This window comes from Micromys minutus (assembly GCF_963924665.1).
Source record: "Micromys minutus genome assembly, chromosome: 27".
Taxonomy (NCBI): domain Eukaryota; kingdom Metazoa; phylum Chordata; class Mammalia; order Rodentia; family Muridae; genus Micromys; species Micromys minutus.
Window position 1 is genome coordinate 33,757,692 of NC_137962.1, and position 144,179 is coordinate 33,901,870.

General features: G+C 43.1%; 1 protein-coding gene across 1 annotated transcript; it reads right to left on the bottom strand.

Annotated features, from left to right (window-relative positions):
- Positions 1–7,570: 7,570 nt before the first annotated feature.
- On the bottom strand, positions 7,571–119,555 carry ATXN10 (ataxin 10). The gene is made up of 12 exons (XM_080938990.1): positions 119,293–119,555; positions 101,385–101,576; positions 98,338–98,420; positions 90,187–90,283; positions 86,705–86,863; positions 80,429–80,509; positions 76,219–76,384; positions 70,390–70,498; positions 68,366–68,535; positions 25,961–26,024; positions 8,310–8,497; positions 7,571–7,856 (listed from the first exon to the last, which is right to left on the bottom strand). Exons 1-12 carry the CDS (start codon positions 119,406–119,408, stop codon positions 7,854–7,856), a joined length of 1,428 nt encoding a protein of 475 aa, XP_080795116.1. The 5' UTR covers positions 119,409–119,555; the 3' UTR covers positions 7,571–7,853.
- Between the last annotated feature and the right edge of the window lie 24,624 nt (positions 119,556–144,179).

Sequence of the window (144,179 nt, forward strand, 5' to 3'; positions counted from 1 at the left end):
GCAGAGAAGGCAAATCTTATTCAGATTCAGTGAAGAAATGTGTGGGTCCTTCATGACAGAAATAGTGCTGAGAATTGAACTTAGTTTGTCAAACCTAGCTGAGCCATCTCGCCAGCTCCAACAGATCTCAGAGCAATGCATCCAACAGCCGCGCATCCTGGACATACATCCTTGGTATTGTGCTCAGTCTTTGGATTTATGTTAATGTGTAAGAAAGGCATTTTCCTTTCCTCTTTTACACATCCTGTTCTTTTACCTATAGTGGTCTCCTAAAATGTGAGTTGTGGGATATTCTTATGTTTCTGAGACAGTTTGTATGTGATCAGCAAGTTTCTCAGAAATGTTAGTAGAACTGGTTCCCCATCTATACCTGGTGTTTTCTCTGTAGAAATTTTAGAAGATGTAATGTTTATGATAATAAGAAAATTCTACATTTTATGTGTGTGTGTGTGTGTGTATTTTAGAGGAGTTAGTTTTCTCTGTCCACCACATGGATTACAGAACCTGAACTCTCCATCAGTCTTGGTGGAGAGTGCTACCCACTGAACGATCTTGCCAGCCTATAAGAAACTGATTTTAATTCATTTTTACCATTTTACCAGTTTTATAGGTCTTAGTGCAGCCTATGATGGCCTCAGACTCACAACAATCCTCTTGCCTCAGCAGCTTGGGTACAGGGATTATAAGTGAGAAACATCTTTTGTTGGTTGTGTGCTAACATATGTTTCTTGCTTTTGTTTGCTAAGAAAAAAAGCGCGGTCTATCCCACCTAAAAAGTCAAGTTACCATAAAATACAAGACTCTCTTATAGACTTCTGCTTTCTACAAGATACAGTGGTTTTCTGCGTGCTTCTGTTTCTAACGGCTTTATTGGTTTAATCCATTTCCCAAAGAAGCACTTTTCGTCCTCATCATGTTTGCCATTTTTGTTTAGTTATGATCTGTTCTCAGCTCCCCTCAACCCCGAAGCTTACTTTTTCTTCCTTTTGACCCAATCTGAACGCTTGTACGTGCACCGAAGATGCTCACCTGCCCGTTAGCTTTTGCTGTAGCCCACGAACTTGAGAATACAGCGTCTTCTGTAACCTTCCACTCCATGCCATTTCTCTATTCAATTCCTCTCTACTTGTAAGGGGACTTTCTAGGCACCTTCTCAGTTTTGACGGGTAGCTTAGTTACACTACGACCAGAGGATGTGTTATGTACTACTACAAGCCTCTGAGTTTGCTGAGCTCTGAGGACACAGTGAGAGTAATCACAGTATAGAGCTCTGGGGATACTTTAAGAGTGTCCGCTGTGGTTCCGGACACAGACAGTTGTCTTACTTCCTAAGCAGGGTCAGCCTCAGTAAGCCACTCTTCCCACTCTGACCTAGCGGATTTCTTTTGCCTGCTCATCTTACCATATCCTAAGAAAGGCCTTCAGTCAAAGCCTAGCAGTGAAAAATTCCCTAGTTTGTTGTTTGTTTTGCAAAATACTTTTTTTTCCTCTTTTCACTACAGTAAGATTCTTTTTGTGAGGAGCACAGAGAGAGCTAGGTTGGTGGTTGTTTACTTTCAGCTCTTCAAAGATTGTTTCCTTGTTTTTCACCTTTCTGTTGCTAAGTTAGCCTTTATTCTCACACCCTGATCCTGAGAACAAACAGTGTTTTCTGTCTTGTCATTTTTATTACTGTAGAACAAATCACCTTAAAATACACTTGAAGCACACATGGTGGTCAGTTTCTGTGGATGAGTGAGCACGCAGCACAGTTCTGTTGGCTGTCTAGCTCTGGGTCTGTTAGTCACTGAAAGCTGGAATGGAAGGCGCTCCATACTTATCCAGAACCCAAAACCATCTGTAAGTGAAGCCTCAGTCTTTGTAAACCTAACCACACAAGTGCCACTCGTTGCTTTTGTTAGACAGAAGGGAACACGAGCAGCAGATTCCAGGTGTCAGAATGACAGAAGGCACGATTTCTAGGAGGCAGGACGACTGGGAGCCATATCACAAGCTCAAGAGGTGTCTGTGCTCTTGTCAGGATGCTTTGGCATCGGTGTCCTTGTTGCAGATCTTCAACAGTTTCAGTGCGTTCTCCCCTTTGACTTATATTGTTCCAGGTTCACTGACATTTTCCAACTCTGTGGCTTGGTGCTTATCTACCAAGTGTCAGAAACTCTCGGCTGGCACACCTTCCCTGTAGTCTAGGAAGCAGGTCTTTGAAAGATGCCCCCTCTTCTAATAAAGTAACAAAGAGCGTGCTGTGGATGTGGCTCAATGATCCAGCATCTGCCTGGCATGGGGGGAGGGGCTCCATGCTCTGACACTTCAGTTTTGAATAGATGAGTAAATTCCCAAGTTTTGTGTTTGTGCACACACAGGGGTATTTTACACTGACAGGGCAGGGATTGTCTCTCCTAAGGCCTTTCTTTGGCTTATAAATGCCTGTTTTCTCCCTTAGTCTCAGTGCAGTTTTTTTCTCTGAAGCTATGCCCAAATTTCCTTTTTGTAAGGGTTTTAACGACATTAGAGTCCACCAAAATATCAAGGGCCCCCTTATATTTTCTTAATTATCTCTTTAAAGATCTCCAAGTGAGTTCACATTCCAAAGTACTGGAGGTTAACATTGGTGCATATATTTGATGGGAGGCATGGACACAACTCAGTCTACAATACCTGCCAAAATGCCCTCTTACTCACAAACATGCTTATCTTGAGTTGCTCAAAATAATGTCTCCAAAAAAGGTAAAAACTATGTTTTCCCCTCTAGAGACTGCCAAAGCTGTAAATGTGCTGACCCTGTTGGGGTCAATGTGTTAGTTCTGAGAGCTTTGTTTATACATGTTGAGATAAAATACAGTGTCATGTGCTCTTCCTTCCAACCGTAAAGAATTCCCATGATGTAATGGAGAGAAATCCTGAGGTGTAACTACACACAACTCGGTGAGGGAGGGAGGAGTGAGTCTACTCAGTGAGACAGTAAGCCCATCGATACAGTAAGACAGCATGCAGCACTCCGCCTCTCTAGTGATTCGGGTAGGTCAAGTATATAATGTGTGCTGGCCACGAGACCCTTGTACACGATGGGCAAGAATCTGCAAGCAGTGGCCACTAGATCCCCCGAAGGAGGCTTTACTTTCTTCAGGAAGCCAGTAGCTAATGGGAACCAACCTTAGGGCCTGTTGTGTCCATATTTTGCTTTCTCCTTCTCTTTCTTTGTTCCTAACATACTTTCCTGAGAAAAATCTTTCATCATGTATTACCCCCCCGAACTCATATACAGGTAAGGTAAAACACACAAAAATGTTATGTATGAAGATGGTGAGGTCATTAAAATTTGTAACCTGTAACAGCAAATGTTCTTACACATGGTGTTCAATGTAGGCTGATCTGAGAGGTGGGCTATGTGTCAGGTCTGTCCCTAAGTCTTCCACAAAATCCCTAGAGAACTGTGTTTACATTGTCATCTGTATGTGAAGCCAGTGACTCCTAACATGTATTTCCAGTCCTGCCCACCCTTTTGAATTCAAGCCTTCTATGTGCAGTTGGATATATCAAAAATGTCTGACCAAAGGGGAAGACTGAATGGTGGGCCCTATAGTACATTAATAAAAATTATTGTTTACACTGAGTTTCCATTTGAATGACTGCAAAACCACACAACTAGCTGTTCAACAACAGCCTGCAGGTTCCTCTTGGTTATCCCATCTACGATCACAATAAGCCCATAAGCAGATCTGGTGGGCTCTACTTCCGACATATGCTGATTCATCTATTTGCACTGATGTCATGCTGGTCTAGGTGAGCACTATCAGTTTAGATTTCTTCTCTCTCACGTACTCCCACACAACAGCAAGGGAAGGCCATTTATAACTGTGGATTCAGTCTTCTCATTTGCAAACCAAGATTCTATGTTTTTACAATGCACATCGTATAAAGCTGACTTCCTCCTGTTGTAGCCCAGGCACATCTAATCCTGTTCACCCCATGGCCAGTCTCACTCCATTCTCCTTTTGGATCTGGGTACATGATCAAAGGCAGCCGTCCAGTCCTAGGTTTCAGCACTCACTTCCCATCATCCTATGGGGCCTACTTCAGTTCGTCAGCCCACTGTGCATATATGACTGAACTCAGAAAGCACACCTTATGACCATCTGCTTTACTGTCTTCCTGCAGTTAGTGATGCTCCTGTTTCCTTACCCCTTAGCAGAATTTCCATCAGCCTCACGGGAATGCTGCTCCATGAGGGGAGGGACCATGACTGTCCTGTTCACTCCTGTCTCTGGCCTTCTGAAGGGGTGCAGGCTCAGGTGGCTAAGTGCTTTACTGGAGGCTAAGTGGCTGGCAACCAGTGCAGCTGTGAATCAGACTTAGGCTTTGTGATTGTGACGTTTACAGTCTTCATGGCTTCCTTTGTGTTGTGTCTTAGGCAACATGGCAGCCTGCTCTGCCACAGTAAACTTCCAAGCTTCCAGGAAATCCAGCCACATGATTTTCTCACTCATTCTTGTGCAGTTAATTATACGGATTAGTTGTTAACATCTACTGTTGTGTGACCTTGGGCCGTCTTACCAAGTGTGACTCAAGCTCTTATTCCTATAAGCAAGCACTTTCTACAATTACCTATTTCTGTCCTCAAAGGCTCTGGAGAGGTGGGTGGCACAACCATCCAGGTTGCAGTGTTGAGAATCACAGGCAGCTCGTGCAATCTGTTCCAGTGTCTGCTGACGAGAAAGCAGGACCCTAGCTCCCAGCTCACACACTGCACCTGTGTTCTAACAGGGGACCCGATGGAAAGTAAGCAACACACACACACACACACACACACACGAGTAAACAAAGAACACAAGTCATGTTCTTAAAACACAGAAGCAACTAGGCTTTAAGAGCACAATAGTTAGGTTGGATGTGGTGGCACAAGCCTTCAATCCCAGCATCTGAAGATGGATCTGTGAGTTCAGGACCAGTCTAGACTACATTGTGAGTTCAGGACCAGTCTAGACTACATTGTGAGTTCAGGACCAGTCTAGACTATGTTGTGAGTACTGGGCCATCCAGGGTACAGGGTGAGACCCTGTCTCAAAAGAAGAATTAACAAAAATGTAAAAACAAAACAAAAATACCTTAGTCATGCTGACGAATTTTCTCTGACGATGAGAAGAATGTGACAGCGTTGAAGGAGTTAACAGTACAATCACCCCACAGACAGAAAAGGCTTGGCTTAAAAATTCATATATACTGTAGACAACAGAATAAACTGGTGTAGCCAAACGGGATGTAGTAGCTGATGTACAAGTAAGTATGTAAAGATGTAGGAGAGGAGAGCAAGCTCTGTGCCCGAGCTTTGGAAGAAAGGCTAGAGGCCGACTGGCGGAAGTGATCAGAACCTTGGACAGCTCCAGCAGGCCTTTCGGCTCCCTCAAAGGACTCCATGGGATGCGACTGTGAAGACTGGTCCTCATCCCCTCTGCTTTTAGACACCTGTTAGTCACGCTGCTGGACATATAAAAGTCTGCTATGTGTAAAACCTACAATGACGGGATAATTTGTAAGCAGGTGTTCCTCCTGCAAAAATGGCTGGCTGGCATTTTTTTTTTCTGTTCTAGGACAGAAATTAAAAGGCAGTAAACAATAAAAATATATTTATATACAATTTAAATGCCAGGTGGTGTTATGAATCACTTCAGAGGAGGGCAGATTTAAGACGCACAGGCAGAGTGTGAGCTGCAGCATGCTAACTAGCAGTTCTCCTGATACCCCAATCACCTCTCTGTGTCTCCTGCAGGAGTGTGAGCTAGTGGTTCCTGACGTGCCCTGGTCGGATTCTGAGATACTGAGCAAGTTATACACCTTGACATTTGCTTTTAAATAATCCCAAGACACACGTGGACAACTTTTAACCGAACAGCCCTAAAATTGGTGAAAACGAAGTTTTAAAGTCTTTCCTATGATAGAACACTCTGCAAATACTTAGCTTTACTACCAAGCCAAGAATCCTTTCTTTTCTATCTGTGAAAATGAAGTAGGCTTTGTCAATTTGCTCTTGAAAAAAATATGATCACAAAACTCACTGTGACTATTCTTTAGCTTTACAAATTTTGTGGGGCTACCCTGCTTTCCACCCCCACAAAGGGCTGATTGAGGTGGCAAATTAATCCTCTACAGCGTGTAAAACAAGGTTCTGGGAAGCCCCAAGCCCTCTGGTAGAGCACAGGGAAGCTGTTGTGTTCAGTCCTTCATCTCCAGGGAATCAAAAGGAGCCACAATGCAGTCATCAGCATGTTTTCACTCAGCAAGACCCACACTTCCTATTTAGAGCACACAGCCATACCCCATTCTGCATTCTCACAAGGCGCCTTTTATTTATTTGTGTTTGTTATTATATGGTGCAAACCGACATGTTTGTGTGACTCCACTGGTGTGTACACACCCATTGAGAGGAAAAAAGAATGTCCATTGTAAACTTGTTAAAAGGAGAAAGGGACCCCCACTGTTTTCTCTTTGGCCAGACTTCTATGGAGAAAGGATTTTAACTCTTGGCACCCCAGAAGGGAATGGCTTCTTTGTGAATTTTACATTTTGCAATGGCTGAACATCTCAAATGCATCCTGACTGTTATAGGCTTAGAATCTGAGGTTTTGTGAGTTCCACAGCTTTCATCAGACAGTGAGCTATGGGGAAACTGCTAGTTCATTAATAGCTCAAGCCGTTCTTATAATGAAAAGTAACTCTGACCACAAAGAAACTTACAAGGACTTGATTTTGGAATAGTATTTTTGTGAAGTTTTTGGTTGGTTCTTTAATGGTTTTATTTCGGGAGTATAAACATGAACTATGTGATGTCTCTGGATAGTTTAGTTTTGAACATGCTTGTTCAGAAGAATAATGAAAATGAGCCCTCCACAACATGACCGTCAGATCATGGTGACTTTGTTAGTGATTCAGGTAGCTACATAGAGTCCAGTGCCCTCTATAACCCAGTTTTATCTGCTATAAAAATAGAACTAAAGCTAACTAGATACCAATATATCCTTGATCCTTCAAATTACCTTTGTACTTATGGCAAGAAAGCTAAAACTGAGTGGTCTTTGTGTGACAGCCACACTTTTAAGCAGAAGATACTATGAATGTCTCTTTCACATGAAGCACAGCACACTAGAGACATTGCACATCAAACAGAAAATAAAATATTCCTTTCTGTGTCAGACAGCATGAATATGGGAAATATGTCAGCACTGCTCTTATATGGAATTCTTAACTCCAGGTCTACCTGGGATGCAAACAGTTAAGTGGCCACATGTTCTTTCATCCGTTCTCACGGCCTTTCTAGGTTCCAAAGGACAGGGCTCGGGGACAACAGCAGTGCAGGAATGAAGAGGGAGGGTTCTCAAATTAATTAACTGGAAATGAGTCATGCCAATGTTTTGGAAAGGCAGAAGGGGAGAAAAGAGATTGGTAGAATTAATCACAGTGAGAAACTTACTTCAAGTGCCTGCCAGAGCTCAGAAATCCAATGAGGAGCAGAGAATCAAAGGGACGAAGCATACTTGCCATCTGAAAGGATGTACAGAATCAATCAAGGGTCCCAGTCTTTGCAGAGTAAGGGCTGTGCCCACAAAAAACGTTTATTACCCACTACAATAGTAAGCACAATGTATATGACTGAGTTCTATCCAGAGGGACAAAGGTGAGGCACACAGTAACACTTACTGCAAAGAAATAAAATGTTCACTTGTAGCTTACACACATTAACTCTAAAGGACTGGGAGGCTCCTGCATCTGTGCCCTAAATTTCCAATACTTGTGATTTCATACACTGCAGAGATGAGAGGTCCGTGAGATGGAATCTGAATGTGTTCAGATGGAGAGGGCATTCACTAAGGAAAAAACAGAAACAGCATCATAGACACAGCACATCTATTTACCAGAGCCATCAGACAAAAGAAAACTGCAGAGCCCTGCATACCCCATGCACACAGTGAACTGAGAAGATCCTTAAAGTACATATGCATCAGCACACAAACCACTGCAGTTACCTCTGTTCCTTAAAGGAAAGCCTAGTTCTGGTTAGGAACTTGTTTCTGCTCTGAATACATTTCAGCATCTTTTGTGTGTCATGCTCTGCATGAGTTGTAGTTTTAAGCCAATGGCGTCATAAAGCCTGACCAATAAGTCATTTGCAGTGCTATTCACCACTGTCGGTGACCGTGTCAGAAGGCAGCTTCTCTTGTCTTCCATGTTCCCTTCAAAAACCTCTAATTTCCAAGGTCACAGAGATGCAGGGACAGTTTTCTAGGAGGGACTGGGGATAGCTTACAGAGGATACTTACAGGTTGGGGGATGTCATTATTGGACTTCAGAATCAGTTTATCCCCACTCTTTTCAACTTCGAAACCCATTTTCTTCAGTAGGGACGAGTCTGCCAACCCCTGATCCTCCATCTTGGCAATAAAGTCTTGGTTTTGGCTGTTGCCTTCGGTGAGATTTCGCACAGCATACACTACCCACTGCTTCATAACTGGAGCCAGAGTAAAGGAATTTAACAGAAAACTTCCCTGTTTATATAACTTATGACTGTTAGAGGTAAACAGTGGAGGTGTACTGTTAGCTGCTCTGGGGGTAGAAAATGAAGACACACTCACAGAGAAAACAATTTTAAACGCTGTGAAAGTGCACATGTGCTGTGGGTCCAGCATGTGATTCAGTAACCAGTCCCAGAGAACGGCTTGCTGACTGTCTGATAAACACACACACACACACACACACACACACACACACACACACACACACAGAGGGACAAAGGCCCAGAGCAGCCACTATGAGGTTTATGAACACAGAAGTACATGTGCAGTATGTCGAGTCAGGAAAGGACAAGAGGAGCTCTGCAGACAAGTCAGAGGCGCTGGGAAAAAAAATCAGACAGGAAACTTGTTCTGTTTAAAGTGCAGTTATCGGTAAGAATGGTTTCCTAGGAGTCACCATGGAATTTCTCTCATTCAGTATTTCAAAGACAAAGCCTCAGCTGTGAAGGATTTGCTAGGTCCAGTGTGAAACACTCATGCTCTGAAAGCACATGACCCTCACTGGCTCCCCATACCCAGGCCCCCAAATGAAATGCCTTGCATGGTATCTCCACCTCTGATGGACGCTTAGGGTCACATCAATGCATTATTCATGATGACTTAGGTGCTAAGAGCTGTGTAATACTCATGAGAACTAAAAACTGCTACTATACAGCATACTGTAAGACAGACACTACTGAGAACAGCCTACCCCCCGCCCCGTTCAGAAGGAACCAAGTGAGCCTATGCTAATATAATATATTTTCAGAGAAATAGGCCTATATGCTCATGATCAATAGAGTCAGAACAATCAAATCTGCAGGGCTGGGAACCAAGCACAGTGGTCCAGTGTGCTTGCACAACATAGCATTCACTGGGTCCTGGCTTTGCTTCCCAGCACACAGAGAAGGAAGGATCCTTTTCCTGACAGTCACTAGATACACCCACTCAGGCAACTCCAGAGGCAGAACGGGTGCATGTGGCTCTAAAAGGAGTTGGATCAAGCTTCTGGTTCTGCCCTAGGCTTCTCTGGTTCTGAGACACTTCTAGATTTCCAATCAGAAATGAAATTCAAGAGAAGCTGTCAGAATTAATAAAGCTGGAGACTCTTCTTACAATAATTAAAAAAAAGAATCACAATGTTTCTCTCTAGGTTCACTAAGAACCTTACAGGAAAGTGAAATTTGAACCTATTTACTACAAAGACTCAAGTACTGAAGCACTAGTGTACTATATGATCTAGGGGCATCTGCAGGCTTTTCAAAGGCTGTGCTGTCTCTACTATCTGACCCTGGTGTATAGCCCTGTCAAGCCCTTCTATACCACCTCAGGCGAGCCTCTACCTAATTACGACCCTCTCTCTGGCTGGCCTCTCAGATCTTCAGCACAGGGCTGGGCTCCTGTTTGTGGGACAGAGCCTGGCACAGAGAGGATCCTACTTAGCAGTTTTGAATGAATGAATGAATGAACGAACGATCTATTGGTCTTTGAAGGTTTATCACTGAAACCACTTCAGGGTATCAATGGTTGAGTGTTTCCGAAGGCAAAGAACAGTCGCTGTGCTTGCCAGCGGATGTGGAGTCTGCTTATCTCTGCCTTGCCGGACACTGCTTTCACCTGGCAATCTGTCTGCCGTCTGTCATGATGGGGCCCCTGCTCCTTTATAAGGCTCTGCTTCTTTTCTGAAAACCGAACAAATTCCACAAATACTGAAATAAAACCTGGATTTGCATCCCCCGCCTTTCCACGGCCAGTGAGTCTCCACTCTGTTGTAGAAAATAAAAACAACATTTGTGGTGCCAGACACTCCCAACACAAGAAGTAATTTCTGGACAAATTATTTGCCAAGTTGACACTATCATTATACAAACTCATCTTTCACTTTTCATAGAGAAGAGGAAGTAGCAATTATGAGAAGGGATAAAGGAGCAAGTGTCTGTGGTGTAAACTTAATGCATATGGCTGGAGGTAGGGCTGGCTTACAGGTAGACTATCTGCTTTAAATGACAGAGGCAAGGCATTGTCTCCTGGAACTTTCTGGCTATTAAAGATAAGTGAACTTGAACAAATTTGAGGTTGCTAAGACTTTTCTAAGAGCACCTTGAAGGCCAAAGAGCAAAGGCATCATGTCGTTCCTAGAATCAGCAGTGAAAGTGTCAAGATGTGGAAGTGCAGGCAGTGCAGGCAGGGCTGGAGAGAACCAGTTACAGGAACACACTGTAACCAACACCTCAGCACTTGGGAAGTCAGAAGTAAATGACGAATTACCGACACCAGTTCCTGTAACTGAACTGCATTGTAGAGGTCAAAGAATGATTCTACGGAGTCGGTTCCCTTCATACACCTTACATTGCTTCTGGAGCTTGGGCTCAGGTGAAGCAAGTGCCTTTACCCCCATGAGACACCCTGCTGGCTTTCCTCCCCCCTTTTTATTGTGTTTGCACATGGGTACACATACATGATATATGTGTGTGGGAAGCATGTGTACCATGTTGCATATGTAAAGGCAAGCATTTCTGCAGAACACTCTGGTGTTGTGACTTAAGCCACAGTGAGCACAGGAACAGTTATTGTCATGCTACTGCTGTTCCAGGACGGGGGTGGGGGTGGGGAGTGGGTGAGGAGTAGGAGCTAAGAACACCCCATGGCTCCGGGCTCTGTGGAGTTATTCTTTCACGTCTATGTGGGTTCTGCGAGCAAACCCAGGTTGCCATGCTTGCAAGCAGCTTTATAACTAAGCAATGCCGTTAGCACCAACATTACTATTTCTTTATGGTGAAAGATTCAACTTCTTGAAACATAAGGTGCACTGCTGTTAACCAGTTACCCTACTGTGCAACAGCACCCAAAGGTCTTACTCCTATCTGACCAGAATTCAGTACTAAAACAGGACCAAAAAAAAAAAAAAAGTACTCTTTCAGAAGACTGGAACAGAAAAGAGAAACACTGTAAAACACAAGCTTAAGAGGCATCTGATCCTCAGCCCTGAGTCATGAATATGCATGGACTCCTTGTTAGTGTGGTGAAAGGCTGCAGCCTGAGTAGTCCCTGCAGACCTAGACAGCCTTAAGTGTCACAAGAAAGATTAAAACACGTCCCAGTTAATATTCACATTGCCCTCTTGTTCTCTCTGTAAAGGAACAGGGAATAAGAAAGAGTGGGGGAGAAAATTCAACATCTTCTAAAGTCTCTAATCCTACCAACACTTGAAGTCTTTTATTGTATGCTTAGCTCCTGAGAGAGCGCTCCTACTGTTTCCATAGCTACTACAAATAGAAGGCATGAGCCTGTTTGTCGCAAAACTGCCATGAAAGGGCCGCAATCAGCACCGCAGCTCTTCTGCACAACACTCTGGTATTGTGACCCGGGCCACAGAGACCACAGGCAGTGAGCACAAATGCTGCTGCTGCTGCTGCTACACCAGGAAGGGGCGGGCACCGAGCAGCTGGGCACTCTGCAGGTCCACGCTTAAGCCTAAAGCTGTGAACAGCTTAGGTGGCTCATATTAGTAGGGCAGAAAATTGTAGGTAAAACTTCAAACAACTTAGTACCAAGCAGCAGACTTATGGACAAGTCAACTTTAAATATAGTCAACAAAAATGCTATTTGATTAGACAGACTTGTGGCTACGGGCTATAGGCATTTACTGTGCTGCTCCTCACACGCTGTATTGCGGCCTTGGATATGCAAGGAACCAATAAAGAAGAAGCTGTTGAAAGCATGGATTTGGAAATGTACATTTCATTGATACAATTTAAATGTCAAAGCTTTTTACATTAATTTTAGGATATACCTGTACTTCATATAATATCTGTTTATGAATATCACGTAATAGTTCATCTTTACCTACACAGTATGTTGAAAAGCTGTTAGACAGTGAGTCAGTGAGGAATTTTCATGCACACAGCCTTGCAGGGGCTACTGTGACAGCGCAGACAGCAGGATGGCGATGGCACTGTGAGAAGGGAGTCAGTGACAGACAAGCCTCCGTCAAGGGCCTTTATGAACTCGCTGTGAAGGCGTTTTCTGGGGACTAGAGCGAACAAGAAACACCTGTATCACAATAACTGACATCCTGTCAAACTGCAAACTGAGGCTTTGGACCACAGCAAGCAGTCCCCTTATAAAACTGTTCTGGAAATGATCTACATTACTAAAAACAAGTGTGCTTATTTCTTCCTACAAGACAGGCGGAACACGAGTAACAGACCAGGAACAAGGTGTGCTCAGTGGGGAAATTCCTTCCACAAAGCCATAGGTTTCTCTGCACAGGCCAACCATTCCTAGACATCGGGAGATATTTCTGTTGCTTTCGTTATAAAGTATATTTATATTACTGTTAACTTTTATCATTCTTTGGTTACCAACACTCATTCACTACATCACTACATACTCCTGTCATTCAGAAAGTGCAGATGAAGGCTTCGTGGGGACAGATCCTCCAGAGTTCCTTGCTTGGTGCCCGAAAACAGTGTATGCAAGAAGCTCCACAATCTGCCCACACTAGCCCCAACACTGCTCTAAACTGCCGGATGATCTGGTATTGAATGTTCTTCTGCAGTTTGTATTTTAATACAAGGGAACATCTGTGCTCCAAGTTTCAGTGAGTACTTCATGTTCTGTTTCATGGCTTGCATCCTGTTGTCTTAATGTCATCTAACAAATCACAGCTCAAGTCATGTGAGCATACCTGCCAACTTACTAATTAACGGCTGTCAGTGCGAAAAGTGGCAAAACGTGAAAACAAATAGAAGAGGGTGGGAAAAATCACCATATTTGTGAATTATAGGTAGCAATCTGAAGAATACAGAATGTGTTCTTAATACTTGCTACAAATAGCAGGTAGCTTTTGCCTATGTAGAGGAGAAAGGCACCTCAGAACTATCACTCCTTAGAGGTTAGGCTCTTTTCCTGTCCTCTCCAGCCACAAGGGAGACAGAAAGAAATTTCTCAGAGATGTGATAGTGTAGAGCTGGGACTGCCTGAACAGCACTGTCATAGGAGACCTGCTCCTCTGTGCACAGCCTATACTGGTACTTACTTTTCCTAGAGTGACCTTTAAAGATGAGGTGACATCCTGTTTCAAGGGTTCCTCCTCAAAGCCCACACATCTCCCCACCTTATGAAAGCTCTCACTTCCTGATAGCATCTGTGGGCAGGGTGGGGAGCCAGGCCACATACCGCCCCCTGTCTGGACCCTGGCTAGGTTCCGGGCTTTCTCCTTCAATCCCAGATGCACACCATCCAGCATTCAAGATGAGAGAGAAAACGTACTGTAGGCCCATCCAGCTGGCAGTGAAGTCATGGGAAGATGACATTCTCCTGCCAGGCAGGATCATATGCACAGCCCACTCCAAATGCTTCTGTGGCGAGCAAGGGCTGTGCTCGCAGGTACCTTGTCTTCACAGGGTTTTGGTGGTGAAGGATCTTAGAGCACTGAGACTAATTTTGTACATTACATATTCTGGAATCCTTTTTACTGCCCACTTCAAAGCAGAGTGTGGTACAAAACAGGCACAGTCTGGCATCCCTATCACACTCCAGGTTTCAGGATCAGAAACAACCAATACCACTTCTAACCCAGACCACACCAAAGGGCTTTGGGGCCACAAGTGGTTCCATTTGTATTTGGGGCAGCACTCTGACGTCACTTCTGAAACTAAAGGGGCTGCTGCATGCAGCACACTGAGAAGTGTCCAGCACGTGCACTGAACACGGGGCAGACGAACAGTGCTCTGGAGCCCACTGGGAGCGTTTTCCTCCCTGTGCTCCCTCACTCTTGGAAAGTGTGTGCTGCTTACCCGACAGACTCCGGCTTTACCTGAGCTGTGGCCTTTGGTATGCAGAGCTTCAGAGATTGAACTATTTAGCCACAGACAGCATGCTCGGGGTCTGTGTCAGGTTTGGGCTGTGAGATGTTAAGGGACATGTGCAGATTTACAACACAAGCGCAGCCACCTTCATCCTTGTTGTGGGAACACATGGAGAGAACATTAGGCTTCTAAACAATGCCCAGGATTTCAGTAATACCCAGGTTTCTAGTAACAGTGCCATGGCTGAGCTTTACTGCCCGAAAGAACTCAGACAGTGCAGAAACACAGTAAGGCCCCTGTGCTAGATGAAGAGATGTTTATAAAATACACAGAACTCTGGAGTAGAAGAGACATCAGAAAAGTTGCTGTATCTGAATCCATTCAGAGAATGCTACTGTACTGGCAAGGCTTTGTAAGAAGAATTCTTCAGTGTCTTTGCATAGAACAGGAGAGGTAGTAATAAAAAACAACAGCAGCAGACTCACCTTCATGGTGGTGCATGACTGTAGCTGTTTTAAGTACTTCCTAACCCTATGACTGTCTTCATCCTACTGAAGAGGTCAGTAACCTGTCCCATATCCTGCAATAAAGAGTGGTGAAGCCAGACATGGCAAAGTGGCTGTGGCACTCACCTCAAATGTGTAGGCCAGAGTTTCTACACATGTCACGGGGATTGCATCCCCAGATGCTTTCCCCCGGCACCCTGGGTTTCATGCCCTGCCTAGACATTAAAGAAGGGAAGAATGACCGAGTCTGAGACTTGAAACAGGTTTCTTTCACTTCAAAACAATCTCAACGGACAACACCAACCTGCAGTTAGCATTCAGATCAATTTACAGAGAATGCAGTTAGCATTCTCTGTAAAATACTTTTAGAGCCAGCTAATAAGCTACTGTTCAAGATGAAATGCAGAAACGGAGTAGATACTTTTTCTAGTAAATTATCCCATCTAAATTATAGGAGATTAGTGTTGGTCTAGCACTAATGACATTTCAGAACTAATAAAGTATAGCCAAGGGTCAAAAACAGTTCTAAGCTAGGAGGGATTAAATAAAGAACACAAACAGCAAAGAGCTTCTGGTGGATTTGAGAGAAGACAAGACACAGCAGGTAGCGACAAGCCAGAAAAATCCCATCCTGTGAATGCTGGGAGCCTGGGCATCTGGCACCCACTGTCCTTGGTGATATTAGTAGTCCCCTGGGGGAAGGGGGGTCTGGTCATGAGTCACATGACCATGCTGATGCGTCGCTTCTGGCCCTTTCCCTCCCAAAAGCCTCCAGGAAGTTAGCAGTCAGCAGTGGAGTGAGCCTGAAGACTTAAAAGGATGAGGCAGAGAGGTGTCTGAATACATAATTAGGAGGAGGTGGCTGGAGAGCTGCACCGTCTCTCTGCATGGGAACCTATAAGCTGCTTCCCTATCAGGGAGGGGCTCGGCTGCATCTCTTTAACCATATTAGAGCAGCCTACAACAGAAGTTTATGATTGGAAAGTAAGAGCCAGTAAGCATCTCAGACTATTTTAAAGTTGCAGTGGTGGCACTACGCTTCTAAAGTTCTTGGATATTATATGTCTCTTAGTATGAGATATTTTGCTCTTGTGGGGGAATTACAGGTACAGCTGCCGCATTCTGTTCCTCCAAGTTCTCACTACAGTCAAACACGATTCACACTGCTGTTACCACCTCTGTGCACAGCTCAGTGGTATTAAATACGACTGTGTTAGACCCATCTCTATGACTCTGTGTGTGTGCTCGCGCACGCGCACCTGTGGACGTCAGGGAATAGTGCTGGTTGCTTATTCATTTCTAATCTTATTATTATATATTTTATTGAGACAGGACCTTTCTCTGAATCTGAGGAGTGTCATTTCAGCTAGATTTGTGCGGGTGCAGCAGGCACCTTGCCCACAGAGGCATCTTCCCCACCCTCTACAATCTTTGATGCTGTAAGACTGAAACTTTAAGCCCATTAAGCAGCAATGTTCTTTCTCTCCCAAGCTGCTAGCAAACACCTTTCTACTTTCTATCTCCATGATTTCAACTATTCTAAGTACCTCTCACTTGGAGGCTGCAACAACTCGTGTTTTGGGGACTGACTTAATTTTGTGGCCTCAGGGTTCATTTATGTCATACCAGGTGAAGCATCTGGGGAAAATAAAGGATGCACTGCATTCTGCACACAGAGTAGATATAGTTGGTGTAGCTGCCATTTAAATTCTCTGTGCTCTCTCATTTTCTGACAGAGTGTTCTTCCTACCACTCAGAGTCAGGTTCTGAAATAGACAACCGTTAAGAAAACACTTTTTTTTCTTTAGAATTGTCAGTTCTTGATTCACATACTTTAATGTGCTTTGGTAAATAAATATTTATATTCATTTGTAACATTTTTAATTAAAAACTTTTCAAATTTATCTTGGCATGTGTGGGTGCATGCATGACACAGTATGTGTGTGTGGAGGTCAGAGGACAACTTGTTGGAGTTGGGTCTTTCCATATACCAAAGGAGTCTCAGTGAATAAACTCTGGCCTTCAAGTTTGGTGGCAAGTGGCTTTACCCTTGCAGACACTTTATATTTTGTGTCTTTTCTTGTGTTGAATTTTTGTTACATTATATCTTGTCCTTCACTGCCTTTTGTAGTCCGTTGGTTTCAGAGTACATTATGTGGGATGTAAGCCACCAGGGTTCTCAGTAATGATTTGCTTACTCATTTTTTTTTAATCCATGATTTTAACCATTTTTGTTTTGGAATCTTGTCTCTTATAGACAGCATAACCGGACCATATTTCACCTACTGAGTTAAATACTCTTTTGACAAGAGAATCTATTCATATTTAAGTAATTATGAATAAGGAAGGCTTTACTTATATCATTTTACTGTTTCCTGTAAGATTTATAACTTTCTTAGCCATTGTTTCTTTTGTGTATAGCTCTTTTTTTTTATGGTAAAAAATTGAATCCCTTTTATTTCTCTGTGTGTTTTATACCTTTTTAGATTTGTGGGTATGATTTTAACATTCTAAGGTAAAATAGTGATTTATAGTTGTTTAAGTTAAGTGATATACTTTTAAAAAACTGTTCTTTTACAACTGCAACTGACTCAATTTTACTATTATTTGGTTAATGCTAAAGAAAAAAAAATCCTCCCACATTGTATGGCCCTCAGTACACTAGTAAGTAATTCTCTTAAGTGTCTTAAATGACATAGAAAACAAAATGTAACACTGTAACCCACTGTCATGCTGCTGGTTTTGAGACCTGAAAGCTTTACATTTATCAGTTAATTTCTTCATAGTGTGCTGGCTATTTGTTTGCTTGTTGTCATCAACCCAACACAAACCAGGCTCATGTGGGAAGAGGGAATTTCAACTGAGACGGTGCCTCTGTAAGACTGGCCTGTGGGTAAGTCTGTGTGACATTTTCTTGACTGATGTGGGAGGGTCCAGGCCACTGAGGGCAGGTGCTATTCTTAGACAGGTAGTCTGAGTTGGGCAAGCAATGAGGAGCTAGCCAGTGAGCTTTCCCCCATAGCTCCTGCTTCAGTTTCTGTCTGGGCTTCCTTCAAAACTGGGCCATGACTGGAAGCATAAGCAAAACACACTTTCCTCCCAGTGCTGCTTTTGGTCACAGGTTTTACCAAGTGACGGAAGTGAACCTGAACACTTTGTTTCCAGGTTCCATCTAAAAGCACCTTTAAGTTCATACCACAGGTCCACAAGGCGAGGCAATGAAGAAAAGCTCCTTTAGTCCATTTCTCTGGGAATATTTTAATTTCTCATGCTTTGAAGACTGACAAGGTACTTTTGGATGGTAGGGCTATAATCTCCTCTTGCCCCTCCCCACAATGAGCTCATCATCTCAAGAATATCTTTGAAGATTTCTGATAATAAATATTAAATAATTTTTGTTGATTGCTCTTATAGGTGACAAGACTTCCTTCTGCTACCTCTAAAAGTCTCCTTTGTTTTTAAAAACTGCTATTAAAATACATCTAAGCATGAATCTACTAGAACTTGTTCTTTGTGCTTGGGTGTAGTCTGTCTGTACATATATATGCACACTCAGAAGCCAGCGCCAGCACCTTACTGAACCTGGAGTTTGCAGATTCAGCTATAACGGCCAGCTAGCATACACCAGGAATCCTCTGGTCTTTGTCTCCTAGTAAAGGATTTGTAGGCAGCTGGGATTTTACATGGGACTGAGGATCTGAGCTCGGGCCCTCAAGCTTGAACCGAAGGACATTATATTGAAAAGGTTAACGAGTTTCTTAGATGTTCTTTTCTTTCTCATCCAACATGGCAAGTGTTCAGCCATTATTTCATTATTTATCCTCTCAGCCCCCTCTGCTGCCACACTGCAGCCCTATTGGTCAGCTCGGTCTGTCTCCCTCACCCCGATGTTCTCTGCCTACCTTCCTTTCCCAACTGTGAAGTCTAAGGGCTTGGCTTCTGTGATTTGCCTCAAGAAATTAATGAATGCCAGCTCAATTAGATCTAAGAGAATGTTCAACCCTTTACAGGACTGAACAAAACAATTTTTCTCTTTTAATGCATTAGCCCTAGAAAAACAACTATACAGAGAATGCAACACTTCCTGTTAAGAATGATGACCTTAAAAATAAAGCGGCAGTGAGTTACTATTTAACAGTTTTGAATGGCCGTGGTTCCTCAATGTGTTGTCCAGAGCCCCCTGTTCCTGCTAAAGTCAGTTTAGACAAAAATCCTGGCAATTACTCAGCGTTACCTAGAACATGTTTCTCTATGGCAATCAGCTACCCAATCTCTGAAGTATCTTAGTAACTATATATTACTCATGGCAATGGTATCTGAGAATAGCAATTTTAATGTTATTCATTTCCTAAACATATCCAGTCAGCTTTGTTTGAAATTCAGGAAGCTAATGCAGAAAGAGAACACAAATCGTAACTCCAGGAGAACTGACACCTAAGCATTACTGCTCTTATGAGGCAAAGCGTGACAGGAACTTTCTGTGCTGTGTCCATCAGCAGCCACACTCCTCTCGCTGCTTCTGTAGCTTGTCTGGAGGCAGATCTTCACCTCAGGGATGACTACAAATCAGGGAACTGCCCAAGTTGCCCAAGTGGGATGGCTGCACCTGCAACACTGCTTTTGTGAAGCCACATGGCGAAAGGTGTAGTGAACCACATCACACAGGAACCAGAGAATGGCTCTTCAGAGGCAGTGACTGAAGGCAGCCATTGTATGGGGTATTTCAGCCTCGCAACTTTTGTTATGTTGGCTATAAAAGTTATAAAGTACAAGGCTGAGACTTACAAACTTGCTCTACTACACCATGTTCTAAATTTAAAATGCCCCTGAAGATAACTAAGATGAATTCCTTAGGCATGGACTTCCAATTTTGTTCTTTAAAACAGACTTAAGTAATTTTAGGAACAGGAGTAGGAGTTACATAGTATCAAAGCCCAGACAGCTTTGCACTTGGTGGATACAGGAGCCAAGCAAGGGGCTCTCCTACATCACTCACACAATGCTTCCTCCACAGATAGAACTGTGCCCTCAGATAATTTCCACTGCTGGGGAGGTGTAAGGAAGGTGAGAAGCTGTCGTCTATAGACTAAGCATGCTTCCTAACAACTGATGGACTGGCATTTGACAGAAGTGAGAATCGGCCCCGGGACCCTTTGGTGAGGAGAAGCCAGGTATAAAAGCTGGGTTCACTCCTGCACCCCAGAGAAAGGGTTGGCAGGCAAAGCAAGAAGGCACCTATTGTGCCTCTATGCACAACACCCACTGTGGCTCCACAGACAGGCCAGGACGCACAGTCTGCACACTACAGAAACCGATGAGTGACCTGAACAGTGCAAGACAATAAGGGCTCCACACGAAAAGATAAAACCGAGACGAACGCAGCGTTGGAACATCACACAGACTGTATGGACTCATGTTAAATGAGTTTGATCACTTGCTAAAACAACTGAGAAATGAGAGGTGGCCTCCTTTTCTGAAAAAGCGCACACGTCAGCATGTCTGTGTCCTCTGGATTCTAAGTTCCTGTTCTGGGTGCAGTGAGACCAACAGGAGCTCTGTGCAATGCACGGCTTACTTTCCATCTGCATGGCAGTAGCATGCAACCTTGTCAGGGGGGCTGAAGGCAGAGGGTACACACTGAGGGTCACCAGTGCGCTCCCAGACACAGGCCCAGTTTCCGCTCATTGTCTTCCCATAAGGAGCCTCTGTGTTCTCACCTTCTATGTGGGCACTCACTAGCTTTTGGTAGACAGAAAAGTTTGATTTATGTATTATTTCTTCACAGTAGACTAGGGAAAGAGAATTTACACTTTTTGTTAGTATGTGGCACTGGCTGGTCTGAAAACCACATTATAGATCAGGTCAGACCCAGACTCAGTGATCTACTTGCCTTTGCCTCCCAAAAGGGTATGCCACCATGCCCAGTGAGAGCTTATACCTTTAATAAAAACTGATTTGTGGGAAAAAAATTAGAGGTTTAAAGAAAAACAGTACTATTAAGATTCTGGTTTTAATGTCAGGTCAACAATAGAACAGGGGCTGTGCGCTGGTCAGCTGCTTACTACTTACTGCAAACAGTCATAAGAGTGCTTCTCCAGAGCAGAAACACGCACCCTAGCAACAAGACTTCCTAGTCACTAGCAGTGTCCCTAGAGATGTCCCCTGAGGCTGGGTGCAGTGAAACATGGAAGCAGGAAGGCATGTGAGATTATCCACTCACTGGTGAGCACGTCCACAGCTTCCTGCTGCAGGGTTCTGGACAGCCTTTACAAACCCAGCCTGTGGACTTACCCTTCAATTGCCTCTCTCTGATGCTGTCTGGTCACTGTTACTAGCTGGGTTCCTCACAAAGACCCATAACAGAAAAAAGCATTCCACTGTTTATTTGAATTTTCAAATTTACCAAGATAGGGCTGCAGTGGTTAGGTCTAATTGTCTAGAGCCACCTGGGGGGCTAGCCCTGATGCATGCCAGGAAGGGATTACCTTGATTAGGTTAATTGAGGTAGGTGGCTTCAGTCCCTGGCTAGACTGCAGACTAAGTTCAGAAAGGAAGCCGAGCAGGAGCACGCATGGCTTTCTGCTTGCTGACTGGGTGCAAGGTGACAGCTGTTTGAAGCTCCCATTGCCTTGACCTCCTCACCATGTCATACTGTACTTTGAACTGTGAGCTAAAAGCAGACCTTCTCTTCAGTTGCTGTTGTCAGGGCATTTCATCACAGCCATGGGGAAGAACTAAATAACTGGAAAATGGTTCCAGTTTCCCAAAACAGGGTTCCAAAATGCACAAAAGACTAGTTAAAAACTGTTAAGTTCTACAGAAACCAACCCTGCACACACAGGTTTTCTCACCTTCTAAAAAAAAAGGCTTCTCTCGAATATTAGTTCAGATTTACAAACAGAAAGATGCTTTGAACACATTCTGGTCATAGGCCCTGGGGTCCATTGATTCCAGGCTGAGGGACACACTTCAGGATACAGGACCACAAAGACACCTGGGATGGCTTTTCTAGGTCAACTGATGAAGGTGAACTGTTTAGAGATCATGACAGTAAACTGATCAGAGGGTGATGATGGAACAATCCCTGGAGAAAGAAGACCTATGTAACTCAAGTCTTAAAGTGACAGGGCTGGAAGTACATCCCAAGATGGCTACCAACTAGCACCAACTATCACTCTGGATCAGACAGCACAGCAAGTTTTACCAAGTGATTACTATGAACTACATGCTTGTCATCAGGATTAACACTGCACCCATCTCTTCCTCAAGAAAACACCATTAAAATAAGCCCAGCATACACGCAGAGAGAGGGCTCTCTGTGGGAACATAGACGTTTTAATCAGGATGAAAGATTTTAATCAGGATTCCATGGAGTCAGACAGACCTGGGCTTGCCCCTGGCCCCAACACACATGAAGTGGGAAGTTCTGACTGCAACCTCAACTTTCCTGATCTGTAAAACTGAAACAATCATTCCCAAGTCTTAAGCAAACCGCACAGGACAATGGATAGGCAGGATGTGGCAAATGGAAAACACTCGGTAAATGATTAGAATGTTTTAGTGTGAGGTGCAATAGACTCTGACACCTACAGTGTGCACACGGATCACTTTCCCATGTATGTACCTATATACTCCTCATTAATATTTAGAGCATGGCTAGTACCTCAGAAGTCCCATGTGGCCTCTAACATATTCATGTCTAAAGCTCTAACAACCACTCTTTTGCCTACTACCAATTGGGAGCACTCGCTACTGAAGAAAGACTGAAACATTATTTGCTTTACTGACTTTGGACTGGTGTAATATGGCCCCAATTGGGAGTGTGGTATCTTGTTTAGGGATCACCATCTCCCTCAGTATAGCAACCACATCCCCCCATGACTCCTCCTGGGACTCTACAATCGTGCTCACAGTGCAGGCTATGACTCCCCTTGAATTAACACTGCTGAATGGTGCAGTAGAAAAGCCTAGGGTATTCTGCAGTCCCCATCTTACTCCCCATTAGCAGGGGGCCCCTTCTCTTTGAATGAAGGGCCATGGCAATATTTCTACACTTTCCACTTTGCTCTGGGCGTCAGTCTGAAGAATTAGCACTTATTACAGCAACTGCAGATGAAAGTTTGACTTTCTCATACTGACTAAGACATAGTAATCTATGTACAAAAGAATACTTATTTGTTAAGGAGCCATGTGGGGTCATTCAGGATGCTTCATAAACATGATGATATTTCAGTCTCTATAACCCAGGAGGAAGCAGTAGGGACTCAGAGAGTTAGTGAGGGACCTGGGTATGAAGAAGTGATAGAAAGCAAGTCCACGTCTGTTTGGACCTGGAGCAGACACACCTGCCACTATGCCATGTTTCCTCAGCACAGAATTACATGTTACTATTTCTATAAAGGCTTATATTTCTCCATGTAATTTCTCCATGTAACACATATATCTATGTATATATAAACAAATGTAGTCTTTCAACACAGGGGGAGGGATTTAGATATGGAGATAAATAGAGGGAGGGAAAAATCATAAAATACACACAACAACCCAGCTTAGGCTCTTATTCTACCCCGTCCCCACCCAATCCCCCCAATAAAAACAATGTATGAAAAAAACCCACATCAAGGACTACCGATCAAAACATAGATCAAAAAAGAACGAAAAGAAAAACATTTCAAATAAAGTTCAGCTGTTTCTATTTGGGAACAACAACAAAAAAAAAATCCCACTTGCCACAATAAACTGACAAATGAGAAATTGACTCTGCGGTAGTGGAGCTGGAATTTTCCGATGGCACCAGCTACTCTGTCATTACTGTGGGTGACCCAAGAGGGAGTGGGGGCGATGAACAGCTGGGAGCTGGCTGGGCTCACATCCCTGACCCAGGAGTACCCCTGTGCAACCCTGTAGGGTTAGGCTTCCCTCTGGGCCATGGCTTTCCCCTGGCAGTGGAAATCCCTGTTGGTTGTAGAAGCTGTTTCCAAGTAGAATAAAAAATCTTCCTGCCTCAGCCCAACCCCAACCCAGCCCTGTTATGCCAGCCTGATCTTCCCATCTGCAGGTGACTACAGAAGCAGAGTCTTTTACTGTGATGTCTACTGATCTCATAGAAAAGAAGGACATCTTCAACTATCTCAGGCCCCACCAAAATACTTGGAAAATAATACTTGGAAAATGTTCAAGGACACTATAGCCAGTTTATCCAGGGGGAAGAAAATGGTGGTATACATCCAAATAGTGATTCCCCCCTCAGACAGACAAACAGACAGACACACACACACACACACACACAGAGGGGGAGGGAGCGAGGAAGGAAGGAAGTGGCAGAGAGGGAGAGGAATGCAGAAGGGGAGAGAGGGAGGTATCTAAAGCTTGATTAAAAGCTTGATTAGGGTGACTGGAAGAAAAGGGTTAAACAAAACATTCAAAATATTGCCAAACCTAGGCTAAAGATTCACTAACTATTAAAAAACCCTTGGGAATGTGTTTATTTTTCTTGACTGCTCTGATCTTCTATTGGTCTGCCTCCTGATTAATAAAAATAAATATATGTAAGAATTAAGACATGGTAAGACTTTACATAGGAAGAATTAAAAAGGAAGCACAGCCAGGCAGAGAGATGGTGCATGCCTTTAATCCCAGCACTCAGGAGGCAGAGGCAGGTGCGTCTCTGAGTCAGAGGCCAGCCTGGTCTACAGATGCAAGTTCCAGGATAGCCAGGGCTACACCTGGAGAACCCTGTCTTAAAAAACAAAACGAGGAGAGAGAGGAGAGAGAGGAGAGAGACAGACAGACCGAGAGAGAGAGAAAGAGAGAGAGAGAGAGAGAGAGAGGGAGAGAGGGAGAGAGAGAGAGGGAGAGAGAGAGAGAGAGAGAGAGAGAGAGAGAGAGAGAGAGAGAGAGAGAGAAGAAAGAAAAAAGAAAAAGTAAAAAGAGACTAATGAATGACAGTGTTGTCTCTGTGGGCAGATCAGTCAGTTTTCGATTTAATTTGGACCTGGTAATTTAGGAATGTGGAAAGGGAGTTGTTGATTAGCATAACGTTTACCCCAGTGTTCATAGGCAGCAGTGGAAACCATGACAACACTCAGCACAGCACAGTACTGATACAGTCTGAGCCACACCACTTCCCATCTTTGTCTAGATGGCACCGACGACCTCTCTTCTGTCTCTCCTTTCTCTTTGAGCTAAAACCCCATCCACTCTACTCTACAGACTATGCAGTGAAGACTATGCATACAGTGTGTTAACGCAGTGTGAAGGAGGCTCTCGGTTTGGCTTTTCCAGAGCCCATGAACTACTGTGCTCTTTAAAATTAGATTTTAATATTGTAAATCGAGCAAATGGCAGCATCTTTAGCACAAACACCCAGCGTCTCTGCTCACTTACTCTGAACACCCAAGAGTAGATTCTCCCAGCTTTGCCACCTTTACCCATCGTAGGCTGAGTCCTCACTGTCTAGCAAGGCCTTACCCTCCACTTTCAGCTTCATAAAGGCTCTTCTTGTAAACACAAGAGCACATGGCCATGAAGGGCTCAGAGCAAAGGACCCTGTAAGTTCTTATAATTAAATAAATTTCATTTCAAACCTAAAGAGGGTGCACCTGGTCCCTGACTAATTATTGTACTAAACTATTTGGTATCATGACATTGAAGAAATAATTAAGGTCCCATGTGAAACACTAGTCAGGGAGGACAAACAACTCAAGAAGGGACAGAGACCCCACCTCAGCAGCAGGGGGCTGCAGGACAGGGTCTTTAATAAGGAAAACTAATGGACACAGAACTTTCTTACTGCTAGGGTAGAGAATGTTCATCCTGCTTCTGTGTGGTCAAACCTTTGTTAAATGGTTTGTGCTGAATGACAGGAGTTTAAGCTCTCTACCTCAGAAACAAGTGCATGCTTATTCTAAGGAGCAAACACATACTTTGGAAGATGAGCTGTCTCTGCCACACATCTTAGCCACATGATGTCTTCAGATGTCCTGGTTACCTTGAAAACGAGCTCATTATGCTAAGAGCTAGCTAGCATCGGCCATCTTATGCGCTGACAGTGGGCCAAGCTAGTCTATAGCACCTGGTCATGGGTCATGTGCAAGGATACAGGGGTTGTTGTCATCGATGTTGCTGCTGTCCAGGATCAGAGGAATGCCATCCAGCTCATTCACCTAGCAGAAAAGAAGATGGACAACCAGGTCAGCATCATCAAATAGAGACTCATTTCTCCTCCCTAATTTCCTAATTATTGTAATATTGTTTCACCTGTTAACAACCCAGAAATACATAAAAGCACATATATAGGGGTTGACAGATGGCTCAGTCAGTAAAATGCTTGCTTTGCAACCACAAAGATCTGAGCTTGATCCTAGAACTCATTTTTTTTAAAAAAAAGAAAACAACTCCCCTTCTACACACACCAAAACAAAAAGCAAAGCAAAGCAAAACAAACAAAAACCAAACAAACCCACAAAACAGACACAGAGGTGCACACTTGTAATCCTAGCACAAGAGTTGTAAGGATACAAAGGTCAGCCTAATCTAATGAGAGGGTTTTAACGTTTGACATTAAGAAAGAAAAGACAAGTGAAAACGAAGGAAGATAGCTGTAGGATATTAGATTTGTAGTGCAAAGAACTAGCATTCCAACACAGAAAGAACTGACAAAACTCAACAGTCTAAGCCTCTCCCTCAGTGAGTAGTAGCGGCTGTCAGGGGTCAGTAGGGAACCAGGGTTGAACACAAGTTGAAGTCTGCCCAGGATCCCAACTCTGGGCATGTTATGGACCCTTGAAGACTCACTTTTCTCATCAATAAAATGAGGATGTAAAAGTCTCCTTCAAAGGAAACAGGAACCATGGACTAGATTGTGGCTGAGGACTATGGTGTTAGCTGACTGCAGCAGGGGGTGGGGGCACTCCTGGAAGCCCAGGGAAGCAAGGGTACTTCCCAAAGGGCAAATGCAGATGTTCATTCTGCATGGGGCTAAGCTGCAAACGTTTTGACAGTGAGAGAAGAATAAAAAAAACTATTCAAGATTTATTCAGTACAAAAAAAAAATAAAGGAAAAAAGTAAAATTCTAAGGTCTATCAAGTAAGCAGGATTTCTTTGATAGAAGTAGAATCATATGATAAATACTGAAATTTAAGCAAGCTATACATGTCAACTAAAGATTTATTAAACATCATGGCTCCCCTGAAGCTGTGGGCTCCTCGGTAAATATCTCACTCACAGGGCTGCATTACTGAAGGCTACGGGAACCTTTTTATAGAAACCCATGGACTATTTTCAATGTACACAGACTACTCTAGACAGACGACAAATACATAATTATAGACTTAAGAATGAACACATGGGAAGCTCACTGGGACAGAAGACGTAAACGTAACACCTTCCCAAGAGGCCTGACAGCAAAATTTGTTATTACAGCACGCAGCTTCATTGCCTCAGTTACACGTGCACAGTGACTATCTGGGGCAAGGGAGAACAATTAGGAAATTAATGAGTTTTCTTCTGTTAGCACTCCATAAAAGAAGGAAGTTGTTTGTTTCTTTACCTAACATGTTAGGAACTGATTGTAAACCCATAATAAATGACTCACGGGTTGTAGTTCTCTGGGGGAGCCAAGCTCAGTCAACACTTCCTTTTTACATGGTAATGCTGTCCTACTAGACAGTAAGCCTGGCTTAAACATCTGGGCCCTGGAAACTAGACAGAGGATAGCTAAGTGGTTTATCTGTTTCCTTTCTGTCCCATGGGAGCAAGTGATGCTGGAGGAACACAGCAAAGCACACAAGCCCTACAAGAGAGCAAGTTCCTTTGGGAGCACAGACAGGCTGGCACGAAATTGCCTTGATTATTCTGACAGATTTGACACTGAATGGTGAATATAAGAACCTGAAAGAGAGTACTGATACAAAGCTCTCCTGTCAGACCTCAGTGTTTAGTGAAAGAGCATTCATAACAGATCTTTGGACAGACTCACAGAGCACAGTCTCATGCTGAGAAAAACCAGGGCTGGGACTGTGGCACAGCACTTCCTTAGCGAGCTCAGACCCCTGGTTCTATCCCCATCAATACAGACAGACAGACAGATAGACAGACTCACTCCAAATTTTAGCCAGGTCTGCTGGTGGGCATTGTTTTAAAAGTTTGCGATTTTTCAGACTTGCCTTGGCTGCTGCGCTAGGCTGCCAGCGCTGCTATAAAGAGAGCTGCACAGAGCAGGCTTACACAGCTCTCTCCCTGTTCCGGTGGCAAGGAGTTGAAGGGAATGTGGTCAGCAGGATGTTTTGGTTGCTGCTGCCTTTCTTCTAAACTCTGTAGAAGAGAATCTGCTCCCGGCTTCTCTGGGCCACTGGCAGGTCCCTTTTGGCTTGCAGATCTCTGCTTTGACCCTCACATGTTTGGCCTATACCTGTGGACTGTATCTAAAGTGCTCCTTTGTATAAGGACACCAGTCACATCGAGTTAGGGCCCCATCCTACACCAGCTTAACTTCACTATAACTTGGCTAATTACATATAGAATGACTATTTTCAAATATTGTTACATATAGCACTTCAACAGAGGAAGGGAAAAGTAAAAGAAAGAAAGAAAGAAAGAAAGGAAGGAAGGAAGGAAGGAAGGAAGGAAGGAAGGAAGGAAGGAAGAAAGAAAGAAAGAAAGAAAGAGAGAAAGAAAGAAAGAAAGAAAGAAAAGAAAAAACCAAAAAACCAACCAAACAAATAACAAAACAAAAAACCCTATAAGATTTTGACTGGTATAGTCTATTAAATTGTCTCATAACATCTGGAGAAAAAAATTACATCCTTATAAAGTTTTTCTTTAAATCTCAGCTTCTTTTGGTAACTTTTCATGATTTTCATGTCATACTCACACACACACACACACACACACACACACACACACACCTTATTCCTATAAATTTCATGCTTTATAATGGTGTTGTAGAATTTTCACTCTTTGCAAGATATTTTTATTTGCTTGGTCTCTGCAGACAATTTTTGCTGTGTTGTTCAAACTGAGCTCAACTCACGATTCTTCCAGGCACTAGGGCTCTATAAACTCTTTCCCTCTCTTTTGTTCAAGTGGTTCTTCTAGACTTGGAGCATACCTTTAACTTGTTTTAACCTGTTTATAAAGAGTATCACACTAACTCACACACAGTAGGTCCGTCATGCTTTAGGGAAGAACGAGTTAAAGCCAATAGATGTACAAAGCCAGTGTCGTGCTGCTTCTAATCTGAGGGCAGAGCAGTGCAGGGATTACACGCCACTGACATCCTCCCACCACCATCCTGTATATCAGCGAGACTGAACAGTCTTCGCAGTGCAGCCTGAACACAGATCAGACAGCTTCCTCAAATACTGAGAATAGAGCATGGACTATGATGCAAGCAAGGTAACTGAAAGAGGCTGTATTAGAGGTTTGCCATGAACTCTTCAGTAATAATGTTTAATCATAACAGGGCAATGTGTAAACACTGTGTGCTCCCAAGTAATGATGTAGGAAAAGTTAATCTGATGATATCTCTAAAGATCAGAGATGCTAACTAAGGGAAACCTTGAAAAGCTACAGTGAAATAAGAAAAATAAATAAGGCCTAAGACTAATAATGCTAACAGAGCAGTCGTCTAGTTTGGTCTTGATTTTGTAACTTGTCACACTTTCCCCTTCTTCCTCAGTCGGTGTCCCACCCTATTACCCCGTCCTACTCCATCTAAAGTTCATAGCCTCTTATTCTTTAATTATTATTGTTTTACACACACCACACTTACTTGAATGTACATGGGGAACAGTTATATATTCTCATTCACACACACACCACACATACACACACACACACACACACACACACACACACACACACACACACACACACACACTCACACATTCTTTGGGGTTTTGTCCCACCAGATTCCCCTTATACAAACTGTCTTGTCAACTGGTGTTGTCATTGTTCAGGTCTGGTTTACAAAGCTGTAGTGTTGAGATGGAGTGAAGGGAAGGCGGGCTGAGGGTGGGCAAGCCAGAACAAAGGATGCATTAAAAAAAAATCCCTCAAAAAACCCACAATTTTGTAAACTAATTTAAGAACATAATTTTTAAAATAGGAGTTTGAACACAGATACTGTACACAGGTGGACAATGATTCTACCAAGAGACACGGGTTGTGAAGTAAAAAAATCCCATTACCAGGTTTGGAACACCACCTATGAGGTACTCCCTATGAACTGGACCCCAAAAACCCCTAAAACAATTCAGGCCATTGCCACTGATCTTAGATGCAAATCAGAACTACATGGTAAGACCCTACTGTTGAAGACACAATATACCTTCATTGCAGTGTGCAGAGAAACCAGGGAAGAAGTCTTCCTAGTCACAAGGTTTCATAGTGGTGCTGAAGGCACCTGTCAGCTGCTGGGTGATATCCCTGCAGCTAACCCTGCCTGCTACAGTACCAGAGCCTGTCGTGCAAGGCACATCCACTGGTACAACAGTGCGTAGAGGTTACAGACAGGAGTAACTAGCTGCTTCAGAGTTGGATCTAAGGCCTGCTTTATAGGAAGGAATTCAGGCTCAATACTACTATATACCTCATCAAGCCTCACACACATGATCAAATGCTTTTAACTTTAATGTCTTTGGACTTGAAATGTCATCTCTGAATTTTTGTGACTCCTTAGAAATTTGATAATGAGTTAGAATTAATATTCAAATATGGAATGTCTCCTGTGGACATTTGATGATAATGAATTTAGGGTTCTCACAGGAATATATCAGAATGAAATACATTATCTGCCTTGAGGCCAATGTGATTTTTGAGTTAATGAGATACACGTGTTGTTCTGACCTACTTAAGAGTCTCCTTGGGGCAAAATGTCCACTCCTCACTAGTGGTTGATGAGGAGAAATAAAAGGAGCAGCTTGGTGCTGGCAGTACAGCCAGAGAAGTGACAGCAGAGTACCCTGACACACTGAACTTCTTCCCAAACGAGGACACTCCATGGCCTTGGGTGATCAAAGGTGGCACACTACACCAGAAGACCATCATAGAAAGTGCCAGCTGGTTTGAACAGTTCTTGCTCTGTGCTGATACAGTGTTTCCCAACTTCTCTAGGTCATAACTACTGATTGCCAGAGGCCAGCAGAACCCATCAAAGCCGAAACCACAGAAATCATATCTATTTGCTGTTTGGTGCTTTCAAAAATTATGACAAGACCGATTTTCATGCAGCCCTGGGTCCTCCAGAGGATGATAGCTACTCACTTTAAAAATGTGTGTGAAGACAAAACAGTTTGTGACTGATCCCACCTACGTACGCACACCTACCCTACTTTACACTCACACCAATTTCCAACCTAAAGCATATAGAGATAAGCAGGGGGTGTGTGAATATAACTACCATGTATAGTATTTAATGCCTATGAAAGAAATAAGCAGGATGAACCAGTAGAGGGATTGGTAAAGCATTTTAGATGGTTGTCACAGAGACCTTCTTATAAAATGATAACAACTGTGCTGTGATGTCATCTATGAGTGTGATCTACCCATGAAGATGGGTAAGCTACCTAGATACCAGTCAAAAGCCTTTAGTCAGAGCAACCAGAAGCAGAGAGTGAGGCACAAAGAAAGGGCTGAGTAACCCTGAACCTGACAACCCACACCAGCATGGAAGCATGCAGAAAGCCATTGGCAATGATAGAAAAACTTGGAAAATAAAGATGGTCTTAAAGGGTGTTTTATGAACCAGTAGCACAATCATCAACTCAGCTTGTTCTGATATGCCAGCATCTAGATCCACTCCATTTAGAAGCTCTAGGCTTAGGGCCTAGCAATGTCTACAATGCAAAAGGTACTTCTCAGTCTTTACTGCGACTCTATAACTCCTGGGAAATTTTCAAAAGTACTGAGACTTCCATCCATATCTGTACTGGCTGGTTTTGTGTCAACTTGACACAAGCTGGTGTTATCACAGAGATAGGAGCCTCAGTTGAGGAGGGCCCAGCCCATTGTGGCTGGTGCCATCCCTGGGCTGATAGACCTGGGTTCTATAAGAAAGCAGGCTGAGAAAGCCAGGGGAAGCAAGCCAGTAAGTGACATCTCTCCATGGCCTCTGCATCAGCTCCTGCTTCCTGACCTGCTTGGGTTCCAGTCCTGACTTCCTTTGGTGATAAACAGCAGTGTGGAAGTGTAAGCTGAGTAAACCTCTTCCTCCCCGACTTGCTTCTTGGTCATGATGTTTGTGCAGGAATAGAAACTCTGATTAAGGGGCTGGAGAGAAGGTTCACTGGTCAAGAGCACTGACTGTTCTTCCAGAGGTCCTGGAAGAACCAGGAACCACATGGTGGCTCATAACCACCTGTAACAAGATCTGATGCCCTCTTCTGGTGTGTCTGAAGACAGTGACAGTGTACTCATATAAGTGTGTGTGTGTGTGTGTGTGTGTATGTGTGTGTGTGAAACACATACCCATGATAGACAGGAGACTCTACCACAATATAAAACTTGTAAACCACTCAAGATTGGAATAACCTAACTTAAGGTGTTGCTTGTTTCCTGGAGCAGGATGTCTTTATGAGCCCCACCCGGCCCTTAACTCATGCTCTTCTTGTCTCAGCTTCCCCAGTGCGGGATGCCATTTGTGAGCCACCATGCTCGGCTTTCAATTTAGTTTTAACCCTAAAGAATAGAGTAGAGACGGAAGTACAGCACCCAGAATACCTGTGAGGAAGCTGCTGCAGAAGCAGAACACAAAGAGCTGTGGGCTTAGATCACAGGCGTAAAGGGAGAAAATCTTAGGCTGGCTCTCAGGAATTGCTTGGGGGGTGGGGGTTAAGAACAAGGAGAAAACACCCAAGATTCTAAGTAGCTAAATGGCATTGGTGTCTCATTCCCTGAGCCTGGGAAGAAAATGCTGTGCTAGGCTGGGACTCTAAGAATAGTTTTTACAGGAGAGACAGGTAAAGGAGAGATTATGGGGAGAGACAACTTATGCTGAAGGCCATCTGGAAAAAAAAAATCTAAACCCACTACTGCAGAAGCTTCCTAAAATACATACATATATGAAAGAAAGGTACTGGAAAACCCCACCCCTAAGCCCACTTCCAGTAACCAAGAGACAGCAGGTCACATCATCAATAGCTGCCCAAATACAACACATTTCCACTGTCAAGAAAAGTCGAGTATTCTCCCTATGTGCGTGTGTTATACCTCCACTAACCAACTGTTCTCATGAGATCTATTGCTTGGTGTGGCTTTGTGGCATCCACCACTTAAGATATAACAAAAGGCAGCTGAATGGAGTCACCAGATAATAGTGGAGACTATGCCTCAAGTAGACACCTTATGCCATCAAGTAAAATTTCCATTGGCAGAAATGAGTTTCATCTCACTGAGTCACTGGCCAAAGGGGTCTCATGGAATCTCCACCCTGCCAAATGTCACAGTCCTATCCTAACCAAGTCTATCAGTTGCTCTGCACAACCTGATGGCAAGGCCCAACTGCTAAAAACAACATTTTATTATGTCATGAAACATGGAGAAATCAAGTTGAAGCTTCACAAGTCGCTTTACCCCTACCGACTAGAAGTCAGTACTGCAAAGTACTCTACACAGTACTGGAGGAGAAAGATAATTATCAGTGTCACCCTGCGACTCACCCTCAAGATATACTGGTGTACCAGCAGCACAAATGTTACGGAGTAATTGACTTTTTGCTTGTATTCAAGGCCCACTCCATGAGAGGAAACCCATACCTCATACTGCTAAAGTCGCCAAGAACCTTAGCCTAGTTAAATCATGGATCTAGGGGGAAACTTAATACTTTTATTTCTGCTAAAGGAACAGAGCAGTAAAAATGATTCCTCATGACATACTGCTATACCCATAATTAAAATTTAATAAAACTTTACTAAATAGTGAATTTCTTGGCCTTGTATTATGAGAAAGAGTGAACATCTCCTCACCAGCTTAGGTTTTCTGAATTAAATGCTTTAACAATGAACGCTCTGACCAATTGATATATACCTCGGAGGATACTGAAAGCGAGCAAAGCAGAATCAATAGGGCATGAACGACATAGACTGGGAAGAGAGACAAGTACATACTCAACTTGTCATGAGGGCTGGAGAGGGGCACAAAAAGCTTCTAAAAAACTATATGTGCACATTGTCAGGGCGCAGGTCTCTGAGACCTCATCCCTTAAGTAACCCTCCTCGCCCAGGAAACTGCCAGGAAGGAACAGTGGGTGAGGACAAAGTGTGAAAAACAGCTCACCGCAGCATACCACAGCACACTGTAGCACACTGCAGCACACCGCAGCTCACCGCAGCACACCGTAGCACACCGCAGCTCACCGCAGCACACCGCAGCACACCGTAGCACACCGCAGCACACTGTAGCACACCACAGCACACCGCAGCACACTGTAGCACACCGCAGCACACCGCAGCACACTGTAGCACACCGCAGCTCACCGCAGCACACTGTAGCACACCGCAGCACATTGTAGCACACCGCAACACACTGTAGCACACCGCAGCACACTGTAGCACACCGCAGCACACTGTAGCACACCACAGCACACAGCCTCAACAAGGAGAGGAGCACAGAGAGGAAGAGATACTATGATTCCACAGTGAACACAACTGAGCCAGTCAGTTTTATGCAAACCACAGCAGCTCCTCAAAAATATAGCTGTGCTTTTGGTCATCTAGAACAGCAGTTCACAATCTGTGGGTCAAGCCCACACTTTTGACACTCGTGGGGAGTGTCAAAGAACTCTTTCACAGGGGGTGCATGTCAGATATTTACATTACAATTAATAACAGTAGCAAAATTACAGTTATCAAGTAGTAATAAAATTACTTTATGGTTGGCATCACCACATGAGGAACTATATTCAAAAGGGTTGGAGTTTTATGAAGGTTGACCCCACTGATCTAGAGGAACAAAGAGCTACACGATTAATGAGAAACATTTTCTAAGTTCAACTAGCAAATTCCAAGAAGTTCACTACATACCACACAGAGACAGTAATATAAAGACAAACATCTTTATATTTCTGATGCCCAGTGGGAAATTACACCTTACTTTTTAAAAAAAAAAAAAAAAAACAAACAACTATACATGAATTTAGACAATTTTCTCACAAAAACCTTCCACCTAACTGGTAAGTTTTATTCAAATGATGAATGAAGTCAACTAGTTTTAAGGACTATTTTTAGACTATTTAAAGACTATATTTTTAAACACAAGGCTTAAAAATAATCCATCAAACACATAAAACCTACCACTCAACTGGTCTTAAATTAGAAGAAGTTGCAAAGGCAGGATGCTGGGCCGCATGTGACGAGCTGAAAGCTCACTGGGTGTATTCCTACAACAGGTGTGTCTGCTGCCACTTTCCCCAACTACAAATCAACCAGACACCTTCAAACTCAAGGCATTGGCCAGGGCTTTGGAATGCAGAGCACAGGAGTCCACAGGAGGGACTCTGGCTTAGCCTTTTGCTTCCTGGACCTTCTCTCAACCAAAGGGCAATGGCAGGAAAGCCATTGGGGATTCAAGGACAGGGAGGGGAGACTGGCACTGTTATCGCCACAGTTTCAAGGGACCTGTGATCTGCCTCTCACATGAAGGTCAGGGAAAGAAAACAAAACAAAAGGTCCATCACAACCTGAGTTAAATGGTGAGAAAACAGACTATAGAGCAATACCCAGCTTCTAGAAAGTACTATGAATGAAAGATATCACTAGAACCACTCCTAGTTATGCCTGTACTGTGGCATTCTGCTGTGTTCTTTGTAGAAAACTTTAAACCTGTTGATTCACAGTGTTAGCTTTCTATGACTGTCATTTCTTAAAGACAGTTTAATAAAGCAAAACATCAAAGATGGCCAGAGACATGTTTAAAGAGCTTTACATGAGAGTCCTGTTTTGAAGCAGAAGAAACTATGACTAGAAAAGCACTTCTTTAACGCACTTGAGCACACACTACTTAAAACTCTGCTCCACCTAGATGCAGCTTCAGAGCCGCAAGATATGACTTGAGAAAGCTTAACACAAAAAGAGGTCAGAAACCGCGGCGGTGGCTGAGAAGGCATGCAGCCCCGAGTTGTTTGGGCACAACTGTGCTGACAGGCACAGCTACATTTAGAAGAAAAACAACCTATACAGTGAGTCTGTAAAAATATGCATCCACCTTGCCTACTTAAGGTGCAATTCACACCCAGAATGTCTCATTTATAAGGCCACACTTCAGTGCCTGGACAAACAGCATTCTGTCCTGTACGTATTTGGTCTTTAATTTTTAACCCATGGTCAGAATCTCAATTTTCTGTTACAATATCTGCTAAGCTCTGGCCCTTAATAAATGAGTCTTGGAGCCTGGTGCTCAACTTGTCTGTAGTGTTACTGTCCACTGGGAGACTGACACTCTGGACCCTTTAGGAATCTGCCACCCTAGACTGGGAATGAGCATCTCATATACATAAGAACGGCAGGATGCTTGTTTGGATATTCTACACTGAGTGTCCTCTGGACATGGCAAGGGATAAGGCTAATGGAAACCCTGGGGAAAACCAAATGTATGCCTGTCCTTTCTTCCCTTACAGACAAGCTGGCAGATACTTCTAGGGGAATCATGTGGCTGCCACCATCAAATGGGACAACCTTAAAGTGCCTGTCTGTTACTGAGCTTGGGCCCATGAACCAGTCAGATGCAGTTCAGAAACTACTAGTTCTGCTACAAAACGGGAAACTTGAGGGTGAGATGTATGCCAATATCTGATTGTCAGACAGGTTTGCAAGGCAGCATTCCTATCCAGCAGATAAAGAACAGGAGACTCACAGCAGTCAGCTAGTTCAAAGCCACACCGCGTAGTGACTGGCAAAGCTCATATCTGTTCAATTAAAAATTCACATATTCATTTTTTCCATCGCCGTGAAAATATTTCTCATCTTCAGAAAAAACAATGGCAGCTATGATAGTGTAATGCCTATAATTCCGGCATTCCGAAGACAGGCAGATGTGGACACACAAAGCTAGTGGGAATTCTATAACTAAACTCTGTCTCAAACATTAAAAAGAAAAAGAAATTAGGGAGGGAGACAGACAAAGAGGACAAGTAAAACAATATCAAATATACTGAAAACAGTCCAAAGTGGAGAAAGTAGAAGATTTAACTGTGGGGAATCATTTGCCCATGGGGTGGGTGGTGGGAGGGAGGGCAGCAGCAGCCTCAGGGGACCCAAGAAGAGATCTAAAGTTCTAAACTCTCCAGTCCTGACCAACTAGAAGGAACACTATGGAACTTTCTCAGGGCCAGGAGAGAGCTTCAGCATCTCAGAACATCTAGTTATAAGGGATCTTTCTCCGTGGCTAATTTTGGTGCTGACATCTGAAAGTCAGAAATCCTTTATTCTTCCATTAAAAAAAAACATTTTTGATTTAAAAAACTTCCTACAACAGATTTTGAGCACATATTCCCCTCCCCCAATTTTTCCCAGTTCTTTTCCACCTTGGTTCTCTTAAGGAAAGAAGGAAGCAAGAAAGGAAGGAAGGAAGGAAGGAAGGAAGGAAGGAAGGAAGGCAGGCAGGCAGGCAGGCAGGCAGGCAGGCAGGAAGGAAGGAAGGAAGGAAGGAAGGAAGGAAGGAAGGAAGGAAGGAAGGAAGGAAGGAAGGACACATACATGCAAAAACAAAACAAAAAAATACACCAAGCAAATGATAATATAAAAAAAATGCCCAAACAAATCCATAGACCATGTATAAATTAAGACGAAAGGAAACATCAGGGACATTTATTACATTTACCAAAGATGTATGTGTGTGATGGTAGGGAGAGTAGGGACAGAAATATAAGGCCCAGGCTGGAAAGATGGCTCAGTGGTTAAGAAGACTGCCCTTCCAGAGGTCCTGGGTTCAATTCCCAGCAACTACATGGTGGCTCACAACCATCTGTAGTGGGATCTTGGCGCCCTCTTCTGGTGTACATGCATATACGCAGGCAGAACACGGTACATAATAAAGATACGGTCCTAGACAAGACATGGAGACAAGAATACAAATACAGCATGCCTAATCCACCCATGCCAGGCACAGTCATAGATATTATCCTGAAGGTCAAGCCCACAACTTCTCTAGTCTGTTCTATACAGATTGTACACACTAGTTTATGCTAAAACAAAACCACATAAACACTGTCCCTTGAATTTTAATTTGCTAATGTGCACTGAAGTATGCAGCATGTATGAATTGCTGTGTGCATTTCTTCCTCTACTCACAGCACTGTAGGAAACCTTGCAGCACAGAGAGGCCCTGGAGCCCTTCCTATCTGACAAAGCAGTAAGCATCATTCAAACCTCCACCATCACATCTTACCTCAGCCTCTTCTGAGACTTTCTCAGTGTCTGGCTTCTTTCAGAAAACACACTGCCACCATCCTGGTAACTCCTAACACTGTTGTGTATTAATTACTCCACATTATGAATTCACCCCGTGCTGATTCATTCCATCAATGAGAGACACTTCAGGTGCTTCTAGTTTTTGACTAATTATGTATGTTCACATATATGACTCTTGGAAAGTTATAAGGACTAATTTCAGCAGTGTGTGTGTGTGTGTGTGTGAGAGAGAGAGAGAGAGAGAGAGAGAGAGAGAGAGAGAGAGAGAGAGAGAATTAATTGCTGCTTTAGCAAACAATGTCACTACTGCTTAGTTAGATCAGTAACTCCAAAGTCCCATGTGTTAAAGAGTTGATTCTCAGACAGGCACCACTGAGAAATGAAACCTTTTAAAGTTGGGACCATAGGGACAGGTTTCAAGTCATGGGGGGAAATTTTTATTTTTTTTTTTTAGCAATCTCTTTTCTTTTGCTTGTTGGCCACTATCACAAGCCTAAAGTGGCAGAGCCAATTATACCACAGGCTGAAACTTCCAAAAGTGTGAATCAAAATGATCTCTCTCTGTTCATAACATGACTGCCTCAAGTATTTGTTAGTGAGGAAAATCTGACAAACAGGCTCACTGAAAACATCACCTTTCTACGCTTTAATTGGAGTGCTAGTTGATGCAACCTGGGCTCAGGGAAGGGAGCGGGGCTTAGTCATACAGAGTGAAAGGCTGATAGCCAATCCCTGCTTGTTTTAACAAGACGGGTGGGTCATTGGTCTCATAGAAAATTTCAGGGTTGAGTCATTTACTACTCTGCAACCATTGCCAGGGAATCATGACCAGTCCTGACCCTCCTCCATCTGAAGGTTTCTGTCTGTTACCAAGTGGAAATGTAGTCCTTGGATTACCTTTCAGCGCTTCTCTCTCTCTCTCTCTCTCTCTCTCTCTCTCTCTCTCTCTCTCTCTCTCTCTCTCTCTCTCTCTCTCTCTCTCTCTCGGGAATCTGTAAGCAGATGTTAAACACTAGAGTCCCCTATGTTCGGGGGGCTTGTTAGTATTTTCCTAACTTTTTACTGTCTGTTTCCATATTGGTAATTTTATTCTGTCCTCCAGTTCACTGGCTGTTTTCTCTGTTATTACTGTGGCCTAATTAATGAGCCATGAGTTTTTATGTTTTTATCTCACTGTTTGTTTGTTTTGGTCCTAAAGTTGCCATTCAGCTTATGAAAACTTGTATCTTCTACTCTGCTGAGATTTGCTTCATTTCTCTCAAGTGTGTCCATAACTGTTCCCTGAAGTTTCCCTGCAATGCCATGTCACAGCTTCTGTAGTAATTTCAACATTTATGGCATCCTGGTCTTGGTGTCCATTGGCTGCCTTTCCTCATTCAAGCTCAAGTTTTCTGGATTATAATATAATGTTTAATTCGTTCATGTGTGTTTGTGGATGCGTGCACATGTTCCCCGAGATAATGTTCTCAAATACACTATAGGCAGTTTTCTCTTGTGCTTTGAAAAAGGGCCTATGGATTCTATCATATCTCTGCTGGATCACAGATCACAGCTTTAGAATTCAACTCCTAGTTTTTATATCCTAACTATCCTGCTCATGTCTAAGGGTCAGAAATGGGTCTTGTCACTTGCCACAGAATCCTGACACCTCAGTTGGATCCCCCATACCCACAAAAGCCAGGTGAAGTCACTACATCTGTAATCCCAGCAAAATGGGAGGTGGGGACAAGAGAAAAGCCCTACCAGCCTGGAATACTCAGAAATAAGAGAGACCCGTGTTTCAACAACATAGGAAAGAGATTTGACTACTAAAAGTTGTCCTCTGACCTTTACAAGCTCCCTATGGTACATACATGCCTGCACACTCAAGTGTGCACATACAGTAATAAATACAATAAAAAACCCAAAGTTTTTTAAGACTATTTCCCCAAAGTCATCTTTTTGGTACTGTGACTCTAGGTCAGTACACTCACCATCATCCCAGACATGAGTGGGCACCAAGACACTCATTCCCCAGCAGCTTTTGTGCAGAGATCAGTTTAACTAAGACTCTTGTACTTATTGATACGTACCCATCTCAAAAACAGGCTTTATAACTCCTGGAGTTGTAAGAATTGGGTTTTTTTTTTTGTTGTTGTTGTTGTTTTGTTTTGTTTTGTTTTTGTTTTGAGACAGGGTTTTTAATGTATCCTTTGCTGATCTGGAATTCATTCTGTATATAAGGCTGGCCTCTTACTCAGAGATTCACCTGCCTCTGTCTCTCCGACTGCTGGGATTAAAGGCGTGTATCATCAATGTTCAGTTAGTCCCACAATTTCAAATATTACTCTTTATTCCTAAAACATAATCACTACTTCAAAGAACAGGCACCTAACCTGATCCTAATATTCTCACATCTCTGCCCAACTCATGATGACACAGATTCAAAGAGCCTCCAAAGTACACTGGGTTTTTATCTAGCCTATTGTCTAATGGGAGAAAAAGAAAAATGAACACAAAACTGCAGGAATGCGCTCGGGCTCACAGAATATTCACACGGTGAGAACACTGGGTTTCCACTGCTCTCGCTTTCATTTCCACCCTGGACCCATCTCTACCCGAACAGTCTCTGACTGTAACTCTTGTATTGCTTAGGTCCAAGACTGCAGTGAAACGGGTCACACACTCGGAGGCGAATCAGAATCTCATATAAGCTCTTCTCTGTACTGGACTAATGCACCAGAGATATTCTGTTATTTCTAGGAACTCACTCTTCCAGTGAGAACTTCTGAGGAGAGAAAACAGGGACTCAAACCAACATCATTCAGAATATATTTTCTGATCATTGCCTGTGCCAAAGAACGTTCTAAGTATTAATCTTATGAATATCCATTTCCCTACTCTCTCTTGTGGTTACTATCCTCACAGAATGTGTTACTGGCCTCAAGTTTCAGGAGGACAGGTATTATGTCCAGAGTTCTTCCTGAACCTGGGAAACAGCGTGGCACACATAATAAGCATGTAACAGATGTTCACTCCCTCATCCCCCCAAAAACAGCTTACAAGAGATGGCCAAGTTCCTATAGGTGTGATCAAGCTGGGATTCAAACACTTTTTTTTAAAAAATTGAATTGTCAGGGATTGTCAATGTTTTTCTAGAAAGGGCTAGAAAATAATATAATTTTAAAAGCCATGCAATCTTTTTCAGGACCACTTAACTGTGTCCCAGGAATGTTTTATTTACAAAACAGACCCCTGTTTCTGTAAATACATAGTGTGCAGCCCCGGCATGCAACACTCATAATGATCCAGCTCTTTCACCGACCCTGTGCTCTAAAAAGCAATGGCTGCAGGGGACAGTGCGCTCAGTCTGACCTCACAGTGTTAGGTTGTAAGGCAGAATTTGAAGTCTTCTTTGCATCTTTAAATCAAAGCATGACTCTAGCAAATGAGTCCAGCTTAAGTGCACAGGCAGGTGTGTGTGGGGTGTGTGCAAGTGCACAGACATAGTTAAGCCAAAATCTGTTTTCACAAGAAACTCTGACCTTACATTAAAGCACCGTGATCTGAAAACAATGCAAAGACTCCACCTGGAAGACAGGCAGGGCACAGGATTGGCCATTCCTGTGCTCATAAGGAAAACAGCCCTAACCAAAACTAAACACTAACCTGGTTAAACGTGAGGCGAACATAACTGAAAGCATTACTCATCAGACAGGGTAATAAAGGAAAATATGCGAGCCCTCTCCCAACTGTTTACCAGTTATATTTTTCTTGGAACAGAAATGCATTTTATATATTATATGAACCTGTAAAAAACACATACCTGGTAAAATATTTGAGCACACACTCTACACTGGGTATTAAGACATGAAATATTCCATCATCATAAAAGAATCTTGAGTTCAAAAGGGTTTGAACACCCACCCGATTCCAGCTATGGTAACAACTGAATAACAAACAACACTTTACACTAGCTGGCTAATCTCCGTAATTATAGGGTGTCTGGTACACAGTAACCCTGACAAACTTGTCCTTGAGCCTGGCCCATCTCAGTAGTATCAAGCATCACTCAGGAGTAACAGTGAAGTTTGCTCAGGAAAACCCAAGCTGTCATTTTCCAAAATATGAAAGTAGCTTTTTTTTTTGACATTACCGTGCACAGACACACGTAAAATCATCCAAACTCAGTGTTGTCCATCATTCAAATAAAATGCATATTAAAGAGTTCTACCTGTTATACGTAACAGTAAAGTTCGTACAAAGTAATACACAGAAACAAAAAGATGAGCCAAAAAAAAATTCTTCCCATCAAAGAAGTTTTTGAAACTTGATTCGGAATTACCAGTAAAAGCCTAATGTAGTTAGAATGTAAGCACAGCGTAGTGTGTCCTGCGCTCCAGGTTGCAGCGCCAACACCACAAGGGAATGGAGGGCAGTAGGTGGTATTTGTGGTGGTCATACATGAAACACCATTTAGTGGGACACACACAGGGCGGCACAAAACAGAGAGAAATAGAGTGTGAGAACCTTTGCTCATGGCAACCCTTCAAGACAAAACCTTTTCTCAGATGGTAAGACTCAATTATTTTTGCTTCAACTCAGCTAGAAAGCACCTGAGGACAAGAACTTTAGAGCCAAGTCTGTCAAGCCTTCTGGCTATAACTTTTTTTTTTTTTTTTTTTAATTATTAAAGTCCCCTTGAAGTAGGGTTCAGTTCTAACTTTGAGGCTCAAAACTAGGTCCCAGAGAGTTTCTGAACATTTGAATTATATAAAGAGAGCTTCTCATTGCCAAAAACACACAAACTTTCCTGGGATTTTTTTTTAATTGTTACATTTTTTAAAAAAGGTTTATTTATTTATTTTATGTATACAAATATACTGTAGCTGTCTTCAGACACACCAGAAGAGGGCCTTGGATTCCATTACAGATGGTTGTGAGCCAACATGTGGTTGCTGGGGAATTGAACTCAGGACCTTTGGAAGAACAGTCAGTGCGCTTAACCGCTGAGCCAACTCTCCAGCCCAATTTTTACATTTTTAAGTTGAGAACTTCCTTTAACTCTTTACCATATTTACTCTCCCTCCCCTAACTCTGACCAGACTTATCCCCTTCCGTTTCTACCCAACTCTGTGCCCCATTCCCCTCCATCCCCATATCAAGACCAATTTGAGCTGTCCAAATATTCTGGGGTGTGGCCTTCTATGGAGTGTGGCTGACTTGTCCGAGGCTACACTTTCACTGGAAACTGACCCTTGCTCTCTGAGCAGCTAAAAGCCACCAAAGGCTCCTTAGGTGAGGGTGTGAAATACAAGTCTCCTGTCACACATTTCTCACTGCATATCACCATGCTTTATGAAATACAAGTGGTGGGCGGGCAGTCTGTCTGTTAGAGTGCAGCGCTAATAATGGGGAAAGGGCTGCAAAAGATGAAGTCAATAAATGATTTAATACTGAGGTAAACCTGGTCCAAAACAAATTTTGGGTGGAAGAATAGGAAAGCCTACTGCAGCCTCTGTCCCTTTACAGTACAGCATCAGTCCTCAGGACGCTAACAGCCTACCCAGGCCCAGCTTCCCTAGGACTCAGGGAGTAAACAACTCACTAGTCTCAAGAATCTGGTTTTTAAAGATTTTAAGTTGATTTTTATTTTCTGTTGTGTTTGTCTGCATGTAGGTATGCACACTCTGTTCATGCCTGTTATCTATGGAGGCCAGAAGAGAGCATTGGATGCCTTGGAACTGGAATTACAGTGAGCCACCGTGTACAAACTAAAGCCAGGTCCTTTGCATGAGCAGGAAATGCTCTTAATGATGAGCCATCTCTCCAGCTCTAGTTTTAGTAATTATTCCATAAAAGCAAGTTCTAGTTTCATTCTGTCCCCAAAAGGAGAGACAAGAGTGTATAATTTAAAAAGAAAACAGTTGAGCAGGGCATAAAGACAAGAAATGGCAATAAAAACATACAGAGTAGAACCAACAGAAAATACTTATCCATCCTTATTCAAAGATATGTTTGCCTGTGTAAAAAGTTCTAAGAGATCTAAATTGTAAACCCCTGGAACAAATGCACTAAGGCCACAGGCTATCAGGTGAAAACACAAAAATTGATCTTATTTTCCTACACGTTGCCCAGCCACAAAGCAGAAGCTATTTTACAAAAGGAACATTTATAGTAGTGCCCCATTTATACTTAGATATAAATCAAGGTACACACAGGCTGAAATCAAAGCACCGATGAAAGTTATCAGAGATCTTAATGACAAGACAGTCCCTGCTCATGGCCTAGGAGGCTCCATAAGGAAATGCCAGCAGTTCTCCCTCAAAGAAAGCAGCAGAGTGAACAGGACTCCAATCACAACAATGGTAGGCAGTGACTACCAGCACGATACTCAAAACTGTGCACAGCATCAGGTGGAAACCGTTCTCTCTCCGCAGAGTCTGAGCTAGGCCTGGAGGGTGTGGGCAGCTGAGGCTGGCACTCAGTTTTTCTTCCTTGAGAAGACTGCTCTGATCTAGCCGGGCCTGGAAGCAAAGACCTATCCTAGCTAGTCACAGCATGCTACCCCAGGACAAGGCAAGCTTCCTAAAGGCTAGTTCCCCCACCTCACCCCCCAGTGGACATGCTTTTGTAGAAAGTTCTATCTAGGCCAGGCATCTGCTTATTCACCAGCTCACCCCAAGACCCCAACACAAAATTGCCTGAACTTTCTTTAAACTTATTTCATAGCATGCCTTATCTGTCTGAATGGGCCACAGGTCATCTTACAAGGTATATACGTCTCTTCCCATTCTCATGTTATGCACAAAACATCTCTACTATTCCATCTTACTGTAGTGCTCCGAATAATCCTTCTTACGAACAATGGTGCTCACTTCATTAATGGACCCCTCTTTCCATTTTCTAAAGCTCCTCTAAAGGTAGGATACAGAGGTGCTTCAACTGTGTCTGCTATAACGGCCATGAACAAGTTACTCCCAGTAGGCTGAATCGGCTGCACAGGTAGATAACAGGATGGAATCTGGCTTGGTACACCTTCCTTGCCCAAGCCTTCTCAAGTAAGAGTCTACCTAGCCCTGGCCAGACTCCTCAGTGTCACTGGCAGATGTTGTCCCTGAGCACTCTCCATTGTCATGTCCCTCCATGTTTCCTACAGGAAGCCCGGGTGGTTGCTTTCTGGGCCATCTGTACTCTAAGTTGCTTCTGCTGTGGCCTTCTGCCCACTTGTGGGCAGTGCCCTGACCATTTCCTCCCTGACTGCCCCATCAGTTTCTTCCCACATAAGGAAAGGCTGTGGGATAGCTATTATTTCTGTGATGATAACAATAAAACATATTTTTATTTACAGAGTGGGGGGAGCAGGTACCCAACCATAAACATTACTGTTGATGAAACTCCTTAAGATCTGTGACTCCCCAATTCACTGAAGACTTTCTCAAGTATTTATATAACTACCAATTTAGTATTTCTAACAGCACCTTAACAAAAATAATGATTGCCTATTACACTGTCAGGCCAGAGCAATCATAATTCCTTAATATTGCCTAGTGTTCAGCCCATGTTCAAAAAATCCCAAAAGACCTTTCTCAACTGGCTAGTTCACACTGGCACTCAAAGCCAGCAGAGGACATGTGGTCAGTGCGCCCTGCCCACTCTCCTCACCTCCCCGATTTCCTCCACAGTGAGACATGACCTGGAGATGCCGCCCATGAGACTCCAGACTCGAAATCTCCCAGCCTCATGGCCTTTAGTTTACACCACTGTGCAAAGCTCCCTCCAGGAAGGATTACATTTATATATATATTTTTTTTTTAAACTACACCCTTAAAAGTGTTGTGGGGGCTGGAGAGATAGTTCAGGTGTTAAGAGCACTTCCAGAGGACCCAGATTTGATCCCCAGAACCCAGTGGCAGCTTGCAACTGTCTGTAACTACCACCCCAAGTAATCCAATGTCCTCTTCTGGACTTCTTGGGCACCAAGTACTTGCATTGTGCAAAGACTCACATGCAGGCAAAACATCTGTACATATTATATAAACAAATAAACAAACAAGTGTTTTTAAGGTATGTGTGTGCACATGTGTCTGTGTGTGGGTGCCTTGTATGTGCTAGAAGACAACTTACAGGAAGTGGTTCGTGGATTCTATCTCGTGGGCCCCAGGAACTAAACTCAGAGACCCTTTTCCTATTTAGCCATCTCCTCGGGCCTTTTTAAAATTAAGTAAAATAAACATTTAAATTAACACTAAAAGGCAATACATTCAGAGATTTCTAACTTCTATTCATATCTAGTCTACCCTGGTTCCTCTTAAAAGTTATAGATCTTAGTTTATTCTCTAAGCTTTCTTTTTCAAAATACATGAATAACAACAAAACCACATGGTGTACGCATGTTCTGATTTATCTATATTACACAAAAGCTAGCAAAGAGCTTCACAGATGCTGTTTCTACATAATACCATGCTATTTTGCTTACTCCAAAAAGCACATAGGGCTCTACTTGACGAATTCTTAATGTTTTGTACCTCACTGTAAAGCTGCACCAGTCCCACTGGTTGATATCTAGCTGTTCACCACAGATCAGAATTAGAAATAACGCTGCAGTCTTGACTCTGAGACAGTGTCCTAAAAGCAAAACCACTGAGTAAAGAACAAAGGCATATGTGGTTTTTGCTTTTGTTTTGGACACTACTAAATTCCTAGCAATGTAAATTTGTCCTGCTTTGAGCTTCTACCGGAGTACATGAGGAATTACATTGTCTTACCAAACTTAGGGGTTGAAAGATGGCCTGTAAGCCAACTTTTTAGTGAGTAGTTTGGCTTGTACCCCTGCTGTTGATCAAGGCCACACAAGTAATACTTTATGTAGCTGAGGAGCCTTTGTATCACATTTATTTCCTGGTAAAGCATCCCTCCCTATCTTTCCCTATTTTTTCTATAGGTCTTTTTCTTATTTTTTTAGGAACTCTCGTATTACAGATGTCGGGCTTCTGTTTGTTTGTTTGTTTGTTTGTTATTTAATTTACAAATCTCCTTTTACAACTACCATGTCAAACTGCTTTACCTGTTTTGTGTCATCAAGCTTTAAAAAAAATAAGTTTGTCAGTATGTTCTCTTTCTGCTCCCAATCTGCCTAGGAGGGGCTTTCAGACCTCCTCACTGAGATGTGAATGAAGGACAAAGTAGAGGGGACTCAGGCAACGCCCAGTGCAAGTGGAGGTGGGAATGAATCTACCTGGTGGTGTCCGTATCCCACTATATCCTCTAGACCTGCTTCGAGAAACTAGTGTTGAGTTTAGAAATGTAAATGCCCCACAAATCTTGAGAGGCATGATGGTTATTAGTGAGTTACTCCTGTCTCCTTGGCTCCTGACAGAGTTAGATGCTAAACTCTATATGGCCAAGTTCCCATGACTCATGGGCTTTTAGGTAGGCTTTCTCTTGGCTCCATCTCCACATAGCACCATGAAGATCTGCTGCCTTTGCTATTTCTTTAGCACCCTGGACTAAGGCAAACATTCCCTTTTGCCACTGCTCTGGGGAGAAGTGTGTTCCAGGAACGACCTCTGAGGAGAAAGTAATCTCTTTAGAGCCCAGTGATATTCAACATTTCTTCAAGAGCATACTTCTTCTGAAATATGCTCCATTAGAATTCCTAAAAGAGATTTTTAAAAAATCATTTACAAAATAGAAGCAGAAGGACATAGAGACAGATAAGAAACTGACCTTAGCTTAAAGCTACCCACAAATGTGAATGGGGGAAAAGATCAACAAAAATGCCTTCCGCAAAGAGCAAGGGTAAGAAAACCTGAGCTAACCACCAAGAGTGAAGAGATAAGGCCAAGCAAGTCTGGATTTGGAGAAGCAAAGCAGGGTCTCCTCAGTCTCAAAGTAACCCAGGAAGTGTTACTTTGGAATTATGGAAGTGGCTACCATAATTATCTCAGTGAAAGAAACCCTTCCTTCTGCCAGATTCTAACTGATATCCTAAACTCTGAGGCATAGGTGAGAAGGACAACAATGGGAAGATGGAAGTCTGAGCAAACAGCAGTGTGCTACATGAGAGGCTCAAACGCCAAGAAGACGTGGCTCCGGGTAGTTCAATGTCCGAGCCTGGACTTGGGGAGGTAGAGAACAACCTCTGAGCCAGGATTAGGTGAATTTGAGCCCTGCAGGAAGAAAGGGTCTGAGATCAGTAGGTGCACCTGGACAAGATGACACTCGAGTTCAGCAGGATTACACACAAACAAAGCTGCTGGGAAAGAGGAGGAAACACGGGCTGGCAAAATTTAGGAATAGATTCCCACAACATTTTTCACAATCTTCCACCCTGAGATAGGAAATGGGGTGAGAGCAGAGCAAACATCCAGAGTGTGCAGAGACCTGTATCCCAAAGGCTTATAATGTGTAGAGGACAGACACAAGCCGATCACAAACAGGCATTTATAACACCAAATGGATCTGAGGGCAACTACAGGATACACAGAAGGAGAAAGTACAGGTGGAGGCAGGAGAGTGTGCACAGGCAAGAACTTTGCCAAGTTGAGCAAAAGCCTGAAGGAAAAAGAGACAAGAGCTGCACAATACTGGAGACGGCGACCACACCAGAATCATCAGCAAAACAGGTAACGGCCTCAGCCTCAGCTGCGTGCTGGAGTCCTTCCATCATCTAGACCAAGTCTCTGACTCCCCGGACCTCCTCAGAAGGTCAGAACAATCAACTTCTTCAGCTTCTTTCACTCCTCCATCAGCCCACTCCCACCATCGTGCTGGCCGATGAGAACTGGCTCTTGCTGCACTTCCCTGTGCCCCTGGACTCTGCCCATGGCAACCTTCCCCTAGCTAGGAGCTTAGCAGGATGACGAAGGGACAGCCACAGGCAAGGCCCTTTCTTAGGTGCCTCTACATTAAGCATCCACAGCCTGTCTAAGAAGGGGAATTGCTGTCATCAGTGCAATCCTGAGACCACAGTTACAAACTTCCAATTTAGTGGTGAAGCCTCAGAGGCAGTGTCTGGGTGGAGCCTGTTATTGTATACAACAGAGAATCTAGCACAGCAGTGCCTAGCACCCATGTCTGAGGAAGGGCTTATATCAAGGATAGAAACAGACCCAGGTAAAGCCATATATTTAATTTCATTTTGGATCTCACTATGGGGAAAAAAAAAAAAAAACAAAAAAACAGTGACTGTCAGCAGAAGGCTACAGGGCTATGGGTGATGTCACAGAGACTAGAGGAACAGAGGAGGCAGAGCCCAAGGCAAGGCTTGGTGACCTTGCAGGCAACAGGGCCTGTCCTGAAACCCCATTTTCTCACTATAGCCTTAGGATACAGTTCTGGCCCAGTATTTCTTGGGCCAGATTGAGAACAAGAAAGAACCTTGACCTGAAAGACAGAAGAAGTTATCCAATAAGGATCAATAAATTCAAGGTACATTCTGATTCTGGCTAAGTCAATTGATATTAAGCAAAAAACCACACAATAGCCTGATGGATTCTCTGCATTTGCTTCTCACTGGGGAAAAAAAAATTGCTTTATCTGTTAGCAATGACAGCAAAGATAAGTAAGAAACAGTCCCTTCTCAGAGCACAGGGAGATCTTCATTAAAGAAGAAGATCAGCACGCCACCCTGAGTCCAGCAGAGGAACTGGCCCCTCAAGAAAGAAACCCAGGCTTGTCTGGAGAGACAAATGGGAAAGAATTACAATACCTGCTTCAAACAGCTGTGTTATGAAAAAGGCAGCACAGGAAAGGAGACCAGTTCTCTTTTTGCCTATAACTTTAAGACAGTCATTTTTCTTTAATTAATATGAGTTAATTGCTACCTTTATACAACTGTGTTTTAGTGCTCAGCTCATTTAAACTATAAAATGAAGTAAAAAAATGCATGTATGTAAATAGGAAATGCATAAAACTCAGAACCTAGGAGTCAGAAAATTCTAACAAGCCTTCCAGGTCCACTCACCAGCTTAGAGTGAGACCATATGCTGACAGCATCCAGACAGACGTGGTTTTAAGAGCCAGATTACACTTTAATCCACTTAAGTACAAACAGTTTCAACCTGATCAAATGTAAATCAGCTCTTCTGTTTCAGCAAACACTGGAATAATATCTCTATCACCAAAGCCTAAACTTTTGCAAGTAATTAAAGGCTATTTATGTTGAGCAACCAAATTTTGCTATTCCCTGAGGTATGACTTTAAAGGTTTTTATGTTGTAATTAATAATGACTAGGCAAAGTGAGGAAAGGTTGAAAAGGATTATATAAAACACCCTAGTCCCTAGAGTCAGGAGGGAAACTAAAACTATGTCCTACAACAAACTGGATTTTACTGCATTTACCTTTTGTCTTTTTGGTTTTTTTTTTTTTTAAAGCATTTCTGTATATTAATATATCATCATTACAATTTAATCAGTCATCACTTTCATACCTAATTTTCCAATAAAGAACAAAGAGAAATAAAAAAACTAAAATAATAGAAAGTGTCACATGAAATGTTGGAGAAGTTTAACAAAACATTGGTAGAGTACTCACGTGCCCATGGTTACAAGGCCGAGAAAAGAACTACTACTGCCCTGCTAAATGAGCACAGCAGTCGACTGCCTCCTAAGGACTCAGCGGTACACTCAGAGACTAGTGCTCCTCTCAACCTGCATGGAGAGCAGGGGTAGGGTTTTTGGGGTGGGCAGCAGATGATTAAAACAGAGGGTCAGAATAGGTCAACCTGTATAACAACAGAGTGTGGAGTAGTGGTCAGCCCTAAGTGGGACGTTATATCACACCCCTAGATCCCAAGATTCATTGATCATTGATGAAGGGGAAGGGGGCTATTCAGAAACAGAGACAGGATGACTGCAGCAAAACTGTTCTGGACATGACAGAGCTCCTACATACAGATGAAGTAACAGCAACTGTGACCAAATGCATGAGATAAGATCACGACAGACAAAAATAGCAGTACAACCAAGGGGGTGGGTCACAAAGTCCCACCCCTAGCTGAGGAGATGTTGTCAACTGAAGGCTTCTGGGAGAGGGGAAAATACTTTTTCTTCAGGGCTGCAGCCCCTTGAACTATCGACACTGGCAGCATTAAGTGGGCTTAATGGGTGTTTTTAAAATGAGCACATGAAATTGAGAGGCACAGCGAGGAATGGTGAATATGAGAGGAATAGGGAGTGCGTTTGATCAAAGCACATAACATGCACGTATGAAACTTACAAAGAGAGAGCACTAACCTCAGGCAGGCACTGTGCTGAAGCTTAGGGTAGGGGCAGGGGGGACAAAGGAGATTTATAGTCTTCAAAGGCCAGGTACTCAGACTTCAAAACCACAAATATAAAAGCATCTAATACTGAGGTAGTCCATAAAAACACGTGGGAAGGTAACTGCTTCTCCCGAGGCAGGCTGTTTCTTTGGCTATTGTAGATCTCTGAGCATAACAGCTGCCATCTTTATCAGATCAGCTGTGCCTGCTTGCATAGTCCAAGACTAAATTGGTTACTGCTGACACTGCCAAAATAGAAGGAAGTGGTTGGGAAGAGTCTCTGGATCCCCACCTGAGATCCCAGCCTTTCCTTCCAGTGATTTGTACGAAAAGTTGACCAAATGGTCATGGTCTCGGGGTTAAGGTACACGGGCTGGATGAGACTAACTGAAGCTGGGCTCCCTCCATGCTCACATGTATATAACACACAGAGCACCATGTTAGTGAGGGCCTGCACACAGACACACCCAGCCTACAGGACAGATAAATAAAACATCCATAGATGGGAAAGTCCTATGGCTTAAAGTTCCCTAAAAAGAGCCACTAAAGAAGCCAGGACCACCAGGTATGGGCAACTGCTCCCAGCCCCTTTCAGAGAGAAGGAAAGAGGAGGGGCAGGGAAGAGAGAAGGTCCAGAGAAGAAAAGAGAGGAAAGGGGGTGAGAGGAAAATACACCACACATTCTAGTAACTGCTATATATTCCCACTGGTCTCATGCTCATGGAAGTGAAGCCCCTCCCCAAGGGTGAACTCCCAGGAAGGTGGGGAAAACAAGAAGGAACTGAGAAGAACTTTTGGACATCTGGTGAATCTGGCCTGAGGACAGCATTCTTTAATGCCATGCATCCGGAAGCCTTTGTGACACCACTGCCTGGAGGAGCCTTCCCTTCCCTAGTGCCACACAGTCTCAGTGGGTGGGGAAGCGGCTGCAGCCATACAGATCTAGGGTCTTTAGCTTTTCATGTTTTCCTCTAGGCTGTGAGTTGTTTACAGGCAATTACCTGTTTTATTTCCTTCCTCCAGACTTTGCACAAAGTTAACGTTGACTATGCTCTTAAATATTTGCATCTCTGGAAATATGTTTTTAAAGTTACTATCAAAGACATGCTGTCTTTAAATAAGAATGTTACTTCTGAGGCAGAGTAAGGTCTAAGTTACATTAAATCTTAGGAACTCTGTAAAGATTTAAATCTTTTCTTCTTGGATATGAGTCCTACTGTCATGATTTATAAGTCCACCAGAGCCATATATTTACGGAGCAGGATAGACAGTAAGCCTGGAATGCAAAACATAGTGCTAGAATTCTTGCTATAAAATTACAGATGCCTCAGGCTTTTAAAAAAACGAGATGTCACATGAAGCTGTACATCAGGATCTTGCCCGGAAGATAAAAACATTACATACTCCTCTGCCCGCTCACCTTTAAATTACAGCTTCTGGCACTGTCTGGGGTGTGCGCATGCACACACAAGCACTCGGCCAGTATGTTTAAATGAACACCTGCGACCTAACTAAAAGTAACCCTTAGAGATAGCTGTCAGAGCAGGAAACCTGGCACTCACCACACATTCTGAAAGTTGTAGATTAGCACAGAGAATACCACAAAAGGAACCTTGAAATTAACTACAGTGCTCCTTAGGCAACATCAGTATTTTCAGATCAATAATCCAAATTTGACATTTTTGAATTTTAAATAAAGTATATTTTGGTCTAAGCACATCACTGGGGTGGGGAAACATCTCATGCTACAAGTATGCAATTTCCTAAATATAACCCTTTCTTCAGTCTCTGTCTGAAATGGCTAGCATACCTGCTACAATAGGGAAAGCAGTGTTCCAGGCAGATGCCAGTGCTGAGCACAAATGACCCAAGTGCGCACAAACCTAGCTGGGAAGCTACAGTCCTTTCTCCGAGGTTAGAAAGGTGGGAAGATGAGGGTCCTGAGCCACAGGCCAGAAAGGGCATGGGGCAACACTCAGGGCAGGTTGTACAGGAAGCACAGGGGCACCTGGCTGCAGCCCTGGCTTACTGAGCCATGGTCCCTGCCAACAATGTATTGCTATGTTGGTCATTGCTATACAGACTGGGTAAGTATCAACTGAAATTTGAATTTGTGTGTCTATCAGAAAGGTGAAACTTTGTTCCTCTTTTACAAATTCAACAAAATTAATAAATAGTATACATGGTAGGAATCATCTCAGTGTAGGCAAAAATGATGAGATTATTTGAAGATGTAGAGCCAGAGCTTATTTTTCTAGTAAATATAAGCTGAATCATATATATAATTACTAGTGGAGAATAACTCTACAGAGAGTACCATATCAAGTAACCCAAAGACTTCTGTATTTTCTATTACTGCACTGTCCTAGTCTGATTTCTGTTGCTGTGATAGATACCATGACCAAAGCAACTTGAGGAGAAAAGGGTTAATTTCAGCTTACAAGTCCATTACCCAAAGAAGCCAAGGGCAGGGGCTGAAAAAGTCTGAAACTGCAGGAGGGACACAGAGGAATGTTGCTCACTGGCTTGCTCTCCAGACTCAAGTTCAGCCACCTTTTTATTTAGCTCAGGCCCACATGCCTAGGGATGGCACTGCTGAGTGGGCTGGGCCTTTCCACATTAATCAACAATCAAGAAAATACCTCACGGAAATGCCCACAGACCAATCTGATGGAGACAACTCCACATTCAGGGTCCTTCTACCCAGGAGTGTTAAGGTGACAACCAAGATTAGTCATTGTGTGCACTAATATTGTTTTATTTTCTGAAATGTATTCCACTGTGTGTATGTAGATGCTTGCATATAAAGGTCAGAGGACAACTCGTCAGAGCCTCACCTTCCACATCAGGTGGGTTCTGAGGATTGAACTCAGGTCATCAGGTAACAAGTACCTTACACACTGAGCCTGATTGCTATTTTATCTTCTAAAATGGCCAGAAATGATTTCTCAAGATTAAAAACGATATTTTTAAAAGACAAAAACAATTTTTTTTTCTGACATTCTCCAAGTTCTCAACAAATCACCCCCTACTCCCTACTTCTAGGAGCCCCAAGGGGCAACAGGAGAATTTTGACTTCGGGCCAGGATGCCCAACAAACCAGCTGTTCCAAGGGGCAGGAACCACATGGAAGGTGGGGGGTTAGGGAGGCAAACACTCATAGTTAAAACCAACTAGTGCCAACGCTTTGTTTATTTCCTCTGCAGATGAGGGAGAGCAGAGGGTACTAGTCCAGGTTTCCAGAGCTGAAATCACAGCAGGTAGGGAGCATGCCCTCCCCTCCCTGATCCTGTGGCCTGCCTGGTCTACTAGTCAGACTTTTCCTGTCAACACCCTTCAACCACAGGCCAGTTTAGCCTTCCCCAGCATTCCTCCTCCACAGCCCCTCCGGCTGGCCGTCCTAGGCTGCAGCTGCAAAGGACAGTCACTCACAATGGTGTGGAGGAGGCCCAGGTGTCCTAGAGGACACTGGAAATTCTCACCCTAATTCTATTCCTCAGGTTCCTGCCCTCTCAGCCATAGATCACAGGTACAGGATTAAAGAAAATGAATCTTAGCTCAGATCCCTCCTCTTGTCCCCAACTCTGCAGACCACGGATTTAATTTAAACATTTCTTCTGGATTTTTCCAACAGATAATTTGACGTTGTCACTAGTTATATTACTAAGCAAATAGTGATGAATCATTCCCAGAAATTAGTTTCACATTAAGCCAATTACTGAAATGCCCAAGAGTAGCATGAGCTAAGTGGAGCCTGTGGCAGGATGTGTAATATAAGATGTCACCGGTACAAGAAATATCAACGACTCAAGAAGGACAATCCCCCCCCCCACACACACACACACACACACTGTGAGAGGCTCCACCACACAGTGATGGCCACATCTCTGATGGCTCCAAGGCTGCCTGAGTCAGAACATTGCAAACAGAAGCCTGAAGCAGCCTTAGGAAGTAACTGCCATTCTGTCACAACTGTCATGTGCTCGTTTTAGTTCATTTCCTTGAATGATTAAAAACAACTGGACACTCTGTTTGTGTCAATAGATGTTGATATAGAATTGATGTTGGTATTTTCTTTTTTCTTTTTCTTTTTTCTTTTTGGAAAGAGCAATGTTTCAAGACTGTATACAACATTACTTAAACAGTCTGGAAAACCAAGGCTTAATTTACAAAAGCCACTATAATTCCTATACTTGAAAGATATGGGTTATCCTAATACATCTGCAGATATAAATCAAATCTATGGTCATACTATAGAAAACAGTGAGAACAACAACCCTGGATAATTATGTTCCCCAGAGACAATTCCTAAGCCAAGGTCGTAACAGAGCTGAACAGATAGGAAACTGAGACTATGTGTCAAAAGCCAGTCTGACAAGACTCTGGTGCCCTCTACCACTAACTCTATGAAACCCAGGCAAGTTTTTTTAATGTCTACACACCTGGGTTTGCAAATTAAGATGGAATAATAGTGCCCATTCCAAAAGTATCATGAAGATAAAGACACTGGTAAAAGCACAGGCCTATCTCATAGGGCTCCAGGCACGTAACAAGCACTGCACAATGCTCACATGTTGCTGGGACTGATGCTACAGATTTCCAGTTTGGCAGATTAACCTTTGCAAGATCTTGACTAAGGCTCAACATGTAAGTTCTTCCAATCTAATTGAGTATCTAAGTTAACACTCTTCCTGAAAAGAAATACAGAATTCCCAAGTGCATACAAATTATTACTATTAGTGGAAAAAAGAGTTATGGGGGTACTTGGTAACTATGGCAATGACAGCCCCCTATACCTTCATTTAGGAATGGCTGAAACGAAGGCAGCCAACAGTAGAAGGGACAGAGAACACAGCATCAGGTCTGGCTCCTCCGTTCCCTCTTACTTTCCTAGCTGTCTGGATCAGAGTTTGTTGTAAAGAAAAGATGAGACATGCTTTCACACAAATACATAAAAGAATGATTAAGGCTTGAAATGTTTCTCAATCAAGGTGTGTCAACATTTTCACACAAAATTGAACTAAAGGAAATAGAGTTAAACAATGAAACTTGTAACACAATGAACACAAGGAGACGATGGCGAAACCGCGCCGGGCCTTTGGTGACTTGAATGAGCAGCTCTGCTCCAGGTTTCGCCAGCACTGTGCAGGCACACGAACGAGGACAGAAGCTTTGCTTTGGGTGCTACATATAGCAGCAAAGGAGCCATTTTCTTTATAGAGCCTGGCACCAAGCACTGCTGGGTACCAGGAAACTGGCTGACAAGAGAAAACTAGTCACTCCACAGTGAGAGAAGGATATGGAAGCTCACAAGCAGAGAAGAAACTGGCATGGATCTCAACTTCTGCACTACTGCTATCCTTCATGGGTGCTGCCTGTTCAAGAGCCAGTAACACTGTTGGACAAAGCACAGATCTGAGGGAAGAGAACCAACCACCTGTCACCAAGGAGGCACTGAGAAGATGGTTCCCGGATTTTAAATTGAGAAAGGCCAAATGACAGTTGAATTCAGGCTTGTGAGGAGCACAGGCTACAGAAAGCCACGCTATAACCACTGGGGGACACTGGAGTATAACACTAGAGGCGCTAATACAAGATTGTTACTGGTGGTTGGATTAATGAGACTTAGTCCTCACAACAAACACGAGCTCGGGGAAATTACTTCTTTCTAGATGAAGACTCAAAAATTAAGCATGTGGACTGCCTAGTGAGTAAGCAAAAAAAGAAAAAAAGAAGAAACAAACAAACAAACAAAATTATTAAAATTTAAATCTTCTCTACAATTAGTTTCCATGTGCTGTACTAAAGGGAAGACAATGCTACAAGAAGCAGACCATCAAGGAAGGGTCAGAGAGAATACTGCAGGCCCCTGCCTCATAGTTGCAAGACTTGCCAGATATATTCTTCTGCTTAACCCTTGTAGGGCATCTGCATTATCCTGAGAAACCAGAAATGAGAAGTCCCCAGTATGTAACCTGGGTACGGTCTGCAGAGGACAGGGTTTCAGCACTGCTGAGGAGGTAGTTCAAAGGTCTTCAGTGGCCAGTGACAAGAGTAAAATTCTGGAGCTCATAGGCTACCAGTTCATGAAAAACTCTCACCCACTCCTTCAACAGGTCTACAGTTTACTGAGATGTTTGCAGGCAGAACACAGGAGACAGCTGCCACACAGAGGTAACGGGTCAAAAATTTATTGTCAGTGTAGGATTAGAATCCTGACTAATGTTAAAATTGGCAAGAGCTGGATAGACCCTCTATGACATCAGGAGATGGAGACAAAAGCTAAGCACAGTTTGAGAACAAGCTTACAAGACAGGAGCCATGGGTCCTCCATGTTTAAAGAAACCAATCCCACAGGACAGGAGCAAATTATAACCCTATAAATCAGTAGAAGAAAGTCCACTGAAGGATGGGGATGAAGAGTGAAGAAAGAAGGGTAGTGAAAAGGAACAAGGACAGAGATATACAAAGAGAGAGAGAGAGAGAGAGAGAGAGAGAGAGAGAGAGAGAGAGAGAAATGGTGTACATGGTCTAGGGAAACACCAATCTTCTAGAGCTAATAAAATTGTCTTAAATAGCTAAAAGCAAGTGTAAGAAGGTAGAACAATGAAAGTCCATCTTAAAAACAGCACAAGGTTCAGAAATGAAATCTCTGAGAATCTCCAAAGTCTACAACTGTCCTCACACTCAGCTCTGGCAGCTGAATGCAGAGGCCAGCTGGCAAAACCCAGTGCAGAACCACGAGCCAGCCTCACAGGCATCTGCACTCCCCTCCTGAGGGAGGCCAGCCCACAGCGCTGCCTGTCCCCTGCTTCCCTCATCTGTTCACATAGGCATAGGGCTCATCTTGAACTTGGTGGAGCCTTCCCATCTCTCTGGTACATACCACAGCCTCTTGAACTCACTTAAATGGCAAGTTTTTACATCTGCCTCCCTGTGCACATGAATTCCTTAAGAGGGCACTATGCCAAACCCATTACTACATTCTCACTGCCTAGAACCCCAGCTGGTGCATAGCAGATGGCAAATACATACTTGAACTAAACTACAGGTTTCTACCATGATGACAGAGCAGCGCAGCAGGTCCAACTGCTACATAGCAGTAACATAGATTTGAGTTAAACGTCACAGCATGGGTGACTCAATGCCACTCTTCTACTAGAATATGGTGGCATAAAATTAATTCTACCAAAATAAGATAAGCTTTTAAAGGAAGGGGTGCCAGATAATTACTTCAAGGCTGACTTTTTTTTTTTTTTTTTTTTTTTTTTTTAAAATAAGGATGTAACTGATCCTATGCTGCCAGGAAAAGCAAACAACTAACCATGCCAAAGACTGACAGCATTTTAGATGTGTGCTGGACAGTTCCGTATTTTTGCTTCCTCAGAAATGAAAGGAGCTAGTTTAACACTTGAAATAAAAACTTTCTCATTTTCCCAAACTAATGATGGCTACAGAGATAGAAAGAAACTTTACAGTGTCAAAAATACTTGGGTTTTCATTAGATTGGGACATGCAATAGAAATGTGAAACACGTACTCATTCACCAAAAGCTGACATGCCCAAACCAGATCCCCTGCCCGCAGAAAGTAAATACAAATCCTGTTTCTTTGCAGTAGAAAAAAAAAAAAAGAAGAAAGAAACCCAACACACTGCAGGAATAATCCTTCCATTTCTGTCTGCTTGCCTCTGCCCCTCTTTCACACTGACAAACTGATAAACACTCAAGAATGTCCCAGTCACTTTTATATACATTTTTAATTACTTCTGTTAGTAAAATTCTCCAGATCATATGCTAATGTTTTACTCTTAACCTTTTTTTCTATAAAAGCTGAATTGAAATCCTGTTAAACCCCAGCGACTGGCTAAGCAAGGTAAGGACACAGGCACAGATCATGCAAGGGGAACATAGGAAGGAAGAATGACTATAGTCATCAGGAACTACCATTTTCTTCCTATCAGGAACAAATAGAACTCTAGATCCATGCTGTGTGTGTGCGTGTGTGTGTGTGCGTGTGTGTGCGTGTGTGTGTGTGTGTGTGTGTGTGTTTATGCATGTTAAATAACTCTGGTCCTCTTAACTTTCAGGTGCTGCTAGAATAAACTAAACATGCTAAAAACCAACCCTGCTGCATGTGCACACGAGGAGGCCGGATGTTAGCATCAGGTGTCCTCCTCAACCACTCTCCACCTTGTTGTCTGGGACAGGCTCTCTCACTGACCCTGGAGCTCAGCAGTTTGTCTCAACTGGCAGTAGGGTATCAAGAGGAAACACAAGGCATGGACCCCAGCCGGCTGGGCATGCAGCAGTAAGAGCAGCAGATGGCTCACACGGTTCCTCTAAGTCTCCCTTGTAAAGAATGCCATGCCCTTCTTACACAGGCACTAGCTGAGTACTCCTATTACAAAACAGAAAAGGAGGAGTCCTGAAGTCAAACAATAAAACACCCTCAGTGCTTTAACTTTTGTGGCAGTATTAGGGATTGGATGTAGGGCCCTACACAGGCTAGGCAGATGTTCTACCATTGAGTTTCTACTGCAGCCTTCCTCCACACCTTAAAAAAAAGTACAGCTGCAACAAACTAAATCTCTGTATCCTCGAGATAGGAATTTTAATTTCACTTTCTGTAGCAAGAACTGTAAGTTCAAGAAGCTAATGGTGACAGCTTGATTTATGAATTTTGACATATTTCTTGAACTTGGATTATATTACAACAAAGTGGAATTCTAAGCGAGCCAGATCTTGTCTATACACTCAATCATCAAATCAATAAGCTGTAACTCTGAGAGCACACAGTGCAGGGAAGAGGACACAGACCTGAGACTGAAAAGTCCCTCCAGGGCTGGTGGCTCAAGGAGTAAGGGCATCTGCTTGTGCTTGATGAACTCCATTTGCAGAACCCAAACGGGAAAGGACAGACCTGACTTCCAACAGCTGTCTTCTGTTTGCTTGTCCACAATTTAATTGTCCGCTTGATGTGTGTGTGGGCACACATTAACTAAATGAGTAAGTGGGGTGGGGGGTCCTATACTCTCAGACTGTCCTAGAACACATTTTGGAATATAGAAAATACTCTCCTCTTCAGTAGATAATGCCAAGAGAAAAATTCAACTAGAAAAGCATTTGTGGCAGACCTGACAATAAAAAAAAAAAGCATTCTCATCCCAAAACAAATTCTCTTACATGTTTTCACTACTTCCTCAAACAAGCCTCACCTAGAAAGACATCAAGATTACTTTATACTTAGTACATTCCTATGACATGTCATCTACAAATTTCTATTTAAATATACATATCTGGGGGTCTTGCCGCCGAACCGAAAAACCTAAATTCAAAACCCAGAACCCATATAGTGGAAAGAGAGAACCAACTCCTGCAAATTGTCTAACTTCCATACTCACACCATAACATAAAATCCACAAACACATACCACCCGCTCCCTCACAAAAATAAATGTAATAAAATTTTTTAAAGTATATAGTTGGGAGATGATGAAATGAACTAGATCTATTCACTGCCTGAGAGGGAGGATCATGTCCATGGAGAGTCTGAGTAGTGTGTCGGATCCTGTCACACTGTCCCCAGGACCCCACAGCGAGTATGGTGGTCTCCAGCTGCAGCAAGGAAGCTGAGAGCGGAAGCAATGGCCCTACAGTCAGTGGGTGGCTGACCAAGGAGTCACTCCGTGTTCACTGAATTTTAGCCGTGTCCACTGCACTACTGCAAGCCACTGCCTGATGTAAGGACTGAAGGACAAAGCAGCAGCAGAACACAGCTGACTGTGTAGCTCCAAGAAACCAGGCACAGTCAAGGGGCTGGGTCCTGAGAAGACGGACAGCATGACGGACAAACATATACCATGACTTGGGAAGAAGTCGAGATGCAACCCAGTACCTGTAAGGAATGATCAGCTCAAAAGCCATGGAAAGACTGGGTACAATACAGGTCTCAGCACCAGATATATAGAAAGAGTTTATGGAAGAGTTACAGAGAAGCAGAAGCCAGGAAGGAGGTCTAGAGTTGTCAGTAGAGCTGAAAACAGGTCTAGCCTGTTATGGTAAAGTGAACCATCATCAAAATTTTCATGTATCTCTTTGGTTGATGGTTAATCTAAACACACCAAAGACAAGTATAAGTAAAACATAAGCACATGTATGCTGTGGTATATCCACATACAGAATCCAATTGCATATGCAGCGTAAGGTAGAAAAGAAACACCATTAAGGGAAGGCACAGTGGAGTAGAACCTGATTTTGGCTGGTCTGAAGTTTCCAAAGGTTTACAACGCTTCATGTGACCACAGCTATAAAAGAGCAACTTGAGAACATATAGATGAGAAAAGCGATTGGGGCCAGGAGGTGGTGGTGCACACCTTTAATTTCAGCACTTGGGAGGCAGAGGCAGGAGGATCTCTTAGTTTAAGGCCAGACTAGACAGTGAGTTCCAGGACAGCCTATGTTCCAGGACACAGAAAAACCCTGTCTTGAAAAAGAAAAAGGAAAGAGGATGGGAAGACTACATGATGCTAGCACAGGGCAAGACAACAGAAGTGGCTCTTCTCATGGCAGACAGAAGGACTCTGGAACTCTGGCCTATGTTGCAGCTGCTCAATGGAAGGCATTGGCACACGCTAACCCAGTCCTTATTCAATGCACCATTAGTCAGCACTGACTAACAATGAGCAGTCACTGACTCTAAGAAAAACAGCCTCAGTGAAACAGCCTGGGCACTGGAATTCATGCCAGAAATTTGTCTCCGGTTTCCTGATGCACTAAGCACCCTGCTCGAACTCACGTTACACAGGAGGGAACTGTAAAGGACCGGCCTGCCAGCCTGCTCTGAACATGAGAAACTGAAAGGCTGCCACATTGCAAAGAAAAAGACACTGAACAGAACCACACAAAAAGGCACAAAGCATATACCAAGTCAGAAAGTATTAAAATATCCCACATAGGGCTGATGAGATGGCTTAGTGGTAAATTTGCTTGCCACTAAACCCAACAACCTGATTCAATCCACAGGACCTGTACTATGGAAAGACAGAACCTGCACACATGAACAGTGACACACATGTCCCCAAGTACATACACACCGACTAAGCAAACAAGTGAATCTCAAACATAAAAGACTTTCATAAGTTATCGCAAAAATCAGAATTTAAAGGAATTTTCATTTTTCAGGCACAAAGTTCTTTCTTTTACTTAGTCTTTGTTTACAAATGACTCCTTCAGCACACTCCATACTGTTGTAGTGAACATACAACAACTTTTTAAAGATTTATTTTATTTTAATTAGATACATGTGAGTGAAGGTGCTGAGGAGGCCAGGGGATGTCAACCCCCCCCCCCCCCCAGAGCTGGAGTTGCAGGTAGATGTGAGCTACCTAACATGGGTGCTGGGAACAGAATTTGGGTCCTCTACAAGACCAGTGCAACCTTAACTGCCAAGCCAGCTCTGTCCAGCCCCTAAAACAGTATTTTTAAGATAAATGCTTTAGGCCTACTGATGCCGCTCAGTGGTAGAGGGTCTGCCTACCATACATGGACCTACGTTTGATCAGGAGCAACAACAACATTATGTGCATATGGAGAGGACATGCTTTAAAAGAACCACTGGGGGGAAGGAGAGCAGGAATCAGCAAGAGGAATGCAGTGGAGGAGGGCAATGGGAAAGGGGATGACTAAGAACAAAGCAAATACATGTGTCTGAAAATACTTAGAAACCTACAGCACTGTAGAGTAACTTGTATTTGTAATTAAATTACAGCTCACAAAAGATAAGCCTTCACTTATAAATTACTGGGCACAAATTTTAAGGGCATAATACAATAAGCAAAAAAAAATTGACAAATGTGCTTTTATGGTCACAGATGTTTAAGAACCTCTTTCCTAGTGGACAGAAGGCCATGAGTTGCACCTTCCTCACACACCGAACCTCACACAGTACTGACTTGTCTGACACATGCAACGAAAGCCTTGTATGCACATATGTCAACACAGAGACCACCAGGCATCAGCACCAAGCTGGGAATCCCACAAGGTGGGAGGTAGTGGCAGGGAAAGAGGGAAGCTGACAGTAGTTCCAGGGAGCCTTTGGCAACTAGTGTGTGTGCTTCAGTCAATGACAGCTTTCCCTGGGGACAAAAATAAGTAGATAAACTGATTCATCCTTCTAGATATGTCAAATACCATATTTATCTTTAAGAATTAAAAGCTTTGGGAGCTGGAGAGATAGCTCAGTGGTTAAGAACACTGACTGCTCTTCTAGAGGTCCTGAGTTCAAATCCCAGCAACCACATGGTGGCTCATAGCCACCTGTAATGGGATCTGATGTCTTCTTCTGGTGTGTCTGAAGACAGCTACTGTGTACTCATATAAGTAAAATAAATAAATCTTAAAAAAAATAATAAAAAAAAACAATTAAAAACATTTTTTCTTCAAATAAGGCATTTACTTAGGGAAGCTACAATAGTAAAAAGCACAAGAATGGGAAAGAGAAAGAGTAACCATATATTCCATGTTCTATCAAAGAAGCCAGAAAGTGTTTTGTGTTTACAGCATTAATATCCATGTGATTTACAATACAAACCCAAACAGAGGCACTCTCTATCTTGTCCACAGGGCTTAAAAGTAAACTAATCTTCACAGCTGTAACAAAGGAATGCCAGGTAAGTGGAGGGAAACAGACAGAGTAAAGGGGAACGGGAGGAATGGGAGCTCCTCTGTTGTGACTTGATAAGGAAGTCTAGTAACTTTTACAGTTCCAGAAGCAACCTGAACAGCAGACCCACAGCATGAGCCAGGAAGGGCTGGCTTCCATCAGTTTCTGAGCAAGTTTTCCGAAGGTGCAAAAACAAAGGGAGACGATCTCCCAAACCACTAACTCTACGCCTTGGCAGCCCAGCTTTGCTCAGAAAGAACTATTCTGGGAAGGCCAACCTAGAATACAAGGCCATCTTTCAGATCCTCTCTGACAGGCCTCTGTAACACAATTGTTAGGTAATAGTACCAGTGCACATGTTAGCCCCGACTGACATTAATGTCATCTTCAGAACATACAGCACCAAGCTTGCATTCAAACTGATTCAAATTTTAGTACTGAAATCTCCCAGAACCTTGGTTTCTCCATTAGAAATTAATGGTGAAAATCTTTGTGGTTTTGTTTGTTTGTTGGGTTTTTTTTTTTTTTTTTTTTTTTTTTTTTTGGTATTTACTTACATCACTCCTTCCCAAGTTCCTCTCCAGAATCCCCCATTCCTTCCCCCTCCCCTGCCTCTATGAAAGTGTTCCCCCACCTACCCACTCCCTCCCACTTTCCTGATGGTGACAATTCTTCTGTCAATCTTTTTAGAGTAGTCATAGACTCTAGGGACCCACTGCAGATGCAAAAGACAGTTAACTCAAAAGCTACAGGAGTGCCTTTACTCAGCTGCTGAACATTGCATTCCAATGAATGACGTTATATGACTAGCAGAAATCGGGTAGGGCTCAAAAGGCTTCCATACAGGCTCCAGAGGAACAAAGTGTTGTGTCAAGATTCTATTGAAGTCCCTGTTGTCAATATCTTGGTGGGTCAGAGGCAAGATCCCCAGATGTTCCTTATAGAACACAATCCTTTAAGCAAAAGGACTGCATTTTTTACAAGCTGTGCCTGCTCTCAAGAGCTCCACAGAGGTCACTAGAGGAAAGATGGCTTCCCTACCCTCAGAAAAGAAGATAACCCCCCACCCCCGCCCCGTGTCTCCAAGCCATTTGTATGAGATTCTGCCTTAATTGCAAGTAGCTTCTGGAGGTGCTAGAGTATATAGGCTAGAAAAGCTTAACTGGAGGGAACTCCATCTAGGAAGCCTTGGGGAAGCCATTATGCACCCTAGGTGAAGACTTTTGTGTGCTACTGCTTTGGCATCCCCCACTCTTGTAAGTAGTCTCTTACCCAAAGTAAGCCCCCAAATTCCCTGATTCCCCAGGTGAACTATGGATTCCCCAGGATCATACTTTTGTGTTTTTAGGAGCTTGTAGAGAGGAGATAGTTGCTTCCCCAGGAAAGGAATTCTTACAACATTCCTAGAAAGGAACCTTCCTAGGAGGCAAACTTTCATCAACCAAAGATGGCCCTGCAGGTTGAGGACATTCACGGTTGATGGAAAAACGAAGAAGAAAAAGATGAAAGAACCACTGGATTCCATACGTGAACCCAGAAGGAGCTGAAAGGGTCTAGTTGGATGGCTAGGAGCTGGAGATCTGAGGGAAGTCTACATTAGAGGGCAGGAGACCAGGAACAGACCTGGGAATTCTCAGAAAAACAAATCTAAATTCTGCTCTGGGTTCTGCCAACACACCACTGGACAGCCTCTCCTTTGCCACCCCCAGCAAAACCTGCTCTGCAAGGCTACTGCAGAGGTTAGAGCTCACAAACCTGTAAGAAGGCACGATGCAGCCACATGGTGCTAAACAAAGATATCATCTGTTCCTTTCTTCTGTTAGTGAGATGAGACAAATCCCCCTACCCTGGATCTGTATCTAGTCTTGGTAATATAAAGTCAAATGTATCTATAGGCTCCAATTTGCATAGAAGCCAAACAAACCACCTAAACAACAGACAGGGCATTAGTGACTTACATATAAAGAACTGTTTTCCCAAATTTCCACTTCCCCAGGACTGGAACAAAAAATTTTTGAAAGCTATTTAACTTTATCCCTTGCAGAACAATAAGCCAGGAAAATATATTACTATCCAACTGGAATCAGGATTGAGCTACAAGAATAAAGAAGCTTCCAGAACATAAAGGGGGTGCAGTAATACTTTCAGGTTCCAGCCTCTTGTTAGCATAGGAAAGACACTGGAGTAGAGAGGCATTCCCACTTTCAACAAATGAATCCTTCATGCTCTCCAGAGTGTCTGCTCTATAGGAGAGCACACCAGCAACTTCCCGTGGGCCCCAGAGCCCTCCACATAGCACTTGGGTACATTCCACATTTACTTGGGGTACAACCTGCTCCTGACTCTTAGGAACTATTTCATAAGCCTAAGGGTTAGTGCACCACGATCCTGTAAGAGGCCACTCCAAATTAGCAACAAGACAATCACTAACGAGAGAACTCACCTGTGGTGTGTTCCTAAAACAAGGCATGTGGGTTATTGAAAAAGTAAAGTATTTTTTTCTCCATCAACTTTCTTTTACAAAAGTCAGACCAGTAAGTTCCCAAGAGGGAGTCAGGAGTCTTAGACAAATGCCTGTTCTATAAGGAGGAATATCCCAGTTGTACACACACTGGACAAAACCTAACTGCCGACCATGTAACAGACTATGAGAACTGCTAACAACTGTGGCACATTATAAAGCTCTCCGTGTTGTCAAACCTTACCCCATCTTTTTCAGAATGGATGACTTCTACTATCAAATCAAGTAGGCACCTGCTCTAATATCTGAAGTATTGTTAAAAATTCATAAGCCTTTTAATTTCAGATACTACATTTTTCGTTTCTAAATTTTATCTTTTCCTTTCTAGTTATTGTATCCTCTTATTCATATAATACATATTGTTACAACTACTCCTTTAAAATCCTTGGTTTGCACTCAGCTCCTTTTGATTAACAGTTCTTTTAACAATAGAATACATTTCCTTGTAGAACAGGTGATTTTGTTTTGGATGCTAGACACTGTATAAACTATGCTGTGCAAACTTTTAATTACATTCTATTCCTCTAAAGAAGGCTATTTGTATGTTTGTTGGTTTTAATGAACACTTACGTTAGTTGACTTAAATGTAAGTTCTGCTGTCTGACAACTCAGATTTCAAGTTATTTTATCCATAGCTTACCTGCTTGGAGCCTGCCAGGTTTGTATGTGATTCAAACATGAGCAAAGCCCTAGTTTAAAAGACTTAGGTTAGGGCACTATTTACCCATAAATGCAGGATGCACAAGCCAAGAATTTCCCTTACAGTAAAGCCCAGTTTTGTTTTGTTCTCTTCCTCTCCCTCCCTCCCCTCTTTCTTTCATCCTTTCCTTCTTTTTAAGATGGAATCCTGCTACGCATCCTTGGCTGGCCGTGACGTAGTGAACCACCTTGACGTAGGAAGGCCTCAGTCCTTCCTGGGGTGTGTGTGTGTGTCAACATGATTGGTCCCAAGATTCTGAAACTCGTACTATTAGAAAAATTTTCAAACCTGTTAATCATTGTTTATTGTTATTCTTCGTTCGGCTTTTGAGACCAGACCTCACTATCACTATGCAGCTCTGGCCAGCCTAGAACTGCATGGAGATCCGCTTGCCTCCAAGCCTGTCTTGTCTTTTACTGATTGTTTCCTACATCATAATAGAGTCTTAAATAAAGACTTCAGACTAATTTACAAGACTAACAAACATAACTAATTTACAGGAAGGGAGAATGCCCCAAATACATTCAGGAGAAAAACATTGCAAAAACTATAAAAATACAAAGCAAAAGAATGTGACATGCAGGGCTGGCCAGAGGCTCAGCAGATAGAAAGCATTTGTTGCACAGCCTCTCAACATTAGCTTGATTTCTGGAATAGATGTTGAAAAGAGAAGACCAACTTCACACACGTGTACTGGCAAACATGCCCACACTGTCATACTCTCACACACGTAACACACAGCACTAAAACAAGAGGTAAAAAATTTCAAGCATGCTATGCCATGCTTATTTGTATAAAATATGAAATATTCTACTTTGTGCTTCATATTAACCTATAGATATTTTTTTCAATCACTTTTCTAAGAACTCACGTAAGGACTTTATATGCCCCCACCCCTTCCCAGAGAGAAGGTATTCTAAATTCTAAATGGCATATTTGGTGTAAGTGGCACACCAAAAAATAATCTTACTTTGTCTTGATTGTCTTTATTCTTGTAGCACAAATTTCCAATCAGACGGATGAGATGAGACTTAAACCCTTCAGCCACGTGCTCGATGTCACCCTCTGCTTTCAGAGTGTCGGAAGGACTGAAGATGTTCGTGCTATCCTTTCCAATTGAATGGATCACTCGTAAAACATCTAGAGCAAAAGAGTACAGTTCATTGTCCTTAGGAAATTAGCACAGTATCTAAGTTCTCTATAAACAAACCTCATGGATTAAAGCAAGTTCCTCTTTAATAATGATTCCTGTGGGGGCCTAAGGAGAGCCTGGCCTAGTAGTGCACATCCGCCCATCCCCACACTGCAGAAATACAGCAGCAGTCACAAGAACCAGACAGCTGCTTTGCTTTTACATTATTTTTTTTTAAAGTCCCAGTTTGAAGAAGGCTGATCATAACAATTAGCCTCACCTGGGCTTTCTATTTATCCACAAAGAAAACTTAGCTAAAACTTTGCAATTATTTTTTCTTACAAAATAATTTTTAATTTCAATTGATTTATACAAAAGCTAATTTGATAACTTAGTCAAGCAAGTGTAAATCACAACAGGTTTCAGTAATGACTTTATAGTTTCTCAATGGCCAAATACCTCACCTATAGATTGACATTAACTACGATCACAAGAAATAATACTGTATATATACTATATATACCCCAAGCAGCCTATAGAGGCAGTCTGCCAGCCTATAGAAACAGAACTTAAACATTTTCTATATCATTTTATTTAACCCTCTGAATAAACCCATTAAATGCAGACATCACTTTCACAATTTTACATGAAACAATTGGACTCAGAGAAGCTAACTTGGCAGAGATGGATCGCAATCCACATTTATCCTAGCTTCATAGTGTTTCCCTGTTTGGTAACTTAATCTGATTATCATTAAAAGTACTGCAGTCTAAATAGAACTCTGTTAGGCAGACGTAATGGCAGCACCTTTAATCCCAGCACTCAGGAGGCAGGTGGATCTCTGAGTTCAAGGCCAGCCTGGTCTACAGAGTGAGTCTCAGGGCAGTCTGGGCTACACAAAGAAACCCTGTCTTGGGCAGGAGAAGTGGCTTAGTGGTTAAGAGCATTGACTGCTCTTCCAGAGGTCCTGAGTTCAAATCCCAGCAACCATATGATGGCTCACAACCATCTGTAATAAGATCTGATGTCCTCTTCCGGTGTGTTTGAAGACAGCTACAGTGTACTTCTGTATAATAAATAAATAAAAATTTTAAAAAGCTTTTTAAAAAAAGTCCTCTATCCCAAAAAAGAAACCCTGTCTTGAAAAACCAAAACCATACAACTCTGGGATGGAGTTCTAAGTGCCTTCTATAGATCACTGCTAGCTCAACTACATTTGTGGATATAAAGACCTCTTTCTTATATATTAACATCCATGAAAAGTTACCTGACCTTTTTTTTTAAGGAAAGCACTAGACATTGACAAGCAAAACCTAGTCCTGGGTATTCACAAAAGCAAGGTTCTATTGAATTTAATTTGCAAACAACTCTTGAGTAAAGTCAGTAATGCTTCAAATAATGGCTTCCTAATCCTAAAGGGCTTGTTTCAGGAGTAAATCTGTAGTGTGAGTGAAACACTCTTCTTTGTTCTCAGAAGTATAACTGCAGAAAATCTATTACCAGATTTTATAAATACAATATATGGTAAAATAAAACTTATGAAAAACACCCTTATCATTTGCAAATCTCTATCATCAGTTTCGTGGCAAACATTCTTCTGAGGTGACATCGTAGGGATTTGCAGAAGGGCATGTTTAGTCATCACACTACAAAGCAGGACCCCAGCTCCACAGCAGGGAAGGAATGATGTGGCCTCAGCTTTAGCACCTGCTCTGTGATCATTACACCATAATTCCATCCAAGAAAAACGTTCAAAGACTCTCAAGTGAAAACACCAAAAATAAGGGCTTGTGTTTGAACTTATACCACAGAGGATGTTGAAGCTTTCTAACTGAGCGTCCTGTGTGTGGCAGCTCACTCACCAATCAGGCGTTCCATCAGGCCAGGGAAAACCTGGAGGTAGCCGAGAAGCTCAGTGTTGGATGTCATTTCACACAAGACATCCAGGAGCCGAATTGCAACCAGTGCTTCCTAAAACGACAAGAAAATCTCCTTGCTAGGAATCAGAATTTCAACTTTGACTATTACAAATTATTTAACAGTGAGAGTATGAAACACTCTAACAAATGCTATGTGACACATCCATCTATAGAGAAACAGAATTGCTGGAAGGAACTGCTTGGAAGTGTTCCTGACGGATCACTATTGGTCCCATCAAGAGGGCAGGGCTGTATGCCATCACGTGTCTTCTTGGAGCAAAGAGACAGCAAAGCTCTTATTGGAGCAAAATACCTCCCAACAATGGGATAAATGTTCAAAATTACAAGCTACCCATAACACTTATACAAACACTCTTTTTTTGAAAGCATTCTAAGTATCAGAGTTCACTTTAGAGATGGAAACATTCCTGCAAAACACAAGAAGTTTCTTGTTCACAAAAAATCTTGTGAAGTCCTGTGATCTTAAAAAAAAAAAAAAAAAAAAAAAACAAAAACAAAAACAAAACAAAACACTAACTTCCAGAATTTACACAACTTCTCAGTGAATCTACAACTATAAGGAATGTGTCAGTAAGGTGGAAAACATACAATTATTTGAAAATGCTAGCTCATAGCTACTAATAGTTTCTATGAAACAGCAAGCATAGCCAGGAATCCACCACATGTCAACTATATGGCATCCCAGCATTCCCATATATTTTTCAAAGATGTAATTCTCACAGATTTCAAAGCACAGTTTTTCAAGTACACATTATTTTGCCAAAACATGGTAGCACATATAAATTTAGGTTATGAAGATAAAATTCTCAATAAAAATTTTTTGATAATACTATTCTTTATATTTTTTAGAAAAATTAAATCTTTAATACAGCTTTCTACAATTCTCAAAAAATATCAAGAAACAACAAATGTTAATGCCTTGAGTCTTTATTTCAAAGCTCTCACTGGCTGGTAAAGAGGTAAGAGGAATATAAAGAGCTAGACTAAGCCTTCTCACGGGCAAGCCCATTAGCTCAGCTTGTGTTAAGTGGGCACAGTGCAGACTTTCTCCTCTAGACAAGGATACTGGAGAAACACTACAGCACACAGTGTTTCTGTTTTTCTTTAAACTTGTTTCATGTAAACAGAAAATTTATTATAACCCTTTACAAGTAATGCTATACTGAACATTCTTGCATAAATATCTACAATTTTGGACAAATAAATGTGGATTTATAAATTCTTAGAAATCCAGCTGTTGAGTAAAAAGTGTATACATTAAAATTAGTTTAGCAATATTTTGAATGGTACACAATCCACTAGAAGACTGTTACAACACTTTTTTAATTATATGCATGTGCTTGTAGGTATGTTTATGCACATGAGTGGGTTCCCATGGAGCCCAGAAGTCTCTTTTTCATTGGTCTGGAGCTGACCAATTACTGTAGTCTTCAGGGGCCATGAGCCTTGAGGCTTTGCCTGTTTCTGTGCCCAGTGCTGGGATTACGGGAGCACAGCATCACACCTGGCTTTTTCACATGAGTTCTGGGGATCAAACTTAGGTCCCAACGTTTATATGGCAAGCACTTCTTATCTCCATAGCCCTATCTTTACTCAGTCTCAAGAGAGCTTGTTTTAAAACCTTTAATTATATATAAGTATGTATCTGTGTGGGTGTACGTGCAGGTGCCCACAGAGGCCAGAAGCATCGAGTTAGAGGCTGCTATGAGCAGGGAGCTAATCTTAGGTCCTCTGGAAGAATAGCACAGGCTATTCCTGATGAGCCACCTCTCCAGCCCTAAGAGAATTTTTTGTTTGTTTGTTTGTTTTGTTTGAGAAATGGTTTCTCTGTATAGTCTTGGGTGGCCTAGAACTCCCTCTGTAGGTCAGGCTGGCTTCGAACTCAGATCTACCTGGTTCTGCTTTTCAAGTGCTGGAATTGAAGATGTGCACGACCACCACTCAGCCAAAAGAATAATTTTTAAGTGATATACCAAAAATAATGTTGGCTTAATTAATACAGAAACTTAATAGGACTAAACTGACTTCCTTTCTGTCTATAACATGGAGTCTAGGAGAAAAATAACTATGTCTAAATAGTGAAACCACACTCATTCTTTGAAGAACATTCAGCAGGGCCACTGAGAGCACTTGGCAGGTACAGGTTCTCACTCCCAGGCCACAGAGCCTAAGCTCAACCCCTGATATCAACAGGTTGGAAGGAGAGAACTGATTCTCCCAAGTTGTCCTATGACCTCCACACTCCTGCAGGCACATACGCATGCCACACCTTACAGCACCAAATAAATAAATTAGTAAGTAAATGGTTACAAAATTTGTAAAAGCTAATAAAAAAAAAACAAAAACCAACCACTCAGCAAATCTACCTGTATTCAAATGGAAGGAGAAACAGACAGGTGTGGAAAAGCCAAGCTAGAGAACAGTGCACACACCCCTCTGAAAAGGAGAAGCAACTTAAGGTGCGAGTGCACAAGGAAAGCCTTCGTACAACAACACAAACAGCTCTACAGAACAGAGGTGGGAGCTGGGCAAACCAGAAACATCTTAACTTTGTTTCACTAACATCAGCTAAAGAACTGTTTACAGAAACATATGAGCAAAGGGCAAAAATCTGATCCTTATCATCTGTGCTGTCAGAGATGCCATTCTTACTCATTCCATGGGCTCAGATTAACTGCTACTGCAAAAAGTTGCTTAATATGGAGCTGCAAGAACCAAACGAGTATAAATCCCTCCAACTAACGACAGTTCTCAAAGTGCACAGGAATCAGGAAATATAAACCTTTCAAAGCAAAGGCGAGGCTCAGGATGAGTAACTAAGATTCAGTAAATTCAACCATAAACTATGCAGAAACAGACTAAATGTGTATAGAACCCAGAAATGAGTTAAGTGCAGCAAAGGACCAGATGGACACCTGAACACTCACCTACTTCCACAAAGAAGCATATGAAGAAAGCCTCCATGTTTTCAAACTACACAGGCAGAAATCCTCGATTAATACAGCTATTTTTAGTCACAGTCTTCTGAAAGCTTTATTTATTGTATTAACTGTCTTGTCCTTCTAAGAAATCACTGATGGCATGCTGGCAAGTGGCTGGAGGAGACGAAGGCAGAAGCCTGATGTGCACTCACTGACTTCCAACCAACAGTCAGGCCGTAAACATCTAGATATGAACACCGCGCTCTCAGCAGTTAACATCAACCAGTTCCAGCACAGGACGTAAGAACATGGTATATTGAAATACTGGTTCAAGGATCTTCTTCGAGCCTAATGTAGCTTTTTATTCCCATTTCTATCTCAAAGTATAGTATATGCAAATTAGCTTATTTCCTCCTCCCTTACAGAAACTACTCTTTGAAGAGAAAATATAAATTTTTCTACTTAAAAAATTAGAGGCTGAGAGATGGATCAGTGGCTGAGGGCATATGCAAGCTTGAGGACCTGAGTTCGAATCCTTGGTCGCATATAAAAAAACTTCAGGTGCCTATTAACCCAGCACGGGGCAGACATAAGGACCCAGAGAGATTGGAAGCACATCAGCCTAGCCAAAAAGGCAAGCTACCAGTTCAATAAGCGGCCCTGTTTCAAGGCATCAAGAGAGAAAGCAATAATGACATCTGCCCTAGCTTCTTCATATATATCCACAAACGTGTGCACCATATACACCCACAAACGTGCATGCGCCACACACACACACACACACACACACACATACACACACACACACAGACACACACACTCAATCGCATGTGCTCCTGCACATACATGTACACACACATATAGGGGGGAGTGCCAGTGTATCTCACTATAATACTAAAATTATTTTAACACAAGTCTTGTGAACAATTTAAAGTCAGATGTGATTTTTGAAGGTTTTTATTTTAATGTTTCCTAGAAAATTAAGTTCTGAAACTTTTTTTTAAGTCACACCTCACTGCTCCCCCTGCTGGGAACAAAAGCAACTATTCCCTGAAAGGTAAGTCAGTGCTGAGACTTAATCCTTTCTTTTATAGGAAGAGAACTCTTGTCTACCTTAAGGAACAAAGACAACAGCCAAGTGACCTTGAATTAACCCACAAAGGACAGTGCACTCTCACTGGGACAAAGTATCACAAATAGGACTTCAATTATGCCAGAAGTGAAGAAAATTCCCAGGCGCACACATCACTGCCCAGGGCATGCCATGATCTCATCTCTTTGCTGCACACCTTTCTGTGCTGAGGGAGATCCACTCTGGAGTCCGAGCTCTCCCACCGAGGCCATTGCCAACAGCACTCCAGCATCCACCACTGAAGGGTATTTAAAATCTGCTTCACTGAGGTATGGTTTATATGCAACACAGAGGCTATCAAACTACACAGCTATGACTAAGATTTTAAAACATTCCCTTGTGTCCCTGTGGAATTACGCTCAACCCTAATTTAAGCCCCAGTGAACATGTGACCTGTTTTCCGTCATTATCCCTGAGTCTAACTTACTACTAAATCTCACAGAAATGGCACCCTAGTCTAGCTTAATCACCTGCTCACACACTGCCTCGTGCTCACCTTCCATTCGGTTCCAGAGCTGCTTTTATTCTGCTACTGAGCAGTTTCCAAGAGAGAACAATTCTGACTTTAACTCAAAGAAAAAGCCAAAGAAAGAGGCTTTCCAGTGAAAAGTAGGAAAGAATTACTGCCCACTGTACTGCCCATTAGTTTCAGTAACCTTCAGTAGAGAACGGGTCAGGAAAGGAGATGTGATGGGGTAATTAGGACGGGTAGAGTCAGAAAACACCTTCCCCAGGTAGGAAAAATGAACTTAAAAAACAGCTCAGGGGCTGAAGAGATGGCTTGGTGGTTAAGAGCACTGAATGCTCTTCCAGAGGTCCTGAGTTCAATTCCCAGCAATGACATGGTAGCTCACAACCATCTGTAATGGGATCCACTGCCCTCTTCTGGTGGGTCTAAAGACAGTAACAGTGTACTCGTATACATAAAATAAATATTTTTTTTTTTTTAATATCAGAAACCGGTATTGAAAAGTTGTTTGTTTTATAATATTTTATTTTATTTCAAAAGATTTACTTTTTTTATATGTATAAAACTTTGTCTGCCTGGTGTATGCCCTTAGAGTCCAAGAAGATGTTGTTTCCTCAAAGCAGAATTATGGATGTTTGTTAACTGCAGGGTGGGAACCTGGCTCAGGCCCTTTGCATAGCAGCAGGTGAGAATGGGCACTGAGAACAATGAGCAGAAGCAGAAACAATCTACACATCTAATTACTGCAGTGACCACATCAATGTATTCATTCAGAATGTGTGTTAAATGCCTAAGGAACTGACAAGGAAATCGCATAAAATTCATCTAATGAGTTTTTAACACTCATTAGATGCCGGTGGACCCACGCCTAACTGAAAGTTTGAGCTATTAACATGGGCAGGGTTTCCCCTCATCTATAGTTTCTAAGTTCTCTAACAAATCCACCTATCACTCAGAGAGCATACTTAAAATAAAAATTTCAATAGGGGCTGGAGAGATGGGTCACCAATGAAGAGCTCTCCCGGAGGACCAGAGCTCAGTTCCTAGCACTCACATGTTCCTGTGACTCAGCTCTAGAGGATCTGACATCTTCTTTTGGCCTCCACAGATAACAAAATACACACATAAATAAAAACAAATCTTTACAACCTTTTAAGAAAGAAACCTCATAGACACCTTGATTAAACCCATGTGCTCTTCCCCTCCAGGCCTGAGACCTGTCTCCTTACCTTTTCCTCAGTGGGAGGTTCTGAGGTCAACTTCAGCACATTCCTACACTGATCCAAAAATGAGTTTGCAATCAACTCAGCATGGCGCAAAAATATAGAGACGTCATCCTTTGTCAGCTGCTCTTCACCCACTATCTTGGCTATCATAATGTCTAGCAGTGTGATCCTGTAAAACAGAGAGTTCCACATGAGCACCCAACATGGATGCTGCGAGACACCAAGAACGACTTCACAAGGACAGTTCAAGAGTTACTTTCGTTCTTTTTAAACTTTAATATCTAGCTAGGAAAAGGTTTTATTAATAAAGCTGTCAACTGCTTGTTTTAAAAAGATGTTTAGTTTCTTTAGTGACTTAATAGCAAAAATTTTCCAATATACTCTTTTTATCCATTACTTTTAACATTAAAATAATTCAACATTTCATAAAGGTTGCCTATTTAAGTTTTATGAATACATTCACAATCTAATAGTATCAAACTGAAGTGAGCTATCACTTAACACTGATCCACGTACTACATACATTATCTCATTTAATCCTCAAAAACCTCCATAGGACAAGCAATATAATTAGTTTTACATTAAAGATGTCAATCTAGAAACCTCTGTAATCCAGCAGGCACACACATTCCATGTACAAACACACATGTATGTCTGCAATGTATACATATACAAATAATAATGATGATGATAATAATAATAAAGAAAGAAAAGGAAATGGTGTGGGTGAGTGTGGCCAGCTTAACCCAGCATGTTGATTTCCTCTAAAGCAACCGACTGCATATTAAACACAACTACTCCTGATTCTCAAGTGCTGGGCACTGTACATAACTGCACATGTGGTGTTTTTGACAACTGGAGTAACCAGGTTTTCACAAGCATCAGCACAATCACATAAGGCATTGTACGACACTGTAATGGCTACGATCGTTCCACAGCGATGACATCAGGGGCATTCTCATACTCATTACAAGCTTATGGGATGACCAGCACACCAGGTTCATTACAATGTGATGTGGCACATGACTCTGCCTCCTTGAAAACACGGTCTAACAAATGCTCTTTTTACGTTATTTACTCAGGCACAAGGATGGAAAGCCACGAGACCTAGCTTACGGGTTAGCAGAATCATTACACATCAGATTCAAAGACTTGTTTCCCTCCCCTAAGCCACAAACTACCGCTTAGGCCTCTTGAGGCTCCCCAGGCACACTCTCATTTCCGAGCTGAGCGCCCACGATTCTGTCTAAGTCACTAGCTGACATGTCCATTCTGTTTCTAATTCACTTGTGACCAAATGGATATACTCTCTCAAAATTAGGACTTCTGGGTTTTTTTTATTTTAAGCAATGAACTTGCAAAAGACTTAGGAAAATTTTCTATAGCAAAAAAAACAAAAACAAAAACGCCCCCCCCAAAAGACCCCAACCCTGTTTTACAGTTGTATTCAAAGTGAAATAGGCTGCAGTTGTTAAAGTCACATATATGCTAATTCTGAAAGGGTTCTGATGAGGACCAAAATCGAGGGTAAGAGTGTTTCATGAACATTCTAGAACAAGAAAAAAAGTATCTGTAATTGGGTTTGAACGTCTCCACAAGTGTTTGTTCAAAACCATATGTCTCAAAGGCCAAAGGTTGTACTAACCCAGAAGAGCACGCTCATCACATTGAAGCAGTGAGTGACGCTGACAAACCTCATCTGTACCTACAGATGGACAGATGGACAGAGAGCAGAATCAGCTGGCTGAGTAAGAGCTACCTCTGTAACCTCGGGAAGCATTACCCAAGATGCTCGCTCAGACCCCTAACCACAAAAACACACAATGCCAAGTCATAGCAACTGTGAGGACCTGAGGACAGTGGTGGTATTGGTGTGAATACTATCAGTTCACACAGTGACACCTTAGCACTAGGACTGGGGAGCACTTGCTATGAGAACAAGAGGAGCTGAGCTTTAATTCCTAGCACCTAAAGAAACCCAGCCATGACCTCATATGCCTGTAACTCCAGTGTTGAGGGCAGGGATAAGCAGATCTGAGGAGCAGATTGGCCAGACAGCCTAGCCAAAGCTATGAATTTCAGGTTCAGTGAAAGAACTTCCCTATACATGAATAAATGACCGAGTGAACAAATGAACTGAAAAAGGTTGGAAAGTAATTGAGGAACACAATATCACCCTCTAATCTCCACGTGCACACACATGCATGCGTGTACAGGCATGCCCTCAGACACGTACAAACACTACTCCACCACACAGTCCTGGTCCCTAGCTGGTAACTAGGAACTATTTTAGGAGATGGGAGAATGTTAGGAGGTTGGCCTCGCTGGAGGAAGCAGATCAGTAAAGGCATGCCTTTGAAGGTTATACACAGTCCCCCAGCCCTTCCTCCAGCCCACCAGGAAGTGAGCCACTTCGTTCCCAATCATGGAGATGTACCTCACATGGCCCAGAAGCTAGACTATAGTCGCAAACCTCTAAAACCTGTGAGCCAGAACAAATCTTTTCCCCACTGAATATTTGCCTTTGTATTTTCACAGGATGTGACTAAGCATTGCTTTCCAAAGATACACTAAGGAGAAATACCACAGTCTCCAAAGGAGGAGGGAGACATGGCTGTAGCACAATACGAATGGAAAAGGCCATAAGCAGAAACAATTCAGTTGAGCCTCATGGCACATGCTTTGCTATCTTTGCAGAGAACCCAATGCCAGTTTTTTAGGAGGCCAAGAAAGTCTGAGACCAGCTTTGACAAGATAGCAAGAGATCTGGGGAAGGGGCATTCCCTTCATATTCACTGACTGCTAACTAGACAAGCTCTGAAACCTAACTATTTCATCTATTTAGGTATCTACCATAATAATTCCATCAGGTGACCGCTATTACTGTCCTTCTGCTTAGATGAAACAGAGCTCTACAGAGGTTAAATGAGTGAGACACCCAGACACCAGTGCCCTTTGTTTCTGTGCTATACACACCTTTGAACCTGAGCGCTGTACACACTGCCTCAGAAGAGCAGCCTTTTCAACAAGTACACCAGCTCAGCAGGAACGGGGCAGGCAGTGCATGACACTGGCTCTCGTTACCGAATCATACCAAACAAACTGATTACGTGCATATTCAAACTTCCCTCACAAAAGAATCTGTTCCCAATAGATTCCAGCCCCTAAGTAAAGGAGACAGAACCCCAACTTATAACACAGTTATCGCCCATAGCACAAGGGGCAGGGAGTGTGCTTGGTGTTCACAATCGGGCCCCAGGAGCCACCAGAAGATGATTAGTATTGTTTTATTAATTGATTTGTAAATGTATTTTAAAATGTAGACAGCTCCTGAACCAATCAGATATTCTAATGCAGCAGGCTTAGAGACACAGTCTGACACCCCAAAGGATTCTTCTACATCCGTGCTCTCAAGTATGGCTCTTCATCTGACTCAAAGGACTTGGGAACATTTTGAGAAACACATTGTCTACTTGCTTCTCCCAAGGATTCTCCACGCACAGGAGAAAAATGTACTTGTCACATAAACCTGCTGAGGAAAACTCTTGACTCAGTCCTAATGACCTGCCAAAGGAAACTTCTGAACAAAGAATACATTCCCTCTTCCTCAGGAGACAAAGGGGTACCAAGCTTCCACTTTACCCAAGACTCCAGCAGCCCTCCCCCTAGCATGAACCTCTCCACATCAGCAATGACACACAGCAGTAAACACAGCAACCCTTCATGTAGCTGCTGAAGTCAGTCAGTGGTAGGAGGCATGTCTCTCGGGTTATACTCTCCTATTAGCTCGAGTAGGACTAGGCTACATTAAAAGCATATTACTTTGTGTGATCTATCTATCAGAAAACCATAAACCTAACAATAAATATTCTAAGTAACCAACAAAGATATTCTAAAGAGACAACAATGATGCATGCTTGAAATTATTGTTATAAAATTGAGAAACTGTTATTCTTAAAAGTTTAATTTTATTTCTTTAACTTGCTTTGACTAAATAATAGCATCAGACTGAATTCTATATAAATTCTATAAATCCTATATACATCTCATTGCCTGTTGTGGTTTCGCTGTGATATTAACCAAGCAATGTAAACTCACCACATGTACTTAGAGGTCTACGCTAATGTGAAACCACATGGAGTTCAGTTCGGGCCGCTGGACGCTATTTGAAATGCTAGAGAGTCAAACCATACTGCTGTGGGGCAGGGGTTACCTTTCCTGATTGCTGAGTTTGCCATACATAGCTTCCACCAATTCCGGGCTTTTCAGAAAGTGGTCTGAAATAATCAAGAACCTACAGGGAAGAGGAAGAGAAATTTAGTTACTACAAACAATAAAACATATACATCCTTACCCACTTTATAAACTTATCTCATACAAAAAAAAAGCCTTTCATTTAATTCAGCTTTCTTTACTATAATCTTTTTAAAATGCTTATTTTTATGCATATGGTTGTTTTGCCTGTGTGTATGTACATATGTATGTATGCATGTAGTATACATGTGCACCAGATGTATGACTAACCACAGAAGCCAGAAGAGGGTGACAGTTCCTCTTAAAGTAGAGTTACAGACTCCACTGAGCCTCAATGTGGGTGCTGAGGCTTGAACCCAGGTCCTCTGTAAGAGCAACAAGCGCTCTTAACCCCTGAGCCATCTCTTCAGGCCCATTACTGGGGTCTTTTATGTTTTAAAAGGTTCAAAAATTATTTTCTTAGCAGTAGCAAAGGGGAAGAAGACTTGAAATATTACTTTCTCCAATTTTCCATGTGAAACTTTTATGAAAATAACTCAGTGGATTCAATTAGAAAAGCAAGTCTACTTCAGCTTTGACAGAGCTTTTCGCTGTGAACAGGGACATGACATTTAGTGACAATGTCAGATCTAGACAGAAAGCATAACACCCTGTTTTAGTTCAAAGCTTACTGGTGTAAGACGAAGCAGAAAATGGACATGTCATTGTTAAAGCTATGGCAGCAATCCATGATAAATCCCGGCCTGACTTTCCTCTCTTCAGAGTGCTCAGGTTACCGAGGAAACATCCACATTGTCAAGCACGGTGCTCATCTGGACTAGAGAAGACTATGGATGCCTGAGGCAAAGATTATAAGCATATTTCTTCAAAGTAACTCTGTGGCATCTAGGAAAATTGAACACTCATACTGCTCAACTGTATCTAACAAAAGGTATCACTAAGATGTAAGACCTATGAAATATGATTTTAATAAGTACTGTCATAGTAATAAAAATTGACTATAAAGTAGAAAATACACGAACACACCATCTATTTACTCTCTCACTAACAAATAAAATGTCACTGAGTGTGATAATCAAATGACACACATCAATGACCACCACACTGTCCCCTACCTAAACATAAAATCCAGCACTGGAGATGCAGCTCAGCAGCTACTGCCTACAAAGCTCAGTGCCCCAGCCCCACCACCTCTGGAAAAAGCTTAAACTAGTCAACTCTTTCCTCTATAGATCTTTACAGTTGTCGATCACGACTTGGATTAAGAATAATGGATAATAATAGTGATTGTCAATAGTATTCACAGTGATTAAGGCAGGTTGTCAGAGGAAGAGGAATTCAGACATTCCAAGCTGGGTTCAGAATTCTAAAAGAATTCTAGTAAAACTAGAATCCTAAAGTTCATCCATACACAATTTAGCTATGTGGAAATCAAAGCTTTTCTCATGAGAACATTTGTAAAAAATACAATATCCAGTCAAGTATGGCAGTATGTGCCTATGACCCTAGCATGAGGGAGGCTTATGCAGAGAGACTGCTAAAAGTTCAAGGCCAGCCTAGACAACACAGCAAGATCATCTTCCATGACACCCCAAACCCCCCAAAAACCCACAATATTGCAAATGCTGTACCAGCAACTAGAACACAAGTTTTACTTCCAAAATTACTCCCCAAACAGTAGAGAAAAAGCCATGGCTACCATAAGACCCAGCTATTTTACTCCTGGCATAGAGCCAGCAATCTCTATATCCTGCCAGAGAGATATTTACACCCCCATATTTATTGACGTTTTATTCACTATAGCAAAGAATTTGGAATCAACCTAATTGACCACTGATAAGTAGATAGTGAATGTTAAATACATACACTTGCGCGCGCACACACACATGCACACACACACACACACACACACACACACACATGCACACACATGCACACACATGCACACACAAATACTATTTAACTCTAAAAAGAAATGTAATAAAAATTGCAAGAAAATGGATGGGCTTAGAATATTTTATTACTTGAGGTCATACAATCTCAGAAAGAAAAAAGCTCATTCTCTCTCAGATGCAGAATCTAACTAATGACATATGCAGACAAATGAACATGTGCGTACAGCATAATACATAGAGAAGACAAGAAAGGACAGGCATTAGGAAAGGAAGAAGGGTGAATGTAGGTGATGGACTGAGCTATGAGATGATATAAAACGCTAAGTATTTTTCTAGTTCAAATTCTGTCGTGGATATTTTGGTTGGGGGGGGGGGGTAAGCGGATAAAAATATATCTAAAGGTGAACATACAAAATCCAATGTGACGCTCCACAACTTCAGAATGGCCATTCAAAATGTAAAGTTCACTGAGATGTATAGATTTGGGGCTCCGGTTAATTTTGGTGTGTGGTGGCTTTTATCTGAAAGATTTTTATACTATGGAAAATACATGAAAATTTAAAAACAAAATAATACAAAAACCTAAAGTATAGAAAAAGACATTATCCAATGACTCAAGCCTAATGCAGTGCCAAAACCTTCTCGCCTGCACTTTGCTGTTACTCCAGTGTATCCCAGAGAGGTCTGGGGCTATTACTACAGTGTTACACCTTTCCCTTTCTAGGGCTAGAGAAAACATGAGAAGATAATAAAAAATGAAAAGATATAAATGCAGCTGGTGCTCTTTATAAGTCATCTCTACCTGGCCAAGCAAGGGGAAGAGGGCAGAATGTGGATCTTCTGACTTTCAGAATCAGTTCAGATTTAACAGTAAAACAGTGTTTTGAGGCTTCTGGACAGTTCTCAGCCAAATGTAGCAGGTGAGCTGCACAAGTTGTCAGTAGAGGACTAACTCCCCTCCTGTTCCTGCCTTAACTCAGGCTGCCGACCGCTGCCAGCTTCAGAGGTACTCTGAAGCAGATTCTGTGTTTGCCCAGGATGAGCCTGGTTGTTTATTGCAGCTGATAAGATACAGACTGCTGCTACCCATCAAGTACCTACCTATCAAATAAACAACTCTGCTACAAGCTGGCTCGAGGTACGCTGACTCAGGCCTCCTCAATGACTGCAGATGCTGCATGTGCATATTGAGGGGAGTTTTCCAAGGTAAATGAGCACGGTTTTCATGTAACAGCTGCTGTTAATTTGCATATGGTAATTCAAATACAAATGATATTTAAAAAATAAACAATTGTAAATGTAGATAGAACTTCAATATAATCTTTCATCTAGGAGGCTCAAATACCAGAAGGCCAACTGGATCCTGATCACACTGCTCACTGTGAGGAATATATCCAGACACTTTGATTGATAGGAAAAAATTTTAAATGTGAAGAAAAATGTGAACAACAGTTTTGATGAGTTTGACAATCAAATCAATTTGTTAGGAGAACTGTAAGCAGGAACACCTACATGATGACCTAACCACTGTAAATACAGACACTACATGATGATGTAATGACCATAAACAGATACATGGCCATACTCAACAGAGCCTGAAACCAGGCCTACAAGCTGGCAGAACTGAAAGAAGACTGGCGCAGCGGCACACCTGTAACCTCAGCTCCTGAGAGGCTGAGGGGACAGCTAAGGTTACATTACAAGACCATGTTTCAAAAGAAAAAAATTGGATTGCTGGGACACTTAGCAAAACCAGTAGAACAAACTCATCCTAAGTGCACACAGAACATTCTCCATGGGGATGGTATATGAGCCATAAACAACCTTGGTAAGTTCTAAAGGAACGGAATCATACAAAGGCTGTTCACCCACAGTGGAATAAAATTAAAAAATTGGTAACAAGACAGGATTTGAGAACTTGAAATGGGGGGGGGGGGGGAGCACAGTGCAGCAAGCTTCACATAGTGCTAAAACAGTTCTTACAAGGGAATTGATGCCTGTTCATGCTTAGACCCTGAATCAATAATCTAAGGCCATTCCACCTTAGAAGTAACAAAAGCCAAATCAAGTAGTAACAATGCTACAGCAGAAGCTAGAACAGGAAGGGGTAAGAACTAGAAATGGAGCTGAAGGCTCAGTGGGTGGCTCAGCTGGGAAAGGCTGCTCTTGAGACAAGTTGACAGCCTGAGTTCAATCCCTGAGGTGGAAGGACACCCTAATAGGCAGGAGAAACTCAATCCATACCATCTGTTCTCTAACCTCCAGATGTGCCACAACGGCTGTCCATCCCTCCACCACCATAAAATAATTTCTGTAAAGAAGACCTACAGATTCATGAAAACTTCTGTTTTTAAAACTAAAACAATGGCCCTATTATTAACATAGGAATGAAAGAGATCTAAAATAGCCTACTCTGCCTACCACACACATAAATCTTAATAAGGATAGGATGCTTCACAATTTCAGGTTTCAAATCTTATGCTAATCAAGACCAGGACATTAAAAATAACACTGGCATTAAATCAATGCTGGCACTAAGAGAGAAATTAAATTGATATTCAAAATAAAACAAACAAACAAACAAGAAACTAACCAGGGGAACAATAAAACATCAGCATTTGTATCCTCAGAAGTATAGGAACACTGGCTGAGGATATGATCAGTTAGTAAAGTATTTGCTGCCCAAGCTCAATTGAGTACAACTGAGTTCATTCTCTAGCACCCAAGAAAAGGTATGTGGAAAAGAAATGAATATATAAACAAAAAGGTGTGTAATGGTGTAATCCCAGCACTGAAAAGTAAAAACATGGTAGATTCCCAGGTTTGCTGATCAGCCAACCTCTTCTAATTAGTGAGCCCCACATTCTGGTGGGGAACTCTCAAACAGCAAGGTGGCACATCCTGAGGACACCAACCAAGGCTGAGTACTAAATACACAGAGAACACAGGGAAACTGCTCCAGCACAGCACCTGGACTGTCTCTATCCTCCCACACAGCCACACAGGCCAAAGCTTGAACAGCTACTTATCTGAGTCTTGTTGTCACCTTGTAATAATTTTCTAGAAGAGAAGGTGAAAGGCACTTTCCTATGGCAGGATACTGTGAGACAGACCCTAAAAGGTATTTTAGGGTCCATTGTGCAGACCTCTCAATGTGTAAAAGCATCTTGTGCCTATAACAGACTATCTAAAGCTACAGTGGCTGTTGTGTCCATGATCTTTATTAGTCTAGAAACACAGGCCACCACCTTAACCTGTGTATTTCAGACAATGAGTCCTAAAAGACAGGTCAAAGGACACAGGATTATAAAAAATATTCCATCAGATACTTCTGAAAACGTAACAGAAGTTCAAGAAAGATAAACATCCACTTGTTTGCTTTCTGGTGCTGTGATAGAACCACTGACCAAACCCAGTGTGGACTAGGGAGGGTTTATGCAGCTTCCAGGTCCATCAACAAAGGATACCAGTGCAGAAGCTCAAAGCAGACACGGGAACAGTTTCACGGAGGAACACTGCTTACTGGCTTGCTTCCCCTGGCTTGCTCAACTACCTTTCTTATGCAGTCCGGGCCTGCCTGCCCAGGAATAGCTCCAACAACAGTGGACTGGGCCCTTGTCTTCATCAATTAGCAATCGAGAAAATGCCCTGTAGACAGAACAGACCCACAGAGGCCATCCCTTAGTAGAAAGTCCCTCTTTCCATATGTCTATGTTGGTGTCAAACTGACAAAAATGAAGAGTCACACCTACAGACTCAAGAAGTTGGGAGAATCCCAAAAGAAACAAACTCCAAGAAATCTATGCAGGAAAGAAATCGAAAAGCAACCAGCGAGAAATCGGACACTCTGGAGAGATAATGTGAACAGCAGCAAGTGTCTCAATTATACAATACCCACAAGACATATGATCTTTAGTGAACCATCTGCTGAGGTCACAGCAGTCTCCAAATAGGCTGAGACATTTGTAACATGTTCATTCACACACCAAAACTGCCCCAAGCTTAGGCTGTATCACACATCATCAAAACAACTACCAGACCTCAACTTTTTAATTAAAACTTCTACAAAGCGGTTGAGAGTGTAGATTAATAGGAGAGCACTTGTCTACATGAACTCAATTCTTTTGCATCACAAGTAGTTAACAAATTAATAGGTTAGTAGTTTGAATAGGCCAGATGTGGTGATAATCTCAGCCACTGGGAGGCTGAGGCAGAGAAGCGAAACTTCAAGGCCAGCCTAGAGAACACAGCAAACCCTGTCTCATACACTTCTAAACCTCGTAAGGAAAATGATCTGTACGGATGTCCTTAAGCGAACTAATTCGTAGCAGGGTACTTACGGCCACTCTGACTCTGGGTGCTTTTGGTGAGCTTCTATGACATTAATGGCAATATTGAGGTTCTCTTCCAGGTCTTTCATCCTTTCAGAATTAAGAGATGTGAACAGAATCATGGAACAATAGGCAACAATCTTTTTGTCTGGATGATTTAAGCAAGACCTGCCAAACAAAGAAATGAGAGTCCAGTTATAAACATTGTGGAATATGAATGTGACAATAATAATAATCCTTAGCAAATTTAGTATATATTAATATTTTTAGTATATAATAAAGATTATAATGGTGTGGGGAGAAGCATATCTTTGACTATAGAAACAGTAAATATAACAGTAAGGTACAATAAAATGGGACTGGAGAGACGGGTCAGCGACTAAAAGCCTAAATTGTTCATGCAAAGGATCCAAGGTTCCTAGGAGCTACCCCTGGAGGCTCACAACTGCCCATGATTCTGGCTCCAAGGGACCTAACACACTTGGCTGAGAGCAACTTTGCTCATACATACTAAGCAACCACAGACATGTACACATACACACACACACACACACACACACACACACACACACACATATATCTAAAAAAGATAATAAAAAGTTACATTTCACTTAGGACTCAGAATTGAAAAGAAATTAACATTTGAGTAGAGAATAAATAAAAATGATCACATTTCTAAAGAAGAACAAAAATGTAAAAAGACTATAAGCATTTGTATTATGATCATAAAGGACAGATTTGAAACAGAAGGACTTGGTGTCAAGAGCCATAACACAATTCCTAAATCCTATCTATCACCTACAAGAACTTAATGAGGTCACTTACTTAGTGTGAGTTATGCCATGGCTCATCCCAACATTTGGTTTATGTCCCCACATAAATTTCAGAACTCAGGCATGCTGAAGTACAATACTGATGACAGGAATCAAGACGCAAAGGCAGGTGGCTCTCCTGTACATGACAAGGCCTAGCCTGGTCAACATAGCAAGTTCTAGGCTAGGCAACCGGAGCTAAAAAGTGAGACTCTGTCTTTAAAAAGGAGTGATGTGAGCCAATAGGATCACTCACCCAAGCCCGATGACCTGAATTCAGTCTCCAGGACCCAGCAAAAGTGAACGGACAGAGCCGACTCCTGCAAGTTGTCTCTGGCTTCTACGTAATTGGCATAGCACAAAACCATGCACATGCACATGATAGATAGATACATACATATCTATAAAAACACATGCAGAATTAATCTTCTGTACACTACATGGAAGAATCACATGTCAATAAAAACTAAAGGCCAGTAAGCGGAGGCAAGATTAGAAGGCAGGACTTTTGGTTGATAGAGTGTCAGGCGGGAATAGAATTTTTCTGACCCAGGACATGAAGGAGAAACACATAAGAGGAGGAGGAGGGGAAACCAGCCACTTAACTGATCTCAGGTTAGAATAAATGGGCTTTAAGTTAAGAGTTAGTTGGAGAACCATCCTAGCTTATGGCCCTAGGCATTCATTAATATTAATTAATATTAAGCCTCTGAGTTGTTATTTGGAAACTGGGGTGTGGGTGGAAAAGCCTGTAGATATACACACAGGTCAAGCATTTGAGAAATGTACTCTGAGCTAGAACTGACAGAGTTCATCTAGTAACCGTAACTTATATACAGGCCCAGGAAACAATCAGAGAGGACAGCACAGCCCTTACCCAGAAGCACACGTGCTGTGGATCCACATAACAGCACTGGCTTCACACTGCAGCCAAATGCTTTACCACTGACAATCTGCAGGTCTCTCACCTGTGCAGATAGGATCAGTTCATTTATCTACAGGACTTGTAGAACAGAGATAATACAATGCAACTTTAACTTTTTTTTTTTTTACTTTATTTTTAATGATTGTTCTTAAACACTTTTACACCTCTTTAGCTCACCACCCACCAGAGATAGTGTAGAAGAAAGGATATGGAGGAAGTGGACCTGTTTAGAAAGATTCTTTGAAGCAACTCCCATCTGTGTTGTCTGGAAATAAGCAGTTTAGCTCACAGGTTAGTAGCGACAGCTCGATCCACTCATAAACACCTCACAGAAATATCTGATCCGCAGCAACAGTGGCAATGACCTAGCAGGAACAGCCTCAGCTGGAGTCAGCAGCAGGAACCAGGAGAAGTTCTCACTGTGCCTCTCTCACAGGGAAGCAAAGATCAGCGAAGACCTGAGACCCACTAGCATTATACAGCTAGTTCTATAAGCTCAGCCTCCGTCACTGTCTGCCAAGTCCTATTTATACCCTCCGAACACCACATGTCCTTTACAGGCCTTGTCTCACTCAGCACGTGTCTTGTCTTAGCTCATGCACCTGTCTCAGATGACATTACTCTGCCAACCTGTACCGGTCTGCAGGGTCAGCCAGAATCTGTAGTACACCACCATAAGTTTTTTTGGTGTGTTTTTCTCTATGAAGTCCTGACAAATGTAGCTCAACTATGCAATGTAAAGAGGACCAATATATGCATGTTCTTAGTAAAGAATCTTTTATCATGTGTCCTTTCACGTGTTTGCTTTAGCAGAACATCCTTTTACCTGTGTCCACTTCAGGGAAACACTCCTCCATGTGTTTGTCCCAACAAAACACCATCTAACTGACTTTCCCAAAACCCTTAAGTTTCCACTTCAATACAAGTCCAACTCGAAGTACTTCAGTGACAGTTCTGCTGCCCACGCTGGGAGAGTCTCAGCTACATGGTGTCTTCCTATTGCTGATCCACATCTGTCACCAATTTACATGTTAATGTAATGTTCAACTACTTACAAACTAATAGCTAGTTTTTAAAAAAGTAACACTTAGCATGAACCAATCCAGCATCCAATAGAAAGAACCAGGCTGGCTGTAGATTTTTTTACAGCAGCCATCAGACTGGTAAACCACAGCTTATTTTAATAAATAAGCACAGCAGCCAACTCATAACACTGACACAGGAACTGAATTTTCTTCTCACAGTAACAGACAGATTAACCACATTTCTCAGAATGAACAGTAGAATAGCTTTCCCCATTTCTCACACTGAAAATCATCTTACACTGATGAACATGTCTGTTATCCAAATCTTAAAATTCCCCATTATCTACCAAGAATAGTACTGACCCAAAGGATTAGCTTATTGTACATATTTTAATGTCTTAATTAAATTTCTTTATAAATTTCTGGGTCCTTAATTAAGTTACTATTTTCCCCATGGCTTTTATTTCTTAAAAATAAGCCAGTATATTCCCAAGGGCCACAAATCTTCATACAAGTTCCATGGCTATCAAATATGTGTATCATGGAAGCACCACACAAACCAAGGTACAGAACACTGGCAGGTCCAGGATCTCCTTCTTACTCTCTCCCAGCTAACACCTGGAATTCTAAAGCTACAGTCTGTTTTGCCTGCTTTTGAACTTCCTATAAATGTTATTATAAGTACAATCTTTTCAAGAGCCAGTAAAAACATCTTAACATCATACTCACATGAAGAGTTCTGGGAAGGCATGGACCCAAACAATGGACTGGGAATCTTCATTCCGTGAGGCAACGTTGCCTAAAAACTGCAGGCCACAGCGGAAAGCTAGGAATATAGAAAAGTAAAAACTGAAAATAACGGACTCATCACAATGAATAAATCTACCTTAGTAAGAAACATTTCCAATGTTATTGAATAAGGAGTGGGAACTAAAGGAGGAGAAAAGAAAGAAAGAGGGTGGAGGGAGAGGGGCGTGAAGAAGAGGGAGAGACAGGAGAGGGGAAGAAAGAAGAAAGTGGTTGATTATTGATTGGTTGATTATCTAAGAATCTCACTCCACAATGAAATTCTAAGCATAAAATTAATACACCTCATCAAAACAACACTGCATAAAACTAACTTCTAAAGGATTAAAAACTCGAATATAATTACATAAAATATCATTGGAATAGATGCTTCAATTAAAAGATGACTACAAATTAGGTATGTCTGTAATCAAGACACTCCAGATGCTAAGACAGGAGGATGATGCTAATAAAAAACATGTCAAGACCAGTCCAATAAAAGCCCATCTCAAAACAAAACAAACAACAGATAAACTTAGAAATTAATTTTTAAAATGCTACAATTTGTTTAAAACAAACATACCTAGGACACATGACTATAGAAATACTGCACGTTAAAGAAAGCTAAAAGGATACAGATCAAACATCAGTTCAAAAAGGAAAAAAACAGGCCATTAAAATTAGGCATAATAAGCAATAATGTTACTGAAAATGTTAAATAATCATTACAGACTAACTTATCAAAAAGATATAAAAACGTATAATTGGAATTCACTTAGTAATATATTCTCAAATAAAAAGAAAAACAGACCACAGTAAGAACTATTGACAATAAGTTGAGTAGTTTTAAGATACCTTCTTTCTAAAAATTCTAGATATCTCAAAGATCTGAGTAAGATTTAGTAAAAAGTTAACTGCCACTTAGAATATAAAGCAGAAAGAAAGAAAGAAAGAAAGAAAGAAAGAAAGAAAGAAAGAAAGAAAGAAAGAAAAGAATCTAAAGCAGCAAAGCACTGGCCCAAAGCTGGGAAAAGTGACCACAGCACACAGCACATGCTAGGGAGTGGGTGGAATACGGACTCTCCTTTACTGCAGGCAAGAAAAGAGCATGGTGCGGTCACTTTGGAAAACAGTCCCCCAATTTCTCACAAGGGAAACAGTGACAGTCACAGCAACATCATTAACCAAGTATTAAGACATCAGTGAAAGTGACATTTGTGCAACTATGGCAGGATTAAAAACTACCACGGACCTCCATTCAGGGGCTGCTTTAGCCTAAAACTAGGTATAAACAAAAAGTGCACATTAGAATTAATAGCGGCCAGGTATAGTGACGATGTTCTTTTTGAAAGAGAAGTCTAAGGCATTTCAGTCAGAAGAGTGTAGAAATATCACTGCCAGCAAGACCAAACCAAACAGCCACATCCTACACTTCCAATGAAAGGCTAATATATGTAGGATGTGTATGTTGTCTGCATTCTTTAAAAAGCTTGTTAATTTGAAAGGTTTTTTTAATAATCAAATTTGCACATTTTAAAAAACTTACAAAAGTTGCTTCAGCAAAGTCAGTATTTAAAATAAAAATATCCATGGTTCTACACACAGGAAACAATCAAGCATAAAGACATCAGGCTAAAGCGTACAGACAGTGATACGCATGCCTAGGGTCAAGACCCTGGGCTCAGGTCTCAACCTCCAGTAAGAGGGGGAGGACGGCATGGGACCAAACAAGGATACCATTTATAAAGGTACCAAGACACTGGGTTGAAGAGTTGCTCAGCAGTTATGAGCACTAGCTGCTCTTGTAGAGGACCCAGGGTTCCCAGCACCCACATGGCGGCTGGCAGCCACCTATAGCTCTAGTTCCAGGGGCTTGGACAGCCACCCCGTGGTACACGCATATGTGTGTAGGCAAGAGTCATCATATAAGCAAATCTAAAAAGAAAGTGTTTTTAAGTGCCAAGATACAAGTACACCATCTAAGAAGGAACTACAAAATAAGACGGAGGCATTGAAGTACAACTAAGTAAGGAAAGGACTAACCAGAGCGTGTGACTCAGCTTCTATATAGAAATTAAATGTAACTGTCAGGTCCAAGTAGGAGTATTCCTCCCTGCCTCCCTGCCTCCCTGCCCCTCTCTCCCTCTGTCCCCCAAGTGCTGAGATTAAAAGTATGAGCCACTACACTTGGCTACAAACTATTTTTAAAAGACAGCTAAACCAATAGAAAAACAGGCAAAAGGGGGGAAAATGTTAAGAAAACCACTTGCTAAGACCCAATCTGGGAAGGCCAGGATGAAAGAGCACTTGATAGCATGAGAAAGCCAGGAGGCTGCGCTCGTCTCCATCCTCTGGGCTGCCCCAGCTTACAGTGAAGAGCAACAGCAGATGGTGACAGTGTAGGAGCCAAAGGTTCAAGAGCCCATGAACTGCTACCAACAGGACACTGGTAATCAGAGCAGCGTGGGTACCAGTTCTCCATTTTGCCTCCTAGCTCCAAACAAAACTTTAATGTCTGCTCTGTGAAAAGGGGGGGGGGGCTCCTCAAGACACTTTCGCTGCCAGCAACGTCCCCGAGACTTACATTAATACCAACAGGTAAAAATACTGAAAAAAGAAACACATTTAAAGTTTAAGGGCTTCTCATAGACTGTTCATAGAATTTTATTATTTTCTTCTGTCTACTCTGAGTCCTTAAAAATTAGTGCATACTAAGTGCATGTCGAATGTTTATTATATAAAAGTACCAACCGTTTCCCAGGTAAGCCATAATTTAAAAGATACTGATAGTTCCACTAAATGCTTCAGAATGTTAACACTCAAGTTTAAATGTAAAAAGAGCACAAGGGACACTCTGGTCTGACAGCTGAACAGCCCAATGGGACCTCAGGTTTAAAAAAAAAAAAGAAGCAACAAAAACGTCTGAAAATCCAAAACAGGACTCTGGGAAAACAGACTTACAGAGGCCCAGGCACAGGCAAGGAGGTTGCAGGCAAGTGAAATAACAGTTTACTTTAGCAAACAGCCTATCAGCTGATCTTCGTGTAAACACTAAGAACAGTGCAAAGCCCCTAAAAAATGCCAGCATTATTTTTACAGATTAGGAAAGAATATATGCCAAAAACAACATCAATAGCTCAATTAAAATAACTCATACCTGTGTTTACATAATATATTTGTCAGACCACTGCAATTATTGCCTGAAAATAATACTCTAAATATTATTTTGACAATATAATTACAGTCCTTATACTCAGAAGCAGTAACAAAAAACTGGCACAGTTACCCTGACAACAGTCTCCCTAAAATAAGGTTCTCAGAGAAAGTATTAAGAGATAGTGAAATCAAAATACTTTTTACAGTGCTATTTCACAGGTTTGAACTAAGGCAGTATGAAAATAATTTTTGAGTTTCTTATTAAATGCAAACGTCACTGTTGAATTCCAGATAAAATCCAAGAGCTTTCCTCGCAGCACTTTCTCAGAAGGTGATAAGAAGTACCGCTAAATTTTCTTTTTCTCCTTGCTTTTCTTCTATTCTGCCACAGAATACAGGTCAGCAATTTAAAATGGACACAGCTGAAAATTTTTAAATAGAAATGCTCCCATGGAGGTTGGAGAGATGGTTCAATGGTTAAGAGCCTGACTGCTCTTCCAGAGGTCCTGAGTTCAAATCCCATAACCACATGGTGGCTCACAACCATCTGTAATGGGATCCGATGCCCTCTTCTGGTGTGTCTGAAGACAGCTACAGTGTACTTATATAAATAAAATATATAAATTTTTAAAAAAGAATGCTCACATTTCATGGATTAGGACCCAATATTGTCAAGATATCAATTCTTCCCAAACTCATCTGCAGATTTAACATAATCCCTAGTGTCTACAATATATTACTCAAATAACTTCTACAACTCAACAGTAAAACACAACCACAAAAAAATCCAAAAAAAGGAAGAAAGAAACTGAACAAAGTATTCAAACAAATATTTCTTCAAAAATGTATAAATGCCCAATACACACATGAGAAAATGCTCACCATTAATCATTTGGAAAATGTGACTAAAACCCATGTTACTTCACATCTACCTGAATGACTATAACCCAAAAAAGAGTGTCTCGAGGACTTGAGGAACTCAGAACACACACTGCTGAGTGAGTGTGAATTTCTCCACATCTTGGAAAATAGGTCAGTGGCTCCTCAAAACATGGCAGCTAGAAAGAAGGCCCAGCAGGTGAGAGTGCTTGCTGCTCTGGTGGAGATTAGCAATCAGATTCAATTCCCAGCATGCATGTTAAGCAGCTCAGAATCACCTGAGATTCCAGCTCCAAGGGTTCCAAAGTACCCCTATGGCCTCTATAGGATAACATATGTACAAGTGTACACACACACACACACACACACACACACACACACACACACACACAGGGAAGGGAACAGACAGACATGACAGAGACAAAGAGATGGAGACCGAGAGGCAAACAGAATGAATTACTAAAAAAGTAATGTTTAACATGGTGATATTCAGGCTCAACTATTCTAATCCTAGGTACATACTTCAAAGAACTAAACACAGGTCCTCAGAAAAATGCATGTGCACATTAACAGTGTTAATCTTCATAACCATAGGTGAAAAGAGCCTGTGGTCATGAGCTGATGATGATAAGAACAATAAAGTACTATCCAATTCAGAAGAATAACATTCTGATGCATGCTATAATGTGGCTGAATCTCAAAAACATTACAGTAAGTTAGAGAAGTCGGACCAAGTCCATGTCTACAAGTCCATTCATATGAAGTATCCATAGAGACAGGACATAAAACTGTGGTCAGCAGAGGCAGGGAGAAGAAGAGGGAGACCTGCTCTCCCTCTCCCGTGTGCCATAAGAAAACAGTTTAATTATGTGCAGGCATCAGTTGCACAATACTGTTCTCAAGTCCATGCGACTGTCCACTTTAAAACAAAAGGTTTTATGTTAAGTGAACAGGGCTGAGATATAACTACATGATAAAATGCTTGCCTGCCATGCCCAAGACACTAAGTTTACCCCACACTACCAGGGGGAAAAAGCTATCTTATTATAAATTATAACCAACTGTTAACGTATCCTTTATACAATGAGCCTAAGGCTGGGAATAGAGCTCAGCAGTAGAAGCTTTCCTACCACACTGGAGCCCAAGGTTCAATTCCCAATGCCATCAAAATTAAAACAGACAGACAGACAGACTGACTGACTGATTGACTGACAGGAGGGGGTAAGGAAAGGGAAGGGTATGGAAGAAAAGAGAAAGGGGGAAGAGAAAAGGGAAAGAGGGAGGGAGGGAGGAAGAAAGAGAAAGAAGAAAAAAAACATATTTACAGGGACCTATTCAGACATCAACCACATAACTAGGTTATAAAAGTGTTTTTAGGCATCTTTCCCTTTTTATTTTTCTTAGGTTATATTCGTCCCAGTGAAGAAACAATGAAATAATCATTTATTATATATTGCAAAAACAAAATAAATCTTGCACAGGAGATTAGGGGCAGCACAAAGAGAGAGGGGGATTTGGAATCAAGGAAAAAGGTTTTATGGTGGACAGGAGACTGCACTCATGATCCCAAGGATGCTTTGAGGCAGGGGAGCCCATTTTAGGACAAAGGGGTTAACTTCAAGAGAAAATCATCTGGATGGGTGAGCAGGCTGGTATCCAAGGTTTAAGGGGAGGAGGGGCCAGTCGCACACTAATAGCTCCACAATCAAACCATTTGCCATGTCCCGGCGCTTCTGCTACACTTACTCAGGAACACAGCATTAGAAGAAAAGCCTTCTGCTGACAGCTGACACTCTATCACCATTTTCTGGCAATTACAAGATGGAGTGCATCTGAACAGCAGCTGAATGACATACCTCACAGAGCTTTCCCTGCAGCTCAATGAAAACTGTAACTTTATCATTGGTTTTTAATCCTCCAACTCTGAGCACCAAGGACATATTATAAAGCAGAGTTTCAAAGAATCCTTTTTTTTTTTCAAAGAATCCTTTAATACCAAATATCTTTAAAATATTTTACAATGAAATTCTACATCCCACCAACCTCCTAAAAAAAACTGCCACTCAGAAAAGTTTAGAGCGAAGCCACTCACTGTTTATAAATCTTAGAAGACGTAGTTCACTTTAAGACACCAGCACTTTCTACCACACAGGTAATTGACTTATTTAATGGATTTTTAAAAAGGATTTCTAAATCAAATATTAGGAGCCCAAACCAGCAGTAAATGAATTGGAAATGATAACACTAGGAAATCACACACAGAACAAAGAGTAAGCGCCAGCAGGCACGCCTGCGGCACACAGCACTGACTCACTGTGCCCCGGCTGAGATTTCTTTTGGTGCTGTGAGAAGAGAGCCCCACCTCTAGCACATACCCATCCACTGGGATAGGTAAGGTAGCATTAACATATGCACCCTCATGTTATATATCAACATGGGTTAAGAGATATTTGTAAATTGCATCTGCTCTTTATTGTTAACAATTACTTCAACCTATAATCTCTATTTCCAACAAGCATGAATACTTATGTCAAGATTATATCAAATAATTTATATTTATTCATAATGTCTCAATTCCTTGAACATGAAGGTCATATATAAAAACTCTATTATTTTATTTAATGACGTGTTAAGATAATAACTGCTGTACAAAGCATTCATGCTACTAATACAAAAAACTAAATGCTTTCAAAATAGTCTAAGAACCTTCCAGGTTTTCAAGCTAGGAAGCCAAGTACTGCTCTTAATCCTACATCAACAGCTGCTAACAAGAAGTGCTAACGTCCCCTTTGTCACTTGAGGTAAGTGACTGACTTCAGACTTAGTATCTGGAGTGTGAGCTCCCAGGCACACCCACTGTGGTCAAATACCAGAGAGAAGCAGCTGAAGGAGGAAGGACTTATTTTGGCTCACAGTTTGAGATGATACAGTCCACCATGGAGGGGAAGTACATGACAGATGGAGCAGCCTGTGGCCAGAGTAGGAGAAATTATAACCGGTTACAACTCCCGAGCAGTCAGGAAGCAGAGAACTCAAGTAGAACTGGAGACAGACTGTAAGCCCTGCCCTATGCTGGTTTCAGCCAACTAGACTCCATGTCCAAAATATCCCAAAACCTCCCAAACAGTGCCAGCAGCAGAGGACAGTGCTCAGCACACAAACATGGAGGGCGTTCATAATCAAACCAAAATAGTGTCTGTTACATATGTAAGGATCACAAGCAATGAGTGCACCCGTCATCTCAGGCCACTGCATCAAAGGACCAGATAGCCTCAAACAATTACTTTCCACCATTTTAGAGGCTCCAAGTCCATGGTGAAGGTGCAGTCAGTGCTGGTTTCTCCTGATACTTCTCTTCTTGACATTAGGCTGCAATCTGCTTCCTGTGTCTGACACTGGTCTGTACCTATGTGTCCTACAATCTTTTCTCAGGAAGACAGCAAACTTCTTCGGTGTACCTTAATTACCTCCTGTACAATCTTATCTCCAGAGACATGAAGGTGAAGATTCCGCTGTAGTCTGACTGTTTCCATCCTTCTGAAATTCATATGCTGAGATCAAATCTCTAAAGTGTTGGTAAGTAAGTGACAAGGGCTGTGAGGGATACTAGGTCTTGCAGTCAGAGCCCCTTAGAAGAAGTCAAGAGCTTTGCCTCCGTTTGCCTTTCTGACACAGCAAGAAGGCACCTTCACTGAGCCAGAGAGCAAGCCTTTGTCACATAATAAATATGCTGAAACCCTGAAGCTGGACTTCCCACCCTCTAGTGTGATTGATCAATGTCTGTTTTTATTAATTACCTAAACTATATATTTTGCTAAAGCAGCCCAAACAGATTAAGAGAAGCCTCAGCCTAAGAAACTAGGAAGAGACAAGTCAGCCCACAACAGGACAGAAAGGAAGTCACAGTGACTTGTCTTCCTAGTAACTCTTTATAAAATTTTATTAATATTAATATTTTATGAAATACAAAACATGCATTTCATTATACGACTGAACACGCAGAGCATTAGCTTTAAACAGTTTTCAAGGTAATAATCCATTAATTATACTGCGCATTACCTGTCAACAAAGAGTCTTGTTCCACCCGAAGCTCACGAAAGAGAAGAACCAAATCAACAGCAACTCCAATTGTATCCAGGTTCCTGCATTAAATTTTAAGACATAATTAAACTAAATATATGCTCTTCCCTAATACTGAATTCCAAATGCTGATTTAATGCATAATGCTAAGGCTGCTGAGCAACAATTCCTACGGTGGGCAGAATAACAGTTTCCAGAAATGTGTATGTCCTAATTACCAAAATCTGTAATTATTACATTATCTGGTAAAGAGAACTTTTCAGACAAGCCCAAATCAATAATCTTGACCAGGAAGGATTGTGCTGAGTTATATGGAGGTCCAATGTACCACAAGGCTCCTTACAGAACAAAAGCTAGAATCAAGAGAAAGGAGGCTAGCTGCCAAGCAAAGTGGAAGGGCTGAAAACTGGCAAGGCAAAGAACCTTCTGTCCCAGGGCTTCCAAAAGGAAGTACCATCCATGCCAATCCACTGAAGACTGCTGAACTCCAAAACTAAAATAATAAATGTGTGCTGTTTAAGATTCTGGTAATATGTCACAGAAACAACAGTAAAGTGACACAGATCTCATTAGTGGGGTGCTGCTCTAACAAATACCTTAAAAAGGCTTTGGTCAGTGGGCAGAGGCTAGAAGAACCCTAAGAAGCATGACAGAAAGAAATCATAGCGCCTTAGACCGACTGCTGGTAGAAACATATACATGCAGGCGCAGCTGGCAGCGTTTGGAAGGAGATGAGAACATGTCATTAGAGACTACAGAATGGTGATCTCTGCCGTGCCAAGAGTCCTTGGACAGCATCCTAGAGCTGTGTGGAAAGGAAAGAAAAAAAAAAGAAATGCCTAACACTGCCCCCTGGGCTGTGATCCTCTGTCTACTGTATTTGAGAAAAGATACTTGTTTTACAGGTCCCAGATAAAGTGGAACTTTGTCCCAGGACAGATCAGCATCCAGAGTTCCATATGTAACTTAGCTAGTTAGTTACAGGATTAGATGTGGGACATCTAGCTAATGAGACTTAGAAGGCATTCTGAACATGAGCTGCTGTAATGGGTTTACAATGTGGGGACCTTGGGATCACAAAAAATGTATTCTGAATGTGATAGATGTGAGTGTTTAAGATCAATGGGTGAACTGGGATAAGCAAAAAAAAAAAAAAAAAAAAAAAAAACTCCTTTTACTTTTAAGATACCTTATATGGGCAAGAGCCCCAGCAATAGATGTGATCTGTAGTTGGTCTACTCCTGAGCACCTGGCACAGAGTTCCTGAATGATAGGAATACCTTCCAATCACATCTGAGTTCATGCTGTAAAAGTAACTCAGGCATAGCTTCAGAATGTGTCCAGCTGCCAAGGAACCCAACTGAAAATCTTTCAGCCTCAGAGAGGGAAGGAGATGAAAGCCAAACTCAAAGACCACAACTGATGGTTTAATTAACCATGTCCATACAACCAAAACTTCACCGAGAAACTAGCAGTGGGAGGCTGCAGGTCGGTAAACGCATCAATGTGCCAGAAGACAGCATACCCAGAGAGGACATGGGTCCCCACCCTAGACCTAATCATGTGCACAGCCTTCAACCTGGATGTTCCTAGTACATATCCATTAGAATGAACCAGAAACCACTTCCTTGAGTTCTATGAGTTACTAAAACCCTGAACAGTCAGCCATACAGAAATGATAGACACCTGATTTCCAGATAGTATCACAAGTAGCAACTGTTAGGTCACAAAAAAGTGGGCCCCTAAAGTGTCAGTGACTTGACCCCCATTCAGGCTTGGTTTTGCCAGAAAACAAAGACCGAGAGCGTTTCTCAGAAGCCCTCAGCAGCTACTGCACCCAAATACTTCTTAGCACAGCTACAACAACCCCTTATCTGAGCTGCCCCTCCATGCACCCCTATGTAACCCCATAATATACATGTGGCAGTCCCAAAGACACATAAATAAAAATAAATCTTTAAAAAGGGTTTTAAAATTAATTAGCTAAAAAAGCAAAATAATAACTATTAATTATAGTTATTTCTATCCATTTCCTGCAGAGATGGCAGGTTTGTCTCAGGACTGATGTTAAAACAACTCTGGCTTTTTTTCTTCTTTCCCTTTCATCTTAAAAATCTCATTAATCATATTAAAGCCTCAGGTATAAGACTGTCTAAGCAGCCAAAGGAATCAAATGTCTTCTGGACCAGATCAACTTCACCCATCACAACAATGATGGAGAGGCCTTGAGGCCCTTTCTACAAGCAAATCCAGGAAAGAAAGATGAGCATTCTGCTTGTGGCTTCTGACTTCATTTCAAATAAAATATTCTAGACCAAATTCTGAATAAGAAAACTTTGGTTTCGTTAAAGCAAGAGAAAAGGACAGGCAAGGTAGTGTATGTCTTTAAACCCAGCACACAGGAAGCAAAAGCAGGGAAAACTGAGTTCAAGGCCAGCCTAGTCTGGTCTGTAAGAGTGAGTTTCCAGACAGCCAGGGCCACTTAGAAAGACCCTGTCTTGTGCGGGGAGGGCACTGCACAGGAGGAAAGAAGCTCGGCTCTAGGTATGAAAGCTGTACAAAGGAAAGAGCAGCAGAGAGCACCCTCTGCTCCGAGTTTAACACTTCTCAGAAACACTCACAGCTTTAGACAGAGGGAAAGTGCTTGGAGCTTTAAAGTCTTAAGATAGATAGCCTCAGAAAATTATGAAATATTCTTGCCTAATGTAAATACAGGGTAAATGAAACATGCAATTAAAAAGGTGTCAAGGACTGCATGTGAACTTGGACTGGCAGAACCTAGAAAGACAGAACCAATGCCAAATTCAAATCACTCTTACATGAAGAATCAAATACCTCAAAACAAGTTACAAATTAGGAACAGAAAAGCTAAATAATCCCTCTTGTTAAACAAGAGGATACAAGAAATAGGAGTGTTTCCCTGTAGAGGAAAAGGACAGTTTTGTAAAGAAAACAAAGTGAGCAGCACAATAAAGCAAAAACAGTACCCACCACATAAAGACACCCAGAAGAATGTGTGTCCCCACCTGATTGAGTTCTGATTCACAGAACACTCTATGCAAGCATTCCGAAGACACCTGAAGCATTCGGTGATTAGCTGAAGACTGGAAGCCAGATGCTCCACTTGGGAAGGATCCCTGCAGGCCAGCTCAACAGCATTCGTAGACTTCTTTAAGATATCCAGGACTCTCTGGAAGATTGTTCTGGGTGCTGTTTCCCTGGAAGAAGATAAGGTTGTTAGAAACTAGAAACTAGGAAGAGAGGGGAAAGGGAGGGAAGGAAGGAGGGAGGAGAGAGGGAAGGAGGGAAAGACAGAGACACTTCCAAATGTCACATTCCCAAAACTACCTACTCCAGAGGCAGGGGAAGCTGGATTGGTCTGTTCCACCTCCTTCATTATGAAAAATAGGCTACAGTGTAAACTGCGTACCTACTATGTGTGGAGCTGTTGTTAGTCCTTACATGTGTTCTCTCACTCAGTCTGAAATAATCATTATCCTCTCCATTTACAGACAATGGAAGGGAAGGAATTGCTTGCACACATCACTTGGCCAATAAAAGCCACAGTCACAATTCCAATTAAAGTTCTCTGATCCAGTACTTACATCCACTCCCAGGACAATCCAAATCCAGCCCAGAAAAATTATCTCTCTGCTTATGGGTCTGTTTGCACTCAGGTAAGGGAAACAACTTTGTGGAAGGACTGAAAACAAACGAGCGTGTCATCCACTCTGTAGATCCAGGAAACCAGCAACTGCTACAGCAAACTTTACACATGAGAGGGAGAGAGACAGGAGCAGGAGGGACTATGGGGTGCAGGCTCCCCTATGAGAAGGGTCCAGGCAGAAGATGACCTACAGCTGTGCTCAGGCACTCAGTTTTCCCCTCCCACAGTTAAGCGACTGACCTGCACAACTCTACCCTCTTCCCTTGTCTATTTCTTTAAGATATCTGAACTCTGTTTCAGGAAAAAGGTAGGGTATTGATTGATCGACTAGAAACTGAGAAGCAGATGGGCAGTGGGGCTGCACTTTTTTTTAAATTTTTTATTAGATACTCTCTGTATTTACATTTGAAATATTATCCCCTTCGCCCACCCTGCTCCCATCCTCCCTCTCCCTCTACTTGTCTTCACAAAGGTGCACTAGCTCCCAATCACCCTCTCCACCCCAGTGCCTTGGCTTCCCCTATATTGGGAAAACGTGCCCTCACTGGACCAAAGGCCTCTTCTCACATTGATGCCAGACACTGCTGTTCTCCGCTGCAATGCAACTGGAGCCATGGGCCTCTCAGTGCGTGCTCAATGGTTGGTATTCTTGGCCATGGGAGCTGTGGAGAATTTGGTTGATCGACAATGTTGTTCTTCTCATGAGGCTGCAAGCCCCTTCAGCTCTTTCATCCCTCCCACTCCCTCCCTCTGCCCAGCACCCTCACCAGGGTCCCCATGCTTAGTCTGATGGTTAGCTGCAAGTATGCTCAGCCGCATGACTCTGGCAGAGCCCTAAGGAGGTTCCCCTATCTGGTTCCTGCCAGCAAGCATCTCCCAGCATTAGCTATAGTGCTTGGGCCCAGTGGCTGCACATGGGGTGGATCTCCAGGAGAGGCAACCCCTGAAAGATCCCCTCTTCAATCCCTGCTCTTCAACTTGATCCTATACCTCCTCCCTTCTAAGAAGGACTGAGGCTTCCACATTTTGGCCTTCCTTCTTTTCGAGCTTCATAAGGTCTGTGATTTTTTTTTTTTTTTTATCATAGCACTTAGGAGACAGAGGCAGGAGGATCTCTATGGGTTTGAGGGCAATATGGTCTACAGAGTGAGTTCCAGGACAACCAGGACTACACAGAGAAATACTGTCGGCAGAAGGTGAGGCAAGACTAAGAAACGCTCACAAAAGTATCTGTGTTCCACCCTACCCCACTAATCAGGACGGTTTCCAAATAGGTCACAGAACTTTGACCTAGTGTTTCAGTGACTTAGTGACCAAACAAAAATGTGAAATCCATCTGCCTCAGCAACTGTTTCAAACAATTACATATGTAAGACAATTTTGGTGACAATACTGTCATAAAAAAATTAAGAGAGAGAGAGAGAGAGAGAGAGAGAGAGAGAGAGAGAGAGAGAGAGAGAGAATACACTTGCCACACTGTCCACCCAGGACTTTGCCTGTGAGACCTTGGCATGTAATTCTCTGTCTTACCCTAGATGCAGAATCTTAAAAAGGTCACCTCGTAAAGATGTGGCCCTTATGCAGATAGATGTGATTCCTACTTAGCATATTTAATTTCTCCTTTACCATTAACTACTAAAACAGATCAATTTGAAAGGAGAGTTGAGTTCATAGCCCAAACTCACTGTATTTTAAACTTCCTGAAGACAGAGAATATGTCTTAAATGTTTGTTTCCCTCGACAAAATCTGAAAGGAAAAAAATTAAAAACCATTCATCCATAGTCACGTGGCAAATAGCTATGGATTCTGTTAGCCTTATCTGGAATAACACAAACACTGCATGAGGAAAGATGGGACTGGCTCACTGGATGAGGGCAAGACACTCTTCGCAACAGTGAAAGCATTCGCCTCACCCACTTCTCTCCCCCTACAGCCTAGGAAGAAAACTACTTGACTTTACAGTTCTGCAAAGCCTGTGTCCACAGTCAAGACAACATAATGCATCTAAATACGTAATGATTAACGACAATGAAATAGCTGGTAAAGATCAGTCCTTCCCATATTACAAACATTATTAATAATAATCGCTGTCAGTCCTACTTTAGCCAAACTAACAAAAATATTCACCAAGGCTTTAAGGAGCTTAGCTACTTCGTGGCAGAAGGCAGAGTGCTTCTGAAGACAATTAAACTTCAGCCGTTAGACGTTCCTATTAGAGAGGAATGCATACCCTGAAGACAATGTATAAATGAAATGCTGTATTAGAGGACAAAAAAATTCCTTTGAGTTACACAAAAGGTAGAATTTCATTTCCTTCAAGTTCCAACACATTTGTTGGTCTTGGCAAGTCCTGTTTGAGGAAAATTAAAGAAAACTACCTGTGATTATGTGTCACAGGTTAGACAGGCCTAATATACCATATGTACACACATTTTACAGTTAATTTATCAGTGGACCTCCTACTGAAAAGGAACTAACTGCTAGACACTGGAACTAAGACCATCACACTTGTTTAAGAAAATTATTCTTGATACCTACTACTACATTAAAAAAAAGCTGACTTATGCATTTATAAAGTATTTTAACCATTATTGCTTAAGAAATAAATAAAAGTCCATGAATTACTTTTCCTAATTGCTAGTTGTTATATAAAATTTTGCCTATTGATTTGATCTGATTAATCAAAACCAGAAATTAAAAAAAAAATTTTTTTTTAATGATCAGCTGCCACAAGGAGCCTACAGCAAAACTCTGAAACCCACCTTTACCAAGACCGCCCTGGCTCAGGTGGTCCCTGACAGTGCTAACCAACCCTTTTTGCTAAGTCACAACAGTTATGTGTAAAAAGTGTCTTGGCAAACATTTTAGAGCCTGACAGCCTGAAACTCTTCCAAACCACTTCTCAACTCTGCCCTTTAACAGAAAGGCAGGCTTAGATGACACTAATGAAAATGGCTGGATTCAAATACAACTCTACTGTGCTAAGGCTGGAGAGATAGTTCACTGTTTAAAATGACTGAAGTTCATTCCTGGCACCCACATCAGGCTGCTTACGAGCACTGGAACTTCAGATTTAGGGCGTCCAACACGATCCTTCTTCTGAAGGCTGAAACACTCATGAGCACAGACTCACGCCCACTGATACTCCTAATTAAAAATTAAACAAATCTTAAACAGGGTGGGGAAAGTGGGAGTGTTACAAGCCTTTAGTCCCAGAACTCAAGAGAGGCAAGTGGATCTCTAAATTCAAGGTCAGCCTGGTCTACAAAATGAGTTCCAGGACAACCAGGGATACAGAGAAGCCTTGTCTTGAAAAACTAAAACAGAACCACAAACAAACAAAACAAACAAGCCGTTCTATTATGGCCAAGCATGTGGCTGACTGTGCTGTAACCCCAGCATCTGGGAAGCAGAGGAAAGAGTATAACAAGCTCCAAGGCCATCATGGCCTACACAAGACCTTGTAAAAGGATATTCTATAGTAAATATCACAACTTAAAGCTCATATAGTTTTCAGGGGTCAGCTACCTGAATGTAAAAACCACACTTCACTCATGGACCGTAATAAAACAGGTGGTGGCTCAGGTCTGGCAACTCCTATCTTCCTAAGATTCCTAGCATACCACAGTCCTCTCTCTCCCCATCCCCCAACATCATGGTTTCCCCCTTTCCCATTATCCTCATCACGGGTAACTTCTCAATAGAGCGAATGTAACTCAACTGCATCAGGTAAATGAAAGAAAACAGGACAAGCAGCAGGGAGATGGAAAGCAAACTCTAGAGCTGACACTAAAACCCAGGAAGGAAGTGTGCTAACACACACTTAAGCAAAGGGCAGTCCTGACACACTAAAGGTGTGAAGAAGAGAGCTGGCCTACTCCACTGCTGAGGGGAGGGCTTTCTGTACAACTGCGACCACAAGGAATCCGTAAAGGCAGCTTCAGGTAGACTTAGAACAAAAAAGCTAATCCTGGCAAACTGGGAAAATTGTTCGCCGTCTTAGAAAAAAAAAACACATGTAAGGGTCTAGAGACTGGATACAGCAGTGGGTATCTGATACCCTTGCAGAGGACCTAAGTTCATTTCCCAGCATCCACATGGTGGCTCACAACCATCTGTAAAGGGCAGCTACATAGGCAAAATTAGATTTTTTTTCTTTTCCCTCTTCAGGAATCCAAGGCCTTGTGCATGCTAGGTAATAATAAACAAAAAGACAGACAACCTAGGGTTAGTTTGGTTAAACCTAACCAAAGTGAAAGATCTCTTCAATGAAAACTTCAAAGTATTAAAAAAAAGAAACCAAAGATATTCAGACCATGAAAAGACCTTCCAAGTTCCTGGATAAGCAGAATTAATATGAAGAAAATGACTATACTACCAAAATTAATCTATACAGTCAATTAGATACCCGCCGAGATCCTAATGTCGTATCTCACAGAGCTAGGAAAGAACAACCCAACAATCCATATGGAACCACAAAAGACGACAGATGCCCAAAAAACAAATTCTAAGCGGAAAAAGGACCGCTGGAGATATTATTACAGGTCTTGACCTCAGATTATACTATGGAACTTTAGTAACAGGACACAGGACCTGGATGTAAACAGACAAAAAGCAATATCACCTTATTTTCAACAAAGGTGGCAAAAGCATGCAGCTAGCTATTCAACAAATAGAACTGACAAAATGGGACATCCACCTGCAGAAGAAAAAAGCAGATCTGTATCCTTTACTCTACACAGAAGTCAATTGGAAGTGATCGAATACCTTAACAAAAACCCAAAACACTAAGACTGACAGAAAAGAGGATTTTTCTCAGCAAGAATTTTCTAGAAAACAAAATAAAACCTATAACACAGTAACTAGCCCCAGTAATCCACAAATGGATTTCATGAAGTTAGTTTCTAACGAAAAAAGAAAAGGAAAAAGAAAAGACTCTCAGCAGAACCAACAGCCCACATAATGGGAGAAAAATCTTCGCCAGCTATACTTCAGAAGTATTAATTACAAACAGCAAAAAGTAAACTCCAAGAAAAAAAAATGCCAATCAACAAAAGCTAAAAAAATAAAAGTACTTCTCAAAAAAAAAAATTACGTAAATGGCCAATAACTAAGAGATTCAACATCCCTATTTATAAGGGATCACTTCTGATAGAGAAATAAAAACTGAAAGCACTTTCACTCCATCGGAACAGCCATTATCAAGAAACCCAACAATAAATGGGTCAAGGGGAAGAAGACCCCCCCATTCATTACTTGTGGGGGCACAAAATGAATACAGCCACTATGAAAATAAGTTTAGATATTCTTCCAAAAGTTAAAAATAACACATGTCCGTGCGTGCATGCAACACACACACACACACAGAGGCAATGGGCAATGAGACACCTTGTTGGTGGTGTTCTTCTATGAGTCAGGGGCAGAGCAGTTGGCAGTCCTTTTGTTCATTTGAGCTTGAAGCCTGGCTTGGTGGCCAAAGCTCTTTTATGCCTAGGGCTCATAAAAATCAAACCAGGCAGCACGGCTTGGGAGGAGGACAGACAGAGACCTGCTGACCACCATACCACTCGTGGATCTGTGCTCTGCACAGGCTGGCCACAGACACTCATTTGGACAGAGGATGTCACCTAGGGGCCCACCAGCCGCATGGCCAGCCGGCAGCAGGAGCCACCACATTATGTGAGTATGTAGTAGTGGTCAGATAGGAGAGAAAGAAAAGTGGGACAGTTTAAGCATTGTGTAGAGAGAGAGAACTGGAGAGTGAGGGTGGAGAGGAGTAGCCTGTTGTGAGTGGCAGCCCTGCCACCAGGGCCATGGTGAAAGGTCTCAACCAAGTGCCTACTGGGGGCCATGTCTGGGTCTGTAACTACACAATAGTGGCAGGAGTTGGTATTGATGTCTGTGGCTCATGTTATCACTAGAGAACATGGGGATATCCCTGGTCAGGGCAGTCACCAGGGACCATCTAAGGGGCTGTGCAAAATTGGCCCCCACCCCCACTGGCTACAGTGCTCTGGAAAGCTGGCCTTGACCCACCCTATCTCTCACAGACTGCAGCACTTGGGAGAGCAGACCCTGCACCTCACCTGGACAACAAAGTGGAAGCTGGTCCTGACTGACAAAGACCTGGTGAGCCAGCCCCAAGAGTGTGCCAATGGCAGCAATGGTTGGCCAGGCTGGAGCAGTGGTCTGGAGGAGCGGAATAGGGAGAGTAGGGCTGAATGGGCTCTGAGTTAGCCCACCCCAAAAATATCATCTGGGAATGGTTGGAATATGTGATCCTGATTTAAAACTGCAGGATCTCCATGACAAAGCAACAAAAGGATAACCAGGACAAATCCTGGTGAGGATCCAATAGTGATGGTATCACAGAAGCCAGGTATCCTAAACCAGACCAATCCCTCACGGCCAATGAACATTTGCGAGTGAAGATGTGTGGACAGAGGGATACAAAGTGAGACACACTGACATACTACAGCTTCCACAGTAAGATGTGTTCTATGCTTTGGGGGGGGGGGGGGGTGTGTGGAAAGAGTTTGTGTGTGTGTGTGTGTGTGTGTGTGTGTGTGTGTGTGTGTGTTGGTGGGAAGTTTACAAGGGAAAGGGTGGATATGAGAGGATGGGGAGATGAGAGGGATTGGGGTGTATGATGTAAAACTCAAAAAAGATATCAAAATGCTTTTAAAAAAAATAGCTAAAGATAGCACTAAGCACTAACATAGCCCAGTTACACCATTCCTGAACATACACTGGAAAAAAACCCATACCCTACCAGAAGTACTTACATATTCATAATACCAAATCCATCAACATATATATAATACTACTTAGCCGTAAAGAAAATAAAATTATTACTTCTTGACCTTTTGGTTAAGGTCCAGTATCTGCATCAATTTAATAATGAATCTATTAAATGGATTTTTTCAAACAGAGATGAATAGGTACTTCCTCCGGTCACTGCACACACTGACCTCTCAAGGTATTGCACTACTCTGAGAATCAGGAACCCCCTTCAGGAGGCATTAAAATTCTTGAACTAGGGACTGGAGAGATGGCTCAGTGATTAAGAGCACTGACTGGCTCCTCTTCCAGAGGACCCAAGTTCAATTCCCAGCACTCACATGGCAGCTCACTGCAACTGTCTATAACTCCTGTCCCAGGGGATGTGACACCCTCACACAGACATGCATGCAGGCAAAACATCTATGCACATAAAATAAATTTTTTAAAGTTCTTGAACTAAAAACAGTGGGTTTGCAAGCTGGGTGATGATGGTGCAGGCCTTTAATCTCAGCACTCAGGAGGCAGAGGCAAGCTCTGCACTCTGTGAGAGTTCAAGGCCAGCCTGGTACTATCCAGGCTACAGAGAAACCCTGTCTTGAAAAACAAAACAAAAAGTGCATTTTCAACTTATAGCTAACATTCTTGAAAAGCACACCTGAGAGTAAATTTTTTAAAAAAGGGAGAAAATGAAATTGTAAGTAATAGTAATCGAGGTGCCCAAAGCCCAGAAAAGAAAAACGACATATTTTCCCTCAAATGCAGATCCTAGCCTATAATGTGCATGTGTGTGTGTGTACACAAACTAGGGAAAGGCTGAACATTAAGGAGAACTAAAAAGGGTAATATTGGGTGATAAGAAAGATGGTGTCCAAGCAAGTAATGAGCCAGTTGTCATAGCACACACCTTTAATCCCACCACTCAAAAAGACAGGATCTATCAGAGTTTGAAGCCAGCCTGGTCTACATAACAGGTTCCAGGCCAGCCAGGGCTATAGAGTGAGACCTTGTCTGACCTATTTCAACTCCAGCACAATTATGGTAAATTATGTGAATTCAACTGTCTGTGTATTGAAGTATCAAGAACCATCTTTCCATTCCAAAAGAACACATGAGTTAGTCCTTTGATGCAGTGACTGTGAAAGTTGGGCTTTCTTTCCTTGAGCTGACCCATTCAGAGAGTGGTGTGTGTGTGTGTGTGTGTGTGTGTGTGTGTGTGTGTGTGTGTGTGTATGTTGGGTTTTTTGAGATAGGGTTTCCTGGCCGCCTGGAATTTGCTCTGTAGACCAGGCTGCCTTGAACTCAAGAGATCCACCTGCATCTGCCTCCCAAGTGCTGGGATCAAAAGTGTGAGCCACTACTGCCTACCACTATTGCCCAGAAAGAAAAAAAGAGTGGTATTTTTAATAATTATGAGGGAAGGGGCTTGGGGTTTTATTTTGAGTTTCTTTTTCCAATGCCTTGGGTTTGATTTTTAATTTATTTTTTCATATATTACATCCAGACCTCAGCTTTCCATCCCTCCCTTCCCAATCTGTGTGTATTCAAACTCCACCCCATCCACCCCTTCTCCATCTTCCTTCCCACAGATGTCAGCCAAGTATGGCTTGTCAGATTGCAATAAGACTAGACATAAACCCTCATACCAAGGCTACATGAAACACTCAATAGGAAAAAAAGGGTCCCAAAAGCAGGCAAAAGCTTCAGAGACAGCCACCACTCCCACTGTTAGGAATCCTGCAAGAAGGCCAAGCTATACAACCACAACAATATATGCAGACGACTTAGGTCAGAACCCTGAAGGCTCCCTGATTGTCAGTTCAGTCTCTGTAAGCCCCTACGATCCCAGGTTGGTAGATTCTGTGGTTTTTCTTGTGGTGTCCATGACCCCTGTCTCCTACAATCCTTTAATCCTTCCTCCCTGTCTTCCACAGGAGTCACTGAGCTCCATCTAATGTTTAGCTGGGGGTCTCTGCATCTGTTTCCGTCAGTTGCAGGATGGAACCTCTCTGATGACTATTCGGAATCATTTCTTTTCTTTTCCTTATTTCTCCAGTCATATTGGTTCTACCCTAGGTCTCTGGGCCATCCAGCCTCTGGCACTGTAGGCAGTGTCCGGGATGGGCTCCCTCTCGTGGTGTATCATGGGTCTCAAGCTGAACCGGTCATTGGTTGACCACTCCCACAATTCCTGTACCATCTTTACCCCGGCACATCTTGCAGGTAGGACAAATTGAAGTTCAAAAGTTTGGGGCTAGGTTGGTATCCCAATCCTTCTCTAGGAAGTCTTGCCCGGTTACTGGAAATGGCCGATGTAGGCTCCATATCCCTCATTACTAGAGTCTTACCCGGTGTCTCTCTCATAGATTCCTAGGCGTTTCCACTGCACTAGGTTTCTACCTTGTCCCTAAAATGACCTTCCACCCTCCTCCTACCTGATCCCTCCTGTTCCTGTCCCCACACACCCCTAAGTCTACCCACAATATCTATTTTATTTCCCCATCCCCAGGGACATTCATGTGTTCCAAGGGGAGGTTTGCAATGTGAGAATTTTTTCTAGTTTAAACCTATATCAAATTATTCTATTATAATTATTTAATATGCAAGTTATATGCTATACTTAAGAACAGTTTTGTTTATAAGAAGGATAGGTCTGAGAGTTGATATTTATGTCAATAAACTTTATTTAGTCATTTCACATTACATAAATACTAAACATGACAGTTTATGCATACAATTATAATTTGTCAAAAATTAAAGGCCAATCAGCATGGCTACATAACAATCATCAATTTAAAGAGAGCAATAAGCTAAGCATGACTGTTTTTCTCTAGCCTCATTCAGATATTTGGTGACAGCACAAACTAGTGCAATTTAATTGGAGCTGGATATGTAGGAATGTTTAGATCCATGAATCCAAACTGAACTAAAAAGGGAAACGTGAAATTAGGAAGAGAATGAATAACGAAGAGTTAGGGATAGAAAACAGAATCAATAAGCTACAGGTGTATGCTAAAGACATGCAAAGTAGGGGATCACAGAGAAAAGACAAACCGGGGAGCCCAGGGGCTACTGAAACCATGAAGAAAGCAGATTGAAAGTAAGGTCCAGGTAAAGTATGACATGAGGTAATGTGAAGGTCAAGCTCACTGACAGTCAAGGAAATACAGTTGGGCAATGAAAGGACTACCTACACAAACACTAAAATGACCAAGATTTAAGATGATTAAAGCAATACACAGTTAATAGTGAGCAAAAGCTAAATGTTTCAAGGAATAAGATGCAGTGGTCCAAAGATATTTAAATTGCAAGGCTTATTCAAAAGACATTATACTACCATAGCGTGGACAAAGAGCTGGAGGCAACCAGGCCACGTCTGTAATCTCAGCACTGAGCAGTTAAGGCAAAAGGACTGAGTTAAAGGACAACATGAGCTACATAGCAAGATCTCATCTCAAACAAACAAGCAAACAAAAGGGCTGGAGAGGCGGCTCAACAAGCAAAAGGGTTGGCTGATTTTACAGGGGATGGGAGTTTGGTACTATAGGCAGCTCACAACTACATGCAACCCCAGCTCCTCTTCTGGCCTCCACGGGTACCACACATACAAGTATACACAGAGACACATAAGCATAATTAGAAATAAAAATATTACCAAAAAAAAAAAAAAAAAAACAAGACTCAGGGTTTGAATAGTGAAGTCTGACACCACGTAACAATCAAGTGGAGTACCTAGCCCATCAAGAGCCAAAAAATGCAGAGAAGACAGAAAACACCTCCCACAGCTGAGAGCCTCTGGGAAAGGCTTGTCCTCAGAAGTAAGTAGCAAAATGTTTACTGAAATGTTATTTTGAGTGGCACTGAATCCACAGGTCAACCTGGGGAAAATATCTCTGTTGTTGAGGTTTCAATAATTATACCGATATATTAATATTTCATCAGGTAAGTTTTCTTTAATGTCTTTCGATATCATTTCTATTCTCTATAGTGATCATGATCATGATATGGTGACCAGGACAAAGACAGTACGTGCTAGCCACTATTCTAGGTGTTATCTACATAAACTCATCACTGGCAATAGTAAGGAATAAGGACCACTCACACAAAACTACCACTCATCTAGTCTAGAGATCCTGGCTCCGTTGGCTGAACAACAATCCCAGGGACCTTTCATTATCTTTACTCACAGATCACTGACCACACCCTTGAGTCCAGTGACCACTACAAAACACTGGAGGAATGGAAGGACTCCTCAGGTTTCTGGTGGTCACAAACATACCCTTATTTGTTCTGCTCAAATTCTTTCCTGACTACTTCATCCACTTAAGATAACTGTGTGAGAGGTGGCCTCCTGTTGAATACTTCTGTATTCTGAAGCTGAGTCAGAACACCTTACCAAATAGCTCCATGTGGTATTCCAGCTCATGGCATAGGTAAAAATAAAGGAGACTGCCATCAAACAATTCTTTTTATAGAGGAACTTGATGTTCTCTCAAACAATTGGACTGAATCATGGCTGAGTCAAAATGCCACATGGAATCTTCAACTAAGCTGATGACTTGTCTGGGTTTTTGTTTGGGGGCAACTTGTTTTGTTCTTCTGGAGCACTCAGACTTGCTGGCCACAGGCTCAGTAGTGTTTAGGGAAAATCCATGTATATGAGTGTACACAAAGAAACATTTATTTTTTACTCCTGTGGTATCCTGACCTCTGAAGGGCTTGATTTATTTGCTTTCTTTACAAAAGTTAGTTAACATATTTATGCAAGCAACTCAGAATTCCCCAAGTCATTTTCTATCCTTTGAAAGCAGCATTTGTCACAGTGATGTGTCCTATACCTTCCTAGCTAGTCCTTCTTCTGTGCTTTTATTTTACATATAAGGGCTTAAGAAAGTCATAAAATTATGACCAAATGCTCATATGTGCTAGATGTGAATGGAAGAACTGAGAATGCAAAGTCAAATAAGAATCAGTCTCTGAGGTAATTATGTGCTTTTAATTCTCTGTGATGGTCTTGAAAAGAAACAGAAATATAGGACACAGGCCTACAAGTCAAAAAGATTTGCAATATTATTCACCAATTCTGTGCCACTCTACCTGAGTACCTAACAAAAACAACCTAGGATTTCTTCTGGCCCACTGCCTCAGAGGGTATACTCAGCTCTACACGCCTGGGTGGAATATCCTGTTAGCAGAAGCATGTAGCAGAGAAGCCAAGAAAAGGAAACACATGAGAGGACCAGAGCATGACGTATTCTCTAGGGCAGCAGTTCTCACCCTGAGGGTGGCAACCCTTTGGCAAACTTCTATCTCCAAAAATATTTATATTATGATTTATAACTGTAGCAAAGTTACAGTTAGGAAGTCGCAACAAGGTATTTTATGGGTGGAGATCACCACATGAGGAACTGTATTAAAGGGTCACAACATTAGGAAAGTTGAGACCCACTGCTGTAGGGTCATCTCCTTGGTGGCCTACATCCACCAATGAGGCCCCATCTCCTACTGTTTACACCTCTCATAATGCAATCTATGATGAATTCATCAAGGGGATAATCCATTAATCAGAGCAGTCAGGATCCAATCAAGTTCCAAAGCCTATCAGTTGACAACCGAGTCCTCAATACATGAACCAGTGGTAGTCATTTCCTACTCAAACTCCGGCAACACAAGATGTGAAACGAAAATAAAGTCTGAGGGAAATCACAGTGTGAGTGTGCACAAAGAGAGGAAGAAGGCTGCAGACATTTTTAAAGTTAATGTCATAACATTTATACTATGTCTTTGATGCGTAGTGGAAGCAAGCCAACTTTACTCATTTTACTGTATGAACTATAATTGCCCCCAAAACTTGGCAAGTATCTTAACCTTCATTGTCAAATCAATTGGCTCTGGAATCACCTAGGAGACACACTGCTAGGCATGTCTATGAAAGTATCTTCAGAGAGGTTTAACTGAGGGAAGACTTGGTGTCAAACTGTAAGTAGAGGTGGAAAAAAAGAGAGACTGGTTGGGTACCAGCATTACCCCACTCCCACCTCAATTCATCAGTAGGCCAATGTGAACAGTGCTTCACAGGTCCTCTGCATCAGCTCCTGCTTCCTGACCTGCTTGAGTTCCAGTCCTGACTTCTTTTGATGATAAACAGCAGTGTGGAAGTGTAAGCTGAATAAACCCTTTCCTCCCCAACTTGCTTCTTGGTCATAATGTTTGTGCGTGAATAGAAACCCTGACTGAGACACACTGTTAAGAAGTGATTTTTCTTAGTGAAACCAACTGGCTCATCCTTGATGCTCTTTCCAATTCAATGTTCACTAAGCATCAAAACAGCCTGGGCAGGCACCTTCCCAGGAGATTCCCCAAAGACAATTGGTTCCTGCCCTCAAAAAGAGTGCTATCCAGTAGGAAAAGATTCATAGGGAAAGGGAATTATAATGAACTACTGAGATAGCCTGGTAGATAAGGTAACAAAGCTGACAGCCTAAATTCAATCCCCAGGACCTCCATAGTGGAAAGAACTCAATCACGTGGCCTCTCTTTTCCTCCCTCTCTTCCTCCCTCCCTCCCCAACCCCCAATAAAAGTGTAACAAGTAAAAAGGGCATACCATTATGAAATGAAGAAACAGTGAGTGAAGTTCACCTCCCTCCTCTCTAAGCAACTCAGTACCTTGTAAAAAATTTTAAGGTGTAGCCTTACTTATGAATACAACACATAACTTCATACACAGAAACTGAACGGGAGCGCTCAACTGAACCTAAACGCCAACGTACCCCCAAAGCAGAATCCTACAACTGAGGATTAAGTGATCAGAAGCACTATGTGGTTCACAAAGCCACCCACCCATAGGATTCTTCTGTGTGTGAGGATAAAAAAGACCTGCAAACAGTATAGCCAACACGCAGGCTACACGGGAAGCCATGTCCAGGAGGAAGCACAGAGAGCTTCACAGAAAGGACCTCGTCAAACATGGTGGCTGCCCAGTAACTAAAAACCCAGATCTTCAATACTACTACTATTTAAATCACCAACATAATACCTGCTTTTTTAAGCCAGGATCACCAGGATGAGGTACAAGAAACTATAAAGCTTTCACAAAGGGAGGAATGAACTCAGAAAGGAGGCACGGGAAAAAGCTCTTGCTCAATGAAAGGTACTGAGAAAAGTAGCTACAGGAAAAACTGGTTGCTGCCCTCACTGTTCCCAATGACCCACTGACAGTTTGTGTCCTAACACTGTGACCCTAGGCTATACTGAACTAAGTGCTAGAGCCCAAAAGAACACTTCAGTCTACCAAGATGGCTCAGAGAGATGAAAGCACCTGCAGCCAAGCCTGACCATCTTAGCTCAATTCCTAAGACTCATATGGTAGGAGTAGAAAATGTAGGCCACATTGTTTCTACACACACACACACACACACACACACACACACACACACACACCAAACAATCAGGAAAGACTTCCATCAGGCAGTGCAAAAGGAGAGTCTCAACAACTCTATCTACAGAGAACATCTGTGGACTCTCAAGCAGGGGACCAAGAGGCAACACAAAGAATATCAGTTCTGGGCAACCTGAGAAACCAGACCTGAAGGAAGGATCTAGAACTCTGGGGCTCACTAGGATGTCTCAGTACTTCCACGCCTAGTGACACCATAGAAAAAGCACTGGGACAACTTCTGGAATATCAAGGGAAAGGTAGCCAAGGGCTTAGACCCCTTAGCAACAGGGTGCATCCACACAGGAGGCTGAACCTAGGGTAAAGTCCAGGAGGGCGGCTAGAACCTTAGACCATGAAAGCCTCAGCAGCAGGACAACAGCCTGTTCCAACAGCTCCTCCTTGTACACGTAGACTTCACAAGGTGCTATCCTGAAGACTGGGAGAGTAAACAATCTCAGGCCAGAGAGGACCTAAGCAGAGGAGCAGACTACAATTTATGATAGGCCTCAGTCCACACCCGGACCCAGCCAGTCAATATCTGGATCAATGATAAACCAACAACAGGCTAATCAACTACTTAAGCCATATGCCTTCAAAAGGATAATTTAGACACAGTCTATGTGTTGAATTGAGCCTCAACTGTCCGTAGCAGTTACCAGTCCACAAGGCATCCTTTTATTGGCTGTCTTCTTTAGTTGCTGTTTGTTGTTGTTGTTTGCCTAGAGTTTCACTCATTCATACTCAGCCTCTGGAAACATAAGCACTGGCTGGCTGGCATAGAGAAAATGTTCACTAAGCAAAACCCACAAGCACCAGATTGCTAACAAGGCTGGCAAACACAATACCCAATCCTACTTGTCTCACAGCCAGTTTTACTATGTAGCTTTTTAGTTTTTTTCTTTTAGTGTGGACATAAGGGATGGGGATGGGGGTAGGGGTACAAACTAATGAGCCAGTGAGCAAGCGAGTACGTGTACCACGATGCATATGTAAACTATCGGGTCGACCTTTTGGAAGAGATGGAATCTCAGTGGAGATAATGTCCCCACCAGACTGGCCTATAGGCAAGCTTGTGGTGCGTTTTATTGACTGATAATTAATGTGAGTAGGCCTTTCCCAGAGGGCGGTGCCACTCATGGGTTGGTAGTCCTGAAGAGCCTAAGAAAGCAGGCTGAGCAAGCCATGAGGAACAAACCAGGAAGCAGCGGTCCTCCATGACCTCTAACTCAGTTCCAGCCTTGAGTTTCTGTGCTGGTTTTCCTATGACACACTGTGATTGACTGTGACAAACTGTAAGCTGAAGTACTTTCCTTTGATCACAGCAATAAAAATTTAAACTAAGGTAAAGCCAAAGGACTTTTAGAAGCATCCATTTTCCACCTTCTTTTTGAGGCATGAACTGCCACGTGGACGCTGGGAACTGATCATCTGAAAGAACAAGCAAGTGCTCTTGAACCTCTAAGCTAAGCAATCTTTTCAGCCAAGGTCTTGTTTTATATCCCAGGCTGGCCTAGAACTCACTTTTAACCCAGGCTGGCTTTTTCTAGGTAGCCCTAGAATCTTTAGTCATTTTACAGGTATGAGGTTGTGCCAGAGACCAGAAGGGGACATCAAATCCCCTCAAACTGGAGTTACAGATGGTTGTGAACCACCTGATGGGGTCTAGAACTCAAACACAGGTCCTCCAAAAAAGCAGCAACTGTTCTTAACCACTGAACCATCTTCCCAGGCCTTCTCCTGGTTCCGAGAGGCAGTACCTTTACTGTGTGGATCTCTACCACAAACATTTGCACAGCAATTCCCTAAAATGTTTGATGAAAGTAATTATGTCACATTTGTTTTTGTAACCTCAGCCCCTGCAAAGACTGCCTCATAGTACTCAATACACGATTAACGATTAAGGTATAGGTCCTAAATGGTATAGACAGGCCCAAGCATCAAATCAACCAATATTATTTCCCAATTAGCATCCTAACCACAAGGCCAAGCAGCAGTATCCTGGGGTCTTCAACACATTTTAGACACACACTCTTCTACTGTGTCTGTCTGCAGATGGGAAAGAGCTCAGACTAGTATATTTGTTGTTGTTGGGTTTGTTTTTGAGATGTGGAGAATGTCACAATGCTGATTGGTCCAGCCTCAAACAGAGACCCACCTGCCTCTGCCTCTTGAATGCTGGGATTGAAGGGCTGAGTCACGTGACATTCCTGATTCAGCTATCTATTTTTAGAAAAAGCTCTTGTAACCACGGAGCCTACGTGCTTTTTCTCCATTACGTTCTCTGCCCTTTGGCCACAGGCTGGGCCTGTTTGTTTTCTCCCTACAGGAGAGAAGAGCTCTGGGGCCCCTGGACAATACTTAGTCCAGGGGAGGCCATTACTGTTAAGACAAAATACTAATGTTGTTTAGTACTAGGTGTCAGGCATGTCCTAAGGATGTTACTAACATGCGTAATCCCATTAAATCCTCACTACCACTCAACTGAGGAGGTCCCAGCGAATCTTGTTTCCATTAAACAGACAGGGAAACACTGCGGCACAAACAAGACTACAAAACCCATCGGGAACTGACAGCCTCGCATACTTCTGTTTAAACATGTTTGTTTCATCTCTGAAATATTTCAGCACTCAAAACATACGCCATATCTCCCATTTTGTAGGGCTAGGAAATAGAAGGGTCAGAGGCAATGCCAAGCAGACGTCAAGAAGACATCCAGATCTGCAGGCTCCTGGACATCTCCCTTTAACCCAGGGGTAGAAGCAAGTCTGAACACGCCTCCCCTGGCCACCGCCCTCAGGGCCCCGCCTGAAGAGCCGAACCAACAGTTTCCTTACTGCCAGCTTGGGGACCAGCGTTGCCACCGCCTGCCCCTCTCAGAGCCTGGGCAAACCCTCTCCCAGAGCAAGCCCAAGCGGAGTCACAGAGCCACACACAACCTGAGCGTGGGACGAGCCGGTCGAGCCCGCCGCCCCGCCTCGCCCGCAGCCCTGCCCAGATCCCCTCCATGGTTCCTCTTCCTCCTAGACAGCAGCCCCCGCGCAGTTACCGGTTACGCTGCTCCTTGAAGAGCGCCGTGAGCGCGCGCAGAGCCTCCAGGTCCTGGATGGGCACTGGCACCGTGATGCCCGACAGCCGGGAGGATGGCATCCTGGGCGCCGCCATCTTGCCACTCGCTCTTTGGCCGAGCCTGACGAGGCGGAGAGAAGAACGAGAGAAGGGGGAGACAGACGACAGGCGAGGAGACGGAGACGCGGTCTGCACAACTCTGGCTTCCGCAGCCCGCGTCACCGAGATCCCGCGGTGCTGCAAGGCAGAGAGCGCGAGACTAGCTGTCTCGCCTCAGGCGAAGAGGACAACGCAACGCGGTGGGGGCCGGGGGGGGGGGTGGACGGGGGCGGAAGTCCTGCCTGAGGGGAGGGGGCGCAGCGGAAGTCCTGCTCCTGGGTGAGGTGGGATGGGGGCGGTCTTTGGTCCCCTGGTGGGGCGACCTGGGGGGGTAAAGGCCTACCCCCAGAGGACAGATACTCAGATGAAGAGATGGGGTAGGGTGGGGGTGGGTGGGCTGTAGAGTGTCCTAGAGAATGAGCGTCTTATATCAGAGGTAGATGTTCACCCTGAGGAAGGGCCACCATTGGTAGGGTCCTCCTGCAGAGGTTTCCCTCTGGGAAAGGGATGCCAGCCCGAAGTGGCACCCCCAGAATAAAGGATTTTGTTCCTAACGAGACCTGGGAAGGAGGCCCCTGAGAGGAAGAGCAGGGATATTGGCCAGAGGTGTCACTGTGGGAGGAGACCGGGAGAGAAGACTTACCTTCAGGGGATGTGTTGCAGGGCCAACCAGTTCCATTGCAAGAAGAAAAAAAATGGAATAGAGACTTCCTCCAGGGGAAGGAATGCTAGGTTGAAGTGTTCCATGGAGGGAGACTGAAGTGGAGATTCCCACACGGGGGAATAGATGCTGGATACCTAGAGCCGCGGAAGAACTTGCACAGAGGCTCTCCTCATGGGAAGAAGATGCTAAACAAAAGTGTCCCCCTGAGAAAGAACTAGGAAGGAGCCTCTTCCGTTTCTTGAATCAACATCAAAATACCTGACAAAAGCAATTTTTAAAAGAATAGGTTTATTTTGGCTCACGGGTTGAGAGTACAGGCCAACATGGCGGGGCCTTGTGGCGCGGGGTTTTAGGCAGCTGGTTACATTGATCCAGAAAGCAGACATGGATGGATGCTGTGCTCATCTGGCTTTGACTTTTTTATGTAGACCATGGAATGGTTCCACAAACGCTGGGGACGGGTTTTCATACAGTTAACCTAACCTAGACAATCCTTCACAACATGCCCGGAGGCTTCTCTCCTTGGTGAGTCTAGACCTTGTCAAATTGACCATTAATATTATAGGGGACCTGGGGAAGGGAGAGGATGCTTAATCAGAAATATTCCCATATTGGGACTGAAGAGCTTGCTCAGACATTAGAAGTACTTTCTATCTTCCAAGAGACCTCAGTTTGTTTCCCGGCATGCATCTGCAGATGTCCTAGGGTTTTATTGCTGTGAAGAGACATGACCAAGGCAACTCTTACAAAAAAAAAAAACATTCATTGGGACTGGCTAACAGTTTCAGAGGTTCGCTCCATTATCATCATGGTAGGAAACATGACAGCCTGCAGGCAAACACAGTGCTGAAGGAGCTGAGAGGCCTACATCTTGATCCAAAGGCAACCAGAAGGAGACTATTCCAGGTCTACATCTTGATTCAAAGAAGGAGACTATTCCACAGGCAGCCAGGGGGCTCTCTTTCACACTGGGCGGAGCCTAAGCATAGGAAAGCCCCAAAGCCCACCTACACAGTGACGCTCTTCCTCCATCAAGACTACACCTCCCACAATAAGGTCATACCTCCTAAGAGTGTTATATTCTATAACCTAGCATTCAAATCACCACAGGGGTAAGGGGTTGGGGGGTCACAGATACCTGTAACTCCAGCTCCAGGAGATCTGCAGGCACCCACATGGCATACACTTACACAGATGCAGATTAAAATAAATATCTTTTTTAAACATACCCCATAAAAGAACCTACCATGGCTTGCTCAACCTGCTTTCTTGTAGAAACCAGGCCCACCTGCCCAATCTCTAATTTCAATCTTTAATTTAAAAACTGCTCTGCCAGCTTGCCTACAGCCCAAATTTATGAAGACAGTTTTTTATATTTTTAAAAGATGTATTTATTTTATGTATAGGTACACTGTAGCTGTCTTTAGACACACCAGAAGATAGCATCAGATCCCATTACAGGTGGTTGTAACCACCATGTGGTTGCTGGGATTTGAACTCAGGACCTCTGGAAGAGCAGTCAGTGCTCTTAACCACTGAGCCATCTCTCCAGCCCGAAGACGTTTTTTTAAATTGAGGTTTCCTACTCTCAAATGACTTTATCTTGCGTTGAGTTAACATAAAACTATCCCACACACCCTCTCTATTTTATTTAATTTTGGGAGATATTGCTATAGGTTCCTTATTTATCTCTTAGCTACATCATAAATCTTTCTTTTTTAAACCTCAATATTTCACTCTGTTTCAAAACCTCTGATGGATTTTCACTGTACTCCGATTTTCTAAAACTTCCCTACACAGAATCTAGGCTAGCTTCCTCCCCACAACCCACTATGGTTCCCTCATCTCCGTTCCTCCTCTGTTTTGCTTTGGCCTCAGGAAAGTCGCCCTCTCCCACAGAACTCTGTGCTCCTGGTGCCTGTCTGCTGCATAGGATGCCTCCCTACAGATGCCTGTATGACATGCTTTCTTGCGTTGTCTGCTCCAATGCCTTCCTCTTTCCCTTCTTGCCCCTCCCCCACCACACTGCCAGTATCTTCACTTTCCCTTTTTTAAGATTGTGTGTGTGTGAGTTTCTGTATGTGTATATCTGTACATATATACACATCCTATATGTACAGGAGCCTGAAGAGGCCAGAAGAATGCATTCCATACCCTGAAACTGGAGTGACAGGGTTTGTGAGTCACCATGTGGATGCTGGGAACAGAACTCAGTCCTCTGGGGGGGGAGGGGGGAGTGCATTCCTATCCACTGAGGCATCTCTCCAGTCCCAAACAATAGACTGCCACTTCCTGCATCTCCATGTTACTGACATTTAAACCTAGGGCCTTGTACTCTCTAGGTAAGTGCTCCACTAACCTGCCCGCCCAGCCCTACTTCGGAATTCTTTGAAGAACATCTAGCTCCCATATTGTACACCTAATCTTAAACTACTGTGCTCCAGCAATCTGCCTCAGCCTCCCAAGCAGCTGGGTGTGCAGGGTCAGCCAACGCAGCTAGCTCACGTGATTTCGTGAACTTCTCCATCAGTTGGCTTAGAACTCGAATAGTTCACCCAACCCTGAGGCCGAGGAATCTTCTCCACACACCTATTTTATGACTAAACTCCACTTGAGGAGGAGTTTACTTGGCTTTACAGGTTAGAGGTCATAGTCAGGGAAGCCTTGAAGCAGGAACTGAAGCAAAGACCACAGAGGAACGTTGCTTCCTGGGCTGCTTTTCATGGCTTTCTCATCTCGCTTTCTTGTACAACCTAGGATCGCCTGAGACAGACGCACAGTGGTGCGTTCCATATCAATCATTAATCAAGGACAGGCCCCATGGCAGTAATTCCTCAGTTAAGGTCCCTCTCCAGGGGATTCTAACTTGTGTCAAACCCTGTTCCACATAGCACCCAACACATTCTGCAATATGGAGTTTACATTTTCTATTATTACTTATCTATTATGTTTACTACTAAAAACAAGTTGCAAACGGGTCGAGATGCCCATTTCTAACATTGTGTTGCCAGCCCAGCACCTAGAAAAAGGCCCAGGGTATGCTGCTGGATCAATAAATGTTGACGGCCAAAGAATATTTCATAATACATAATATTTCCCAAAAGGAAAAGAAAATGTTACATACTCCAAAGGAATACAGTCGTTGAAAGAGTTCAGGAAGAAGTTAAAGAAGAAAAAGAAAAAAGTAGTTAAGAAGGCAAAACGACAGACCCAAAAACAAAATTGCAAGTATGGGTAAGAAGAACCAGAGAAAATTAAATCTGTCAGACAGCTTGTGGTATTGACTAGCCAGAATTGATGGAGGAACTCAGCCTTGACTGAACGGATGTGAGCAAGTTAATATTTCACTTGGTTCCATGGCACCTCTTACTGCTGTGTAACTGTTTGTCTTAGACAAGCCACGTGAGCAAGCCGCCACATTGAAATGTAACTTGTGACATACATTTGTATCGTGAGCACACTACACACACACACACATAAAAAAAGAAGAATCAGGAGCTCATGTAATCAAGAAAAATAAATAAATAAGAAAGAAAGAAACCATGAGAAGGAAGGAAGGGATGAGGGAGAGAGGGAGGGAGGAAGAAAAGAAGTGAGGGAGGGAGGGAGGGTGGAAGAAAGGAAGGAAGGGCAGAAATCAGAGATGAAGGTGAAGAAAGTATATAGCAGTCAGACTTAGACCAGATGCACATGGTTTTAGAGAGGAAAGGAAAGAGGCAGTAAGTGACCACTAAAGAAAATAGAAGATGCCCAGATAAAATAAAAATAAACAAGAAAACTCTAGCTCCTATACCTGACACTTCACCTCACCCAGACTTTGTTTTCTGTTGCTCTAATGAGCACCATGACCAGAGGGAACCTGGGGAGAAAGGGTTTTACTTTAGCCTGTCATGGAAATACCTGGAGGCTGAAGCAGAGACCATAGAGGAGTGATGCTTCCCTTCCCAGCCTGCTTTCCCTGGCTCACTCGGCTAGCTTTATTATATAGCCTAGACCCACATGCACAGGAATGGAATCACCCAGAGATTCCTGTATACAATATATACCAAGCCCTCCTATATCAACTAACAATCAAGAAAATGCCCACCGACATGTCTACAGGCCGCTCTGATGGAGGCAATTCTTCAGCTGAGGTTCCCTCTTATCCCATGTGCCAGGATGACAATGCTAATTGTGGCAACGTTATTAACTCCTCTCACCCGTGCACCATCAGGAAAGCCTCTAGCCAGCAGATACCTCTCTCGTAGCTCTCTCTGTCCCCGTTACCTTTGTCAACTCCTCACAGACTAGAGTCACCTGAGAGAGAAGATGACTGAGGTTAGGTCAGATGGTCTATGCACACGACTGAGGATCAAGGTCTTGATTGCTGTTTGCTATGAGGAGGCCCAACCTACTGTGAACAGGTGATCCAGGGCTATGTAAGAAAGCTAAGCACAGACGTGCAAACAATGTTCTAAGTAATGCTTCAAGGCCTGGCTCCAAGGTATCTCTCTAGTCCGTATATGAGCCATAGTCTCTTAACTCAGCCCTTTTATTAGCTTTGTTTCTTCTTGCTGGATAGTTTCTTCTGGTCCATCAACTAGCTAATTTACTCCAAGTACATATACATAACTAAAAACTGAATAAACGATAAACTTTTTTGAGTGAGAGAGATAAATAGATGTATTGGAAAGATAATTCAGCAGATAAGAGTACTGGCTGCCCTTCCAATGGCTGCTCTTCTAATGGCTGCTGATTCTGCTCCCAGAACCCACAAGGCAATTTACACTCATCCATTACTCTGCTCCTGGGAGAACTGATGCCCTCTTCTGGCCTCTAGAGGCACTGCACACAGGACATATATATAGACAACACACACTATAAACTAATACAATTAAATTAAAATCTTGGGGAAAAAAACAGAAATTCAGGGAGGTATGGAGGGAGGATCTGTGTGTGTGTGTGTGTGTGTGTGTGTGTGTGTGTGTGTCTGAGAGAGAGAGAGAATAGATAGCACAGTAAGAATGTGTCAGGAAGAATTAAGAGAGCTGAGAGACAAGCCTAGAAGCAGTACTTAGATCTAAACCACAGCTTCACGAATGCAGAGCAGTCCGGGTAAAGTGAGACGAGACATATTTATAGACACATCAGAATGAATCTGCAGAGAATGACAAAGACAACCTGATAAGCCACAGGAAACACACAGGTTCTTTTTTAAGGGAGTGACAATTCGAGTAGGCTGCATTTAAAGCAGAAATACTAGAAACCAAAATATTGCACCGAGATCTTCCATGTGCTGTAAACCATAAATAACCACCAACAGACCCACGCGACAGGAAACAGGGAGGAGTGATGACAATTCCAGCTGGAGGAGGAAGTAGCCGACTGAAGATCTGTGAGGACGGCAAGCCATCAGCATCACAGAAAGGGATCCAGTGACGGATGGACAAACAAATCTCAATATGTTCACGCATCAGGATGCTGCTCGGGTGATAAAGAAAAACAACTTGTCGACCTAACAATGTGAGCGAATCTCAAAATCAATTATGGGGAATAGAACGGCTCAGACAGGAAGGGACGGCGTGCTGTGTGACTTCACTGTATGAAGATTCGAGTGGTGTATGTAAATCCCACACAACTCAGTTCATTGTGTGAAGTTATAGTGAAGTCACGGCATGAGGGTGGAACCGGAGAGAGGCTAGAATCTGAAAGGCAAAGCCAGGCATGGTGGTACAATCTGTAATCCAGCACTTGGGAGACTGGGGTCAGAGAGCACTACACACACAAGACCAGCCTGCGCTACATAGCAAGACTGTCCCAAGATAGTAGGAAGGGCAGCATTTTAGGATCACAAAACTGGTCTGCCATGGTTGTGATAGCTGTTGACAGAAAATCTACCAAACCATGCACTTAAAAACATGAAAATCTGGGGCTAGAGAGATGGCTCAGCGGTTAAGAGCACTGTCTTCTTCCAGGGGTCCTGAGTTCAATTCCCAGCAACCATATGGTGGCTCACAACCATCTGTAATGGGATCTGATGGATGCTGTCTTCTGGTGTGCCAGAAGACAGCTATAATGTATTCATACACGTAAGACAATAAATAATCTTTTAAAAAATAAAAATCTGATTTTTACAATAATAGGCAGTGAAAAAATTAGCAACCAAGTGTAGCTGGTCCTGGTGTGTTGCTAACAGATCTGCATTTGTCCTGTGAACAGTTTCCAGGCACTGACTAACAGATATCCCAACCCAGAATCCCCGAGTAAACAGACATCTGAGAAGCAGATCGACAGCTCACCTTTCTGTCTGGACTCACTTCCCAAGTCATAGGAAGAATGCTGTCAAAGAGTGTTGTCACCAAGGACAATGAGGCAGACTTGGTGAGTCAGAGAGTCAGGGTCATGGGTAGCAAACCGTGTGGCTGGAACTTCCCAAGCTAAGAGCTAAGCTGGCTAAGCTACTGGGAGATTCCAGAGGTCGGCATGAAGCTGTGTGAGTCTTAGACTGAGTATTGAACTGTGTGTGTACTGAGAATCCATTAATTCAGATGAAGATGCCAGGGAGAGACAGCAACCCTGGGCACAGCTGGAGATTACACAGAACCAGGAGTCAGATGTCTAAACAGTTACAATGGGAATACATACATTGTGGGTGGGCCTCAGAAACACTGTGGTAAGGGAAAGCAATCATAGCAAAGACTATTTCATGAAATCTCTAGAAAAGGAAAAGCTATACAAGCAAAAAAAAATCTATATTTATCTAGAGTTGGGAACAGGGACAGAAATTGAACAAGGAGACATAGTCTGCAAAAACAACAAAAAAATATAAATGTGTTCTTTGTTTGTTTGTCTAGACAAGGTCTCTTGTAGCCCAAGGTGGCCTAGAACTCCTACTCTTCCTACCTTCACCTTCTAAGTAAGTCAACATGCACACCTTAAAAGTGAGCAAACTTTTAAGGAACAACTTTTAATTCCAGTGCTTGAGAGGCAGAGGCAATGTGAGTTTGAGGCCAGCCTGGTCTACATATCAAGTTCTAGCCCAGCCAAGGGTACATAATGAGAGCCTATCTGAAACACACACACACACACACACACACACACACTCACTCACAGCAAGCCACCAAAGAGAACTCAGGGAAATTGTGCTAAGGTGTTTGTTAAGTATGTAGCTCCCACAGCTGATGGACTCTGGTGCAGGGATGGATAGGGAAGGAGTCAGTTTTTATTGAGAGGCTGGTCACCAAGAGTTTGACTGCGCCCCACTGAATATATGGGCAACATAAATTAGAGTTGTTTTGTATTATTTTGTCTTCTTCTTCCTCCTCCTCTTCCTCTTTCTCCTCCTCATCTTCTTCTTCCTCCTCTTCCTCTTCCTCCTCCTCTTCTTCCTCTTCCTCCTCCTCTTCCTCTTCTTCCTCCTTCTTCTTCTGTGGGGGGTGTATGGGTCATAGGGCTGTGGGGGCAGATCTAGGAGAAACGGGAAGTAAGTGTGCTCAGGGATCAAGATGTAGAATCCCCAAATGATCAACAAAAATATTATGGGAAAAAATGCACACACATGCACATTGCGCTCACATACACAGACGAACACAGCATGTCATTAAACTTTTTTAAAAGATTTATTTATTTATTTTATAAGTACACTGTAGCTGTCTTCAGACACACCAGAAGAGGGTGTCGAATTCCCATTACAGATGGTTGTGAACCACTATGTGGTTGCTGGGGATTGAACTCAGGACCTCAGGAGCCAGTGCTCTTAACCACTGAGCCATCTCTCCAGTCTGCCCGTCATTAAACTTTTAAAGAAAACAGAGTCTCCTGGTTTATTATTGGCCCCTGTAAAGACAGACAGAACCCCTGACCAGGACCTCAAGTGTCTGTGTGACCATCAGACCCATTATCATAACAGTGTTTATTTTAGAATGAAAGAACTTCCCTGGGGTGGAGTGCCAAGGAGCTCTAGAGCAAAAAACACATAGCACAAAGTCAGTGGTTTAAATTGATACCATCCACCATTATGTTACTGGCATGTCTCTAAGTTCCCGTGACATACGACAACACAGGTAGGAATCCTTTAAGATCAGAAGACAAAGAACATACTTGGGGCCCAGGGTCCTTTGGAGCATTATTCTGTGATGGCTACTCTAGAAACTGAACCCAAACAGGGTTGATTCAAATTATGTGTCTTGGCTCTGGAAAGATGGGTTAGCAGTTAAGAGCACTTGCTGCTCTTCCAGAGGACTGGAGTATGATTCCCAGCACCTACCTCGAGGCTCACAACTGTCTATAACTCCAGTCCCTGGGAATGTGATATCCTCTTCTGATCTCTGAGGATCTCAGGCATACATGTAGTACACACATAGACATGCAGACATAATGCTCATACTCGTCACACATAATATGAATACCAGTAAATCATTTAGTATCTTACCCTTTTGGAATTTAGAAGCTTGAAATAAGTTTCACTGAGCTAGAATAAAAGTGTTTATAAGGCTGAACCCTTCTGGGGTCTCTACAAAAGAATGCGTTTCTTTGCTTTTTTCAGCTCACAACTCCTTGGTCCCTAGCTTCTTCCTGTATCTTCAGAGGCAGAAAGGTGGGGCTAAAGATCTGCTTTCTCACATTGCAGTCCTCTGTTCTTCAGTTTCCATGGTTACATATCCTTTTCTGACTTGAACATTCTCCTGCCTTTCATTTTTACATAGGAAGACCCTGTAGTTAGTTCTGTGCCCGTCGGGGTGATTCAAGGCCAGCTCCTAGCTTAAGACCAGCTGGGGAGACCCTTGATTTTTCCATCTGCAATCTGACATATTAAATGTGACGTTTACAGATTCAGGGTCTAGAATGAGGGACACTTGGGTGACATTATCCCACCTGTCACAGTGGGTAGTGAGTTTATGTTAGGAGGTTGAAGCCTCACTCTGGATTAGCTTTGAAAGACAATGGCAGTGAGTTCACCTCTTTGAGGCAGTTGTAGTGATGAGTTCTCCCAATAGCATTCCCAGTGAGTGTTCCCAATGAACGCTCCCAGTGAGTGCTCCAGGTCATATTTGTGGAAAGAGAAGCAGTCTAATACTGGACTGTATATGGACAATCAAGAACAGTGGCAAATGGTCCAGTCAGAAGGTGGAAACAGGAAACACTGGGGGACTGAGGTCTGACTATGGAGGAAGATACAAATGAAGCTAAAAAAGAAAAAAAAAAATGAGCACCAAGAAAAAAGGTGTGGGGCCAAAAGGATGCTTTGCAGGTAAGAACACATGCTGCTCTTGCTGAAGGCCAGAGTTTGGTTCCCAGCATCCACATGGTGGTTCACAACCATCTGTGTGAGTCTGCTTTTGGAAACAGTGGCCCCTTCTGGACTCCTTGGGCACCTGCAGTCACATGCACATAGACACGTATACACGTAGTGTATGTAAACATAAAATAAACCTTTTGAAAAGAGAGAAAAGATCTTGGTAGTACTGTTAGAGAGTGTTGAATGGGGAAGGCTCTGCACAGCCAAGGACAGCTCACAACTTTAGCCGCTTGCCTTTGTCATCAGCCTTGCTGGAACTCATAGTAGTCTCACAAAATCAGTGGTCATGTGACAGGAATGGAGTCCTGTCTGCGTCCCACAGCACAGATGATCACACACTATAGCTGTCCTTTGGCCACTGAGGAATACTCAGTGCTCTACCTCAGTCAATTTCTGTTTACTCACACTCCATAGTGATCTAGACCAAACTGCCCATTATAGATACTCTGCATCCAACTCTCTACTTGCCACATCCTAGGGGACCTAACCCAGGACAAGATGCTCAGTGACTACTGAGTAGAACTTATTATTTTTAAAAAATAATTCATTTTTATTTTTATGGGCATTGGTGTTTTCCCTGCATGTATGTTTGTGGGAGGGTGTCAGATTTTGGAGTTTCACACAGTTGTGAGCTATTATGTGAGTGCTGGGAATTGAACCTAGGTCCTTGGAAGAGCTCTTTGTCACTGAGCCATCTCCCCAGACTCCTGAGTAGAATTTAATTAGCCCATTTTCATTGTATGCAGGACTACTTTTTTGGAAGAAGCCAAGATGTACACCCAAGGTTACCATGCAAATCTTGGAGGCCTTTCTACACACACACACACACACACACACACACACACAGACACACATACACACACACACACACACACACACACACACACACGCCCCATCCCTTACCCCAGTAACTTGGTCCCTTTAATGTTCTATTAAATATTTAATCTCAGCTAGGAGTTTCTACCCTGACTTGATCATTCAGTTCCTAGATAAAAGACACACAATTTTTATATTTATAATATACCCCTAAGGCACTACAGCTGGGCAGATATCTATCCCCTATGCTGACATGGTCCATTTGGGTAGCTCTTAACTCCAATTGGCTGTGTTTTCATGACTCACCTACCCCATTGTATCTTCTCTCTCTACCTTCTCTCTCCCCCACCTCCATGGTCTCTGCCTTAGACCCCAAGCTTGGGAAGGAAACTCAGCCTGTCTTCTGCCCAGCTATAGGCCATAGGTATCTCTATTCACCAAAACCTTTACTCAAGGATAACTTTGGAGGCAAGGTTACGTAGCATCACTTTCATCTTTGTGAGACTCTCTACATCCCTGGAGGCAACCAGAGCCAGTATTTAGCATTGCCATGCATAGCAACAGAGCCAACCACAATACTTAATGCATCACGTGACTCTGAGACCCTTGCTCCTCACTTGATAACAATGGCTACCAGAACATGGGAAAATACATAGCCCTGGAATAGGTGGAAATAACTCCTATGGGGTGGGTGGGAGACAGGTAAGGGCAGAATGCACTTTTCCTACTGAGGTTCCTGTTGACAACCTTCCTGGGGCCACTCTGCTCTGAAGTCTCAGTCACTGGCCTCTGCTTCCCTTTGGTGGCGTTTCCACTGTCTGCAGCCATTTAAGTGGCTGTTCACATACTTGTGTATTGTCTGTCTTTCTAAAGTGTAAGCTCCAATATGGCTGACACTTCTTCCATCTGATGACCATACATATAGTCTGAGATCTGACTGGGGAGCAAGATAAGAATGAGGCTAAAAACAAAACAAAACAACAAGAACTCCGCACCAAGAAAAAAATCTGGGCCCAGAATCTGGGCCTAGTCAGGGAATCTGTAGCTTCAAGACCATGATTCCCTCACTGTGAACTAGAAGACAGGGCCACTTGGGAAGAGAGATTGCAGCTTAGAGAAAAGTTCAGCTTAGAGAAAGGTTCTAGGCGAGGAGGCCACTGATGGTGTAGAGCCAGCAGCTGACACTGGCTGGGTATCATGTGTGGGGGCCATCTCCCATGGGTGCATGAAGGCTGGCAAGAGGGTGAAGGAGACAGGTGCTGTGAAATCCCTGCCTCAGCCTGAGGAGCAAAACAGGAAACACAAGGGCCAAGCCGTTGGGGGCCCTGGCAAGAGAAGGCTGACATGAAGCCCCGGTTGGGAGGCCTGGAGGCGGCAAGCCATAGGAGCCAATGCCATGGGAAAATCCAAGGAGCTGGGATCAGGGTGAGGTCAAGGGACTGGCCAGCTGGAGGCGTGAGAGGCCTGGCAGACTCGGAAGCTGTGGTCAGGGAGTGGGATCGTGGAGAGCAGTTGGAAATGTCTGGTGATGACGGGGCCGGGCAGCAGGCAACCACAGCGCAGTGGAGGTGAAGGTCAGGCGGGGAGGTGTGGGAAGGGTGCACAGATCTGTACCCCCTCTGCAGGCCTTAGGGGCATGTGTGGTGACTCACAAATGGCTTTACACTCTCCCTTTGCCCTTTGATGTCCTGCTGTCTTTCTGATGAGCGAACCACAATTTCTCACTACAAGACTTTTCTCAGACACAACTTATTATCTTTCTAACCTCCCCGTTCATGCCCTTCCCAATCCCCAATTTTTAGGTCATCCACTTCCTCCTCTTCTTTGCTGGCCTTGTTCCCACCGTCTTGTCAATCATGAATCCTAGTGAATTATTTTGTCCATAATGTTTCCTTCTTCTTCCCATCCACCCCCAGTGGCTCCACACACTGGGCCAATGCTCACCCCTGAGCTGGCTCCAGCCTATGTTCATGCCATTCCTGAGTGTTCAAAGGGGAAAATCTGTCTACAGGAACTGACATCACCCACCTAACCAGAGAAGGTAAAGAAACGACTGACAGAAGTCACCCAGACAGGCTGGCAGGAGCCCTGAGAGCAAACAGAAACACACAGTTCTGCAGTCACACGCAAATGGTTTCCAGCCTGGCTCTGCCAATCATAGGAGGTGGGATAGGGAGCTTGGGCAAGTCATATCTCTCAGCATCAATTAAGCAAAAGAATAGTACCTAATGGGTCATTAACACTGGTTGAAATTAGTCATCGCCATGCCTGGCACACAGCAGATGTCTTCCTTATCTGCAAGGGATGTTTCTCCCCCTCCCCTCAGCACATGGTTGAGGCCATGGTCAGTACCAAGTCTACACTCCACACTATTCTTCTATGTGTGTGTGTCTACATATATAATATGCATGTGCCTTTGATAAAGCTTATTATATAAATTAATACAGTAAGGAATTACCAATAATAAAAAATCAGAAAGTCGAGTATGATGGCATTTGTCTGTAATCTCAGTACTCTGGATGCAGAGGCAGAAGGATTCCTACAGTGTGAGGCCAGTGTGTCTATATAGTGGGTTCCACAATAATCAGAACTCCATAGCAAGGCTCTGCCTTGGCAAAAATAAAAGCAAAAATTAGAACAAAACACAACAATTCACTATAATAAAATTATGTAACTATGGACTTCCTCACAAAATATTTGACTATATTATATCAATCTATATTGTTGCTATGCTGTGAGATGGTACAATGCCTACATCATGAACCAGAGTGATAAATGACTTAGGCATTGACATGGTGCTGGACCTTGTGTACAAGCTTCTCTAACAGCCATTGTGTCAGGGAAGGAGCTGCTACGGTAACAAAGAAGCCTGCTGAGGAACTAAAGGGAGGGTAGCACATATAGAGTGGATACACTGTATACCACACGGAGTGAATACAGTGTATACCATATGAAGTGGATACATTGTATACCATACTGCACGGATATGCTGTTAACCAGAGTGATTTACTTATCAGGCTGCCCAGAGTTAAGTGATAACACTTCATCATGTTTATTGACATGTTGTGTAATTTAAGACAGCAATTGCTTATTTCTGGAATTGTCCATGTAATATTTTCAGGCTGCAGTTGACTTTGGGCAACTGAAAGCTCAGAAAACAACACCAAGCAGATGTCCCTGATTGTTCCACTCTAGTCTAAGAGACTCCCATGGAGCCTTCCTCATAGTAGTGGAGGAGGCTCTGAGCTGGAGCCAAACCAGTCTTGAGTTGTTTCTGGGACTCAGTTTCTCATCTATCAAATGTTACTTACATCTGCACTGTCTGCTACAGGGCTGCTGTGAAAAGAAATAAACTTCTTAAAATGCTCCATGGGTGAGGAGACTTACTCTTTCTCTTTCTCTACAATTTCCACACTAACCAGTGTGATTTCTTCTTTGTCTTCTCCTCCCTTCTCCCTCCTCCCTCCTCCCTATTTCCTTCTTCTCCTTCTCCCCTTTCTCCTCTTCTTCTCCCTCCTCCTATTTCATCTCCTCCTCTTCTTTCTCCTTCTGTTCCTCCTCTTCTTCCTTCTCTTTTTCTCCTTTCTAAAAAAGATTTATTTATTTATTATATATAAGTACACTGTAGCTGTCTTCAGACACACCAGAAGAAGGCACTAGATCCCATCACAGATGGTTGTGAGCCACCATGTGGTTGCTGGGGTTTGAACTTAGGACCTCTGGAAGGGCAGTCAGTGCTTCTAACCACTGAGCCATCTCTCCAGCCCCTCTTCTTCTTAAGACAGATTCTCATTACACAGATCAAGCAGCCTGGAGGTCTCCTCCCTCTGGGATTACAGATATACACTACCATATCTGTCTGTCCCAGCTTCTTACAACAAATACCCTGTCACCATGGAGCCTCCAAGCTGGGCTCAAGGAGCAAACGTTCCTTCAGAGGCTGCCTCTCTCCTGTCATTCAACCCATCCAAGTGGCTGAGCAGGGTTCCACCATCAAGCACCTGCATCTTTGCCTGGAGTGCTGCCCAATCCTGTGACCCAGGCACACCCGTAGCCCTGACAAGCTCTGTCTGCTTCTAAGGTGCAGATGGACAGTGGTCAGTGTCCCCCTCAGAGGGAAGGGGGAGAAAAAGTCACAGAAAATGTCTGCCATGAGGTCAGTGCTTCATCCGTTAGCTATTATCATCACCACGGGTTTCCCCACCCCGCCCCCACCAAGGGCATGGTCACTTCTGTCCTCTGCCCCCTCGGGAGAGTGACATGACTCAGTGGCCCTGTCTAGACTCCCATGAGGAGGATGAATGCCAGCCCAGAGTGACTACCCTCATCTTCAGGTGCTTTCTGACTTGCTGTTCCGTTGTTTTTTTAATGCTCACCCTCACAGCCAACACCACAAAGACAGCACCCCAGATAAACAATTGTAGGTAATTGATGGGTTGCCCCTCCCCACCCCCCCTCGAGACTTCTGGAAGAGATGTTTGTACATGACCTGGGATGAGAGGAAGCAGAGTGGATGGGGAAGGGACTGGAATCCCCAGTGAGTCCCCTAGAGCCAAGAGGCCTTTGCTCTACACTGGCAGTCTCTTGTCTCTGCCTCCAAGCAAGAGCACACGACTTGCCCTGCACCAGAGTGTCCCGTGTCCTTCCCCTATGCCCTGCCAAAGCCTGTGCCACAATGTAAATCGACACTGCCCCTGGCCTCTCCGGGCAGCTCCTGCACCCAGCCTGACTTTCTCCTTTTCTTGGGCATATAGCACCTTGTCCCTTTCATGATTACAGCCACTATAGTTTTGAATATTTTCTTGTCTCTGTCATCTGCTTCCTTTGTTCCGTTCAGTGACAGTTAGCCAAAACATTTTGCACTCTGCTGTCTTCAGAGAATACAGAGGTTGCCCAGATTCAGGGTGACAACCTAGAAGACAGGACAGACCAAGGCAGGCAGTCAGAGGTGGCTGGCAGGCTCCATGCCTGGAGATCATAAGCTGAGACACTTCTTCCTGCGGCAGGGACACAAGGAGGTCACAAGAGCCCAGAGCAGCAGCGGGCCTCATCTTCTTTCTCAGGGGCTCACAGTAGGTCCTTTCTAAGGAATGCTAGGTAGTTTTGACCTTGGAGGTATCATCTCCAAGGATTGTGGAGTGAACACATTACAGGGAAAGGGGCCCCCAAAGAGGGAAAAGCCTGGCAGGAAAGACAGACGGAAACATGACTGTCTGTCTGCAAAGGAGAATTCCGAATTGTGCTGGAGGCGGAGCAAGATAAACTACCAGTCTGAAGAGAGCTACACGCTGCCCGGTGGCACAAACAGCCATCGGAGGCCACAGAGTGCCACCTGGTGGTCACTCGGGGAAGTACGTTGTGTGGGTCTGGTTCAGGTGAACAGTCGCCCACTGCTGAGGTGTCTCTGGGTCCATGTCAAGTCCCAGACACCGTTGGAAGTCTCTAGGGTCCATCAAGAAGTGGAGAAAGAGTTCTGCCCCGGAATTTTCTGCGATGTCCCCCTTCTGCCAGTCCCCAGACCACCATCACACACACCCCTTCCTCTGCTCCTAGCAGAGATTAATCGCCATCCGAAAGCCCAGCTCTCAGCTTCGGATTTTGCTAGCAGGAGTGCTCATAGAGAAAGGACTCTAGCCCGAGCTAAGCACAAAAGTCTGGGCTCGAAGCTAGCCCCAGCTGCCCTTTTAGGAACGCCCCCCTGCTCCTTCTCAAAGTTGCCTTCTCTTCTGTGGTACCCCGTTTATTTTTGTGCGGACTTCTGTTTCTCCTGAAACTCCTAATAACGGCCGTCTCATTCCTTTACAAACACGCCTAAGTGTCCCGCCTCCTCATTCTTTAGGGTGGGATCCCTAGCCCAGGCCAGTTTTAGCCCTCGGCTGGACAATGCCTGAAGACCTTCTGGGCTGTCACACCTGGAAGAGGGAAGCCGCTACTGACCCCTAGTGACAAGAAGCTGGTGGTACACAGGATGGCGTTCACAGGGCTCAGTGTCAGGGCCCAAACACCAGGAAGAATCCTAGCTGTCTCAGGAACCAGGACCCTTCTAGAAATCTGCTTCCTCCTTCTGTTCTATAACCACGGTACCATATCTGTCTACCTACAACTCTGACTGCAGTTTTGACTCAGCAGCTACCTGGGTATCCAGGCTTTCTTGTGGTCAATCCATCCTTCCTCAGTGTTTCTGGGCAAAGAACTTGGGTACAATTAAGAAAGAGACACACATCATTCCGCAGAACCAGTATGTTATCTTTTTTATACGTACACATTTGTATTGATTAGATTTGATTTTAAATGATGATTATTGTATAACTTTCCCCCCAGCTATCCCTTTTAACAAAGAAACGGTAAAGGCTTGCTGAAGCCCCAAGCAGCAGGCACAACAAAGAGAAAAAGACTCTTGTCAAGTCAAATATGAAAGGCCTAGCGCCCCTAATTATATCCTGGAAGGGAAGCTTTGTCCTAGTGACACTCGGGCTGGCTTTGGGCCAGCTCAGGTTTCCCCCTTGAAGATTTTTAGGAAGTCTCATGATATAGAGACATTGTTGAAAAAACCCAAACTGCTTAACTTGTGCTGAGCAATCAGCTAGAGATCAAACCGGCTCCTGCCACTTAGGTGGCTTAGAGTACTGCTGGTTATCTCGGGCAAAACGAGCTTGCGATTTTAACCCTGGGCTTCTCGGAGAAGCTGGGCCACTCTGCCTGCTTTCCATCAGCTTTTTGTGTGTGATGTCCACAGAGGATCTCCAAGGAAGCTTGCTTGAAGGGTATGGACTGATTCCTAATATTCATCACTCTGCATTCACATTATTTAAAAAATATATATTCCTTTTGTTAAAAAGGAATGTGCAAAGAAAGGAAACTCCCTCCCTCTTTCCCCCTCCCTTCCTCCCTCTCTCTTTCCCTTCCCTCCTGCCCTTCTCTCTTCCTTGTTCTGGGGACAGAGTCTTACACCATACGCTCTGCCACCAAGCTATACCCCCACCCTTAATTCAGTCCCTTAAACAAACAAACAAACAAAAATCTCTGAAGTAACTCAGGGTTACTCTTGTCCTGTTGTAAATTCAAGATTTTAGCTTTTTATTTTGTTTTGTTTTGTTTTGTAAGACAGGGTCCTACACAGCCCAGGTGGGCCTTGAAATCCCTTTGCAGTAGTGATCAGCCTCGACCCCCCTTATTCTTCTATTTCCTCCTCCCAAATTCTGGGATAACAGAGTGCAGTCTCACACCTCAATTTCTACAGTGATGGGGTGAGGCCCAGAGCTTCCCACAGGCAGCAAATGAGCTACGTCCACAGCCCAAGTATTTGATGACTTCAAACCTTAAAAGTTAATGGAAGTCACCTGACTGTCACGCTATACCGAAACCCCCGAGTCTCATTCATTTGCTAAGGAAACGTCTGTATGTGGGGTCAAGATGTGGAGTGGGCTGCCTGTTTCTGTGTGAAGTGTTCATTCCTGGGAAAGGAGTGTCTGGTGCCTAGGACTATATTATAAATCACGTTTCTGGTGAGACTGACAAAGCTCAAGAACCCTTGCCTTAGGGAGCCTGTTCAATTTGTCAGTTAGAATTCAGCCCCGCTGAAATGGAACGAGCCCGTTCTTGTCATGGGAGGCCTGGTTCCAGAGGAAAGGACCTTCTTTGGAGCCATCAGGGCAGACTCTGGGGTGACACTGGGCAACACGCAGACACCTGAAGATGGCCCCTGTCGCTTTGTTACGCAGCCATCCAGTGCCTTTCTCAGGCTGATGTGGACATGCTGGGGGCTTATGGACATGCAGGGCTCCCATGGGGGGCTCAGATTCACAACCGTTCCTTTGGGGAACAGGATTTTTGGAATCATTGCACATGAGACAGAGAAGGAGCAGGAGCCAAGCTCAACCCGTGCCCTCTACAACCCAGAGCCAGGCACCATGTAGAGTCCAGACAGGCTGTCTGCCGGGGCAGGAGTGGGTTTTCATTTTGCACCCTATGACCTGATGATTCTGAAGTGTTTACGGTTCTGAGGAGGTGCCTGACACAGTTCACCGAAGGGCTGAGGAGGCAGCAGCTAGAAAGGAGACTATAAGTCTTAATAATGACATACATTGGACCTAGACCCCCAAAGAGCTGTGTTCCCTCCTTGCTGAGTCACGTGATCTCTACCCTAAGCCAAGAGGGAGCCCAGCCCTCTAGCCCTGTCCTTGTTAGGGTCCCAGTGACTATTGGTTATGTAGCTGCCACGAAACAATAGCCCTGACCCCTGACCAGTACTTTAGCTCTCATCTGCAGACCACAGCATCAGAAACCTTCACACCAACTATGCTGTTGAAAACCCACCCTGGTTCCCACCCTAGACCCTTCCAGTTGTAGTTCCTGGGAGATGAGGCTAACTTCTGTATCCAGCTGTTTTCTCAAGTGAGGAACACAGGGCAAGCAGTAGGGGGGACTTCCTGAAAGTGTCTCCCTCTTGGGTAGCATCTTCCAGCAAATAAGGAATGAGCTGTCACCCCACACAGGTTGTCCTTCCTCTCCGATGGCTATGTGCCGGGCAAGCATCATCCTAGCAATTCCCATCTCAGCAAGCTCACCCTGAGAGGAGACACAGCGCTTTCCTGTGTGACAGACCGAGGGACACACTGGATGGAACCTAGAGTTTCTATGGAGGTCCGGAAGACGTGCATTTGAAAGGAGGACCACAAAAAGAAAGGTGAGTTGCCATCAGCCTCGCTGACTTCCACTCTACTTGCTGTTGTGACACTAGCCGTGTGCGCGATGCTTTTGAGCAGCTGGTCAGGTGGGCGATAGGACGGAGTGTAGAAGAGGAAGCCAGGGCACCGTGAGGTGAAGCAACCGGCTCAGGCCATACAGCAAGGCAGGCAGAGCTCCAGGTAGTTCTCCAGAATGTGGAGTTTTGACCAACTTTCTCCGATACTCCAAGTTGCTCCTCACTGGAAAAGAATCTAGGTGCCGTGATCATGGGTGTGTTTTGGGTTTCATGGAAGAAGGCGGACATGGGAAACGGGGCATGTGAGGGTAAGGTGGTCTGGATCCAAGAGAGCCAGAGGGAAAGAGAGGAAATCCGACTGGCCCAGCTTGTTTCGCCCACTGCCTACCTCTGCTTTAACCACCAGAGGAGAAAATGTCAACTCCTTGTAACCCCCTGGTCCAGAATAACAGAAAGCTGGATACCTCTGGCTGCCACACAGTTGCCTCCTGGGGAAGGACCAGCCTCATCCCACATTGTCTGTCTGGAAAATGCAGAGATTCATGGGCTCATGATGGCTGGCAGCCCTTCCAGCCATCTCTGCACCCCAGTAGCACCTGAAGCTGGTACCTCTCACCAGCTCCACACAGGCCTCCTATGCTGTAGCCATGAATCTCATCATGGGGAAGGGTTCCTTCAAAACAGACATCCTTGTGGGCCAGCCCACGTGGCCTGCCTCCTATTCAAGCCTGTTTGTCGAACGGACGTGAAGGAGCTTTATGTTTAAGTCAAACTGTCCCTAATGCATTTTCTATCCTCTACAAAAACCACAGCCATCAATTAAAAAAAAAATGGAGAAAAAAAAAAAAAAAAAAAAAAAGCAAGCAAGAAAACCTGTGAAGCACACTTCTCTGGCCTAACTTACCATTTTCTTTGATCCATTAAAGATCCAAAAGCAAGCCCTTCTTCATCTCTGGAGTATGAGGCAAAGAGGGAATAATTATCCATAAAGTGGTCTTCCAAGTGTTTGTTTTGTGATGAAAGAAAACTTTTGAGAGCTTGGAAGAAAGACAGAATATGTAAGTCTCTCCAGACGCCATCAGTAATAATATTAATGAATTAATGATTTACCCGACTCTTATATGTCTATTTGCTTTGCTGCTCATAAGCATACATCGTTTCCATAGTAACCTTGACATCAGACCAAACTCCATAGCTCTGGGAACCAAAGGGCAGCTCTCAAGGAAAAGCATACAGTCTCGCTTGCTCTTTTCAGTGTTTGCCAATGGGAAAATGATAAATTGATATGTTCTAAAGGAGCCGTTTGTCTTTTCTCCCTTCCTTCCCATTACCACCGAGGCGTGACATTTGAAACGCCTACTGTATCAACATCTAATTCCTTCACCTTCCTTCTCAATGTGCCTTTAGTCTTAGCCAAACACCACCATTCTCGAGGATGCTTTTCATTTATTTGTATGTGCGTGTGCTTGCGCGCGCACACCATCAACTTCTTACCGACAAAAAAAAAATGTTGATTTATTTCCTTAACTGCTTTAAAAACTTCAGTAATCCCATTGCTCATGGACAGGGCTGTACCACACACTTCATAAATGCTCACAGACTGCTGGTTAGTGAAGATGGAAACCTCTGGGTGTACCGAGTTTCAAAAGGTCACATATTCACAAAAGCTTAAATGTTGGTGAGTTTAAATTTTCCTTACTACAAATACTTACAAAAGAATCTGGCCCAACAGATACATATAGATATTTAAGAAAAGAATAAATACTCATGCCCAGCATGTACCATTTCCTTGAGTAGCTATAGCTTGTGAACATATTCTTGAAGGCTGGAAAGATTGCTCAGTGGTTAAAAGCACGTTTCTGCTTTTGAGAAGGATCTAGGTTCAGCTCCCAGCACCCACATGGTTGCTCACTGTGGTCTGTAATTTCACTTCCAGGAGATCATTGTGGCTCCTGCAGGTACTGAGTATACACATGGTGTCTTTACATACATGCAGGCCAACACCCATTCATGTGAAGTGAAAATGAATCTTTGGAGCTGGAGAAATCATACAGGACAATTAAGAGCACTTGCTGCTCTTCCAGAGGACCAGAGTTGAGTTCCCAGAACCCATGTGACAGCTCACAGCCACCTGTCACTCCAGCTGCTGAAGACCTGACACCTGGGGCTCCCACAGGCATCTGCACTCATGTGCATGTATGTACCACACATGCACACACACACACACCTACTCATATTTAAAAATAAAAAGGAAGTCTTTTATTGAAAAATTAAAAAAATCTCAGGGTGCAGTGGTGCACGCCTTTAGTCCCAGCACTCAGGAGGCAGAGACAGATAGATGGGAATTTCTGTGAGTTTGAGGCCAGCCTGGTCTATGGAGCTAGTTTCAGGACAGCCAGGGTTTTGTTACGCAGAGAAACCCTATCTCAAAGGAAAAAAAAAATAAAAAAGAATCAGGGACTGGAGAGATGGCTCAGTAAGAATACTGCCTGCTCTTGCAGAGTTCCTGAATTCAATTCCCAGCAACCACATGGTGGCTCACAACTATCTGTAATGGGATCTGACTCCCTCTTCTGGGTGTGTGTGAAGACAGATCACTCATATATAAATAAATAATGAATATAGAAAAGCAAACAAAAAAAATAATCATTGTAAAAGGCCTTGGTGATTCTCAACCTGGGGAATGGGGAACCAAAAAATAGGCTTAGGAAGGAATCTATATTTGCTAAGTAGAAACTAACCTGTTTTTTCACTATCAAAGAAACCCCAAGGGGTTTACACTTGTCAATGAACAAGTTTAAAAATTTAGATCCTTGGTTGCTGTGGAAAAAGCAGCTATTGTGGTCAAGATGAGGCTTAGTACTGAGGTTGACCATGTAGGAGGGTGTTCTGGGGGGGTAAGACACACCTTGTGGCCTTAGTCCTTTGATCTGGATGAATAGAGATATCCAGGGAGGGATAAGATGGGGTGCTCTAATACAGAGAGGAGCACAGAGAAGCTCACACAGCCTGAAGGAAACAGAGAAGTATTTTCTGGAGCTGAGGCATGGCCCTGGGAGGCACACAGGTCAGAAGACACACACAGCTGTAGTGAGTTCATAGGCACAATGGCCCTGTCATGTCCACATAATTTTTTAAAGACTTTTTAAAAAAGCTTTCTGTGTAGAAGTATTCTGCCTATGTGTGTGTATGCATGTTTATATGTTTGTTTTTATATTTGATGTATGTATATATGTTTGTATGTATGTTTGATGTATGTATGTATTATGTGTATATGTGCCATGGACACGCTTGGTACCCATGAAGACTAGAAGGGTGCATAGGATCCCTTAAAACTACTTACTAATGGTTGCAAGCCTTCTACAAGGGCAGTAAGTGCTCTTATCGCCCGAGCCATCTCTTCAAGCTCCGGAAGCAATCTTTTTTTGCAACAGGACTCCCCATCGGCCTCTCTCATTCCTTCTACTCCCCCCTTCCTTGATGTCCCTTGAGCCTTAGAGGGGGTGGGGATACAGATGACTTATTTAGGGCCAAGCACTCCGCTGCACCTCTTTTCTGGGCGCTTCAGTCTGTTACGAGTCTGCTGCAAGAGCCAGCAGCCCTCGTCTGTAGTTACAGAGGTGAACACTCAGAAGGCAGTTGGACCACATGTCCACTTAACAAAATAATAGTAGAGAGTTCCCCCTAGGGCCTGTGATCTTCCCAGCTGCCAGGACTCATCCAGGTTTATAGTAGCAGACATGTTTCTTCCTGTAGAGGGGACTTCAGATCCAATCAGGAAGCAGTTGGTTACCCCCACGACATACATGCAACCAATTAACCAATCCTTACACCTCGCCAGGACAGCCAGCATTGTAGCTCAAAGGCTTGCCGCTAGGTAAGACCGTTGATTTTTCTTTCAGTTCAGTTCCAGCTCTGTTCCCCCATGTCCCACTGTCCTTTAAAGGAAATGGCTTCTTCAGCAGCAGAGACGGATACAGCTGGCTGCAGAGGGACAGTGCATCAGGAACATGGCTGTCCACATAACTGAACCAGACCTCCCAGCTGCATGAAGAAGCCACAGACTCCTAGGGCTGACCCCTGCCTGGGCTTCTGTGTCGTCTGGGAAAGACTGTGAGAGCTACATTGTCCAGGTGGCTTAGGCAGGGATGAGAATGCTGGAGACCACTGGAGAAACGCAATTGTCTTAGATCTGGCTTAGCTACTTGGCCTCTGGCCTGGATAAGTCATAAAAGGCATCTGCCATATCCCCACAGCCCCATCATGACACATGTGGATGGGAAATCCAATCTTGTTCTACCACCAAAGGATACTGTCTTGGTTAGGGGCTTTACTGCTGTGAACAGACACCATGACCTAGGCAACTCTTATAAGGCCAACATTTAAATGGGGCTGGCTTACAGGTTCAGAGGTTCAGTCCATTATTATGAAGGCGGGAACATGGCAGCACCTAGGCAGGTATGGTGTAGGAGGAGCTGAGAGTTCTGCGTATTCATCTGGGGGCTGCTGGCAGAATACTGAATTTCAGGCAGGGTCTTAAAATTTAGGGTGAGGGTCTTAAAACCAGAACCCACAGTGACACACCTACTCCAACAGGGCCACACCTGCTAATAGTGCCACTCCCTAGGCAGGCATATACAAACCAAAACAGCTACTTAGGGTTTCTTGTAGGAGGCCTAGCTACAGAGTTTTCAAAACAAAAGCAATTCTAAGACAGCCAGAATTTTACATAGTGAGACCCTGTCTTGAAAACAACAAAAACAAAAACAAAAAACCACAAAACCACAAAGAACAAAACAAAACAAGGTCTTATCCCATAGCCTTGGCTGGCCTGGAACTTTCTATGTGGGCCAGGCTAGATTTGAACTCAAAGAGATCTGTCTGCCTCTGCTTCCTGGGTGCTGGGATTAAAGGTATGTACCATACACCTGACTCCTACAGAGCTTTCTGGGCCACGACCAAAGTTCTTGCCACTCGGGAGAAATTCCAAAGTTGTTGGTTGGTTGAGTGTTGTTCTTTTTTTCAAGAGGAGGGAGGTCTTTTAAATTTTTTCTTACATGAACTCCCTGTGGGCTTTTGAGAAAGGCTCTAATTTCATAAGCAATGCAGATGGGATTAGAATTCCGAATCTTGATAGAAATCCACCCGAGATTTCTCTTTAAAAGCACTGTTGTGTGTCGTTTAGTGACAGGTACATATGTGAAGACCGGCTTTGTTGGGTGATCTCACTGTTGTATGCAGTTCATCATTGTCTGAACCAAAAAACATTTCTCGGTGACTAATAGTTGTATTTAATGGTCCAAGAGC

Bases quoted from the DNA above. Each gene is read 5' to 3' on its own strand.
- ATXN10 (XM_080938990.1), bottom strand. From the start codon at position 119,408: ATGGCGGCGCCCAGGATGCCATCCTCCCGGCTGTCGGGCATCACGGTG. The intron at 86,864-90,186 runs GTGAGTATGATG...TTTGTTTGGCAG, and splicing joins GCCTTCCCAGAACTCTTCAT to GTCTTGCTTAAATCATCCAG. The intron at 70,499-76,218 runs GTAAGGAGACAG...TTGTCGTTTTAG, and splicing joins AACCTCCCACTGAGGAAAAG to GAAGCACTGGTTGCAATTCG.